At 44.3% G+C, this 130,189-nt stretch overlaps 2 protein-coding genes across 5 annotated transcripts in view; both read left to right on the top strand.

Annotated features, from left to right (window-relative positions):
* The first annotated feature begins 9,471 nt into the window (after window positions 1-9,471).
* CFAP251 (cilia and flagella associated protein 251) lies at window positions 9,472-111,111 on the top strand. 3 transcript variants are annotated; one of them, XM_068244853.1, is made up of 23 exons: window positions 9,472-9,555; window positions 14,957-15,196; window positions 17,644-17,778; window positions 21,836-22,141; window positions 23,648-23,788; window positions 25,581-25,690; window positions 27,334-27,442; window positions 36,420-36,500; window positions 48,095-48,172; window positions 50,762-50,806; window positions 57,901-58,118; window positions 64,867-65,061; window positions 69,497-69,747; window positions 72,408-72,559; window positions 75,731-75,904; window positions 77,402-77,586; window positions 80,650-80,758; window positions 82,159-82,322; window positions 84,753-84,843; window positions 87,345-87,488; window positions 90,592-90,820; window positions 103,853-103,954; window positions 110,913-111,111. In XM_068244853.1, the coding sequence occupies exons 2-23, from the start codon at window positions 14,963-14,965 to the stop codon at window positions 111,041-111,043; spliced, it is 3,384 nt and encodes a 1,127-aa protein (XP_068100954.1). In that variant the 5' UTR covers window positions 9,472-9,555; window positions 14,957-14,962; the 3' UTR covers window positions 111,044-111,111. The 3 variants fall into 3 exon arrangements, with proteins under 3 accessions (XP_068100954.1, XP_068100947.1, XP_068100964.1); XM_068244846.1 differs by having other exon boundaries at window positions 9,482-9,586; XM_068244863.1 differs by having other exon boundaries at window positions 9,500-9,586; window positions 14,938-15,196.
* Window positions 111,112-127,362: 16,251 nt separating this feature from the next.
* BCL7A (BAF chromatin remodeling complex subunit BCL7A) overlaps window positions 127,363-130,189 on the top strand; it is a 37,453-nt gene continuing 34,626 nt past the window's right edge. For both annotated transcript variants that reach the window (XM_068244838.1, XM_068244829.1), the window contains exon 1: window positions 127,363-127,563. In XM_068244838.1, the coding sequence (XP_068100939.1) occupies window positions 127,472-127,563 (92 nt within the window). In that variant the 5' untranslated portion in view covers window positions 127,363-127,471. The remainder of the gene's footprint in view (window positions 127,564-130,189) is intronic.

The raw sequence follows: 130,189 nt of genomic DNA, 5'->3' as shown, positions 1-130,189 counted from the left end.
AGGAGGTGTCGCGTAAGCTTTGGGACCTGGCGGTTCCATGGCGGGTGTTTTTGGCGCCGCAGGAGGTGTCGCGTAAGCTTTGGGACCTGGCGGTGGTTTTGGCGCCGCAGGAGGTGTCGCGTAAGCTTTGGGACCTGGCAGTGGTTCCATGGCGGTGGTTTTGGTGCCGCAGGAGGTGTCGCGTAAGCTTTGGGACCTGGCGGTGGTCCCATGGTGGTGTTTTTTGCACCGCAGGAGGTGTCGCGTAAGCTATGGGACCTTGTGGTGGTTCCATGGTGGACGTTTTTGTGCCGCAGGAGGTGTCGCGTAAGCTTTGGGACCTGGCGGTGGTCCCATGGCGGTAGTTTTGGCGCCGCAGAAGGGGTCGCATAAGGTTTGGAACATGGCGGTGGTTCTGGCGCCGCAGGAGGTGTCGTGTAGGCTTTGGGACCTGGCGGTGGTTCCATGGCGGTGGTTTTGGCGCCGCTGGAGGTGTCGCGTAAGCTTTGGGACCTGGCGGTGGTCCCATGGCGGTGGTTTTGGTGCCGCAGGAGGTTATGGGACCTATACAAAATGGTTGGGATAGGTGAGATAGCTAGGGAGCTGGTTGCTAACATAGGATTGATTGGTTTTTGTTAAGACTGTAATTGGTGCTGAAATCCGATTTTCATGCAGAAATCTGTTTGGGTGTTTTTTGTTTTTTTTTTAAGCCTCTGATTGGTGCACTGCTCTCCACTAAGGTAAAAAGGAAACCCTCCATCAATCCACTTTAGGGCCCTTTTCCATTACACTGCATTTTGCGATCAGATGCGGATTGGACAGATCGCAAAACGCAGGGTGCAGTACAACTAATGAAAAAGGCAGCGGCTATTTACATTAGCTCAATCCGACTGCGTTGCAATTTTGGCCCGAGCGCAATCGTCTTGACATGTTTTTGGATGTGATTAAGCTCTACTATATTGAGCATAGTAGCTTAATCACAATCGCATTAGTGGAAATTGGTTTCAAATGTGATTGTGATCGCATTTAATAGTGGAAAAGAGCTCTTATAGTATTAAAGAGTCCCCAGCTTCCTGCAATACCCTTATGTCACAGCAGGCATCTCGTGTTTTGTTTTTCCTACATGACCTTATAACTGTACGCCTGTACCAATCATTACAGAAGATTAACAATTCAGGCAGCATTTGAAGTAGCCTCGGAAGGGGTCTCCTGCTCCCAGAGACATTAGTCAAGTTTATGGAGGCAGTGATCTTCCTGTGTTGTTTAAAGGACACTTAAACTGAGAGTGATGTGGAGGCTGCCATATTTATTTCCTTGTCAACAATACCAATTGCCTGGTTTCCTGCTGATCTATTTAGCTGCAGTAGTATCTGGAACAAGCATACAACTAACCTAGTCAGACTTCAGTCAGAGCACCTGATCTGCATGCTTGTTCAGGGTCTATGGTTAAATATATTAGAAGCAGAGGATCAGCAAGGCAAGAGGTATTGTTTTGTCAGTTTAGAAGGAAAGCTGTTAAAACTGATTAGCTCTTTTGCCTAGTGTGTGGTCATTATAGCCCTTTTCTGCAAGATGTCCTTAAAGGACAACTGTTGTGAGGGATATGGAGGCTGCCATATTTATTCCCTTTTAACCACCCTGGCGTTCTATTACCTGCGGCAGGGTGGCGGCGCAGCAGTTTTTTTTTTGTTTGTTTTTTTTTAAAATCCTGTAGCTAGCCTAGCGCTAGCTACATGATAACCCCCTCCCTGCGGCGTCCGCCCGTAACGCTCGATCGCCGCCGGAGTGTACCCACGTAAGAATTTACTTAAGGGCTTCCCCGTCGCCATGACGACGATCGTGATGGCGTCATCGACGTTGTGATGTCAGACGGAGTCTCGATCCACCCCTCAGCGCTGCCTGGCACTGATTGGCCAGGCTGGGCAGGCGTCTCGGTGGGGGGGGGGGTCATGTAGCAGCGCATCGGCGGCGATCTGGATCAACAATGCTGCGTGTTTTAAAAAAAATTGTGAAAGCGGCGCCCTCCAGCGGTCATGGACGAGCTGAGCCAAGGAGGTTAAACAATACCAGTTGCCTGGCGGTCCAGCTGATCTTTCTGCTCCGTAGTGTCTGAATCACTCACCTGAAATAAGCATCCAGCTAATCAAGTCAATCTTGAGTCAGACACATTGGATGTGATTGCAGGTGAATAGAGATGCTCAACCACATACTAATAATTCCGACTTGCATGAAAAGTGCATGCAGCTTGAATTTAAACCAACCAAATGAACTTTGTCAGTTTTGATTAGTCCACTTCCAACATGCATACACTTTGCATTAGATCTGCATGCAAACCTAAGTTCTTAGCATCTCATCTCAACAGGTAACCAATAGGGGTGGTCACGTAGATGCATAGAATTCTGAACTGATGTAAGCTGTATGCTAACTTATACAGCCTCAAAAAAGATACATTTTATTGGTCAATTTCCAAGCTGCATAAGTTTGCATAAAATTAGATCAACACAGAGTTCTTAGCGACCTCTCTGTCAGGGTTGCCACCTCATCCCTTTAACCTCCTTAGCGGTAACCCCATGTGTGACACGGGGTAAGCCGCCGGAGGGTGCCGCTCAGGCCCTGCTGGGCCGATTTAAATAATTTTTTTTTTTTTGCTGGACGCAGCTAGCACTTTGCTAGCTGCGCCAGCACCCCGATCGCCGCCGCCGCGCGCCCGATCGCCGCTATCCGGTGCGGCGCGCCCCCCCAGACCCCGTGCGCTGCCTGGCCAATCAGTGCCAGGCAGCGCCGAGGGTTGGAGCTGGACTCCCAATGACGTCCCATGGCGACGGGGGAAGCCCTCCAGGAAATCCCGTTCTTTGTACGGGATTTCCTGATCGGAGATCGCCGAGGGCGATCGAAGCGGGGGGATGCCGCTGAGCAGCGGCTATCATGTAAGGGCTCGCTACATGATTTAAAAAAAAAAAAAAATTTAAAAAAACTGCTGCGCTGCCCCCTGGCGGTATTTTTCATACTGCCTAGGGGGTTAAAGGGACACTTAAGTCAAACAAAACAAATGAGTTTTACTCACCTGGGGCTTCCAATAGCCCCCTGCAGCTGTCCGGTGCCCTCGCCATCTCCCTCCGATCCTCCTGGCCCCACCGGCAGCCACTTCATGTTTCGGTGACGGGAGCTGACAGGCTGGGGACGTGAGTGATTCTTCGCGTTCCTGGCCACAATAGCGCCATCTATGCTGCTATAGCATATATCATATACCATATAGCAGCATAGAGGGTGCTAATGTGTCTGGGAACGCGATGAATCACTCGCGTCCCAAACCTGTCAGCTCGTGTCACCGAAACAGGCGGGGCCAGGAGAATCGGAGGGAGACAGCGAGGGCACCGGACAGCTGCAGGGGGCTATTGGAAGCCCCAAGTGAGTAAAACTCATTTTTTTTGTTTGACTTAAGTGTCCCTTTAAATACCAACACATCTAAGTTATACAGATTATGGGGCAACTCACACATAATCTGTGCCTAACTAGCCACAAGAAATGTATAATTCACATGTTCTGGTATTTAAAGGGATGAGGTGGCAACCCTGCCTCCCAGTCCATCGCTAGTGATTAATTCCCTGCCAAGCAAAGGCCAGCTTCCTGCACAAGATAACGGCATGCTGCATAGCCGCTCCACAGACAGTGCAGACACAATGGCGAGAATTCCATACAGTATGACGTTTTACTTAAAAATTCCACAATGGTTGGCAAAATGCTCAGTTCTTCAGTTTGGATCGTTCTATCTATCTCACGTTTAGCTGTCCTGGATTTGTGTGAATTTTACTTTTTTATTTCCACATATCAAATACACACTGGTAGGTAAACTAGCAGGCTACCAACCTGGGTATTGGATTGTGAGCTATTTAAATACAGGCACATATGTGCATAGTTGTATACATTCTTTATTGCACTGTGTGCTGTTATATGTTATAAATATTAACTGAACAAAAATGTGTGACCATGCAAAATGATGAAGTAGCAGTGCCCTCTGCTGGCGATAAGGTCACTGTGCACTGACAGTTCTAACACTACACGTGACCTGAGTACTTCTGCAGCACAGTGCACTCATGTACACAGCCGAGTCAGCTGATAAATGGTTAATGCTGTGTGAGTAGAACTCCTCAGCTGCCTGTTCTGTATTATTGGCGTTGAAGTGAGAAAAACTCAGTATACTGAACTTGCTGAAAATATTGGCAAACCTAATATACTGTATATAATGGAATGTTGCTGCTAATGGAGTAGCTATAGGATGTTTGATGCTGGTCCATTGAACCAAAACTGAAACAAATGCAATTTTTTAACATCTTTTTCAGTTTGGAAATAATCCATCATTTAATATATCTGAGATACAGTATGAATAGTAAATACATGATTATAGCCTCCTTACCCATTTATAGGCTAGATGGGACTTTTGCCATCCTCAATGGGCACATGCTTACTAATATAACAGTATGGAGAGGAGCTTTAAAGGAGAACTGTAGTGAGAGGTATATGGAGGCTGCCATATTGATTTCATTTTAAGCAATACCAGTTACCTGGCAGCCCTGCTGAGCTATCTGCCTGCAGAATCGCACCAGAAACAAGCATGCAGCTAATCTTGTCAGATCTGCTGCATGCTTGTTCTGGGTCTATGGCTAAAAGCAGAGGCAGAGGATCAGCAGGGTTGCCAGGCAACTGGTATTGCTTAAAGGAAAACTTAAGTCAGAAAAAAAATGACATTTACTCACCCGGGGCATCCCTCAGCCCCCCGAAGCTGGATGGTGCCCTCGCAGCCCCGCTCTGATCGTCCTGTCCCCGCCGGCGGCTACTTCCGGGTTCGGCGACAGCCGCCGACAGGCTGGGAACGCAGCTGATTTTCCGCGTTCCCAGCCAGTATATCACCCCTCTATGCTGCTATAGCGTATATATATATATATATATATATATATATATATATATATATATATATATATATATATACACGCTATAGCAGCATAGAGGGTGATATAGCAGCTGGGAACGCGGAAAATCAGCCGCGTTCCCAGCCTGTCGGCGGCTGTCGCCGAACCCGGAAATAGCTGCCGGCGGGGACAGGACGATCGGAGCGGGGCTGCGAGGGCACCATCCAGCTTTGGGGGGCTGAGGGATGCCCCGGGTGAGTAAATGTCATTTTTTCTTTCTGACTTAAGTTTTCCTTTAACCTCTTGAAGACTGCAGTGTTAAACCCCCCTAAAGACCAGGCCTTTTTTGCTGAAATGGCCACTGCAGCTTTGAAAGATGGCCAAAAATGGCCAAGCTGCAGGGCCGCACAACACAGCACACGAGTGATTTCCCCCCACCAACAGAGCTCTCCGTTGGTGGGGTCTGATCGGCTGTCATAGGCTTCTGTCTATGAGAGCCGATCGCTCTCTTGTCCCCAAGGGGGACAGCCGTGTCACACGTCTGTCCCCAGTACAGCGCTGCTGCTGATCGCAGCGCTGTACTATATGTAAAGACGGCGGTTTCACCGTCTAACAGTCTCCCAAGCGGAGACTGAAGGTGGGGCGGAGCTCCGCCCCCCGAGCAGGAGATGCGCACACAGCCTGCATGCGATCTCCTGCAAAACAGAGCCCGAGGACTTGACGCCAATTGGCGTTAGGCGGTCCTGGGGCTGCCGCCGTGGCCACACCCATTGGCGTGGGGTGATCGGCAGGTAGTTAAAAGGAAATCAATATAGCAGCCTCTGTATACCTCTTACTACAGTTTTCCTTTAATACTCACAGGGCAGTACACAAGTCATTGCCCATCATCACCAGTCTATCAAAATCCAGCTACAACTTCCTACGGTAGAATATCGTTATAGTGAACTCAGTCCTCAGGTCCAAGCAAATGCATCTGTATAAATATACAATGTATGACCAATTCTGATATATTAAGCTTTTGATATATAATCCACTCTTTCTGGAATTCTACTTTACGCCTTTTTTTGGGGGAGTAAAATGTTATAGAATTTTGTATAAAAAATATTTGTAAAGATTCCCACCACACTTGAAAGAGAGCAACACCTTTCATCAAGCGCTGTAAAAACAGTGCAGGAGACTTAGGTGCAGCCGGCACCACCATAGGCCGTAATAGGAGCTACAGCTAGCGGCGCACAGTGAGTAATTTGGGCGCTGTCAAAAGACGGCGTACAAATTACTGTAAAAACAGTAATCCGGCCGCCAGCATTAGCTGGAAGCTGTCTGAATTACATCTTTTCCCCACTATCCATGGTGACTTGGAGGGGGAATAATAGCCGGGACTTGTGCAGGAGCAGGGTAAGCCGTATATCAGCTTTACCCTGCACCCAAATCTCCTGGCAGCTGATTTATATGTACACCTTTCTCATACCCAACTCTGCTGGCCAGTAACATTCTGATCTTGCCCACTGTTGCTGGTCAGTGACATCCCACACCTTACCCTTGCTTGTCAGTGTCACCCTGATCTTCTCCACTCCTGCTAGTCACTGACCCCCTTCTCCTTTTCACCCCTGCTGGTTAGTGACACACATGCCTGCTTGTAAGTGACAGCCTTCTCCTCCCTACCACTGCTGGCCAGTGACACCCTTCTCACCCTCACCACCACAAACATTAGGGTTGATCTATGAAAATTTACCACGCTATGCAGCGCAGGTTAATCCAGCGAGCGCATGCTACTGTCAGCATAGTGTGCACTCTTCAGCTATGTGCACTCCTTTGAAGCACCGCTGCTATGTAGAGCGACCATCATGGGTGTCCACAGGAAAATTTCCAAGGGGGAGCAAAAAAAGGGGGGTATGCGGCGCGTGTTGAGCGCCGTGCCAAAAATGGGCGTGGCCAGGGACCAGGATGTGGGTGTGGTCATGGGTAGAGCCAAATTTACATGAACTTAGCAATTGTGGGACATTAGACTAGGACTATAATAAGAATTAGATTGCGAGTGCCTCGGACACAGGTGCCCCTAGTTTAGGTAGTGACAGGTGCCCCTCAGTTCAGGTAGTGACAGGGACCCCCAATTCAGTTCAGGTAGTGACAGGCACCCCCAGTTTACGTAGTGACAGGTGTCCCTCATTCACCATGTCACAGCAGGCAGCCCAGTGTGAGCTTCAGACCTCAGAATTAGCCGGCGACCAGTGAGCGCAGGCACATGGCACTCGGTAAACACTGCGGTGCATATGCAGAAGTGATGTCTCTTCCCCATATCAGTGCGGTGTCCGCGAAGTCCTAGCGCACACACTCACTGGTCGCTGGCTGATCTGAGGTCTGGCGCTGGGCTGGCTGTTCTGCCTTAAGCTCAACACACACCATACAATCTTGGTTGTACAGATTTACCAAATCTATGTAGTATAAGGGCCAACAGATTTAAAATACCTTGAATGATTGATTGGATAAGCTCTTATACTACATGAAAGTGGTAAGATTGTACAACCTAGATTGTATGGTGTGTGTTGAGCCTTAGGCAACTGGGACAGCCGGGGTGGGGTAAGTGCCCCATTTTGCCATATGTGCGGACGCCCATGGCGACCATGTCTACTATGTTAATTAATGTAGCAGCGGCCGAGCTATTAAAGTATCGCGGTCACTCTACGTAGCATCAGGCATTACTTCAAAGGAGCGCGCATGGCTGAAGAGCGTACGCTACGCTGACAGTAGCGTGCGCTTGCTGCATTAACCCGTGCTGCTTAGCGCAGTAAATGTTCATGAATCGGCCCTATTGCTTTTTTTCACTGTGGTGAAAAGAGCACACACACAGGGTGAAGTAAGTTTACATACACACACACACACAGCTCACTGCCGCTAACATCAGCGCATATTACCATCTTCTACCATATTCCATAAAGCAAAGGACTAAAGGACTTCTGCCATCTTGCCTGATCAGATTGCAAGGATGGACTTCAGGTAAGCAGGAATTTCAGTTATTTTTTCAATCGGAGGCTTTTTTCAATCGGTTACACATCACTCCAATCCTTCCTTCTGCCGGGTTTGAAGGAGGAAGTATTGGAGAGACGGAAAACGATGGAATGGGTGCAGAAGGCATCAGCTTGCTATAGGCGGCAACAAGAGCGAGTTAACCCTCCAGCCACGGCCACAAGTTTAAGGCTGGTTTCACACCAGGACGTTATGTTTTAGGGGACGTTAAGGTCGCATAACGTGCCCCTAACGCAACGCCTGGTGGTGTTGGAGCAGGACACTACCAAGAGCCGCGTTACAAGCAGCTCTTGGTGCGCCTGCTCTGTCTGAGGCACTGCGGAGACCACGTGAGCGGAGCTCTCCGCATAACGTGGTCCCGCCAGCCAATTAGCGGCCGCTCCAAGAAGAAAACACTGCAAGTGCAGTGAATATTAAGTAGCCATGTGCCTGGCTACGTAGCGACCTCTCCCCGCCTCCTCTCCGCCCCCAAATTAAAAAAACCCACCCGTACTGAGCATGTGCAAACAGTCTAACGTGTAAGGTACTGCATGCAGTACGTTATCAGGACGTGCTGCGTTACAATGTAACGCAACGTGGGCACTGTGAACAGCCCATTGATTTTTCATTGCTGTGCGTTGGGGTGCCTTACAGGCTGCTCTAACTTGCGCCTGTAACGTCCCACTGTGAAACCAGCCTAAAGGCTAAATCTCAGTCATTCTGAACATGGAATCTGAACTGCGAAGCTCATGCCTGGTGGCGACATCTTTAGATGGTGGTGTTACAGTTCAGCATAGATCCCAACTGTCCCTCCTTTGGGAGCCCTGTCCCCCTGTCCCTCTTTCCTCCTCATTTGTCCCTCTTTCAGGACTTTGGACCTCTTTCTATCTAAATATATATATTTATCTACCAAAAAAATGTGTTTGATTGACTCTAAACTTTATTCTCATCCTTTAAATTGATATATTACTAATTTTAAAATGTTAATATGAAGAAAAATGACCCAGGATAGAAAGGACCAGTGTGGTTTGAATTATAAAACAACATATTTTTCTGATGAAATCTTTATGGTATGCGTGACTAGGGTTGTGACGGGGCGTGATCAGGGGTGTGGCTTAAGTGTCCCTCTTTCTCATCTCAAAAAGTTGGGAGGTCTGGTTCAGTAATGTGCATAGGGGAGGATTGTATTCCTGTTTTAAGAGTTCCGTTTTTAATATCAGAGAATGCACATGGAGTGTGGAGTTCATGCCTAGCCACCACCTGTGATAAATGTCAGGCCATAAATAAGGAGAGGAAATATTTTACAATGGGCAAAGACTAATTATATAATCTATAGATTAACGTTGTTAAAAAATATCACGTCATTTTCCCTACAGTGTTGTTATAAGTCACGACTCTTGTGCGTTAGCAATTATGGTTGGCATTAGGAGCTAGAATGCTGGCGGTGAGAATACAGGATTTCAAGCACTCAGAACGGTGTGCTGACTGAAACGGATGCTACTCATGAGCAGCTTTCCACAAGGACGAACAAGAGCGTCAACGTTTCTATAACAACGGATCTTGTCTCCCAGCATTCTGCAAGACGTAAATCGCGTTTCCGATTTGCGACCCGGAGTCACCATAGGAACGCAGCATGGTTTACTAGGACGTTGCTAAGCAGCGAGAGGTGAGGCTGCTGTGCGGATACACGGACTACAGTAAGAATTTATCGTAGTAGCATATATAGTAAGAATAATAAATAGATACATGCATGCTAGAATATTGCAATGCCCGGGCTCTCACTGTGCGGCACGTGTGCATTCCCCAGCTATGCAATAGGCGTTCTGACCATACATCACACACAGATGGCTGGACTGCAGGAAGACGTGTTGGTGCTGAAGATATATTACCGCCCAGACGAGGGTGTAATGAAAGATTTTGCAACCCATTATATTTTGCAACTTGCCATAGAGCAGTGGTCCCCAAACTTTTCCGGCCCGGGGACCACTTTCTGACCAAATTTTTCTCCGGAGCCCGCGGGGGGTGTAGCGTCCTAGTGGACAGCGTCGTGCACAGCGGGTTACCGGGGGGGGGGCATAGCTAGCATAGTTGCCCCAGTATAGGGAGTTTAGTTGCCCCAGTATGGCTAGTACAGTTACCCCAGTATAGCTAGTATAGTGCCCAGTAAAGCTAATATAGTGCCCAGTATAGGTAGGTAGTGCCCCAGTATAGCTAGTATAGTGCCCAGTGTTGGTAGGTAGTGCCCCAGTATAGCTAGTAAAGTGCCCAGTATAGCTAGTATGCCCCAGTATAGGTAGTATAGTGCCCCAGTATAGTTATTATGCCCCAGTATAGCTAGTATAGTGCCCAGTTTAGCTAGTATAGTGCCCCAGTATAGCTAGTATAAGTATAGCTAGTAGTGCCCCAGTACAGCTAGTATAGTGCCCAGTATAGCTAGTATAGTGCCCCAGTATAGCTAGTAGTGCCCCAGTACAGCCAGTATAGTGCCCAGTATAGTGCCCCAGTATAGCCAGTATAGTGCCCCAGTATAGCTAGTAGTGCCCCAGTACAGCCAGTATAGTGCCCCAGTATAGCTAGTATAGTGCCCCAGTATAGCTAGTAGTGCCCCAGTACAGCTAGTAGTGCCCCAGTACAGCCAGTATAGTGCCCAGTATAGCCAGTATAGTGCCCCAATATAGCTAGTAGTGCCCCAGTACAGCCAGTATAGTGCCCAGTATAGCGTCCCAGTATAGTACCCAAGTATAGCTAGTATAGTGCCCCAGTATAAGAGCCCCAGTATAGTGCCCAAGTATAGCAGCCCCCACTCCCCCCCCCCCCCGCGCGGCCGTCGCTGCTGCAGTTACCTTGGCCGGCGGTGTCTTACATTCCCCTCTCTCTCTCGACGGAGCGCGCCCCGCTGCTGCTGTGATGGAAAGGGAGGAAGCAGGAAAGAGAGAGCGGTTCCCATAGTAACGGCGCGCCGCTACAGGAAGCCGCTCTTTCTCTCCTGCTTTCTCCCTCTCTGTCACAGCAGCTGCTGGGCGCGCTGCTGTGACTCACACGCTGACAAGAGGGAGAGAAGGGGAATGTAAGATACCAAGCGGCCGCCAGAGATAACAGCAGCGGCGGCTGCAGAGGGGGCGGGGCCCAGTGTTGGTAGGTAGTGCCCCAGTATAGCTAGTAAAGTGCCCAGTATAGCTAGTATGCCCCAGTATAGGTAGTATAGTGCCCCAGTATAGTTATTATGCCCCAGTATAGCTAGTATAGTGCCTCAGTATAGCTAGTATAGTGCCCAGTTTAGCTAGTATAGTGCCCCAGTATAGCTAGTATAAGTATAGCTAGTAGTGCCCCAGTACAGCTAGAATAGTGCCCAGTATAGCTAGTATAGTGCCCCAGTATAGCTAGTAGTGCCCCAGTACAGCCAGTATAGTGCCCAGTATAGCCAGTATAGTGCCCCAGTATAGCAAGTATAGTGCCCCAGTATAGCTAGTAGTGCCCCAGTACAGCCAGTATAGTGCCCCAGTATAGCGCCCCAGTATAGCTTGTAGTGCCCCAGTACAGCCAGTATAGTGCCCCAGTATAGCTAGTATAGTGCCCAAGTACAGCCAGTATAGTGCCCAGTATAGCCAGTATAGTGCCCCAGTACAGCTAGTAGTGCCCCAGTACAGCTAGTAGTGCCCCAGTACAGCCAGTATAGTGCCCAGTATAGCCAGTATAGTGCCCCAATATAGCTAGTAGTGCCCCAGTACAGCCAGTATAGTGCCCAGTAAACCGCCCCAGTATAGTACCCAAGTATAGCTAGTATAGTGCCCCAGTATAAGAGCCCCAGTATAGTGCCCAAGTATAGCAGCCCCCACTCCCTTAACCCCCCCCCGCCCCCCCCCCCCCCCCCCGCGGCCGCCGCTGCTGCAGTTACCTTGGCCGGTGTTCCGACGTGATAACCTACACGTCGAATTTGCCTACATCCACTGTCAAACGTATACCAGGAGGATTAGGGTTAGGGTTGGGGGAGGGGAAGGGATAGTAAAAGTCTATGGGATGTAGGTTAGTTCGACGTGTAGGATAAAGTGTTGGAGCACCGGCGGTGTCTTACATTGCCCTCTCTCTCTCGCCGGAGCGCGCCCCGCTGCTGCTGTGATGGAAAGGGAGGAAGCAGGAAAGAGAGAGCGGCTCCCATAGTAACGGCGCGCCGCTACAGGAAGCCGCTCTTTCTCTCCTGCTTTCTCCCTCTCTGTCACAGCAGCTGCAGGGCGCGCTGCTGTGACTCACACGCTGACAAGAGGGAGAGAAGGGGAATGTAAGATACCAAGCGGCCGCCAGAGATAACAGCAGCGGCGGCTGCAGAGGGGGCGGGGCGGGGGCAAGAGGACAGTCCCGCGGCCCAACTGAAAGCGTCCTGCGGACCACCAGTGGGCCGCGGACCACAGGTTGGGGATAGAGGACAGTGTATAACTACGTAGGCGTGGCTTCTCTCTGTTAAAGAGAACCAGAGATTAAAAAATAACATGTATACATACCTGGGGCTTCCTCCAGCCCCATCAGCCTGGATCACTCCCATGCCGCCTTTCTCCGCTGCCTCTGTCCGCCGGTACCGGGTCCCGTCATTTCGGCCAGTCGACGCAAGCGCAGTGCGCTCCCTCCGTACTGCGCAGGTGCATGCATACAGAGCTGGAGGGAGCCCCTGTGTATGCGGAAGACTGGCCGCGTCTGGCGGAAGTGATGGGACCCGGTACCGGCGATAGAGGCAGCGGAGGATGGCGGCGTAGGAGCGATCCAAGCTTATGGGGCTGGAGGAAGCCCCAGGTATGTATAACATCTTTTTTACATTTTCAACATAGGTTTGTCTCTGGTTCCCTTTAACACGCTTGTAGTGTTTTGCAACCACGGAACCCATTGAGCTACAAGGGGGATTGTTCCCGGGGGGGGGGAGGGGGGATTGTTCCCTGGGGGGGGTTATTAGTTGAGCAAGAAGGGGGATTGTTCCCTCCAGGGGGTGTTATTAGTTGAGCAAGAGGGGGGATTGTTCCCTCCAGGGGGTGTTATTAGTTGAGCAAGAGGGGGGATTGTTCCCTCCTTGGGGGGGGGGTTATTAGTTGAGCGAGAGGGGGGATTGTTCCCTCCCGGGGGGTTATTAGCTGAGCAAGAGGGAGGATTGTTCCCTCCAGGGGAGGGTTATTAGTTGAGCAAGAGGGGAGATTGTTCCCTCCAGGGGGTGTTATTAGTTGAGCAAGAGGGGGGATTGTTCCCTCCAGGGGGTGTTATTAGTTGAGCAAGAGGGGGGATTGTTCACTCCAGGGGGCGTTATTAGTTGAGCAAGAGGGGAGGGTTCTGTGTGAGAGTAGGGTTTGGTTGGGTTGCACCTTCTGATACAGATAGGTTGAAGTCAATGGTTAGGTTGCACTTTCTGATAGCTATACCTATAAATAAGTGCAACCGGTTGCAAAAAATTTCACTACACCGGCCAGCTGAGAGTAGAGAGAGCTCCTTCACTTGTTGCAGTAGATTAAGCTGGGCATTCTCTTGCTCACTGGCCAAAACTCGCTCCCTCCCCTCCTCAAACAGCAGCACTTCCTTAAGCTGGACTCTGCACATATACTGTAGTGGGTGAGCTTTTCATGCATTCTTACTCCTGGCTGCTCTCCTCCGAGGGATGGGGTACTAAACCTATTCAGCAAATTCAGCAAGGTTCTAGCATATCCATACATATTCTTCCCCAGAGAAGTTCTGTTCTGTCTCTGACCATTTGAAATCTTCAATCTGTGAAGCAAAGTCAGCAGGGCCCATTTAAAAAGAAACACACACTCTCTCTCTCTCTTCCCCCCCCCCCCCCCCCCATCAGATTTTGGGTTACCCACTCTCTATTGAAAGCTTGCAAGCAACTACCAGTGTGAACATTCCTGCTGCGACCTTTAATTTAGATGGAAAATAAGGGTTAAAAATATGGCTCCATCCCCTGTCCCTTAAAAATTTTGGGTGTACTCATTTTATTGGCCTTTTATCCGTGAAAAATTGGAAAACAGGTTGGCAACCCTGCCAGGTGTGCATGCAGGTCCCAGTTTTTAAGGAACATGAAGTGAACAAACAGCTGATATGACGTTCATTTTTCTTTAAAGAAAATGCTGACTTTCAGTGGCGAATAAGACTCTGTTGTAAGCATGCAGGTGGAGTGAGGTCGAGGTACAGCAGCAATGAAAGGACCAGTGAGAGGGCTCAAGGGACAATATGGTCACTTTCTTGGCACTGCAGCACACGTCATTTCTGGTTCACTGACTCAGTAAGTATTTAAAAGGCAGAGGCCCTGCACAACAGACGAGCAAGCCCGACCAAGGGGGTGTGCCACCGGCACAGCGAATGCGCAGTAGTGTGCCACTCACCTGAGTCAGGGACTTTACCGGGCCTGACAGTGGATCAACGAACAGCAAGGGACCTACAAGACTGTGGGAGGGGGGGGATGGAAGAAGCCCCATGTTAGTAAAAGCAAACTGTTTAATTCTGCCTCGGATATCCTTTGATACAATACAAAAGTGTATATTCCGATAATACAAAACAATAAACATAAAAAGTAACTGGAGCACCAAAAATATTAGCATAAAGGAGTCAGGCAAAATTGCCTTTTCTTTGTAATCGTTCTTAATACTAAAAATGTAACAAAACATAGCTTCCATATTTCTCACAGTGATGTTCTTTATATTAATGTTATGAGAAAGTCCTGGGCTTATAGTGGGATGTGGGTACTAACAAACTAAAATATATGAATCTGTAAATGCAGTGGTGTAAGTGGCTATGGGCCCCATGCAAGTTTTACATTGGGCTCCCAAGCATTCTATACATGACATTGAAACGGCGCACCAAAGCCTGCCAAGGACAACCACAGTGTCAGGGGTGCATGAAGGGCATGGGGAACAGTCTTAGATAACTACTTACTACTTTTACTACTATTCAATCTACTATAGATAACTACTATTCAAAGTATCTATAAAAGTGATTATTAACAGCACAGGTGTGGTTGTAGACTCTGTATCCCCTATTGCTACTGTGTAAATGGTATACTGTATTTATAATTATTTAGCTAATATTCTTCCCTGTAGTGTAAAATGTCTGGAGTCAATACTGAGCGTAAAGAAGACACATTGCATGATGAAGCTGCTGATCAGGAGGTCCCCATGGAAGATCCCGACGAAGCAGCCAATGGTGACACTTATGAGGAGTATGCAATGGTTCAGGAAGAAGTCATAGAAACCACAAGTGAAGATGCAAAAGAGAAAGCATCACATCAATTGACGTATGAGACAAGTCCTCGTAGTCCTACAGATGAAGATATATTTCATGTAAGGATGGGGGGGGGGGGGGGGGGCAGTATGCTTGGAGCACATCTGTACATTACAGATGGTACTTAAAGCCCATCATCAGCCACAGATCTAAGTATGTAATTGAACAGTTTAGTACTTATAGTGCTCAAATGTTGTTTTTTGCAGTTTTTTGCTGTGATATAAGGTTTCTGCATCTTTAAATCTTGGGTTCAAATCAGGGATGTCAAACCGGTCCTATGCGGGCCGAGGTCCTCACACATTTTTGACACATCTCAAATTAATTGATGGGTCTAAATCAAGTAAAGTGTGGTCCATCAGGTAGAACACATTTCTCTCTTTTTCAGTCCATCCTAAACAATGGCATGGATTCGGACCTCCAGGCCTGGAGTTGACACATGTGGTTTAAATATTGATTATGTGACCAGAAGCATTGTTCAGACTGATTCTCTCTAAGAAGGATGCAGCCTATAGCAGCAGCAGTCTGTGGTGCAGGAAATATTCTGGGCCCCTGACCAGGTAATATAGACTTGATTGTTTTAAGCCAGTTCATCGGGGGAGTTAGAGAATGGAAAAAAAAAACCAGCTCTGCAATTGACGCTCATACAGATCAAGGAAAATGTTTGGAGTGGAGTTTTAAAGAGGATCTTTAGGTGAAAAGCCATTCAACTGTCCTTGTAATTTACACATTGCTACACAGCATAGGAACAAAGGTGACACTAGAAGCTTCATATGGAACAAGCAGGCAGCCAGTGGAGTAAGAACACTTGACCTGCACTCGGGGCTGGTTCACACTACAAATACTCTTCTAAGCACCAGTGAGTTGACTAACGATTGCTAATGTAATGCTATGTGTGATTATTTATTTATTTTTTAAATCACATATCCCAAGTGAGAACACATAACATTACATTTTCCAGAGCTTTTCAAATTGTGGGCGGTTAAAGTATATCCGAGGTGACATGATGAGATAGACGTGTGTATGTACAGTACCTAGCACACAAATAACTATGCTGTGTTCCTTTTTTCTTTGTCTGCCTGAAAGAGTTAAACATCAGGTATGTAAGTGGCAGTTCCTGTATGACTGGGTCAGACTACAGCGTGACACTCACTGATAAGAAATTTCCTAGCAGAAAATGGCTTCTAAGAGCAAGAAAGAGATAAAAAGGATCAATAGTTCATAGATTTTAGCTCTGGCATACTTCAATGAATGTGTCATTGAGCAAAAACAATAAAACAGAAAAAACCTAAAAAGTAGATTTAAATATAAAATAAAGCTGCGAAATATCTTAAAAAGTATTTTTTTTAGGAGGAGGATAGATACAATTGTTTATTTAATTCTTTTATTTTCACCTCGGGTGCCCTTTAAAAAAGCAGTTACTTTGAACCAGCCCTCACTCATTCTGGATGGGTCAGAGATTTAAAGAGACTCTGAAGCGAGGATAAATTCTATTTTTTAACTTGTATTCCTGTCAATGACTTTAACAGCTGCTAAACCGCCGCTATCCCGCGACAAAACGAGGGGTTTATACCCCCCAAATCCCCCTGCAAAATCTGTGACTTTCTTGGTCGTGGATTTTGCTGCTCCTGGAGGCAGAGCTATGAGCTGCAGCTCTGCCCTCCATGTGTGTCAATCACCGTGCGGATCTCTGCCTCTCCCCCGCCCCTCTCTGAGAAGGCAGATTGAGAGGGGCGGGGAGAGGGGGCGATCAGCCGGGATTGACGCGCTGAGAGGCAGAGCTACAGCCATTAGCTTTGCCTCATTCAGGAAGCGCTCACGGAACCTAGCAGAGGGGATTTGGGGGGTATAGACCCCTCGTTTTGCCGCGGGATAGCGGCGGTTTAGCAGCTGTTATGGTCATTAACAGTAATACAAGTTAAAAAATAGACTCTATCCTCGCTTCAGATTCTCTTTAAAAAGATCAGAGACAGATAATCAGCATATCAGCTATGGTAGTATCACTATGGCCCATATGTAATTCACTTTTTCTCCTGACTTTTCACCTAGGTAACATTTTCACACCTTGTTATTAGGCCTCTTGCACACTGCAAGCAATTCAGATTCAGATTCCGCTTTTTAATCAGTTTTTACATCCGATTCAGATTCAGATTTTCAGTTTGCTCCCTGCACACTTTAAATCGGAATCTGAATCGGATGTAAAAACTGATTAAAAAGCGGAATCTGAATCGGAATCGCATGCAGTGTGCAAGAGGCCTAAAATGCATTTTAATCCACCAGTAAGCAAGAACATCCTCAAAATAATTTTGATAGTACGTTTTCACCAACATTTGGGTACTTTTTCAATTGTAAAATGCTGAAAAATTATTTTGAAGAGAAGATGAAACATTATCTCCAAGGAGAAAACTCAGGACCAACAGTTAGTTGCATGTGAACCTCTGTACTCATTTGACATTGCATCCTGTAATATGTTCAAATATTAATGACCTACTTATTTATTTGAAATTAGGAATCAAATAGTCCAAGGAACAGTATGGGAAATTCGACCCAAGATGTAAAAACAGAGGAACTGGAAAATGATGGCAGTTTTTCAGAACCGAGCCATGATACAAAGGTACAGCAACACGATCCTGCAGATGTACAGGTAAGGCTTCATTACACAACCATTGATGCCAAATAATAGCACAGAGCTATAGAAAATATAAACCCATTTCCCCAAAAATGTGAAGCGATATAAAATAAACCCTGTGGTGGATTGAAAACAGTACAAAAACAACACAGCAAGTGCTGAAACTGAGAATAGTTTTTTTTTTCTGAGATGCAGTAGAATCTCTGTATAGTAAACACCATGGGATTGGGCAAAGTAGTTTACTATATCGGACGTTTACTCTATCAAAAATTGTCATACTGAAGCACAGAGTATACCACAGTAATGTATCTTAATAATTAAATAATTGGAGTCATTTTTTTCTTTTCAATGCTTCAGTAAGCGAGCACAGACAGAATCTAAGCTAGTTTAAAATGCACTGTGCTCAAAATGTAGGGATTTGCATATAATAAATCTCACAGTTTGCACAGGAAGCATACTTCTCACTAGTTAATGCGGGTACAGTACTGATAGGGTTCTCTTCTGTCCACATTTCAATGCAGCTTAGATGATACTGTAGTGTTGCAGCCATGCACAAGTAAGTCACAGATGACAGGCAATTCCCTCAGTAATCCTGCATCAGTTTACACAGGAAGCATAGATCTCACTGGCTGGTGCTTTTGAGGTTATCCATGCAGGCCCAGAGTAGTGTGCAGGTACAGAGCAGACTACTAGTGGCTGCCAGCCCAACCACCGACCACAGCTCACGCTGCTCTGACTGACGTATAAAGCATGCGCCTGTCCACCTTCCACTATAGCCGGAAACAGAATATCAGAGGCCTCAGGGGACAAAAACAGGCTTCCTATAACAGAAGTTCTATTACAGCAGGTGTTACTCTCATAGACTTATAATGGAGCTTGGCCGGGACCTGGACATTTAGTTTACTATACCCAAAGTTTTACTAAATCAGAGTTTACTATAATGAGATTATACTGTATATGGTCATTTAGAATTTGAAATCCTCAATGTGGGCAGCCTTTGGAAGTACTTGCATCTCCAAGTGCTTCCAAAGACTGGAACTTCACAGGCACGAGCCCAGCCTTATGAGAGTGCAGTGCAGATGTGCTCATCTTTGGAAGTGATTCTGAAGCCTGCTCCAGGAGTGTCGAGGAGGTACTTGACCTAGCAGGTGAAATAGCTTTAACGGGGAGCAGCGGTGGAATGACATGCTGGATGGAGGACAGGGAAGGCTCTTTGGTATCCAGAGCCTTTCCTCTACATAAGTAAGTATTTAACCAGAAGTAAGGTTCACTTTAAGTGTAATGTGGTCTTATTCTCTCCTGATACTGACTTTTCTCTGTTTAACACTTTGGGTCTCCTTTGTTGTATTTTTCATTTTACAATACTGGTTGAACTCGATGGACGTATGTCTTTTTTCAACCAAAATAACTATGTAACTATGTAACAATGAGCAAAATGTTTCCATTGGGTAAAAGGTATGGATTGCAGGCAGGCCAGTTGAGCATGTTAACTCTTAATGTGCCCATTAATAGTATAATATTTTCCTCAAAAGCAATCATTTGATCAGGTTTTTGCAATCCAGTTGTACAGAAAACTATGCAGTATGTGGAGAAAATCTACATGAAAAGATTCTATGGTTGGTAGGAATACAGAATTTTGCCAATTAAAATGTTGGATTTTAGGATCATAGAGAGAAAGGGACTGTGTGATGATTTGCTCAGCTGCCTGTGCAGACAGGCAGCCCTTTGACCATTGTGTAAGTTTGCATGCTGCAGGACTCTGGAAAGAAGAGTTTCTGTCAGTTTTGCAGCTTGTGCTTGCAGAGAAATTTGCATACGTTGTCATGCAAATTGCCTGGCCACATTCATTGGAGGCGTGTACTATAAGTACTATGTCTTTCCCACAATGCTTTGCTGGTCATTTCCCTTCCATGCTCAGTTCCTGATGGACACTGCTGGAGTGTCAGCCATTGCTATCTAGTATACTTAATTCCTGGGGGTTGCTTTAGGCTCCCCTTCTAGCCCAGTCAGGTTGTATTATCTGTATTGCCTGTTCTGTCTTGTCTTGCCTGTTTGCCATTGTCCTGTCCCTATGGTGGTTGACAGGAAATGGTTCTGATCTATGTTCTTGGAGTATAACTGGTGCAGCGGTTGCTGTCAGCTATCTCTTCTGTTCTGTTTCCTGGGATCGCGCTAGCTACTTTGTGCTAGCGCTGGGGATCCTTCTGTTCTGTTTCCTGGGATCGCGCTAGCTACTTTGTGCTAGCGCTGGGGATCCTTCTGTTCTGTTTCCTGGGATCGCGCTAGCTACTTTGTGCGAGCGCTGGGGATCCTTCTGTTCTGTCTTGTCGGTCGCGATTGCGCTGTCACCAACGGCGGTTGATAGCGAATCGTTCTGTCTTGCTGAGATCGCACTAGCCGCTAGCGTTAGCGGCTGTGGATCTTTCTGATCTGTGTTCCTGCTTGGATCACACTTGCTCTGGCGGAAGAGCGGTGGATCCTTCCTGCCTAGTTCTTGTTTTTCGTGTGTCTGTCTTGTCCGCTGCGCTTGCTACAGGCTCGGTGAGGTAACCGTTAAGCAAGCGCTCGCGTCCCCTGTTTCATGTTTGTCTGTTTATGGTTAGTTAGGCGTGCTTGTCTCTATTGTGCTTATCACGTGGAGATCGCGCATAACCGCGTGCACTGTTGCGAATGAGTGCGGTGTTCGCGGTTAGCTAGCGGTTGTTATTTTCCGTATCTCCTTATTGTATTTGCTGTGCCTTTGCTACCCTCGTATTCTATTCTGTTCTGCCTTGTGTCACGTCTCGCGATCGCACCTCTCGCGATCGCGTTCCAATTTCGTATCTGCTGTTGTGTGTGCGCGGTCGCGGAGTGGCGACTGGATTGGCGCACACACATACAACCTATCCCTTTTGCTCAATCTCATTCGCAATCGCCTCTCTTGCGATTGCGTTTTGCGCTTCGTACAATTCCTGTCTGGCACTTGTGGAGGTACAGAGGATTGGTTCCTCTGCACTCCCCAGCGCCATCTGCCGACAGGAATTTTCCCTCTACGGGTGCGTAGCACCTTTTGCTGGGTTCCTGCAAATTATACGCTTGTGGAGGATCTCCGCCGTGTCAGCGCACGCGTTGTGCGCTGATCACGGGGAAAGTTCCACAATCGTGACAGACTGATGCACTATCTGGATAGCAACACGCACGTTAATCCGGTAATGTGTGTGGCATTAAGGAGTTAAAATACGGTGTTTTTGCAGCATTAGTTCCGGTAATATTGCCATGCGTTCTTGCGCACGGCGACTTTAGCAGCAGATAGTGCATCAAACCCCTAGTGCTCTAATCGACCCACAATTCATAATTACATTCCGATTTCTTAGGATCTCACAAATCTGATCTAATGATCTCATTTGGGGAAAATATTGTACCATTAATGGGCACCCTAATGGTACAAAATGACATGTGCCCCACGTGGTTGCTGGCATACACCTGGGCACGTATGTGATGTATGCGATTACTCCGGCAACCACTTGGGGCGCATATATGGAACATTAGGGAGGACAGGGGTCGGGGGTTTCCCCGTTACCGCCGGGGAAACCCCCTCTCTGTTACCGCCTCGCACTCAATCGAAGAAGTCTGCTCTACATCTTGCAGCATGTCCATCTGATTCATGCAACCAATTTTTGCCCAAAATCAGTCTCATCCTTTATCGGGCATGCACTTGGCGGCACCGATTTTCATCCGATTTGATTATAATAATCAAATCCGATGGTCGATCGTCCACCAAGTCGCCTGATTGCCACCTTAAGGGTGTGTTGTTTATGGTTGGTTGGTTGCTATGTAGGGTGTGGAAATATAAGGTAGGGTAGTGAATGTGAGTTGGGTGTAGACAGTGCTGATTGGTTTAAAACCAACCTAAAAAAGGAGAAAACATTTTTTTTATCTGGTGAACTACTTTTGCAGCCAAATAAGCATAACTTTCACCTTCACAGAGTTGGTGAAAAACTTGTGATCAATGCTTTGCCACTTCGAAATGCTGTGATAATAGAGGTTTTTGTTTTTTTTGTAGCTGAACCATTGTGTTTGTAACCATTTCTAGGAGGATGCTGCAAATGAAGATGCTTTAGAAAAAGACACAGATGATCTGGTGGATACAGGTCCTCCACTGGAGTTAGATGATAGCAGTGTTCAGGAGGAAGCAGTGAATGCCAGAGCCATTGACAGTGAAAGACCAGTGACTGTAAGCACGGATGATCCACTTCCAGAACTTCTAAAGGAGAATGAAGATTTAGAGGCTAAAGCACTCACCAGCAAAAGTCCAGTAGAGGGCGACTCACAGATATACACTGCAACCCCTAGGACTGTATTTGAAGATGAGAACATACCTCCAACAGATAAGCCTCTTGTGAGTGCTGCCAAGATAATAAGGACGTATGTTATGCAAAAGATACAAATATGACAATGTACACAAGGAACTCCTGAAATACATCAAGCATTTGGTTAATAGGGTTGATCAATGAGATGCAAATATTTCCAAGTTATACAATACAATATAACCTTTGTAAAGTGCTTTTATTGCATAGGACTCAAAGTTCATGCAGGATTATGTCAATTTTGTATGCAAATTTATACAGCTTGAAAATAGACCAATCAGTTCAAATCTTGGTGGGCAGGCCCAGATTTAAATCACAGGAGCCTATAGGCACAGATATTCTGGCACCCTACACTCTCGCTCTCCACAAACCTACAAACCCCTGCCAAGCCGCACCACAAATGAGCTGGCTGGCCCCACTGTCACTTCACCCTTACTTCCCTTCCCAGAGTAGGTAGCCACAGGTGTCCCTTAATACTGAGTGTACCTCTGGCTACCTAATACTAAGTAGCCAGAGGTGCCCCCAGGTATTAGGTAGCTAGGGATGCCCCCCACTGAAGGTAGATTTCGTCAGTGGAATCCCGAGAGCTGGGTGAGTAACATCTCATTTACACTCTGCTCAGGACTCTGCATAGGGAAGGAGGGAGGGAGGCACTATGGGCGGGGCATAAGTCTACAGTGCCTTATGGTAAACCTGGCCCTGTTGGTGGGACTTGATTGGTCCCCTTTCAAGCTGCATAAATTTGCATACAAAATTTACATAATCCTGCATGAACTCGAAATTATTTGCATCTCATTGATCATCCCTATTTCTTAGCATACTTAGCTTGGTGAGAGCCAGTCCTATCAGTTCAGCAATTTAGGTGTGTCTCTAAAGCTATGCTGCACTTCCAATTAGCTACATTACCAATTACAGATAACATTAAATGATGTATAGCGCAATGATTGTGTTTTTAACATTATTATGTCCAGTCTAAGAGCTCCTGTGGGCCTGTTCTCAGTATGCACTAATAGATTCTATGGCTCTTCATCTGTGAGCACCCCCTGACACACCTGTAATTGGGGGACTCATCGTATGCACAGACCCTCCATAACCAGGGTCTTACTCTGTGGATGGTTTGTTTTTGGGCCTCTACTGCTACAGATTCCACTACTCTGTGATGTCCGGCACTTTCCCCTTAAACAGAGAGCAACCCACAATAGTGTAAAATCCTGAAAAAAACCTTTATTCGTAAATCTTTAGATTGCTTAGAAGCCAAGTAAGAGTGGACATGTTGTCATGACTTCTCCCGATTCTCAAGTGAGCCACTGGAAGTCTGAGGCATCCCTCTCATCATGCTGCCGCCGATAGCTCCTCTGTACCTCAGAGGAGCTCACAATCTAATAGTCATAATCCAATATATCCCTATCATTGCCTCGCTTTAATGTCTCACAAACTATTGTGCTTTATTGTATTTTATGTATTCTGTATTTCTGCTTATATTTTCTTTCAGCTTTGCATAGATACTTCAAGATTAAAAATACTTGTTTCTTGTGCAGAACTTGGCATGGTCATTTGGCATGAACAGTAATATTCCAGTTTACAATCTTCATGATGAAGAGCATCAAGTTAGTGTGTATGTATGTGCTCACACAGCCGTGATTCATGACTTCACGCTCAACCGCCAGCGCCATCTACAGGTAAGACGTAGTATGGATGATTTACCCTCCAGTCCAGGAAAAAATGAACTAGAGCGGTTAATAACCCTCTGGGCGATACAATTAATTTTTTAATTTTTTAAATCATGTAGCGAGCCCTGGGCTCGCTACATGATAGCCGCTGCGCAGCGGCATCCCCCCACCCACTCCGATCGCCTTCGGCGATCAGAGTAAGCAGGAAATCCCGTTCAGAACGGGATTTCCTGCTGGGCTTCCCCGGTCGCCATGGCGACCGGGCGGGATGACGTCGCCGACGTCATGGACGTCGTGACGTCAGAGGGAGTCCCGATCCACCCCTCAGCGCTGCCTGGCACTGATTGACCAGGCTGCGCAAGGGGTCTGGGAGGGGGGGGGGCTGCGCAGCACGGTGGCGAGCGGCGGATCGGTGGCGAGCGGTGGAGATCGGAAGTTACACGCAGCTAGCAAAGTGCTAGCTGCGTGTAACAAAAAAAAAATTATGCAAATCGGCCCACCAGGGCCTGAGAACTCCTCCTGCGCGTCATACCCCGAGCTCAGCTCGGGATTATCGCCCAGGAGGTTACAGCCAGAGATTTACACATAATGGTGTCAATTTACAAAACCTCCTATAAATGACTTATTTTTATCCTTATTGATAAAAATCACCTTTCAGCACAAGCAAAGTAATCAAAGTCAGCACTGGGTAATATGTTGATGCTTTATAAATACAATAAATAAAGTAAGTTGTTCCTAATTAACTTCATTTCAATATTACTTTTCTAATCTTAGTTATACTGAATTGTTTTTTTGCACTTTGGGAGCTTAAAAAATGTAACAGATTAGGTGAAAACAGGTGAAAATGGGGCCTGATCCAATTCACTTTTTCTCTTAAGTTTTCTCCCAGGAGATATTTTGACATTTATCAGTAAAATGTTTTTTAAGCCACTAGCAAGAAAATCCTCAGAATCATTTTGACAGTACTTTTTCACTACTGTTTGGTACTTTTTCAATTGCAAAGTGCTGAAAAGTTATTATAAACAGAAGATGAAAAATGATCTCCTAGGAGGAAACTTAGTGAAAGTTAATTGGATCGGACCCAAATCAATTCGCTTTTTTTTCTCTGAGGAAATAATTGTTCATCTTCTGTTTAAAATAGCTTTTCCGCACTCTGCAGTTGCAAACGTACCAAAGGGCATGTGAAAGGAGCCCTAGAGCTTAGCATGCACGATATAGAATTTAATTTGAGGCCGAGGAACCAATAAATACCTGAGAACCAATGTAACTGTCATTTCCGGGATCAGACTAACTTACGGTCAGGAACAAGCCAGGGTCCATACACAGGATATCAATCAGCTAGTCAGATTAATCAGGGAATAGGCAGGCAGTGCAGTCAGTCAAACAGAGGCCACTTCAGGCAACAAACCAAAATGCAGTCAAGGATCAAGCAAGGGTCGTTAACAATTAGCAGTCCCAGCAGCTCTAGCATTAGCTACTAACCGCTATCACGGGTGAGGAACACTGGGCAAGGGCTGGCTTTTATTCGCTCAGGGGTCAATTGAGTGGGACTACTAGTCCCAGCAGCCATTTTACTGCGTTAACAACAAAATTACCTATTGGCCACTTTCACTGTTATACAATCTCTTTCCTTTGGCAGCTAGCGGTGCTTTGGAGTGAATAAAACAGGCGCATGGAATTGCAACAGCTTATTTTATTGCTTCCGTTTTTGAACTTTTTGTTGTATCTCCTAGGTTATAAATGTAATTTGCTTTCTTATTAGCGTTATTGATCATTTATTGATATCACTGTGCTGTTGCAGGGACATTGTAGCTGCATTTCCTGCATGTGTGTGAGTGAGGACAGGCGATGGATTGCTACAGCCGACTGTGGACCTGAGAGCCTTATCATTGTATGGGATTCATTCTCAGGGTAAGACTTAAGCCTAGTACACTATGGACTGTGCCCTGCAGGCATTGGAATTCCATCCCTTAGGCAACAAGTTCTGTACAGACATGTGGCTAGCCTGAAGACTAGGAACGTATTCTGTTGCTATGGCAAGGGAAGAGGGCCAACAGCGCATAACACGACAGAGTGGATAGGGCAAGTAGGGCAACAACGTCCTTGGCCTGCACTCAGGCAAAACGATCCGCCAGGCTGATCTCTCGCAGAGCCATGGAGGGGTCTGCTGTACACACACTAGATCAGGGGTCTGGAACCTTTTTGGGTGAGAGAGCCATAAACGCCACATATTTTAAAATGTACTTTCCTGAGAGCCGTACAATATGTTTCAGACTGGCACAGTGTGCATGCGCAGCAGAGGGCTCACTTCCCTGTTGCTATGGTGATTTGTATACAGTTGATCCGCCGGACAAGGGACAGGCAGCCTATTGGGCCAATCAAAGTGCGAGGATCTCATCCTACAAAGTCACTGGACCTGACAGGACCCAGAGTGGGACAATTAGTGCAGCCGTTAGTTTTAGGGGGAGTGTGAGTAAGTTAGTGGTGCATGCTACAGCAGTAGCTTGCTTACTCTGAAAATTTGACTTGTGTTGCCACATTAAGCTGCGCTGCTTGAGCAGTGTAGCTTAGTGGATCAACCCCTACTGATTTGTCTGTGAGCCAGATGCAGCCATCAAAAGAGTCACATCTGGCTCCCGAGCCATAGGTTCCCTACCCCTGCATTATAGTGTCCCTCGTCATCTCCATTTTGTGCCTCCACTATAGTCTTCCCCATTGTATAACCTCCAATAATAATGTGCTTCCCATCATAGTGCTCCCTTCATAGTCGTCCTCATAACAGTCCTGTTGTAGTGGTCCTGATTATACTGCCCTCTCCACATAGTGCCCCCAATTATAGTTCCCTCCATTAAGATATCCCCATGATATTATTCCCATATTATTCTCCATTATACTTCCTTCCTTTATAGTTCTGCCATTTATGTTTAGCTCCCACTTCACCGCAACAGATCAGCAGTGTGCTCTGGGCAAGTAAATCATTGCCAACTGAGTTGCTCCAAGTCCTCTATGAATTGAGCCACTGCCCTAGAGACCCCAACATGGTAGTTATGTGATATTATGAGAATATTTTCTTTGCTTCTAATGTTCTAGTAATTATCCATGTACAACACAACCAATTCATTATATCATCTTATTTTTTTTGCTTCAATGTCTCTTTAAAGGCTAAAGCTAAACTATCTAAATACATACAGGATGCATTTCTCTATGTTTTCCTTTTGTCCTGTGCAAGAGTTCAGGACCACTTTTGAAGCATTGCGCGGAAAATAGCACTATGTAAATAATAGTAATTATATTGGTTTAGCTTTGAAGAACATATACTGTTGTGCAGTTTGTTTGAGAACACTGCCTCAAGTAAGTAGAAGATAGGTTCATATTCAACCCACCAGCATTTATACAAAGCTGCTGTGTGAGTTTTGGGCTTTGTGTTGCTAAGCAGACCTACCCATCTAATGAGCTTTGTCTTCTATCTATGTGATAGATGTGATAGATTAAAGATATGCAGTGGACTGAGGATTACAGTATATTGGCAATCATTTCTCTCTTGTCTCCTGCAGCATCCCTGTCCATACAATATTCCAGAGTCATCCAGAAGGGGGAGTAGTTTCCATAGCTATGTCTCAGAATGCTAAGTATTTGGCTACTGTTGGAAGTGGAACAGTTCAGGTAAATGTCCCATTTTTTTTTTCCATTTTGATATTTCATAATAAAGACACAGAAAAATATATTTTTTTCTTTCTTTACTTTAATTATTGTTCTTATTCCATATTATAATCTGTTTAAAAGTATGGCATCCCAGCCAGTCAACAACTGCAAGGAGTTGGTATGTTCTCCCAGTGTCTGTGTGGGTTTCCTCTGGATACTCTGGTTTCCTCCCACATCCCAAAAACATACAGATAGGTTAATTGGCTTTCCCCTAATATGTCCCTAGACTATGATACATGCACTACACAATACATACATAGACATATGACTATGGTAGGGACTATATTGTGAGCTATTTTGGGGGACAGTTAGTGACAAGACAATATACTCTGTACATTGCTGCAGAAGATGTCGGCATTATATAAATACTAAGTCATAAAAAAAATCATCACATCAATCACAAAACTGCAAGTGTTATGAAGAGCAAAGATGTGCATGAACTGGGTTTTATGGCAACTGCTATTGCAATTATCCATTAACCACTTGAGGACCTAGCCTTTACCCCCCCTTAAGGACCAGCGCTGTATTTTCAGATCTGTGCTGGGTGGGCTCTACAGCCCCCAGCACAGATCAGCTGGCATGCAGAGCGATCAGATCGCCCCCTTTTTTTCCCCCTAGGGGGATGATGTGCTGGGGGGTCTGATCGCTTCTGCATGATGTGGGTGTTGCGGGGGGGGGGCACCTCAAAGCCCCCTCCACCGCAGGATTCCCCCCTCCCTCTCCTACCTGCTACCCCTCCGGTGATCGGGGCTGCACAGGACGCTATCCGTCCTGTGCAGCCAGTGACAGGCTGTCCCATGTCACATGGCGGTGATCCCCGCAATGCAGCGCCGTACAATGTAAACAAAGCGGATTATTTCCGCTTGTGTTTACATTTAGCCTGCGAGCCGCGATCGGCGGCCCGCAGGCTATTCACGGAGCCCCCCCCCCACCGTGAATTGACAGGAAGCAGCCGCTCGCGCGAGCGGCTGCTTCCTGATTAATTAGCCTGCAGCCGGCGACGCAATACTGCGTCGCTGGTCCTGCAGCTGCCACTTTGCCGACGCGCGTTATGAGTGCGCGGTCGGCAAGTGGTTAAGGGAAAAGCGACCTGCACTGCAAGTACATACAGTATAAATAGATTATGATAATATCAGTAGGCTTGGTCACACTGCAAGAGCTTTTTAAACGCTAGTGATTTTGAAAAGCTCTTGCTAATGCAATGCTATGGGGGATTTTTACAAAATCACATTACTCCAGTGAGTAAACACACATAGGATAACATTAGCAAGAGCTTTTAAAATCACAAAGAGCGAGGCGCATGCGCGGCGCGAACGGAGCATGAAGTAGTTCCTGTAGCTCCGCTTTCAGGCTGCCACTCTTCAGCTAATAGCAGCATCCAGCTGACGACTGGACACCCCAAAACTGGTGCAGAGCACCCTTGTTATGTCGCGGAGAGGAAAGGCGAAGAAGGACCAAGAAAAACTCTCTCACTCGGCAGCCACACCTAAAGCAAAGACAGCGGCGCCGGGCGCCACAAAAACCAAGATGGCCGATGGAGCTCCAGCATCCCCTAAGCAAGCCTCACCCAAGACAGGCACTCTCCCGCAATCCCCTGCTAACATGGCAGCAGGCGGCTCGGGTCCTGCTCAAACCCCATCCCAGGACACCCTACTTGCTGATATAACGCGGGTCTTCAGAGCGGAGCTGAAGGAGGCCGTTCGAGACTTCACCATACAAATCAGAGAGCTGGGTGGTCGTGTGGCAGATCTTGAGAAACAAACAGACGCCATTACTGATGCCCTCGAGGAGGATAAGAACGTCATGGACGACCAATCAGCTAAAATCGAAACTCTCGAACTAAAACTGGAGGACATGGAGAATAGAAGCAGGCGGGCGAACATAAGGATCCGTGGCCTCCCAGAATCCATAGAAGACCTGAAGCCCACCGCCTTGAACCTTTTTGGAGCCCTCCTTCCACAAATGGACCCCGCTTCCTTCCGCATGGTGAGGATTCACAGAGCGATGGCTAGACCCCGCAATAAAGACCTTCCCCGCGATGTCATCCTGAAATTTCAGTACGAGGAAGTAAGGGACATAGTCCTTGAAGCAGCCCGCAACCTCACAACCCTACCGGGAGTCCCCAACTCAGTCCAACTATATGCCGACCTAGCCCCCACTACCATACAGCGGCGGAGAGCACTTAGACCAATCACCACATCACTGCAGAAGGCCTCTATCAAATACAGGTGGGGATTTCCCTTCTCGCTTAGCTTCACCCATAGGGATAAACTTTACACCGCTCGCAACCTGGAGGAAGGCCGCAGACACCTGGAGACTGCTGGGATCCCGATTGAGCCTGTTGCCCAAGACCCTCTTCCACAAAGCGCTCCTCGGCCTACCCGGATCTGGTCCACCCAAAGCGCGAGAAAGCGAACAGCACAGGCCTCCTCTTCGGACGCTTGACTTCAAAGGAAGCTACATCCTGACTGATGCAGGCGCCATACTGGCGTGAGTATAATACGCAATACTTGGAACATACCGTACTATTAGTTAAGTTTTGCACCCCCTTTCATATCTTTATGATGCAGGTTGATATTTATATCTTTACTTCACAAATGCATAGTTTCCAGCAGAGCATATATGGACCCTGTAGCCTCTGCCTGAATAATAGTGCATCCCTTAGCATACGCTCTGGCAAGGAATGAAGGAGCCCGACCTTGAGAAGAAACCCCACTGAAACCAGACTTTTTATCTCTACAACAAAAGTGGAGGTCTGAATAAACTGCACCCAACTGCATATTATTACAACCGGACGTATGTCCCCTAACCTGAACTGGGGGTACCCCCTATCATCTAGCTAACTTTCTTATCTACGCAAGACTGTCAAAACAACTTTGCAGATACCTCACGCTACTTGCCTAGCAACTAATTTGTAGTTTCCTTCTGTTTTAAGAATTGGTTATCTTACCCACTAGGTGGTGCCGTTGCACTCCATATGTTATATTAACAGTTATCCTGAATGACTCTCTATTATGTTATACAGATTAGAGTGGTAGCCTGAAATACCCAAAGTGCTGACCCCCACTTGATGGAATGCATACTCAGAACCTTAATAACTCTGTCTATGCAATCCATACCTATAGGCGCTTTGCCTAAATTCGAGAGCCAAGTGTCCTCGAAATGTTTTGATCTAGTTAACTTTTTCATTTGTTCTTGTTATATGTTTGGTACTACATGCATCATTACCGAAATGCTTACACCTAATGGTAACCCTCCAAGCTATACAGTCCTAATTCCCTCTCTGCAACTCCGCCAGGGCAGGGGAGGCACAGTGGCGCTGACAAAAAGATTAAACTACCTTAAACTCAATGTCCTCCTTTAGAATACTATCCCACAATGTCAAAGGGCTCAATTCGCCAATAAAACGGAGAAAAGCGTTCATAGACTACCAAAAATGCTCTCCGGACATTATATGTCTCCAAGAGACCCATTTTACTAAAACTTCCCGACCTAAATATTTTCACAACCATTTCCAGCGCTACTTTGCCTCATCAGCCTCCACTAAACATAGAGGTGTAATCACTCTCCTCCATAACTCATTACCCTTCAGAGTAGACAAAACGATAACAGACGATGATGGGACCTATATGATCCTTTACGGATTTATCCAAAACAACGAAATCTGTATAGTCAATTCTTACTCCCCTCCTGAATCGCCCGCTGCTACCATTAAAACAATCCTCAACAAGCTTGAAGAATACCCCAGAGCCCAAATTATCTGGGCTGGGGACTTCAACATAGCCCCTAACCCAGCACTAGATAGATCAACCTCCTCGTCCACTCATAGACAAACCCAGCTCTCAAAAAACCTGCAAACTCTCATGGCTTCGCGACATTTAGTGGACACATGGAGAGAGTACAACCCTCACTCTAGATCCTACACTTTCTATTCACATGCCCATAAAACCTATTCGCGTATAGATGCAATATACATATCCTCATCCCTCATACCTAACTTAATTTACTCAAGAACACATATAAGTTCATGGTCAGACCACGACATGGTGGTGACCGCGTGTACCTCCCTCTCAATGCCCCTGACAAGACCCCCATGGAGACTGAATGAAAGTTTACTAACCTCCCCTGAAAATGAACTAGACATTGAAGAAAAAATATCAGACTATTTTAAAATCAACGACCTACCGTCAATCAGGCCTTCAACAGTATGGTTCGCACATAAGGCAACAATTAGAGGACAACTAATAAGACTAGCAGCACAGCACAAACGACACAAGCTTGAGCAACAGTCCAACCTGGAATTTAAACTCACTAAATTAAAAATAGCCCACGCCTGTACCCCAACTGCTTACCTCCAGAGACAGATTGAAGCGACCCTGGCCCAACTAAACATCAATCTATCCTCGCGAACTGAAAAGGCGCTTAGATGGACGAGATCTAAGCTATATGCCCAATATAATAAACCCAATTCCTGGCTAGCCAAAAAACTCAGAGAAACCCAATACCTCAATAAAGTCCTCCAAATTCGAACTAATCAAGGAGCTACCACTTCAGATCCCCAAAAAATCCACCAACAATTTGCTGAATACTACACTAGCCTTTACGCCCCAAAACCCTCCACCCTACCTCATACATCACCAGCAGCCTATTTACAACAGCTACCACTTCCTTGCCTTAGACCTGAAAAAGCACAAGAACTTAACCAACCTATTAATGAGGAGGAGATAAGAAATGCAATTAAGCGCCTTAAAAATGGCAAGGCCCCTGGGCCTGATGGCTTCTCGGCCATTTATTATAAGAAATTTAAAAATCACCTTGTCTCACACCTCCTTAAATTTTTCAATTCTATTCTCCAGGGCAACACTCCCCCGCTTGAATTTCTCCAGTCATTGATTACAGTAATCCCTAAACCCAATAGGGATCCCCTCGATGTAAAAAATTATCGCCCCATCTCACTTCTCAACTTAGATTACAAACTTTTTACCTCAATTCTCGTCACTAGATTAAATAAATTCTTGTCCCCACTAATTCATAAGGACCAAGTGGGGTTCATTCCCCTCAGGCAAGCGTCAGATAATGTGAGAAAAGTCGTGGACCTTCTCCATGTCACTAAACAACGAAAAGAACCTGTAGCACTAGCTGCGCTTGACATGGAGAAGGCCTTTGACACCATAGACTGGGAATACATGCTACAATCCCTACAGAGAGCAGGTATTGGGGGAAATTTCTTGCAAGCAATTAAGGGGCTATACTCAACCCCCATGGCCAAGCTGAAGTTACCATCCACCTCTGACACTAGCATACCAATTAGAAGAGGCACAAGACAGGGATGCCCGCTCTCACCGGCACTCTTTGCACTTGTGATTGAGCCACTAGCGGAAGAAATCAGACAATCCCCTGATATACAGGGCATAAAAATAGCAAATAAGACATATAAAACAAGCCTTTTTGCAGATGACTTGCTCCTCACACTCACCTCCCCACACACATCAATCCCCAATCTGTTGACTTTAGTAAAAAACTATGGTTACATCTCGGGTCTTCAACTCAACGTATCCAAAACGGAAATTCTGTTCACTAACTTCCCACGAGCCCAAGCTGAACACTTGACATCTACACTGGGCCTCACCCTCCAACACAAGTATATTACATATCTAGGCGTTAAAATCTCCACTAATCCAAATGACCTTTACGACCTGAACTATAAACCTATGATCTCACAGCTCCTTAGAGACCTGGCAAAATGGAACCTCCCAATTATCTCCTGGACAGGTAGAATTCAGGCAGTCCGCATGAACCTCCTCCCCCGCTTACTATATCTATTTCGCACCCTCCCACTCCTAGTCACCCAACAAAAACTCAAAGACCTTCAAAATGCAATCTTTAAGTTCATCAATAACAACAAAAGAAGCCGCATAAACCAAACACTAATGTACCTTAATAGGACAAGGGGTGGGCTTGGTGTCCCTAAGCTTGTGGTATATTACAGAGCAGCCCAGATTGCACAACTTGCGCAAATACACTCAAAATTTAACGCACCGCTATGGGCACAACTCGAAACAGATCTCTTACATCCATTCACCCTGCCAGCACTACAATGGTCCCTGACACCTCTACCCACCTCAGTAAAACAAAAATCTCCCCTATCAGCTCACTCCCTGTCCATATGGCGATCTATTAGATTCAAAAAAGAACTTCAAACAAGGGTTCCCCTATCCCTTCCGCTGTTTGGCAACCCTATGTTCCTTCCAGGACTGGACCCCAAAGCCTTCAGATGGTGGAAAGCGAAAGAAATCACCCTCCTAAAACACCTTATAGCGAACGACAAGATTCCCACATGGGAGCAATTTAAATCTAAACTTGAACCACCCCCATCTGAGTACTTTGCTGCAATGCAGCTTTACCACTTCCTAACATCTGTGGGCTTAAAGGGGACTCCTGTCCCCCAACGATCGCCATATGAGGCATGGTGCGACCTTAGACCTTTAGAAGGAGGCCTGATATCCCTACTATATTCCATCCTATCACAACCCTCACAACCCTCGAAACTCAAAACTATGATAGCCTGGGAATCGGATCTGGGAATTACCCTCACTCCAGAAAGATGGTCAAACTGTTGTACTACTTTATCTAAGGGAAGCAACTATTACTCCCACATTGAAACAAATTATAAACTCTTGCACCGAGCATATATCACCCCCTCCAGAATACATGACATTGATACCTCTAAACCAAACCTTTGTTTCAGAAAATGTGGGAGAGTTGGTGATATGGCGCATACATGGTGGTACTGCCCAGTGGTTCAGAACTTCTGGGCCAAGATCACCTCAATAATCAATACTGCGCTAGAAACATCTCTAAGCCCTGACCCAACCCTTCTCCTGTTTGGAGATAAACCCCCGAAATGGAAACATCCCTCACACCGACTAGCCCAGCACATTGCCAAAGCCGCCAGATCGCATATCGCCCGCCAATGGCAGCAGCCAACCCTTTCAATCCAAATGGTAGACAAAATCCTATTAGATATCATAAATTCCGAACGACTACTAGCTATCACTAACGATACCTTTGGCACCTTTATGAAAACATGGCAACCCTGGATGAGCGCCTCCACCCTATTAGGTCTCCGCTCTTGTGCATTCTCAATCTAAAGTATACACTGTTTGCAACCCTTATCCCGGCCTGGGTAACCTTATTCTTTATGTATAACCATAAAATATGTGTATTGTATATGTAGTACCAATACCTTTGTTTACAACATATCTTGTTATCTCCAGCATTTAGCCCCTCCAGGGGCAAAACCTAAAAGCTGTATGATGTTCTTTCACCTTCTTTTCAATAAAAAATCTTTGAAATTAAAATCACAAAGAGCTTAGAAAAGCTCTTGTAGTGAGAACAAGCCCTACTTACGTGTTTCTTTGAACCTTAAATTTCTCCAATTCACCATTACCTTTAAGGATTTTACCAACATTTTAACCACTTAATGACCAGCTAACGCCGATAGGCGGTGGCTGGTCGTTTGTGGTTTTACATGGAAACGGTTCCATGTCATTTCACGGAGGGTGTCTCCGTAAAATAGCCTGCTAGCCTCCGATCGCGGCTCGCAGGCTAACTGTAAACACGCGGGGAAGAAATCCCAGCTGTTTACATCAATACGGCGCTGCTGCGCAGCAGCGCCATAAAGGAGATCGGCGATCCCGGGCCTCTAATTGGCCGGGGATCGCCGCGTGTGATAGGCTGAAGCCTATCAGAGGCGGTGCAGGACGAATCTCCGTCCTGCGCCGCCCATGGAGGGTGAGGTAGGGAGGGGAGGGTGAGGTAGGGAGGAAAGGGGAGGGAGAGACGAATCGCGCAGCGTAGGGGGGCTTTAAGGACCCCCCCCGCTTGGCGGCGATCAGACCCCCCCCAGCAGGTCATCCCCCTAGTGGGTAAAAAGGGGGGGGGGGGGAGTCTGATCGCCCTGCCTTTAACACGATCTGTGCTGCGGGGCTGGAGAGCCCACGCAGCACAGATCTGAGCGAAACAGCACGGTCCTTAAGTGGTTTTAAAGAAACACTGAAGCAAAAAAAAAGTTATGATATAATGATTTGTATGTGTAGTACAGCTCAGAAATTAAACATTAGGAGCAGAGACATAAGTCTAATGTTGTTTCCAGTACAGGAAGAGTTAAGAAACTCCAGTTGTTATCTATGAAAGTGGTAGAGCTCAATGGCTTTTTTGCAAAGTCGCAGAGAGCTCTGAGTTCTGAAGGTTGTTATCTGAGTTGTCAGCCAAGGATTTTCTTTTTCTCTGCCAGAGGACAGGTCAATAGTTCACAGCCTGCTCTGTAAAAACATTTAGAATGCCGAGTAGTGTGTAAACTGCACATATTAGAAAATGATGCAATGTTAGAAAAAACACTATATAACTGAAAATAAGTGCTGGCAATATCCTCCCCCCCCCCCCCCACAAATCAAGAAAGGCCATATCCCTCCCCCCCATAACAGAGAGGATATATTTAGCTGTGACATTGTGCCCACACATACTCTCCTGGCCCTCCAACTAATCATTGGCTCTCGTGTTACTTCCCAAATTGAAATGACAAAGTTCATATTTAATAATTCTGTTCAGTAATTAGGCATAATGCAATACCCCAGAAATCCCCATTCCTGCAACTTATAGGCTTATTTCTTCAAAAGTAAAGAGCATGCAAGTAAAATGGCAAACAAGATTGTCTGAAGATTCCTGGGCCCATATGCAGTTAACCTTTTCTCCTGAGTGTGAACGTATCACTTAGAAGAAAAATCAGGATAAAAAGTTAATTGCATAGGGGCCCTGCTAGCTGGTAGCTGTCATGTGATATTTTTCATAAGGGTGTCTTATATGCGATAGATTCCCTTGCATGATGGACAGCCTGTCTGATGTCACTGCTAAGCAGAGTACGGTTTTCTGTTTACAGAAGGTCTCCATTTGGGACTGGACCACAGGAGGGGAAACACCAGTCTGCACTGCTGAACTCACTGATGATTTTGGTGTTCAGGTAAGAGTCACAAGGATCTATATACAAGCTGTCATTACAACTATAACTGCTTGAGAAACCAAAACACCTTAGTCATGTGTTCCTGCTGTCAGAGTTCTGTTATTACATAGTTTTTGTACAGAATGTTTTTTGCTTTAGTAACAAAATGTATAATGGATTATTTGTCAAATGAATCTTAAAGAAACACAGACAGTTATACATTTTTACTTATTGTTATTAAAAATCTCTTTTGACTTTTGCATCTCAGTCTGATCTGATCTGATAACATACTTATACTAAGCTTGCATGAAATGATGGTATTAGTGCATAGACTGCTATACATTTGTTCAGAGATCAGAAAGTAAATGTTCAAGCAAAGTGCTCTTCTGTGTTAATAATAGCTATCAAATTGGAAGTAGATTGAAGACGCAGCACCAACTCCATGCAGTTAGGTTTATTGGATTAAGACAAAGGGCATACAGGCATGGGGGGTACAGACATCGGCCTTGGTCTCTGAGGAAGCGGGAGTCCCGCGAAACGGCTGTAAGGCCGATGTCTGTACCCCCCATGCCTGTATGCCCTTTGTCTTAATCCAATAAACCTAACTGCATGGAGTTGGTGCTGCGTCTTCAATCTACTTCCAATTTGATGAAACTACTGCTGAAGCACATCCAGGTTGGGAGGATTAAGTGTAAAGCTGCCGGCTGTCACATCTGGTGCTGACCTTTTTTCTTCAACTCTATTAATAATAGCTATGTGTCAGTTGGAATGGCAGAAAGTTTGGCAAAGAACAGGCAAGGAGACCCTTTTCCTAGACATGATAGGCCCTTGCCTGCGGGCCACTCTTGTGAGAAAAGCAACTGACATATAATGAATGTTGCCTACCCTTCTTTCACCTCTGATACTATTTTACAGGGGTCAGGAACCCTTTTGGCGAGAGAGCCATAAATGCCACATATTTTAAAATGTAATTCTGTAAGAGCCATACAATCATTTTCAAACTGGGACAGTAGGGCTCACGTCCCTGTTGCCATGGTGAGGTGTATACAGTTGATCCGCCGGGAAGCGGATGTGTCAGACACTTCTTCAGCTTCTCTTTGGTTTCAGCAACATCAGCAATTGACAGGCAGCCTATTGGGCCAATCAAAGTGCAGGGATCTCCTCCTACAAAGTCACTGGACCTGACAGGGTCCAGAGTGGGACAATTGGGGCAGCCGTTCATTTTGGGTGGATTGTGAGTAAGTTAGTAGTGCATGCTACAGCAGTAGCATGCCTACTTTGAAAATTGTATTTGCGCTGCCACACTAAGCTGCTCTGCTTGAGCAGTGTAGCTTCGTGAATCAATCCCTACTGATTTGTCTGTGAGCCAGATGTAGCCATCAAAAGAGCCACATCTGGCTCCCTAGCCATAGGTTCCCTACCCCTGCTATATTACAAAAATGTTCCTGTATTGCCACTGTTGTTTATAGAGGGCTGTGCAGAAAGCACTTTTATGCCAGTATATTTACTTGCTCCTGCCTCTGAGTCCTGTCATCTTCAGTTCCAAATCCCACCAGTCCTCCAGGCATGTGTTTATAACTGACTCCTACAACGTCATGTGAGTAACAGACCAGCTATGGGCACTTAACTGGAAGAGAGTGAAACTGAAAAGTAGTGGGCCCAGTGGTTAGAGGAGGTAATTATTCTGGCTTCATAGTGCCCCATGTATTGTCCTGCAGTAACTAAGGAGGGTAGTGTGACATCACCAAACAATTCTTGTTCCCTTTGTCACAGATTACCACTCAGCCCTCAGACACGGAGGCCCCTTTCACACTTGGACATTGTCATTGCGGTGCGTTACCCTTTTTTACCGCAGGGTGATGCAAGAGCAGGGGTGTCAAACTCAAATACAAAGTGGGCCAAAATTGAACACTGGGACCAAGTTGTGGGCCAACCTCAATGTCTACTGCCACCTTCCTCCCTTATAAAGTTCCCTGGTGTCTAATGGCTCCCCTACAACCCCTATGCAGTTCCCCGTTGTCTAGTGGTCATCCCACCCTCCCCTATACAGTTCCCTGGTGTCTAGTGGTCCCACCCTCCCCTATACAGTTCCTTAGTGTTTAGTGCTTTCTCCCCACCTCCCCATTATGGCTTCCCTTGTGTTATAGGGCTTCATCTCCAATATAGATTCCTGGATGGTCTAGAGTGGGTCAAACATAATGTAAAGTAGGGAATCCACTTGTGGGCCAAATTTATTGGCTCTGAGGGCCAGATTTGGCCCACGTGCCGGAGTTTGACATTTATGTGCTAGAGCAATGAAAGTCTATGAGACCTTTCACACTGGATGCGATGTGCCGGAGGTGTCGCATCTTAACGCTAGAGCATCTGTGCGATGTCAGGCAACACGTGTGGCAGACCAGAAGTTATGTAAGTCTATGGCAATCACAAACACCGGTTTGCACTCTCACTGGCTGGGGGCCCCAAACCACCATGCGATACCTAGAGGGGAGTGCGGGTTGGCCCTGGACCTCTCACCACCAGGGAATTCACCCCCACTGCCTCTGAACTGAATGCTAACTGCAACACACACAATTGCTCATTCCCAGCTAAGCCTATGGCAAACACAGGTTTTTTTGAACCGTTTTCACATTGCGGCATGCATGTGTAAAAATGTATTTTGTTAAAACACTTCCACGCATTTCTTATTTAGGCCACAGGAAGGGAGCAGTAGAGTTCCTCACTTCCTGTTTGGTTTTTAGCCAGAAGGAAGATTACCCGAAAACTATTTTTAGCGGTGCGGTGTGTTGCAATCAACACTGTAGATAAAGTAACCTTTTGAATTGGTTGTGGAGTCCTCAAACATTACAATTTTGATTGTACAATCGATACAATTTGCAATCTTGTTCAGAGGTGGGGTAAGTTGCCACCACTACGCATTAGCGTGTGAAGATGCAATTCTAACTCTAGCTAGACGTGTAGGAAAAAGGGTTATTGCACAGCCTAGCTAGATATAACAATTATATATAAAAACTAACTTGCTGAAAAAGGGTCTTGTCCGGAGCACACAGGGAAGGAGAATGCTCAGTTTTCCCACTGTTAGGTCCTCATCCCCCTTCTCTCGGGTCCGATTCCATCCAGGATATTAGACCTGTTGCATCATTTTCTCTGTGATGCTGTGGCCCTCCCTGCTCATCCAACCTAAGCAGTTCCACACTGCTAGCAATATATCTAGGAATGACGGCAGGGGAGGACTAGCCAGGGGGGAAGGGGGAAAATTTCCCCCCAGGCTGCTCTCATTTAATGATTTAGGGCTGGTACAGTGCCTGGTACATGTTTTTGTATAAGGCAATGTGAACCACTAGGCTGGCCGAGGGAAATCAATGCCTAATTACAGAGTAATTAGAGGGTGGGCAAGTTGGTAAATATAAACAGCATGATGCAGAGCAAAGGCTTGCCTGCAGGGTCCGTGGGAAAATATCGGTCTGATTTCGGGTGGAAATTGGTTGAAAGTATTGATCTGAGATGCTGGGAAATCTCAGGCTGATGTGGTCGATCCCGTGCGATAATCACAAACAATGAACGCGACGGAAACCCTGGCCGCTATAACTCAAAATGTTTTATGTGCTCCCCCCCCCCCCCCCCCCCATTGTCAGTGCATTATACTTTACCTGTCACGCTGTCCCTCATGTGTCCTTGCTGTATTTCCCATGTGACTTTTGGCATATAGCAGGAGGGGCACGTGTGTGATGTAATTTGGGCCCGGGCTGCCGTGAAAATGGGCCTTTAGTTTGTGTTTTCCCTCCAGGCCAAAAGGTCCCAGTCCTCCCTTGAATGACAGCCACAAAAAGAATAATGTGGTCCTGCTGTTCCAAATGGAGGCGGGTGAGTTGTCAGTACAGGAGAACCAATTGGGCAAGAGTGTGAAAGGATCAGCAGCTGACAGCAGGGTAATAATTTGATCCAAATTAGGTCAGATGAGGAGCAGGGATTTGCCTAAACAACAGAGTAGCCTGCAGATAGGAACACTTGTGTAGCTCAGGCACTGAGGCAATAACCTGAACGTCCATTTATAATTAAAATTCCTAACTAAATCCATTAAATTGCTGGAAGGGAACTGCAGCTGTAGTTCCCATATCTGGACAGAAATTAATTTATTGCAGAATTTTAGTCAGTCAGATCCACAGTACAGAAGACATATCAGGGTAACACACTTATAATAATGTGTGCAACTAATCTGTTAAAGATTTTTTTTGTGTTAACAAAAGTAGAGTTACACATTGAAATGACTTTAAACTTGGCGGAATAAAGCTGCAACCTTACTACTACTCTTCTGCCAGCTGTTTATCCAAATGAGCAACCTGTGATTTAAAAAATTAGCTATGCTTATTAACCACTTAAAGCGGATCTGAGATGAAAAACTATAACAAGTAACTTTTCTATGTATCTTATCTAAAGTTTAGATTTACACATCAAATCTAGCTGCAAACAGCTTTAATAGAATATGATTATTTCTTCCTGTGATACAATGACAGCAGCCATGTTGTTTGTAAACATTACACAGAGGCAGGCTTATCTGCATCTTGAGCAAAAAAACCTAATCCCCCTCCTCCTCCCTCCTCCCCTCTGCCTCTGAAATCTCTGGCTAGTAATACCTCCCCCTCCTCCTGCCCAGACTGAGCTCCCATGGGCCCTTGCTACTGTCTGAAAGTGCCTTGGCTCTCTGAAAACCTGTGGGTGTGGCTTGTTTAGTTTATAGGGAATTAGAGTATTAAAACAAAAACAAAAAAGTGTTTTGCTTGAGGAATGCCCTATAAACAATAGGAAAGGAACACAATTATGCAATGAGTAAAAGTTCATCTCGGATCCACTTTAAGTACCAGCGGTTTCTTCCCCCTTAAGGATCAGAGACCGCTGGTACAATAAACAACGGAAAACCAATGAATCACCGCACATACCCGCTGCAAACGCCGTCCACCTGAAGGAAAACCTCATCACGTGCTGGAGCGTTGGTCATTACGTCATCGGTTGTTGACAAACTACTGCGCATGCCCGATTTGCACAGTATTTGTCAACGTCTATGCCTGGCTGTGCCCCTGCCAGTGTCATCAGGGTATCCACCCACTGCCGTCCCCAATATCCTCCGCCCCCCGCTAGTGAAATAATCCTACAATTCATTTTCAGCACTTTTCACAGAAAAATGCCAGTGAGTGAGAGCGGCAGCGGAGGCGAAGCCTAGTGGTGCCAAATGTGTTTTTTTATTCATATTTTTAAAATGTAAAAATAATAAAAAAAGAAGCATTTAGGGCCCGTTCACACTAGGTGCGTTTTCCGCCTTTTTTTCAAGCACAGGTTTTCTTTTAAAATCGCCCTCAAAACTCTTGTGCAATAATTCCCTATGAGAGAGTTCACAGCTGAGCGGTTCGTTTCCGATCCGCTCAGCAAAGCCGTGCCTGTACCATTTTTGAGACGTTTTTGCTATAATGGAAGGTATAGGAAAAATGCAAAACGCTCACAAAATCGCTTTGTGCTGCGATTGCATTCGCATTTTTAAAGAAAACCTGTAACTTTAAAAACCTCCCCTGGGGGGTACTAACCTCAGGTGGGGGAAGCCTCCGGATCCTATTGAGGCTTCCTCCTTGGTCCCACGGCGGCGGGAAAAAATCTTCCCGGAACGGCGGCGATATAAATATTTACCTCCCTGGCTCCAGCGCAGGCGCAGTATAGGCGGAAATAGCCGATTGCTGTTGGTCCGCTCTACTACGCAGGCAGGGCCGGATTTGGACTTCCCAGTGACCTAGGCCCGGTACCACCAACCCCCACACACACACACACACACACACTCACCCACACTCAGGGTGCATACACACATGAGACCATAGTCTTTGGAAAATGAAAGATCACAGACCAATTTTACCCCCTTCCATGTAGTATGAGAGCCATACCTACACAGTCTATTCTATGGAGCTGAACTCCCCATCAGACAGAAATCTTTGCAAGATGCTGCACACAAAGGTGCTGTACACATTCTACAGATCAGTATCTGCAAAAGATCCATTCCTGCAAAAGATCTGTTCCTGCAAAATGAATTCATAGTCTATGATATCTGCAGATCCTCATACACACACCTTGTTTAACAGACATTCATCTTCAGATCAGGTCCACCAGGATGGATCTTCAGATCTGCAGATGATTGTCTGATCTGCAGATGAATGTCTGTTAAACAAGGTGTGTATGATGATCTGCAGATCTCATAGACTATGAATGCATTTTGCAGGAACGGATCTTTTGCAGGAACAGATCTTTTGCAGTTATTGATCTTTTGAATGTGTACAGCATCTTGCAAATATCATTCTGTCCAACATCCTGACTAAAGGCTCATACACACATCAGACCATAGTCTTTGGAAAATGAAAGATCACAGACCAATTTTACCCCCTTCCATGTAGTATGAGAGCCATACCTACACAGTCTATTCTATGGAGCGGAACTCCCCATCAGACAGAAATCTTTGCAAGATGCTGCACACAAAGGTGCTGTACACATTCTACAGATCAGTATCTGCAAAAGATCTGTTCCTGTCAATGATCCGTTCCTGCAAATTGCATTCATAGTCTATGATATCTGCAGATCATCATACACACCTTGTTTAACAGACATTCATCTGCAGATCAGATTCACCAGGATGGATTTTCAGATCTGCAGATGATTGATCTGCAGATGAATGTCAGTTAAACAAGGTGTGTATGATGATCTGCAGACATAGACTATGAATGCAATTTGCAGGAACGGATCATTGACAGGAACAGATCTTTTGCAGATACTGATCTGTTGAATGTTTACAGCATCTTTGTGTGCAGCATCTTGCAAAGATTTTTTTCTGATGGGGAGTTCAGCTCCATAGAAAAGACTGTGAAGGTATGGCTCTCATACTACATGAAGGTCTGGTAAGATTGGTCTGTGATCTTTCATTTTCTAAAGACTAGTCTGATGTGTGTATGAGCCTTAACGTTCACTTGTTTGCAGGAGGAAATGCCTGTTTTAGTGACTCGTGTATACCTCTGAAAAATGATGAATTATTGTTTTTCCTGTCAGAGCAGTGAGTCCCTAATGCCTGGTACGCACCAGATAGATGGGGTGAATCGATTTTCCGATCACTTATACAAAGTCGATTAGAAAAATGATCAGAAATCAGATTAGACATGTCAGAAATAATCAATTCGAACCCATCTATCTGATGGCAAATTGCATGGTGTGTACCAGGCATGAAGTAGCAGAGCGGCGTTCATCTCCCTCTCTGCTCTTCTGTAATCACAGATCTGTTGCATTTATTTTATAGTATTTATTGTACTGATTCTTTCACAGGTGTTTTTTTTTTTACTGTTTGCCAATACGGTACAAATATATATTTTTTTAATTTTTAGTATATGTTATTACTTTTGGTATACAAAACAGAATGTAACAATACAAACGTATACAACAGTACATTTGCAATTATAATTATAGAGAAGTTGTCTATCTCCTACTACTGCAGACTACTGCTGCTTTTAAAATGAGCCAGCAAGGGGTTAAGATTTAGCTTATAAGGGGCTGCCATAAATCTCTCTAAGGGAAAAAAAAAACCTCATCTTTCTGTTTAAGATTTACAATCCAGGGGGAGAGAGAAGGAATGGCTCAAGTCATTAACAGAGTCTGACCAGCAATACATTGTTTAGCCCAGCTTGAGTTGTAAAGTGGAAATAATTCTGTTAAAATGTTTACCTTACTGGATCAGAAATTGTCTACAAGAGTCAACGACTGCGCAGCAAGCAGTGAGCACATTGTGATCCATGTTTCTCTCACCCCTGGCAATAAACTGAAGCTTGTATGTTCAGGAGATAGCATTGTCTCATCGCACACCACGGAGTAAGGAAAATACACGGAGCTCTGGAATTCTGACTGTGTGTGCAGCAAAGCAGGGCGGCTTCGGAGCAGGAGAAATGATTTATTTTGACATGCAGCGTCTTATCTCTCTCAGGTCCTGCCGCCCTTTTATCATTCTGATTTTTTACCGCCCTAGGCCGTGGCCTTTGTAGAAATCCGGGCCTGTACGCAGGTGACTTGTGGACCCGACAGAGATCGGCTATTTTCGCCTATCTCCGTGCGGAGAGCCGCAACAGCGCCCCAACTGGAGCCAGGAGAGGTAAATAAATCAGTGCTTGTCAGGCTTGTCGAGGGAGGATTCTGGGACACTTCGGGGGAGCAAGCACTGGACTGCCTGCAGCTACAGGAGTGGGGGAAGCCTCATTGGGACCCTGAGGCTTCCCCCTCCCGACTCGGTAAGTACCCCCCAGGGGAACTTTTTTTTGTTACAGGTTCTCTTTAAGAACAAATACATTGTATTTATTCTTTTCCGGGTCAAAGAGTTCACTTTTTACAAAAACCCAGTGCACAGTGGAGTGCCGGTAGGGGGAAAAAAACAGCGCACAAACACGCAAAACGCTTGCGTTTGAATTTTTGTTCTTAGGTGTGAATAGGGCCTTATTCTGCAGAGCAGGAGAGCAGCGACAAGGGGCGGAGTATAGTGACGTCGCTGGCAACAGCAGGCTGGTTTGTGGAGCAGCACAAAAATACACGCAACTATGTGTAAATACACGCTGCAGCGTAAATATAGTCGATGGGGGGTGACGTAGCACGCATGTTGTAAAGCCGCATGCGCAGTAGCAATGGAGCAGCACAACGTGCGAGGCAGCACTATCTGTCATTATACCGGGATCCTCAGGACACCCATTCTATGACGGCAGAGTCATGTGAGCTGATCAGGAGCCGCTTTCATTGGCTTCTGACCATGTCGTGTCTATCAATGTAAGCCGATGGGAGTTGCTTACATTGATGGGCAGGGTCAGGAGCCAATGAAATTGGCTCCTGACCTGCTCACAGGGCTCTGCAGTCATAGAGACTTCAGGGCAAGTAAGCTGTGGTGGGGAGAATGCGACACGATCGTCAGGAACGGCAGCTAAACCTGTCAGATCTGCAATAAAGTCAGAAACGCCTAATCTGCATATGCTTGTTCAGTTCTATGGCTAAAAGTATTATAAAAATCATATAAAAATGATCACGGGAAGGGATCATTTTTATATTCAAACAATCAGTAATCCCTCTGCACTCAAAACACATGCTTGCAACAGAGTGACAAACTGAGAGCTATTAAAATGGAGGATCTTAGTTTCCAAAAAGTCTGCAGTATCTTTTGTACTTGTCCAGTTCACCCCTTCATGGTTCCCACCTTAGAATTGGTCGCTACTTTATCTATATCAGTGAGCACGCAAGCATACATTTAATGCTCTACAACCTGAACTTCAAGCTGAAGCAATTCTGATTTGTAACCTTTACACAAAGGGAACATTATCATGCATAAAGCCCCATACACACACTCAACAGCAGTCTTTTAAGCCTCATCTACACGTGTAGATGAGGCGGCGATCCGGCGGCTTGATTAGCCGCCGGATCGCCTCTTCCACGTCCCCGCCCACCGCGCGTGCGCCGGAATCAATTCCCGCTCGTCCCCGCGCCGCGCCGCTTATCTTCCTCTTGATTCCCTGCCATTGTCCCCTCGCGGGGAGCGAGCAGGTAATCGGCGGTGGGGAGATCCGTCCTGTCATGATAAGGAACATCGCAGCCGCATCTACGCGTGTAGATGCGGCTTTAGACTCTCACAACTTTTCTTGTGAAACACCTAAAAAAATCTCTTTCTATTGTTTAAGCAGCTAATAAGACTGATAAGAAGTCAACCCAGTGCACAGGCACAGAATAATCCCAGTGACAGGAGGGTGACGAGGGAGCACGCCTAGCCAGACGGTGCCTGCGCTGACTGGCCCCGACTGGAAGATTTTCCAGGGCTAGTTGTGGATGAACCAGGCAGCGGAGGAGGACGGCGAGGGAGCGATAAGCCTGGAGGGGGCTGGAGAAAGCCCCAGGTATGTATATTTTTTTTCTTTAAGGGGCTTAGAAGCCCATTTTTTAGTTGAATAAAGAAGTCATTGTTCCTCCAGGTCCTTAGGCTGTAAGAATTTCAGCACTGCCACCATGTGTGATCACTAGTATGGAATTGTTACTGTGACTATTGTATTTATTTTCCATAAGACATTTTACTTTTTAATTGTCTTCCCATCGGACATTATGTTACGCAACTTAGAGAACATCAAGGTTTTATTCAAATAAATGAATAACATAAATAAATTTAAGTGAATAGCAAATACAGAACAGTCATTTAAAAGCAGTTTAATGCTGGGAACACACGGCTCGATTCTGAGCCATTAAGATGGCACGATAGATCATTTCCGACATGTCCGATCACCGTTCGATCGTTTTGCCTCTCGATTCACCATTGAAATTAACTGAAAAAAGATAAGAAAAACGAGCGGAAGATAAGAGAATTGAGTGGGCAAAACGATCGGGCGCAGAATCGAGCGCCAGAATCGACCCGTGTATTCCCAGCATGAGGCCTGGAACCCACTACAAAACGCTATAGCTAATCGCAATCGCTAGCGTTTTGTAAGCGATTTCATGAGCGTTTTTGGCAGCGATTTTAAAAAGTGCAAGGTTTTTGCCAGCGATTGTGTAGCGATTAGCGTTTTTCATTCTGATTGGTCCTTTCAATTAATTTTAATTATTTCACAGTGTGCAGTAACTTCAAAACGCTAGCAAAATCGCTCTGTGTAGGTTTTGATGAGTGATTATGCCGGCGTTTATATACTTTACATTGCAGAAACGCTAAACGCTAAAAATGCTGCATGTCCTGCGTTTTGCGTTTTAGTAATCGCAATCGCTCCAGTGGATTTCGGCCCATCCATTAACATTAGCTGAGTGTTTAGGGAAAATGCTAGCGGTTTGAATCGCTCACTAAACGCTCACAAAATCGCTCCAGTGGGTTCCAGGCCTAAGGCCCATACACATGCTCAACAGTGATCTTTTATGCAGCACAATTATCAAACAACTTTTGTTGTGAAACAAGTTTAAACAACCAAAAACAGTTGTTTGCTATAGTTCAAACAACTGATAAGACGTCAATTCAACTGTTGGATTGACGTTTTATCAGTTGTTTGATCAATAGCAAACAACTTTTTTTATTTGTTTCCACTTGTTTCACAACAAAAGCTGTTTGATAATTGTGCTGCATAAAAGACTGCTGTTGAGCTTGTGTATGAGGCTCAACAGTTGGATTGATCAAACCGCCTGTTATCAGTTGCTCAAGTTGTTTGCACACGTACACATGCCTGATTATCATCCAACAGGCTAAAATTAGATGATAATCAGGCTGCAGGTTGGTCAGTGTGTACTTAGCTTTAGCCGATGCTAAACACTTCACTGCAAATGAGCATGAAAGCCTTTGTCATCGGTTCCAGACTTTCGGTCATGGGGTCGGGTTTTGAGCCCCCTAGGGGAACATGGAAGCGCCAAAAGTTGCCATTGTGGTGTTTATTCCAACAACAGGAAAAGCCGGTACCATTGTTTTAAAAAGTGCTGTCCATTGATTCAAATGGACAGCGCTTGAGTGACAAAACTACTAAAATGTACTATTATTAAATTGTATATGTCAGTACATGAAGCAGGAGACTCTTAATCTTCTTATACCATGATAATATTGGTTTACTTTACAGAAATACATCATATTTAATCCTCAAGATCACACACAGCTTATTACAAACAGTGAAACACAAGTGATATTTTACTCCTGGGTAAGTAGCAGCAATTCTGGTATTGTTATTGTTCAGAATTTCCAATGCATGTACAACTCTGCATTAGTTCATTGCTATGATAAAAAAAATCACAGTCAGAAAACTGATTTTGTATGTATGTAGTTTGACGAGAATCTCATAGGCCAGTTTATAGGCAAAAGCCATGATGGGTAGACAATAGCTCCCATTGTGTAGCCCATGGAACCTGCTGTAGAATTTTGTAGAATGTGAGTTACAATAGAAAGCCGGCCAGAGACTCACAGGGAGGCTACTATTCCCCTACACACAGGAGACCATTACTGCAGTATTCAAGATACAAAAACCACTACCACGTTTGTTTGTCTTTTACAAATCACTTTATTGTTTATAAACAACACCAAAATCAGAGAAGTACAACTGCTCATCCAGGCCTACAGTATTAACATGATGTGTGTGTGTGTGTGTGTGTGTGTGTGTGTGTGTGTGTGTGTGTGTGTGTGTGTGTGTGTGTGTGTGTGTATATATATTCCGGGCGTATAAGACAACTGGACGTATAAAAGGACCCCCAAACTTTTCCAGTTGAAATATAAAGTTTGGAATAGACACTAAATAAAAATTTTAAAAAATCATATACTGGTGCTATGTATGAACAGATACTGGTGCTGTACTGTATATTTTACTCAGCATATAACACTATACAGGGGATTGACTGGTTGTATTGGTCAACTCTTCCTCTCCCTAATTGGATTGGTCAGCTCTCCCTGTCTACCTGTTTATCAGAGCGGTATAGAAGAATACATTGCACTGTGCCCATAAAACACGCCTCTTTCACCCTTCTGGCCCACCCTTGTATCCTGTTTACCTCCTTTTCTGCCTCTCAGATCTCGCACATGCTCGCCTGCGCCACTTCAGTACAGTCCTCAGCAGCGAAATCTGAGAGGCGGTAACAGGATAGGGCGTATCACTGGCATCATTTACACCCGACGTATAAGACGACCCCCAACTTTTCAGAAGATTTTCAAGGGTTAAAAAAGTATAGTCTTATACACCATAATATACAGTATATATACATACAGCATACACACACAGACTTTCTTGCAAGAGTTTAATACTCAGTTAACAGGGTATCAGCATTCTATGTTAATTATACTAACCAATTTAGCCAAGTTTGTCTTCTGTCACCATACACAGCACAAATATAAATATTACCATACTAATATTTACTGTACATCATCTTAGACCAATCCTGACTAACTGCCTACGAGACAAGAAAAGAAGTAAGAAGAAGTAAAAACAAGATTAGTGGTTACAGGAAGAGTGGTGTATTACAGTTAGTTCTCTCTATCTGCGCTCCCTGCTCTCCCAGTGCGGACCGAGAGGCAGAACTGTAATACTGAACTGTGTGGTTCAGGTTTATATGGCTTCTCAGTGGAAGCAGGGTTCTTTAAAGCAAACCCGAGCCGAAGCTCGGTTTCAAAATCTCCTACTTACTATTTAGAGAGGGAAGCCTCAAGATCCGAATGACGCTTCCCTCGGTTGTAACATGCCCCCCGTTACTGAGTGCGGCCCCTCTTCCTGGTTTAAGTGTGTGCAACGGTCACGCGAGCCCGCCTGCGCATGCACAGTATGTCGGGTACGCTTTAAATTATGATGATATTCTCTCTTCTGTATTGACAAAAATGATATATGAACAAATTAACGTTAAAATAACCAACACTCTACAAAATTGAGGTGTCGGTTTGCCGTTGTCCTGACCTCTTTACCCTCATAATATTAGTCATATGATGTATACAGGTTTCAAGGAATAAATATAAGCATCCTTTAATACTATTCCTCATTGTCGTTTATGTGAGCAAGTTGATTTTTGAATTGAATTAACAAAGATTTTGCTACCCAGCTGGAGAGATGTATTGTTATTGTAATATCATGTTTTAATACGTCTTGTATGCTTGTATACTTGATATCCGACACTGTTTTTGAACCATGCGGTATCCCTGGCTTAACTGTAGGGGAAGAGTGCATATGTTCAACTTACTCAATTATTAGGTACTAATAGAAAGGCCCACCTGTTAAAAAATGGGCGCAAGGCCACGGACGCGACCACACCCGCAACGACTTCCACTTAGGCTCTCGCAGACTGGCACCCCCCTTGTCCAAAGTGCACCTGTGTGGGCGCCAGGCACAACACACAGACACAGGAGGTCACAGGGACAGGGCCCTTATTATATAGGATTCAATATAGAGTAGGAGCTTAGCTAATACATTTCTCTCTTCATGCCACCACAGGTTTTGTACCAACCAAGAAATACTAGTTGACCAGATAACGATTTTGTGGATTTTTAAAAAATATGTTTTTGTATGTGTGACCTATTAGTTTTGTTTTAACTGGATAAGTATTTTCTCATTCATTGTTTATATTTTATACCTGTTGATCATAACCTGGCAGTTGTCCATTATGTTCATTTTATTATCTTGGCTAAAATGCTAATGTGGGCAGAATGTATATTTTTTGACTTTATTCTGATTGATGTATGTTATGTCTACCATGGATAAAGCTTCTTTTGAATACTAAAACCACAGAGAATGCTCTTTTGTCTTTTCCATATATAGGATAACTCCACCCTAGAATATGTAGCACCTGCACTGAATGACCGGGTAAGGAGGTGTTCTTGTTTTTTTATAAACATACACAAACTATGTAGACAATAAAATAGTGTAAACACTGACATAAACTGCACTGGATTGAACATTCAGTACTGTAGGAATAACATTTCCAATTTCTATTTTTATTGAAAGTGATATTGAGCAGGTTTAAAAAAACACCATTTGTACTTACCTAGTGCTTCCTCCAGCCCACAGTAGGCCGCGAGGTCCCCCACGTCCTCCTGGCTCCTCTCCCGGTCCTGCTGGAGGCTCCGTTAATTGGTGATGTCCGCCTGAAGTCGCCAGTATGAGTCCACACTGCGCACATTACACGTGATCACGCTGGCCACGTGAGAGTCCTGCGCATGCCCAATTCAGAGTTAGAGAACTGTGCAGCGGGACTGGGAGAGAAGCCAGGAGGACGCCAGGGGACCTCGCAGCCTACGGTGAGCTGGAGGAAGCCCCAGGTAAGTACAAATGGTGATGGTGTCATAGTTTAGTCTCAGCGTTTTGTGTGAGATATAGCATAATTTGCAACGCACACTGTTTTGTGCATCGTACATAAAACATTTTGCGTTATTAGCAAAATATTTTATGTACAATGCCTTGCTGGGCTAGCAAACTGTCTTTCTGTGCAAATGTCAGATGCAACTTGGTTAGACTGGATAGCACCCTGTGAAATGTTCAAACCCCTCCACGGTCCATCATCACTCATGTGAGGTAGACAGAGAGTAACTGGTATGGGCCACCAGCTAGTTTTTCACTTTGAAAACAAAGCGTACCCTGCCCACCTTGTCTGTGCCACCTACAGAGATGAATGCTCTCTGGCCAGCACTGCCACAGTACGACTCTGCAGTGTTTCATCTTCAGCTTCTCTTTAGTTCCTCCCTCCTCTGTGTGCAATGAAGCATTTAACTTTCCCACATCCTCTCTGTGTTAAAAGAAAGTTAAAGTGCACCTGAGGTGGTAAATAGTGCTGTATTTATACTTATCTGGGGCTTCCTCCAGCCCCACACGGTCCATGGGCTCCCCCCTCCCCCCCGGCCGTCCTACCCGGCACTCCGGTCTTTTTTAGAAAGTTGCAGTGCTGGCCAGGAACAGGTTATCTCTGTTAAGGTAGCCACACACAATACAATTTTTTTTAAATAATCTGTTCAATTTAAGAATTGCAATCCATCTTTCTGACTGATTGTAACATTTTAAAAATATGACCAATAACACATCTATGTTAAATTTTTCCCAATTATTATAAAAATGATTGGAAACTCGGAGAAAATTGCTAGGATGTGTATATTAATAAACTGACAATCTAACACACACCATACAATCTTTAGAAAGATTGAAGAAAAATTTCTAGCATTCCGGATCGATAAAAATAGAAAAAAACGGGAAATCCAATTGGATTTTTCAGTTAAATGAAAAAAAAAGCTTTTTATTTTTTCGGGAAATCCGATCATATTTATCGAAGTTCTGTAAAATCGGATCATTTTATTGTATCGTGTGTGGCTACCTTTAGTCGGAGAAGGTGGACTGGATGAGGAGATCTGCTTTGTGCTGGGAAATAAACTTTTCAGGAAATACTGTATGAAACTACTGAATGCTGCTGGAGAGGAGCCACAAATGTACTTTACATGCATTTAGGCTGCTTTCACAGTGGGACGTTACAGGTGCACGTTAGAGCAGCCTGTAACGCAGCCCACCGCACAGTAATGAAAAATCAATGGGGCTGTTCACAGTGCCCACATTGCGTTACACTGTAACGCTGCATGCTTTGGGAAAGTGCAGCATGCTGTGCCTTATACTGGGCTTTAGCTGTGTTAGACTGCTTGCACATGCTCAGTGACTAGCCACATGGCTAATTAATATTCACGACAGTGGCTGGATAGTGTACTGGTTAAGGGCTCTGCCTTTGACATGGGAGACCAGGGTTCGAATCCTGGCTAGGTCAAGTACCTATTCAGTAAGGAGTTCAAGGCAAGACTCCCTAACACTGCTGGGTGGCCTCTTGAGCGCGTCCCTGTGGCTGCAGCTCTTGAGCGCTTTGAGTCCGACAGGAGAAAAGCGCTATACAAATGTTTGGATTATTATTATTATTATAACCTGGACTCATAGTGTTGTCCGGATCATGAATGAATCATTCATTTGATCCGGATCTTTTTTGTGAGTCGAATCATCCGGATCATACCAATGAACGATTAGGTTCACAGTGGATGTCTGTCTGGAAGAAACAAGAACATACAGAATGTACAGTGCAGGGAAAGTCCTGTCCTGCTAGTCATTTCACCCCCAGTCTGCTTCTCTAGTAAAATGATTCAAATGATTTGGTTCAAAGATCCGGATCTTTTCAATGATCCGATTCGAATCATCCGAATCCTTGAAAAGATCCGGACTTCCCATCACTATCCTGGAGCGGCTGTTCTATCAGTATAGATAGAACAAAACAGCGCACCAAGAGCTGCATAACGCGGCTCAATCTGACGTCCAACTTGAACATCACCATTCGTTGCGTTAGGGGCACGTTATGCGATCTAACGTCCCCTAAAACGCAACGTCTTGGTGGGAAAGAGGCCGTAGGCCCTGTTCACAGTGGTCAGTTGCGATGCAGAATAATTCTGCATGTTAACTCACTGCCCATACAATTCTATGGGCCTGTTAACAGTAACGGATAGCGGACTAACTTGCTGCATGCAGGCTTTGTATTAAAGTCTATGTCCAATCTTCATTGCAGTTCACACACATTTTAATGCATGAGTTATGCAACTGACTACTGTGAACCTAGCCTAAATGTAAAAAATTACTTTTTGAATTGCTAATCAATACTGTACTATGGCTTTCAAGTAAACCTTCAAAATAACACAAACAAACCTGATACTTACCTCTAGGAGGGGGAAGCCTCTAGGAGCGTCGCTGGGGAGTTGGGTGCTGGGAGAGCTGAATGACGGCACCACCTGCTGCTGCAAAACTCCCCAGCAGCGCTAAATACTACTTCCCTCCGAGTTGTTGACTCGGAGGGGGATGTTATTCAGGATCTGGTATATATGTGTACAGGGGCGAGCCTGGGGTGCCTGGCACCTGGGTGCAAGATTTTCTCTGGCGCCTATGGGAGTGGTTAAATTTACCGCGCCCAACCACATAACCACACCAGTGTCCTGCCTAATCACACCCACACCTTCCACCTCTTTCCGCATGCATGTGATACCCCATTCCTACCCCTCTTCCATGGGCTTGCTCCTGGCTGGCTTTGGCTTCCTGCGAGTCTGCTAGTCTCTGGACTGACTCAGGCTGAGAGGCTCTGCGAGTGCGACGCAGTCACACACTGCGTATTTATGGCTGCCTGCGGCCACCCTACTCTCGCTGTCGTAGGCTCCTCCCCCCGCCAAGCCCAAGCGTGAGGTGGGCTGCCTGTATCTTTCCCGTTGCGCCACGCAGCCTGCCAGTGTTACCAACCTTTCACGTTATTTTTTTACTGACAAATACCTAAAAATTTACTGACAAAAGATTATTTTTACTGACAAAATTTCCCCACTAAATGCACATAAGAGATAGCTTTTCCCCATGTAAATGCACATAACAAGAGACAGCTTTTCCCCATGTAAATGCACATAAGAGACCGCTTTTCACCAGCAAATGCACATAACAAGAGACCGCTTTTCCCCAGCAAATGCACATAACAAGAGACCGCTTTTCCCCAGCAAATGCACATAACAAGAGACCGCTTTTCCCCAGCAAATGCACATAACAAGAGACCGCTTTTCCCCAGCAAATGCACATAACAAGAGACCGCTTTTCCCCAGCAAATGCACATAAGAGACCGCTTTTCACCAGCAAATGCACATAATAAGACAGCTTTTCACCAGCAAATGCACATAAGAAGACAGCTTTTCACCAGCAAATGCACATAAGAAGACAGCTTTTCACCAGCAAATGCACATAAGAAGACAGCTTTTCACCAGCAAATGCACATAAGAAGACAGCTTTTCACCAGCAAATGCACATAAGAGAGATTTTCACCAGTAAATGCACATAATGACAAACAGACAGTGTCCCCAGAATATGTAGCCAGGGATATATGTCCCCAGGATAGGTAGCCAGGGGGTATATGCGCCCAGGATAGGTAGCCAGGCGGTATATGCGCCCAGGATAGGTAGCCAGGGGGTATGTGCGCCCAGGATAGGTAGCCAGGGGGTATGTGCGCCCAGGATAGGTAGCCAGGGGGTATGTGCGCCCAGGATAGGTAGCCAGGGGGTATGTGCGCCCAGGATAGGTAGCCAGGTGGTATCTGTGCCCAGGATAGGTAGCCAGGGGGTATGTGCGCCCAGGATAGGTAGCCAGGTGGTATCTGTGCCCAGGATAGGTAGCCAGGTGGTATCTGTGCCCAGGATAGGTAGCCAGGTGGTATCTGTGCCCAGGATAGGTAGCCAGGGGGTATGTGCGCCCAGGATAGGTAGCCAGGTGGTATCTGTGCCCAGGATAGGTAGCCAGGTGGTATCTGTGCCCAGGATAGGTAGCCAGGTGGTATCTGTGCCCAGGATAGGTAGCCAGGGGGTATGTGCGCCCAGGATAGGTAGCCAGGTGGTATCTGTGCCCAGGATAGCTAGTGAGTGACAGGAGCGCGCCCCGCCGCCGCCGCTCCCTCCTCCGCTCCCCCCTCACCTTTCAGCAGCCCTTAGTCAGACCTCAATCAGCGGGCGACCCGACCAGGAAAAGGGCGCCGGACGCACCCGCTCTATATGCGGAAGTGATGTCACTTCCGCATATCAGTGCGGCGTGCTAGGTCCTAGCGCCCGCCCGCCTGATCGAGGTCTGACGCGGCGGCTAGAGGGAGGGAGCTTGAAGCGGCGGCGGCGGCCACAGGGGGAGAGCGAGGCCGGGCGAGCGGGGCCGGGCGGCGCCTCTCACCCGCAGCACCCGCCCAGGCTCGGCCCTGTATGTGTATATATATATATATATATATATATATATATATATATATATATATATATATATATATATATATATACATACACATTTACAGATATGTTTGTATGTAAGCCTGGTACACACCCTTCAGTTTTATTGCCCAATTTTACAACCTCCATGCAGTATGAGGTAGAGGCCTGCAGCGGGTCGGGTACCCGCGGGTAACCCGAAATGCGGGTCGGGTTCGGGTACCCGAATTGATTTAAGCTGCGGGTGCGGGTCGGGTGCGGGTAGCGAGTTGCGGATGCGGGTAGGGTTGCGGGTAGCGGTGTGCGGGTCGCGGGTAGCGGTCTGCGGGTGCGGGTCGCGGGTAGTGAAAACAAACAAGTTAATTCTGACTGTGTCTTTTGCTTACTTTACTTTAAATGTTACTTTAAAATGTGCACTTTAGAAGAAAATGTAAAAAAGCGGGTCGCGGGTAGTGGGTCGGGTAAAGGTCCTGCGGGTTGGGTGTGGGTAGCGGTTCTGCGGGTGCGGGTCGGGTTGTGGGTATCAAATTCACCAGAAAGCGAGTCGGGTGCGGGTATGAAAAAGTGGACCCGCGCAGGCCTCTAGTATGAGGGTCAACAGATTTTGAATACTATAAGCAGATTGTGTAGGTAACCCTCATACTACATGGAGGTGGTAAATTGAGGCAATCCAAATTGGATGTGTATATGTACCCTAAAGCCTGGTACACATTTTCAATTATGATTGGCCAATCACTAACTAATTGTATCACCTGCATTTAGTCTGAGGGTTTATCTACACAATCTGCTCATAGTATTCAATATCTGTTTACCCTCATACTACATGGAGGTGGTAAAATTGCCCAGTGATCGGCCAATCATAAGTGTGTACCAGGCTTTACTCTGGGAAAATAGGTATAAAGGTGTATATACACACATCAAATTTTGATTGGTCAATACCTGACCAATTTACCACCTCCATGTAGTACGAGCGCTAACCGACTTTGAATACTATGAACAGATTGTGTAGATTCTACATGGAAGTGGTAAAATTGTCCGGCCATTTGCCAATCAAAATTAGATATGTGTACCTGGTACCCACTTTCAATTATGATTGGTCTATCACTGACCAATTTAGACACCTCCATGTAGTACGAAGCTTTACAGATATTGAATATTATGAGCAGATTGGGTGGGTAAACCCTCATACTACTGTACATTGAGGTGGTAAAATTGGTCAGTGATTGGCCAACCATATTTGAAAGTGTGTACCAGGCTTTAAACAAAAATTGAGATCCATCACTTGTAAATATTGAGAGGACAGAAACTCGCTACCTAAATAAAGCAAACAAACTCCAAAAAAGGGGGTGGGGGGGAAGAGAATTACAATCATATTTACAATAGGTCATTAGGGATAGAGAATGAGACGCAAATCATTTCTCCTTGAAATCATGTAAATTATATGCAGTTTGAAATTGGACCAATCAGAATAACTTCCTGTCCTAGGCAAGCACAGTGGCTGATTGTCCAGCTCTCACTAGGAACATCATACTGTATGTATTGTAAATGACAGTTACTGTTGAGAATTTTTGAGGCAAGGAATACACTTGTCTTTAAGTTTTCTGCCGCGTGTTTTTCTGCATATGTTTTCTGCACACCAAGTGTGTTTCTATGCAGAAAAATGCACAAGTTTTTTCACAGCAGCTAATGTAATTGATACAGAAAACTGACAAAATGTGCAGAATCATCATGCAGAATGTCATTTTTTTTTCCTGCGTGCGGGAAACGCATTAAGTGTGAACTAGCACATTAATTAACATGAGTTCTCTGTGCAGAAAACACGTACGAAAACTGTCAAGTGTGTTCCCTGCCTCAATGTTTTGTGAAGTGTACATATGTGTATATATATATATATATATATATATATATATATATATATATATGTATATATATATATATATATATATATATATATATATATATATATATATATATATATATATATACATACACTGTATATTAACATTTGAAATTAAAGTTACGTTTTATTCCAAGTCCAGTGCTTGTCTCATCATCGATCCCCTGTAATTTAGTTTTTGCCATGTTTTTGTTCTGTGTATTTAGCCAGAGAATCATCTTGTTTTGTTTTGTCAATATTGAACTCAATTTCACTTTTGCTATGATTCTGTGTTTTCGCAGACCTTTAACAAAGTCGTGGGAGTGTTTAGCCAATCGGTTTTTCATCTCGGTAATGTGAGATCCTTGACAGCTACGTCTGCAGGAAAACTGGTTGTCTGGGAGACCACCTATCCCCCTTCCATCAGAGCAAAAGCTTCCATAAAGCCACATAACAAGAAGGCATTAAAGCTGATGCATCTGCAGAAAGATGCCATTACTGTGCTCACTGCCCATGACAGGTAATAACAGCAGCTAAACACGGCAACTGGGAAGGACAAAAAGGATTATTTCCACATTGATCTTTGCTTTGAGAAATATGTAAATGTTATACTAAAATACAGCATTTACAGAACACCACATGCAAATCCACACAAAGCACTAACTGCATAAGAACTATTGAAAAATAATTTATTCATTAGCCTTTTGCATTTTTATACCATACATGAAACAGATTGGTATGATGTACCGTAGATTTTATTAAAGGGACCTAAACTCAGAACTTCCTTACTGCTCTAAAAGATACGCACCAGCATACTAGCCTTTAAAGAAAAACATTTCTTTGTTAGAGCTGATACAAATGCTGCAATAAATCTGCACTGTTTCTACTTCCTGCTTTTATGGAAGCAGACCTATTGTTAACATCCTGTGCTTTCAAATGAACTTATCTGTTGTGGCAGTCAGCTGACACTGGGGAGAGATTAAATTACAACTTGTGATTAGACACAGATGAGGCGGAATTAGACAGGCTAAAATTTTTAAATACAAACAGGGTGCATTTCTCTATGTTTTCTTTATGTCCTGTGCAAGAGTTCAGGTCCACTTTCATGTCTGTTAGGGCTGGTTCACACCGCATGTGCTACTCTAAGCGCTTGTGATTTTAACAGCTCTTGCTAGTGTAAGGCTATGTGTGTGTTCTCATTTGCGCTATGTGATTTTAAAAAAACAAAACACTTCTAGCATTACATTAGCAAGAGCTTTTGAAATCACAACCGCTTAGAAAAGCGCTTGCAGTGTGAACTGGCCCTTAATGTGTTTAAAAAAAAGTTGTTACTGTATAAAAGTCTTATTGGCTAGCTATGTACTACATGCTTCATATTTTCTGTTCCTATCTCATTACAAGTCTGCCAGACAGGACTAACTGAAGACAACGACTTCCCATTCCCTGTGCAGACTATGAAAAGTGTGCCTATTTGGGCACAGGTGGCATATGAAAAGAATGACTGAAGGTTTATGAGGCGTACAAAGGGGGGAAGGAGGAGGGAGAAAGCCGAGGAGGAGAGAAAATAAATGAGAGAAAGTGATAGAGAAATGTCAGATAGACAAGCAAGGGCAGCAGGAAATTAGTGCAGAGTGTGAAAGAGCTGAATGCCTCATAGGGAGAGGGCAGTGGCTCTGGGAAAGGGGAGGTGGGAATGGCAATGTCTCAACTCTGCTTGAGACCTCCAGACTTCTGCACGTGTCTGCTAAATTTGCTACTGTGGTGTCAGGCTTGCTACTAGCCTGTCTCTCACCTCCCCTTCTCTTCTGCATTAGTGTCGGTCCACACTAGTGCGGTTGCAGAACGCAATCCGTGGTCTGAGCTCCAGTTTTCAAAAACCGGAACTTAAACAGATCAAAAACGGATTTGTGCTGCCCTTTTGCAGTACAAATCCGTGTCCCATTGGGTGGGAGGGGGCCTGCCATGCTGGAGGGGGTAGCAGCAAGGAAGGGGGGCAGCGGCCACAGCCGTGGGGAGGGGGGGTCGGACCCCCCCTCACCTGGATCCCCCCTTTCCGTGCTCCCTCTCCAGCTAGTTTCCTTAAAATCAAGGCACCACAGATGATGATCTCTGAAAACTGCATGTCAAACCAGTCAGTAGCTCTGGAGAATTAAGCTGTTGAAATTCAGTGAAAATTGAAATTCAGTGTGTAACGATCGGTGTAACACAGAGAGGATCTGATTATTGGTGATCTGCAGTATCACCAAAATACAGATATATACCTGATTATTGATGATCTGCAGTATCACCGATAATCAGATATATTACTAACCTCTGGACACCTGAGAGATATGAGTGTTTGGTGCAACAGTAATACTTTGAGAACAATACAAGGAGGACAGGTACAAGGCAGTAAGGAATACTGCTAGAGTATGAGTACCTTTCAGCAGCCTGAGACTCTCCCGCAGGGAGGAGTCATACTGGGAGAGGGAAGGACCAGAGCGTGAGTGACACCAAAGGGAGGATGTCACTGACAGATCTGTGAACTATCTCTTAACTGGGGAGATAGCTCTCAAGGTCGGACAAGCCAGGTCGGCAACACATGGACATACAAAGTACAAAGACAGGAGGCTGATTTGGTAATCCTAAGGCAAGCAGGGTTTGGCAACAGAGAATCAGATATAGCGAAGTACCAAATCAGTGAACAGAAGAGTGGTCAGGAAATCAGAAAGTCATAACAGATAATAAACAATGCCTAGTCTTGGGTGTGAGCTCCGTGATCATCAACACCCTGGAACTAATCTGAAGTATAACAGAATGGTAACACAAGTCCCTAATCTTGGGTGTGAGGTCCTTGATCATCAACACCCTGGAACTAGTCTGAGGGATAACAGAACGATAACGCAAGTCCCTAATCTTGGGTGTGAGGTCCTTGATCATCAACACCCTGGAACTAGTCTGAAGTATAACAGAATGATAACACAGATTCCTAATCTTGGGTGTGAGGTCCTTGATCATCAACACCCTGGAACTAGTCTGAAGTATAACAGAGTAATAACACAGATTCTGACAATAAGGTCTGAGTGCTACCACGTAGTGATCGCAACGGCAAACAACCAGCGAATGACCAGCACCCAGTATTTATAGCCCAGCGCTCTCCAGCGCCTCCCTTAAGTGCTGGACCAATAGGAACTGGTACAATCGTCAGCTGACCGGCTGGGTCAGCTGACTCCCTTCTGGCTGTCATAAAAGTTCTGCCTCTCAGCGCACGCGCGCGTCCTTCTAAACCTGTGTGGACTATCAGTCCCAGCCACACCAGACATGTCTTGCGTATCACCCGCCGCGCTGGACGCGGAACCAGCCTCACCGCTATCAAGGCATGCGACGGTTTCTCCGCGTTCAGCCACACTGGCAGATGTAGGCCTACGCGTGCAAACCACAGCGTTGGATGCGGAATCAGCCGCCTTGTTCTGAGCGCACGCGGCGGCTTTTCCGCGTTTTCTCACACAGTGAAAGTGACTTCAGCCTCAGAGCTTCCCTATTGGTAAGTAAAAGCTACACATTAGATGACCAGCAAGGAGACTGGTGAGGTAGAAGTGGGAAGAACAAGGTAGACTTTTGCAAGAAAACTTAAAAATAGACATAATATCAACTCATTGCAGTTAACTTCTGATTTTGATTTTTTCATTCTATGCTCATTTTAGACTGCCCAGGTTTATGAATGGTGAGTTAGCTTTTACTTATCAGAAATAAGTGAACGTTGGTTTTGTTTCAATTGTTTTTATTGAATAGGAATGCATAAGCAACTTGTAACAGTCAATACTAATTGTAACCCCATGCAGAGAGAGCAAAATGGCTGAGGTAAAATTGACTGAGGATAAAATAAACAATACAAAACAAATAGGAACAGCGCCATTTCACAGATGAACAAATTCAGTAACGCAAAACATAATGAAGAATAGGTAAGGCAGCAATATTACCTATTTTACCAGTCAGGCTCAAAAGTATAATAGGTATGAAAGGCCAGCTACTTTAACATATGCAATCCATGGAAACCAAGTCTTGGTAAACTGATCCATCCAATCTTCAGAAACCACTATCATATGTTCGAAAATCATAACTTGGTGAGTTCTAGCAATAACCTCTAATTGTGTGGCCTTCCATCTAGAGGCCATATAAGTCTTGACAGAGTTTGCTATATGCTGGGACAGCCTGTGTGAAGGATGAAGCAGGAGAAGGGAAGGATCTTTTTTAAAGGACCACTGTCACGAAAATCCTACATGTAAACACATACAAATAAGAAGCCTGTTCCTTCCAGAGTAAAATGAGCCATAAATTACTTTTCTCCTATGTTGCTGTCACTTACAGTAAGAAGTAGAAATCTGACATTACCGACTGGTTTTGGGCTAGTCCATCTCTCCATAGGGAATCCTCAGCATGGCCTTTATTTTTTATAAATACACTCCCTGAAAAAGATTACTAAAAACATGCTGGCCAGCCTCCGTACTCACTGCACACTTTTTTGACAGTTGGACGGAGCAACTGCCATTCACTTAATGCTTTTGTAACTAAAGAAAACCTTGAGAATCCCCCATGAGGAGATGGGCTAGTCCAAAACCTGTCCGTTCTGTCAAATTTTTACTATTTACTGTAAGTGACAGCAACATAGGAGAAAAGTAATTTTTGGCTCATTTTACTCTAGAAGAAACATACTTTTAATGTATATGTGATTACATGCATTTTAAATTTAACAATTTTTCTGGATAGTGGTCCTTTAAGGGTAAAGAAATAAGGCCATTGACCTTGGCCCATGAAGTTTGGTTTAAATAGTGAGATACCAGTGCTGAGTTGGTCAGGAGGAATGTATTGTAACGCTGTCTGCAGTCATTTAGAAGTTGACACCAGGCCTGCCCATTTATTAACAAAAGAACAACCAATTTCTCTAAAAGCTTGTCATCTTTATTTTCTTGTATCAAAAACACGCAGCCCCCCTTGGTAACCCACCCACTCCCCCCTAAAAACCTATCTAGTAAGTGGAGCGCTCCTCATGCATACAACCACTCGCACAAGGACACAATCTCTGGCTCTGGCCTAGAATTGATCCATGATCATATGGGACCTCTGACCGCTATACAGTCATATAGGATAACCTCCATTCATTTAAGCAGCATTCCAGCAACTCCCCTTCACTGTAACAATTGGTAGCCGCTGTAAGGGTAATGTTATATCTCCTTCAAATGTCCAATCCAATCTCAGGCTTGTCTGTACATCCGGGATTCAACACACCTTGTTTAACATGGCACCATCAGTTTTAACTTGGAGCTTTGTGCTGGGCTCTTGTATACATCAACAATGGCATTAAGAGAGCGTCTTAGTAAAAACACATCCACGCTGCACAGCAGCACTCACCGCTTCTTCTACCCCTTTAGGGCAACACTGAGCGTTCCAAACCTTGCGGCTGCGGCGTCCCGCAGCTCACTTTGTCCATGCTCCGTGACTTCCGGGGTACATGCGGACTGTTGTGGGAGTGTTCTGGTCCTTTCTGGCCGGCCAGACGGCGTGCCTTGTCAGAGCGGCGAGCGGTGTCCGGCTAGACGCTCACACTCTGTCGGCTCGGTGACCACGCCTGCATACGCGTTACGCCCACCTCATCACGTGGGCTTCGTCAGTGCAAGATGCTGTTAGTCTCGTCCAGGGGGCGTGCTTTCATTCCTTTTATATCCACCATAGTTACTCCTTCTTACGATATAGCTGTTCCTATTGGATATATGTCACAGTTCATAGCTAACAAATATTTTCTTTCTGTTTTTAACTCTATTCTTCATTAAATTCATTGGTTTTGTCTTATCTTGGGAAGAACCCAAAACCTCTGTATGTATATGTAAAAATATCCAGAGAATCCATTCGCAACTTTCGCCTATTAATATCCACACAATGTTTCATCAGCTCATGCATGCGATCCACTCGCCCTGATCTTATACATATATATATATACATGTGTGCCCCAGCATTTTTACACCCATATGCACATTTTATGCTCCTCTAACGTCAGATTGACAATACACATTCATTGCATTGGCCTCAAAGCACGTTGGCATCACTTCCAGAATATTATTATCCCATGCTTAATCTGGCAAAAAAACAGCCAGATTAAAATCTGTATTTAACCCTCCTGGGTATAATGTCCCCAATGTATAGATCCAACGACTTTCTACCTGATATAAAATTTTTTCATAATCACCTCCCCTTACTAGTCTTACTAGTCTTACTAGTCATATGGGCGACCTTAGCCTTTTGTACATTGGCGGGGGGCGTTGCTTCAGCACTGGCATTCAGGTCAGGGTATTTAAACCCTGACCAATCAAGCGCCTAGTGCTGTTGCAGTGTGTCCAGTGCTGTTGCAGTGTGTCATGCCAGTCCTTTCATGCCAGTCCTGTCAGTCAGTCCTGTAAAGCCAGTCCTATCAGTCAGTCCTGTCACACTAGTCCTGTCAGTCACATTGCTTCTCTTTCTCCTTCCCTTACAGCTAGGTAACCCCTCCTGTTCTTCTCTATTCTGGTGGGGCAGTCCTAGAGGTAATGACCTGGTGGGCAACAGGCAGCAAAGTAGTCCACTGCCCATTAGGAGTGGCAGTCGATCATCGCTTGCTGGATGCGCTGGTGAAAACCTGTGCTCATTTAGACTCCACGCCCTGGGAGTGCCCACATCGATTGAACAGGAGCCTGATAATGGTGGCCGGAGTATGTATTGCATATCCAATAACTATCTTACATAGGCACACATAACTATCTTACATAGCCTCCAGCCCTTGGGCACATAGCCCAAGGGCTGGAGTACCCAGAAGGCAGTGCAAATGCAAGACAAACATAATATGTGAACATACAATGTTTATGCCATGTTCACTACTGTAAGTGCAGAATCAAGATGTAGCACAACAGAACTTGCAACATTTGCAGAAACTGCATTATAATGCAAAACACTGTATAAAACAAATGTGGATTGATCTCAGTCTCCAACAACTATCAATGTTGCCACTGCTTGTGGTGTGGAGTGCTTCCTTGCTGAACTCCACTCTGCCAGCGCTGTTACTATTCTCTCATATATTCCAGCTCCGCCTTCACTGACATTACTGATTTCAGTAATGATGCAATTGAGCTTGTGAAGTGCTTCCAGAACTGTAAGAAGCCCTGACTGGGGTCTCATGTCTCTTAATTGCTGATGAAAGTCCATGCCCCTATAACTAATCAAAAGTATAGACCTATTATAACTGCATATTTTGTTTTCTTTAGATACTATGTCACTGGCGATGCTCGAGGACATGTGAAATTTTATGATCAGCAACTACAGCTGATTAACTGGTACAGCCATCTTGACCTCACCCCTATCCAATCCATTTCCTTCTCAAAATGCCCTCCTGTGCCAGCAAGTGAAAAGACAAGATATCCTCAAGATTGCTCTATAACGGGAGAACAATTTTCTGTGAGGTAATCCCATTATGTGGATTTTCAGTGTCTTGGAACAGTTTTTTTTTCCCATTGCAGAAGTGCTTGGGCTTAAAATGAATTACCATCCAAATCCAGTAAGGCAATCCTGTGAAAACATTATACTGTACAGGCTGCTATCTCATGATTGCTTCATGTATGACTGATATAATTTTTGTTTGATTTTAAATTGCCTGTTTTACATATGCATATATTGGGAGTTAAAAATTACCGGTAAGTTATACTTTGAGCCTTCCTCTTGTTGCCTCATTAAACTGCTCCTATTGGCCAGCTTTTACCATTTCTAGTCATGTGATATTGGTGACAGGATAAGGGTGCTTCAGTTTTCAGTTAACCTAGAACAGATTTTCTTGTGAGCAAAATAATACTGTAGTCCAGGGCCTCATGTGTGAGAATTGTTTGTGCTCGTTGCCCATATCAACCACTCTTATTTGTTTCTTTAGCTGGAAATCATCGATCATCCCTGTACAATCTCAACTGGAAGCAGGACAAACATTTCAAGGGAACCAACTGTCATTCTCACGTACATAGAGGACTGTCATTCTCACGTACATAGAGGAAGGCAAATGCAGGACACAGGTCCACAGACTTTCTCTTCCTCCATGAGAGACTGATAATATAAATTAGAAAACTTACAGATCAAAATGAAAAACAGCAGAAAGTCATTATTATTATTATTATTAATAAGAAACTGGTGGATGGCATCGCCCAAAAATCTAAAACCATTAAAAAGAGTTTATAAAGAAAAGGTAGTTGTTGGCTTACCCCCTCTACAAAAACATAGCAGCCATTACGACTCCATAATTCACATTTGTATAGCACACATACACACACACACACACACACACAAAGGATCTAACAAAGCGTTTCGCTGGCGTTCCCTGCTTCTTCAGGTATTGACCTGAAGACCAATAAAGTGCCAGTTGATAAACATATGTACAATACACTAGTAACTGTTTATAAAATGAGAAGTGCATACAATTTGAAGACAGATCACCCTATTTTGTTATAAAAATGTACATGCATCAGTCTTCATCCCTACCTAAGTTTTAATATATGAAGAAGCACATGAAAATACATAAGTTTTAATAAATGCAGATCCTATGTTTTTTATGTGTGCAGTAAAAACTTGAACTACAAAGTCTTAATGGCTGTTAAGCTTTTGCAGAGGAGGTAAGCCAACAACACCCTATTCTTGTTAAACTTTTTAAAAAAATTTTTTTATATTTTTGGGCATCTCCATCCACCAGTTTCTACTGTGACACCTCTGATGTGAGGTAGTATTTTAGCACATGCCTATTTTAGGGACAGTTCTACGTTTTTCAGGAATGTAACCACAAGGGACCCTTACCACTGGCGCACGGAAGGGGGTGTTCCAGGTGTCTGGAACACCCCCCCTGCACCAAGACCGGAAGTGGCTGCCGTATGTGTGTACGGCTGAGGGTCCGAGGGTCTGACTGGCAGCAGGGGCACCAGAGGCCTCACGCTGCGGGGGGCCTCGCTTGCTGCTGGCGGCGGGGAGCGGGCGTACGGGCACCAGAGCTGCGGGTAGAAGACTTTACACTTACCTTCCTCGATCCTGCCATCTACATCCTGTCCTGGCCGGCGTCTGTCGTTATGGTAACAGTGCCCCCTGTGATGACGTAACCGCATGTCATCACAGGGGGAGCTCTTACCGATGCGACGCTCGCCGGGAGAGGATGAAGATAGAAGCTGCGTGCAGGATGAAGACAGGTAAGTGGAAATTCCTCTCTCCCCGCTCCCCCCGCCTACCTATCTAATCTATACTGGGCATATACCTATCTAACTTATACTGGGGGACATATACCTATCTAATCTATACTGGGGGGCATATACCTATCTAATCTATACTGGGGGGCATATACCTATCTAATCTATACTGGGGGGCATATACCTATCTAAGCTATACTGGAGGGCATATACCTATCTAATCTATACTGGGGGATATACCTATCTAATCTATACTGGGGGGCATATACCTATCTAATCTATACTGGGGGGGAATATACCTATCTAATATATAGTAGAGGCATATACCTATCTAAGATATACTGGGGGGCATATACCTATCTAATCTATACTGGGGGCATATACCTATCTAATCTATACTGGGCATATACTTATCTAATCTATATTGGGGGACATATACCTATCTAATTTATACTGGGGGGCATATACCTATCTAATCTATATTGGGCATATAACCATCTAATCTATACTGGGGGGCATATACCTATCTAATCTATACTGGGGGCATATACCTATCTAATCTATACTGGGCATATACTTATCTAATCTATATTGGGGGACATATACTGTACCTATCTAATCTATACTTGGGGGCATATACCTATCTAATCTATACTGGGGGGCATATACCTATCTAATCTATACTGGGCATATACTTATCTAATCTATACTGGGGGACATATACCTATCTAATTTATACTGCGGACATATACCTATCTAAGCTATACTGGGGGCATATACCTATCTAACCTATACTGGGGCAACTATATGGGCTACCTATACTGGGGGGGGCCTATAGCTGGCTACCTATACTGCGGGCACCTATACCTGTCTCCACGTTGGGGGCGCATTTTATGCCCTCACCCTGGGTGCAATTTAGCCTAGAAACTGCTAGGAATTGGCTCCACCCACACCATGTTTTGGCCACGCCCACACGCCGCTTTCAGGAATCCCCCCCCTTGGAAATCCTGGATTTGCCCCTGCTTACCAACACGAGCAGAGGCGAGGATTCCTCCATAGGCCTTATTGGTGGTTGCAGACTCTTTGCAACCTGAAATTAATATACCTATCATACAGATTTATTGATACGGTGACATATTGCACTATTGGCTCCTGGTTTCTCTTTGTGTTTTTCCAGTCCTGGAATTTCCTGGTCCACCATCTATTACATTATTGTTAAAGAGAACCCGAGGTGTGTTTAAAGAATGTTATCTGCATACAGAGGCTGGATCTGCCTATACAGCCCAGCCTCTGTTGCTATCCCAAACCCCACTAAGGTCCCCCTGCACTCTGCAATCCCTCATAAATCACAGCCGTGCTGTGAGGCTGTGTTAACATCTGTAGTGTCAGTCTCAGCTGCTCCCCTGCCTCCTGCATAGCTCCAGGTCCCTGCCCCCGTCCCTTCCCTCCAATCAGCAGAGAGGGAAGGGATTCAGGCGGGGACTGGACTTCTGCAGGAGGCGGGGAGAGCAGCAGACTAACACTATAGAGATAAACACAGCCAGCTCTGACAAGCTGTTTGTCAGCAGCGTGGCTGTGATTTATGAGGGATTGCAGAGTGCAGGGGGGACCTTAGGGGGGTTTGGGATAGCAACAGAGGCTGGGCTGTATAGGCAGATCCAGCCTCTGTATGCAGATAACATTCTTTGAAGAGGATTGATTTAAAGTATAACTTCAGTCACAGGAGATGGCTAGTATAGTGTAGCTTTCAGTGCGGCCTGACTAAAATCCAGTAGCCAGTAATACAGGCAATTTGTTGTCATCAGATCCTTCTGTTCTTGTCTGGAAGCAGTTTACAATGTGTGTGTTATGCTGTAACACCCTACTTACTGCTTTCATATTTTTTAAAGCATCAGGTCAGAGAAATGCCATCTAGCTTTACCTCAGTGCTGCTTTACCTCCCCTCACCTGTCCAGTGATACTCAACAGCAATGATCAATGCGATGCTAATAATTCCAGCTTGCATAGAGATTCATTTCAGATTGTATGCAGATTGGAATTGGTCAAATGTACTCCCTGCCAATCAAGATTGCCCCAACTCCTAGCAGCATAGAATTTGTGCTATATTTGTATCTCTAATGCTTAAATAGGTGATTTGACACAACGGACTGAATAATGTTGAATGATCATAGCATATATGAATGTCAGTGGAGATGAGAGTGCTCTTATACAGTGTGTTCTTTGTGCTGAGACACTGCCCTAAGAGCTGTATACAATGGCAGAGGCCTAGCAACAAACCATGAAGCCCCATAGCAAATTGCAGTGAGCCACTGACTCTAGACAAAACCTGAGCAATACCTCCTTATACAGTGGATATGAGTGGTACAGCAACGTACACTAACATACAACTTACAACACATAAAGGGCTTGATTCACTAAACCGTGATAGTTTTGTAGCAAATGCCTTGCATTTTATTTATGTGTGTACATAGGTGATGACATTACACAGTACTACTGCCGATTTCACCAGCAGAGAAAACTCAATCTCAGAAGGATACTTATGTATCTTCAGTGCCTGTGTTTCTGCCAAACTAAAATGATACAGTGGTAGCCATATCTATTTGTAGAGTTCCTCTGTACTCAAATGGATGAGACACAATACCAGTTTTCATCTACAGGTTGCACTATGTCTTTTTCTTTCTCCTAGCAACTTCATTGCATCTACGTCAGATGGTTTGGTGCTGCATGTGTTTACAGATGGCACTAAATTAAAAAAAGTGTTGCAGGAACCCAGCGAAGCTGTCCATGCACTTGCCTGTCACCCCTGCAAGACAGAGATTGCTAACGGAAGTTATAACGGAATCCTGAAAGTCTGGAACTATAACGATCACAACTGTTTCATCAGTAGAATATTTGGAAAAGGAAAATCTTTACACTGCCTGACATATGACCCTAAAGGTTACTATTTCTCCATCATAGTGTAATGTGATTTTGCATTTATACAGTACTACCATCTTTCATGGAGCTTTACAGGGAACATAGTTATGTCTCTAGTTATCCCCCAGGGGAGCTTCAGCAGCCTGATGTCTCTACCATAGTCTATTAGATGCATAATGCTTGTTGCCTGAAGAGACTGAGAATGCAATCCCTCAGGCGACTGTTTGGGAGATGCCTGGCTCCAAACTTAGGTGGCTTGACTGGATCCAATTAACTTATCGCTATTTTTTTACAATTTGGGAGAAAACTGAACTGCTAGGAGCAAACATGGTGATAATGTACAAACTCCATGCAGATAGTGCCCTCGGTTAGCTGTGTACATAGTAAAATCAAGAAGCAGATTACACCTCAAAACACTGCACCAATCCAGTAATTTATATAATATGCAAAAACATCTTTATTGAAAAGCCATAAAACATCATTAAAAACAAAACAACATAGAGCTAGTAAGGCTATTAATATCACATAATCATAGTGTAGTATCCATCATGATAATGACAAATGCACCTGTAGGAGCCATAAAGTGCTAATGCTATAAATGCAAAAATAGTGCAATGATGAAAATGGGATCAGAAAATACACCAGTTGCAATAAAGTGCTGCTGAAATGAAATGCAAAGAGAGTGCAATGCAAATAAGATGACCAAGGTGAGACACTTAATACAGTACTAAGTGAATATGACATTTTATAGTACAGGCAAGGAACAATACAGGAGAAGTCACCAAGGTGTATGAGTTTAAAAGGAAGGAAAATGAGGACAACCAGAAGTGACCAGACGAGCGAATCGCGATGGATTGGCAGTGGTCTTCTGACATAGTTCATCTTCTCTCCTGGTAGGGACCTCTTAGGGCTCATTCACATCTAGGCACTTAGTGGGTGATTCCTGCTAATCGCTGAAGCGCTAGCGCTTTTTTAAAGTGCTAGCGCAATATTAAGTACAGTATATGACAGTGATCTTGATTGCCGCCGATCGCGGGTGTTTCGCGATTAGTGATTTATTATATAAATTACTGGATTGGTGCAGTGTTTTGATGTATAATCTGCTTCTTGATTTTACTTTGTTACATAGTTGCTGTTCTGCACAATCCAGTGGATTATTTTGCTGAGTGACTATTTCATAGTTCATGGATGGTACTTGTCCTACCTTTGTTGCTTATGGTAAAGCTGTGTACATACGCTAGATGAAACTTGGTTAAGGCAGCTGATAATGAGCGTTTCTTCCAAGAATCCAACGTGTATGCAGCAGTCCATGGCCGCTCGGGCAGCGATCAGCCTGTCGGATCTCTTCAGCAGAGCGCTGGACAAGAGCATTGTGATCCCTACTCACCTGACTACTGCTTGACAAAACACCTGCACCACTCCACCAGCCATCAGCCCCGTCCTTGCATAGCAACCCCTGCAGGCAAGTGAGGTGTCTGTACAACCTCAGCCTTGCAATGTCTCAGACTGTATTGGGTCCTGATCTCCACCAGGCCACGTATGTGAGTACAAGGTTGCAAGGCAGGAGTGCTGTCTACTATGTCAGCTTACTGCCTGCTATTACCCATGTACTGAACTCCTGAAAGCAAAGTCAATGACCAGCATTTTCCATTGTTTAATATTGGAAAATGATATAGTACAGCTGAAAATGCTTGGAAGAACAACGGGAAATCGAGAGCCCAATACGGTGTAGTATTGTTAAGTTGGTTGTTTTTTAAAAATGTTTTTAGATATACTCACAAACATGGGTTACCCATAGGCAACCACTTCAAGTGCAGGTGGGGAGTATTAGAACCAGACCCCACTCAGGTTTTTAAGATGTTGCTCTCAGTAGATAGGAAACTGGGTAGCACCCCTCCACCGAGGGTGGAATCAAGATTTCAGCAAGGCTTGGTGTACAGTGGCGCCAGAGTAGAATAAAAACGTTTAAAAACCATCTAAAAGAGGTGGATGTTCAGGTGGACTTACCTCCCTCAAAAATATAAAACTCAATTGAGTCACAATATATCAATACAAAAAGTTTATTAAACTCCATTTAGTGCAACATGTTTCGCAGGTGTGGTCCCGCTTCATCAGGCAAACAGGAGTATAACTCAATGGGTCTAAAAGCAGAAGTGATCGTCTCTGTGAACTGTGGACAGAGGCGCTCACTTCTGCATTTAGACCCATTGAATTATACTCCTGTTTGCCTGATGAAGCGGGACCACACCTGTGAAACGCATTGCACTAAGTGGAGTTAAATAAAATTTTTGTATTGATATATTGTGACTCAATTGAGTTTTATATTTTTGAGGGAGGTAAGTCCACCTGAACATCCCCCTCTTTTAGACGGTTTTTAAACGTTTTTATTCTACTCTGGCGCCTCTGTGCACCAAGCCTTGCTAAAGTACAGCTGAAAAGGTTTAGTGCATTAACCTGTAATGTACAGTGTCCCTGTATTTGGGGTTGCATGGGCTGGGTGGGCTGCTTTATTATTGTCCCACTATAAATAAATTGGCCCTAGACTATAGCAGGTACATGGGATAGTGAACCGCTCTGAGGCACAGTGTGCAATGTAAATGTATCAGCACTATATGATTGCATACAATAAATACACAGTTTATCAATGGTCTCGCTTAACAAGTTTAATACTGGAATTGTAGGTTTTTACCTGGCAGCCGGTTTCACAGATGGAAGTGTTCATATACTGGATGCTGTGACTCTGGAAGATGAAACTAAAGAACCTTACAAATATGCCAGAGCATCAGTCATTCATATGTGTTTCTCCCATGATTCACGCTACCTCGCTACAGCTGTAAGTATAACTCGGGTCTCTGTTTACTAAAAAAAAGACAAAGTTATTATTTTGCCAGTTTTTCCATTTTCTTCAAAAAGAGAGCTTCACTACTCTGAAGCTCTTAAAGAGAAACTGTGACCAAGTATTGAACTTCATCCCAATCAGTAGCTGATACCCCCTTTTACATGAGAAATCTATTCCTTTTCCCACAAGAAACTCTGAGGACCATGGTACTCCTGGCAGTTTCCTGCCTGTGAACCTTGCTGCATTGTGGGAAATAATGTTTACAGCTGTTTCCAACTGCAAAAAAGCAAGCAGCAGCTACATCACCTGCCAGCAGTAAAAATGTCACCATGTGATAAATGTCAGAATGTAAATCAGGGATTTAAAAGATTTTACAATGGGCAAACACTGACTAAATCATTTATACATAATTATTGTAAAAGTGAAGCACTTTTTTTTATTACATTATTTTCACTGTAGTTCCTCTTTAAAGTGAACCTTAAGTGTCCCAAAAAAAATGAGTTTTACTCACCTGGGGCTTACCTCAGCCCCCTGCAGCTGATCGGTGCCCACGACGAGTCGCTCTGATGCTCCGGGTCCCGCTGGCGGCCACTTCCGGTTTCGCCGTCAGGACCCGTCAGGCTGGGGAACGCGGCTGATACTACGCGTTCCCAGCCAAAATAGCACCCCTATGCGGCCATATGTCCGCATAGGCACCCGTATGCGGACATATGGCCGCATAGGGGTGCTATTTTGGCTGGGAACGCGTAGTATCAGCCGCGTTCCCCAGCCTGACGGGTCCTGACGGCGAAACCGGAAGTGGCCGCCAGCGGGACCCGGAGCATCAGAGCGACTCGTCGTGGGCACCGATCAGCTGCAGGGGGCTGAGGTAAGCCCCAGGTGAGTAAAACTCATTTTTTTTGGGACACTTAAGGTTCACTTTAACCTCCTGGGGGATACAATTATATCGCCCAGGAGGTGGCGCAGCACTATTTTAAATTTTTTTTTATTTTTTAAATCATGTAGCGAGCCCAGGGCTCGCTACATGATCGCCGCTGTGCAGCGGCATCCCCCCACCCCCTCCGATAGCCTCCGGCATACAAAGCAAACAGGAAATCCCGTTCAGAACGGGATTTCCTGTTTGGCTTCCCCCGTCGCCATGGCGACGATCGGGATGACGTCATCGACGTCAACGACGTCGTGACGTCAGAGGGAGTCTCGATCCACCCCTCAGCGCTGCCTGGCACTGATTGGCCAGGCTGCGCAGGGGGTCTTGGGGGGGGGGGAGCGGCACGGCACGGCGAGTAGCGGCGAATCAGCGCGGAGCGGCGGCGATCGGTATATACACGCAGCTAGCAAAGTGCTAGCTGCGTGCAACAAAAAAAAAATTATGCAAATCGGCCCACCAGGGCCTGAGAAAACCTCTGTGGCGGCTTACCCCGAGCTCAGCTCGGGATTATCCCCCAGAGGGTTAAATGTCCTCGTGGGGGATTCTTAAAGCAGTAGGATCAGCCATACTTGATCTACTTACATAACACATGTATTATACTGTCCACGTTTTGATTTCAGTGAATGTTATATAGTAAATTACGAGAATTCTGTTCCTGGTGGGGGCCATGTCTTTTGCCCATAGTTAAGGCTAACTCGTGATGTCATTTCTGCCCTTTACCTTTTTTTTTTTTGTCTCCTCCAATCGATGAGTCGCCTCAGCCTTGCTTGTAAACACAAGTGAGTAGGGGATTAGGTTTCAGATAAGCAGCTGGCAGGGAAATAAAGGGAAGAGGAGGAATAGATTATAGATAAAAAGAACCCCCAGCATGCAATTCTTTGGCACCGACTACTGAAGGGCCAGTGCTACTTAAGTATGTGATAACTCCAAACCATAACAGCAGAAAAAGTTTTGAAAGTTTTTTGAATGCAGGATTAGCATCTTTATCACTTAATACACTCAGACCAGTTGCTGTTGAAATTTGATTTTTATGGTGACGATACCGCTTGAAGGCTTCCTTTATTTTCAAAAAAGCACAGTACAAAAGCACTGCTAGCTGCTAGAAGAGTGAGCATGCAAGTAGCCATCATCTTTGTTTGTTCTTTGGTACTTGTCAAGAAAACCTTAAGAATCACCCATGAGGTGATGGACATTTCCAAAACCATGTATTTCCAGTCTTACAGTTTGCTTGTTTCCAGACTTGTTACATGATAACTTGGATCTGCTAGCTATGGAGCTATTATATCTTTACTATACCAGTTACAACACTTACCAATCAAACCAGAAGGTGGAGCTCTAAACAAATATCAACATTTCATGTGTACTATATCCTTTTTATTATAATAAATACACGTTTTTCATCTTTATTATAATAAATAAGTCTTTAACCAGTTAAATAACACACAAATGAAAACAAAATACACATTTACTTTTAAAGGGTACCTGAGGTGACACATAGCATGATGAAATAGACCTATTTTTACCACTAGAATGGTCAGTTCACACTATGGAGTGGTACTGAATCCATATTGCACAGATGTTCTGTACTGTTCCTAAATCTGTCATAGAGTCTGGAGGCAATGCAACTAAGAGTCTGGAAAAAACATACTGGTCAGACTATTCCACAGTCGACTACAACTGACAGAACCACAACAAACCTGTGTGAACAGGCCCATAGATAAGCTTGGGCCCTTCCTACATGTCCATTTGTCTGTTGAGGTTGTGCTGTGGCCCACTGCAGTAAAATGCAGAGGAGCAGAAATAGTGTGAATCAAGCCTAAAGGTGGCCACTAATGATGCAATTTGCCAAAGATTGTTCGTTTCCAATGATTCGTATGATCAATTGGAAATTAGTGTTTGGGACCACTAGTGGATGAAAATCTCCAATCCAGTCAGATTAATACAATCAGTTAAATTTTCGTTAATCTGAATTTATTGGGTAGGAGATTTTTATCCATTTCTACAGTTTAATCTCAGAATATGAGACTTCAGGAAGTCCTACTTAGGATTAATTATTTGGATACACTTGTTTATCGCATCAGTTTGTTTTCACTTCAGGTTTAGTTTAAGTCTGCCATTCAAATGGTGTGTAGATCCATCTTTATGAGTATAATAGTGATATTAGTAAGATGTATTGAACAACCTGTTTGATCATGTTTTATACATAGTTTAAAAGAAACGTGATGTCCATATTTCAGGATGAAGAGTGTACAGTCACAGTGTTCCAGCGGACGGAACAAAGTGGATGCAGGTCATGGGATTATTTGGCTAGACATCGTAGTCATTATAAAGCAATACAGAGTTTACTGTTTGGCATTCATCTGGATAGCAATGAGCCCAGACTTCTGTCCCTTGGAAAGGATCGGATGCTGGTTGGTTAATGTATTCTGTATTCTGAAATAGTATACACACAACAGGAAATGTCTAGTAAATATTTGCAGGTATAACATTAAGTCAGTTCTATGCTTTCTTTCTGAATTGTGTGCAGTTTTATGAAGAGTGTGCTTTTGCATTCTGTGAGGTCTTTCCAGTATTGTATATTACAGAAAGGAGACCAGAAATGATAATTTTCCATGCTCCTGGAGGAGGCAGACATTACATGAATATAAGTTGCCCTATAGTTCTTTCTGCCCACAGGGACTGGAACACAATAAATAGTTTGTTTCTGCCGTCACTAGAAAACACTCACAGTGGAAATAAGCAAGTTCAGCAGGCTTTCCACCAGTGAAAGGATACACACAGCGAAGGTGAAAAAAGATGTGACATAATTAGCTGCTCACAGCTCTTGTAAATTATGGATTGTGAGAAACTCAAAATCTGGCTGAATTATCTAGGCAGGAGAACAGAAAATTGGAGCAACAGTGAGAAGTGGCTGGGAACAGCCAATCAGAACTCTTGTTTCATTCAACAGCTGTGTCAAGGATATGCTGCTGTGATCATCTTCTTCAGTTTGGCTGTTTTCTCAGTGCCTATCTATAAATTCCCCAGAGTGGAGAAAAAAATAGTCAAGTATACTTCATGAACAGACATCATCATATCACTTGCGAGTTATAGTTTGTGATGCACACAGCCAACAATGTACTTAATCCATTTTCTAAAACACAAGTCATCCAGTTTTTCTCTTTGGTCACTAGAGAACAATCATGGTTGAGGTAGACAGATTTAGCAGACATTTTCATAATCCACAGTGATCCCCTGATGACTTTGCTCATTTTCCCTTTGACCAAGAAATGACCAGTCTATAATTGTAACGGCAGGTTTATTGTAGCTGTCAGCGCTATTTTCCACTAATTGCATTTGCAATCCGATTGCAATTGCTATTGATTGTAAAACAATAAGCACTCATTTAACTAATGTAAAGTGTGTGAGGATGTGTCCATTAGTGCACTGCTTTTGCAACACAATTTTTCTTAATCGTAATTGTCATTACTGCTACATTTTTAATGTGTTTGAGCTCCTATATGAAGTATATCGCGTTGCTATGCGATTTGTTTGCGATTTGGCAATTCAAAATATTTTCCCACCTGATTCTATTTGAAATCCTCCGAGTAACTGGGTCAAGCGCTGCCAGTTATTTATCTACTATGTTTTTTTTTTTAGCATTAACCTCCTTACCAGTAATCCCGAGTCAGACTCAGGACAAAAATCCTCAGCTCAGAGCAGTAATCCCATGCCTGAGTGAGTTATATGCAGGAGCTGCTGCAGATCTCTCTGTGGTATGTTTTTTTTTCTTGTTTTTGGGGTCTAAAAGCTTGTGAAAAAATGTCACGGCTTTTAGACCCTAAATCTGGAAATAACACCAGGGAGGTTAACAGAAGACGTACATTTCTACCACTTTGTACTGAACCTCTCATCTTTTTATCCAACAGGTGGAATATGATCTTGTGAAGAGCAGTAAAGACAGCCTTCTTATTGAGAGCAGTGACCGCATAAACCAGAGTGCCATTCCACAGTGTTTAGTCTGGTACCCACCGCTGAGTAAAGAAAGCTTTATTCTTGTAGCTAATGATCAGTATAAAATGAAGCTTTACAACGCAACAACCAAGATGTGCAGGTACACAGGAATACCATGTCCCGCCTTTTACCTCTGCTGTTACTCTACAACATTGTTCTCCACCTTACATAAAAGTATACTGTAGTATTTTGGTATTTACAAATCCATACTACAAACATATACCAGAATCTGTTGCAGATATTTTGAAAATGTAATCCATACAAAATGCAGTTTAGTAACAACAACTTATCATGTAAATGAACTTTAATTAAAGAGTACCCGAGCCGGAGCTCAGGTACACAAAATCAGATACTTACCTAAAGAGAGGGAAGCCTCAGGATACTATAGAGGCTTCCCTCTCTATTCTAATGTCCCCCATTACCCCCCTGGAAAATTAGCGGCAAGGCATTGTCATGAATCAGATGGGAGCTGCGCAGCTCCTCTTCCTTATTCATGGGTGCGCAATAGCTGACTGATCTCCCATGCGCAGTAAGCTGGAGCCACAGGCTACTGCACATGAGTGGGCTGGCTCACGGGGCTACAGCACGGCCATTTATAAGGAAGTGGAGCTGTGCGGCCCCTGATCTGATTAGTGACAATGCCTTGTCACTAATTTTCCAGGGGGGCAACGGGGGACATTAGAATATGGAGGGCTGCCAACAAGAGAGTGAAGCCTCAATAAGATGCTTAGGCTTCCCTCTCTGCAGGGTAACATCTTGTTTTGAACCTAAGCTTAGGCTCAAGTTCACTTTTAGGGATAAAATTGATTGATAAAAAAATGTAACCTTTTAATCACCCTGCCAGAGTTATAACAGTGGGCAGGACTGCTATAGCCCTCTTTTCTTGGGCTTCATCCCCAAGACTATTGCAGAGCTGGTGAAGGGAGAATTTTATATTTACCTTATTTGTGATCGGCCCTAAAAGAGAATGTCGGGGGTATAGTGCCACACGTTGGTGGAAGAAGAGAGTCAATCCTGCATCCAGATCAGATAAATATTAACCACCAAGCGGCACAGTACCACTGACATCGTTATTCAGGTCCCGATCTCATGTCATATCATGCAATCAGGACCCCGGGCAGGATATTGGCAGTATAGCGCCGCTCAGTGGCAACAGAGAAAAAGATAATCCAGGAGCAACTTCGCCATTCCAGTTTTCAATAAAACATCCAAAAACTTTAATGCAATTCTTCCAGTAAAAAAGTTACAATGGGTAAAAGACATCAAAAAGCAATACTTATCAACAGTAGGTAGTGAAGGTGGTGCGGAAGAATTGCATTAAAGTTTTTGGATGTTTTATTGAAAACTGGAATGGCGAAGTTGCTCCTGGATTATCTTTTTCTCTGTTGCCACTTATGATCCATAGCTATTTTTCATCCGGATGCTGCACCGCTGTAATATGATGTATTGGGATGTTTAAGGCATAGGTGTGCACTCGCTCTGTTATCTTGAACTGTTTAATAGCGCCGCTCAGTGGTGGAAGAGGAAAGCCGATCCTGTGTCCATATCAGGTAAATATATCCGTATTAGGCTTAGGGAGACTGGGGGGTGAGAAGGGAAAACCTGGTGCCGCATAGCATAAAAAAATGAATTTGTCAGTTAAGGGGTTGATAAAAGTTTGTTAATAGTGTTTTTTTTTATCTAGGATTGTATTGATATAATATTAATAAATTGACCTCAGTATTATATTTTGAACCTTGCAATATAATGTGTGCTTTTATTTAAAAAAAAGGCTATTTATTATAATTCAGTGGGATACATTTCAGAAGTTATGGTAAATAGTATGTTACTTTTTAAATTTTGATGATCATGGATTACATCTTATGAAAACCCCAAAATCAAAATCTCAGACCATTAGACTATTGTGAAAACGTTCAATATTCTAGGCTCAAAGTGTCAGACTCTAATCAGCTAATTAATCCAAAAGACCTGCAAAGCGTTCCTATTTCATACATTAATTTCACCTTTTAAAGGGATACTGAGCAGGTTTTAAAAACACAGTTGGTACTTAACAGGGGCTTCCTCCAGCCCACCATAGGCTGTGAGGTCCCCCGACGTCCTCCTGGCTCCTCTCTAGTTCCGCAGGCGGCTCCATTCTTCTGCGACTTCGGCCTGAAGTTGCCAGAACGAGCCCCTACCTGGCATGCTACTCGTCATTATGCCGCCCGCTACCCGTCATCACGCCGGCAGGCTTGAAAGTCCTGCGCATGCATGGTTCTCTAACTCTGAACCGTGCATGTGAATTACTGAAATAAATGAACTTTTGCAAGATATTTTTCGAGTTTCACCTGTAATTACAATACATGAATAGAGCCGAGTGGATACATGGCTTCTAAATTCTTTTAAATCCTTGTTTGATCATGAAATAATGATGAGATATTGAATAAAATTGTTTGTATAATTTTTTCCATCACTTCTTCAATTATGGAGTAGTGCTATTCATTATTGGCAGCTGTTTTGTTTTTTTTCTTCCCTCAATTGATTTTTTTTGCCCTAAGCACTCCCCTGTTTGACTGAGTGTGCAGAGTGTTCCTTGTGTATACAAGCAGTTACAGGTAAAAATAATAATGTAATGGAGTAGAGACTGGCTATGATAAAACCATCTCTGCTTTCTTGCTGAATAGGGAAAGCTAGAGGGAAATCCCTAATAGCAAAGTCATTTTGTTTACCCCCATCACTTGTGAGTCTGATAACTTCTCTGGGTTTATTTTTAACATAATTAACTTGCGTACAAGGCTATTAACTTGTGAATTGTACTATCACGCAAACATTTTTGAAACTCTGCTGAAATCCTGCCATTGTGGTTTCAGGGCAAATAAAACAGAGTTTACATGTTTTTTCACAGATATACTCTATTTGTTTTATGCAATGGGGAATAAGAGCAGACGTAGAAACATCTGGGAAACTGTCCATATACATTAAAATCAGTCATAAACATAGAAAGGTATGCCAGATATTTTTGTATTATAGTATGTGGTAGATTCTTTGCATTACATATAAGAGAGGTTGTTATATAAAACATTTAACTATTCCCCAGTTTCACAATAAAAGAAAATAAGACTAGGATATTGAAGTGAAGGGGTCCAGATTGCTTAACACAAATCTGTTCATGTTCTTGTTGCAGAAAGACGCTGTTAAGTCCAACATTTGGATCTCCTGTAAGAAAAATGGAAGTCTTGCCTTCCAATCAGTATCCAAGCAAAGGCTACCTGGCTTATATTACAGATGATAAGGTAATAACAAATCAACCAATGGTGGTAATGATCTTGTCTCGCTTCTTCTTCTAAAACAGGATGTAGATGTCAAACATTATCACATGACCACAATAAATCACCTGATCAAATCAATGATTTGCTCATCCATGAATTCTCCTCAAGGATAGTAAACTCATAATAAATGAATCATATCTACAAGTTTAAATTACACATTCTTCCAGTGAATGTTTTTTTACCCTGAATATATATATATGTATGTATGTATGTATGTATGTATGTATATATATATATATATATATATATATACATTTTTTTCAAACCAACACATTAAATATAAACAAAAAAAATGAGCACTAATTCCTGTTTTTAGAATTTTTTTTTTTGTGAGAGTGGAAACACTCTAAGATGGTGAGTTGATGTTAGATTATGTGAATTCTTTACTTGGCCTACAATGATCTTGGTTTTGCAGTAGTTGTAGTATTATTTTTCCACCAAAAATGATAAAGTTTTGGCCATATACACAAACTATTATGACTACATACTATGTAAATCACTGTATAAGATGTATGTGCTATATAAATACTAATAATAATATTGCTTCTGTTACTCCTTCTCTACAACTACTCAAAAATATATGTAAAAGTGGAGCTAAACCTATCAGATCAAGACACACTCCAAGCAGTTTTTATGTCATTAGAGCAGACTTTAAAAAAAATCTACTTGCATATTTTTCTACAAAAATTGTCCACACAGTACTCTATTATATCCTGTATAGCTTTATATTAAACTAAACTTCTGATAAAAAGGAAGAACAGGACTGCAGACATTATAAATAACAGCTACAAACAGGTACCAATGGGAATTAATAACTATATAAAGATATCAGTGAGAATTTTCATAGGCCAAGTTATTAATGGGTACAAGGGCTGATTTGCTAAGGTAGGTACAAACGTCCTGATTTATTTCAAATGCTAGGTTTTATTAGTCTCTATTTATTGAGCTCTCGTAGTAAAACATGGTGATATCAATAACACTGAAATTTCTTTAACTGCCGGTATTTCACGCGACCCCAATGGTGGCATAATGCATGCAAATGTGCCTACCCCCTCGCGACAACCGTGGGTGTACTCTGATCATTAATGCAAAATTATTGTTTTAAATGTCTGTTTTGCACTGAAAAGTGCAAAAACAGAAGGTTTTAAAATTTCCATGATGATGTAATGATGTACGTTTTATATATTTGTCAGTGAGTCACATTGAAATGTACTCCTATTACTTCGCATTGTAAATATGATACATTGTTTTGATGTTCCCCATTTTAGTCCATTATACAGGTAAGAGTGGCAATAGCCTGTTTTAAGCAATAACTATGATTAGTACCAACAAACTGCAAAGTGACCAGTGTCTCCATCATATAGGTTGGTCTGCAGATTCTGCCAGTTGATGGAAACCCACACAAGTCAATTGCTCTCATCTGTCATCCGAATGGAGTGGCTAATGTTGCCTGCTCAAGTGATGGTCAGTATGTGTTCACTGCTGGAGGAAACGACTGCACAGTCATAATGTGGAAAACAAACTTTCAGTAAGTATTTCTTATAGTACTGTGCACTCAAATGATAAATATTTGGTGTTAAATGGTCTGAAATTAGTATATAATGTTGTCAAAGAACTATATAAAAAAAATAGCACTGAAATAAGTGTGTTTGCAATTTTCCCATAAGATTTAAGGAACAAAATAGTAGTGCAAGATACATATAATTAACACCTATAGTAATATATTAACTGACACTCCCATCACTCTGGGTCAGTGTGGGCTATTGGATGCTACAAGTACGGGAGTGCCAAGTGTAGTGTCTGCTTTAACAGTAAAGGTGCCCATACACTCGTCAGATTGGCAGCAGATAGATAAGAAATGCATCTGATGATCTATCTGATGCGTTTTTAGAACATTTTTTACCAGGATAGAATTCCAATAGATTTCAGTTTGAAATCTATTGAAATTCGATCTGATGGCATTTTTTTGCCATCAGATTTCCATTAAGGCCAATGCAAACTGATAAGCAATCTCATCAGATCGACCTAAATTTTCAACCCTGCAAGTTCCATCCATCGAAATCGATCGAAATCGGCCGTCGATCGGTCGATTGGCCAACCGATTTGCAATCGATCGATCGATCGGTCGGCCAGAAAATCGGCTGAGTGTATGGGCTGCTTAAGAGCGGATTGTTCAGAAACAGCCTTATCAGTCTGCAGATAGACTGTACACACGCTCTACTATCACTGGAACGCCCGCCCAGCAGGAGGGTCTGACGGGCCCGTCGTTCTCTTTAGTAGTTGCGTGTGTATGCACCTTAAGGCTATGTTTAGTTTGGAGGCAGATCAGATTTACAACTATAAGGTATTATGGTGAAATGGAAACAGCACATGATGTTAAAAAACTTTATATATTTTTTATCTAGGTAAAGATGTCAGCGCTATATGGCTACATAATACTATTAATAATAATATACAAAATGTGCTTTGTTCTAACATATATTTGATCTACCCTGTTTTGTAACAGGTCATTCCTATTGATGTGTTGCATGTTGTGTATATGTGTACAGTGTAATACCGGTCAGATTAAATTGCAAGAACTGAAGCCTCTCTTTAGCTTAATAGTGATTGTTGGGGATGTTTGGAATTACCAAATTCTGACATCAACAAAATTGCATCAGTATAATGCAGTGAAATCCATCTACATCCGAATTCTAGGTTTTTACATTCAGGTACTGTATAGGATGCCACCCTGTCTGCTATGGAGGTTGGCGCACCTGTGGAAGCATGTCCCAAATTAAATTTGCAAGTCAAATCAAGGGGAACATGTGGTGGTGCGGCTGTGCATGGCTGGGGGCTTATTCCAGAGGATATAGTGTGGGAGACTTATTTTGAGGATATGGTGTGTGATCATTAACCCCTTACACTGTCAGCTATTTTTTTTAAAGCTACATGCCAGTGCTAGCTATGTTTGTATTGTGTTTAGTATATGTAGATTTGGGCAAGACATTTAATAAAGTCCACATTAATCAGTAGGATTGTCATTGAGGTGCAAATAAATTTGTGATGATTGAGAATTATGCTAATTATTATGAAGAATCTACTGTAAAATATGGTAATGAAAGCATTTCATTGGTCCATTTTCAAGCTGCAACAATTTGCTGTAACATTTGCATGATTCTGCATCAACTTAGAATTATTTGCATATTTCAAGTAAAGTAGAACATTGGCATTGAGCTGACTTTTAGACGTCCATATCACAGCAATATGAGGAATCAAAAATGCCTATAGACCCAGGGTAGAGGGAAGAGGAAAACATCAAGAGTACCGGACATAGCACTAATTTCCATGATGGCAGGAAGGAAAACATCTATAACAAGCGGATCTATGAAACAACACCTTCAATGTGGGATTCCTGCGAAGACCTGAAACACCTTATGTCCCTCCAGCACCTGGACGCATCTATTAATTAAGAGAAAGGCACAAAGAAATTCTTCTCCTGCTGGAAACCTTTTTGAGTGATGAGAAGGGGTTTAATTAAGCAAGTTAGTTAGGAATAGAGAGCTGGGGCGAGCGAAGGGGGAGAGGGTTCCATGCGACTTTTGGTTGTACAATTGACAATTCAAGCCAAAATATATGCATGCAAAAACACAGAACACGTATAGATGTACACGGCAGTCTAAGTGTTAATAAAAGTCATTAAATTATGTAAATAATATTTTGTTCAGAATGTAAACTTCAGACTGCCTTTTATTCACAAACATAAAATGAAAAGATGGAGAAACTGAAGGTCCAGCTTCAGTCCTTCTCAGATTTTCTTACTCATGTAGATTTTTTTTCCCTATAAGATATTTTTCCAGTTTGGGAACAAATGATAGTCTGAAGAGAGGTGGGAGATCTTAAAAACAAAAGTTCAATAGATAAAAGCATATACATTTATAGATGTTATTTACATAGGCCGATTCTGTTTGGTTTGCAGGGCTTTGGAGGCTGTGGCTTCCCTTGGGGGAGAAGGTTTGGTACCTTTCTATGGAATGCTGCCAGATGGAAAAGATGGAGCATTATTCAAGGTTAGTGTTAAGCCATGGAGGGATGTTATGAAGCATTGGTGCCTGCCAGGATCTGGGCTTGATCCCTCAGAAGACAGTTAGAGGGCCAAAGTGCCTTACAGATGCATTGCTGGGCAATAACCTTATGACTTATTCTGTTGCTGTTGAGGGAGGGGGGACACTGCGCAGTACACAAAAGAGGGGAACAGTGCGCTGAGCTGGCTCTGGTTCTTTCAGCATCACATCGGGGCAGTTGTATACAGGATTTGATTCTTAGCAGGGATGGGTCAAACTGGCCTCCTTGGCCGAGAACATCTGTACCGGCCTTAAAGACTAAAAATCAACTCAGCAGCACTGAAAAGGCCTGGTGTTTCTTTAACAGTTTCACAGCATCAGAACATGTTTCTCTTATACAAGCCTCATTTTTAGCTGCACAGAAGAAAACTGCCCGGGCTTTTTTCCCCTGATGCTGTGCAAAGCATGATGAGATTTCTGATGCTGTTGTTATCTTTCTGCTGTTTTGGTGCAATTTTTTTTTTCTTACATTTTGAATTTGACATTTGAAGCCTAGCTCGTGCAGCTGGGAGGGGTAATCAGGACACAGGACAGTTGGAACTGTGTCTCCTGCTCCTTGTCACCTCCTTTCAACCAAAAAGATGTCTGTCCCCATGACAAAGATGGAAGCCCCCATGAATCACAAACATTTGCCTGTTCTTTTAAAACAGGGTGGGTAAGAGAGTATATAACCTATCTATTCTAATTAACATAACTAATGTAACATGATGACAGTATGTTTGTTTAGACTGAAGTTCCCCTTTAAGTTGGACGTAACCACGTCAGTCAATCCAGACATGCTATTACTTACACTTGCTTTCAAATAGGAAAGTGGCTCTCACCAACCTTTACAAGAAAAAATAGTGACCAACAGCTGTGAAAGATCACTTTAATTTAATCATGTGGGGAACAAAACCGCCTATTTTGTACAAGGTGACCGTTCAATAAATCAGTGAGACAGCTATGCACCTGCTTTTAAAGTGGAATCATCTACTTTGTACTATTCTACCACTACAACATTTCTGGAAAAGTGCAGTGCATAGTTAGCGTTTTCTTAGTTTGTGAGTAGTGAATTTAGTCTCAGAACTACTCACTTCCTAATTGTGAATAAACAGGTCATAAAAACACTTGTAACTGCTTTGATACATCTGCCCCAGTGGCAAGTGTCTGTATGGTCCCTTAGTTCTACTGAGGTTCCTTATATACGGTAAGTAAAAATGATCTATTATATAGTAACATCCCATGCTGGGGCTATGGAAATGATACCCTTTTAAAGCTAGTTTGTATGAGGCTGAAGCCTGACCACATATTACAGTGACTTTATGCAAGGTCAATGCCTGGACTCATGGAATACCCAGAAAGCTCATGGTTACCCTGAACCACTAGGAACATATTAGCGGCTTAAAGAGATCAAAAGCCCTCCTACTGAAAGAGCAATGCTAAATATACATTTACCGTCTTAAAATAGGAGGTATTTGCAGTAAATCAGCTGCAAGTAAGCAAGCAAGATCTCCCATAATGCATCACTGCTGAATATGCACATTATCTCTTTACACCCCTAAAAGCTAGACACACGTCCAGAACCGCTGAGGTTTAGTGAGCCTACAGCTGATACATTTCGAGCCACGCCTATTCTGGACTCATGGCACCATTTTTAGAAAACCCTGTGCAAGTTTTCTGGATCACTTATGATATTCCCACTTCTCCCCGGGAAAGGGAATGACTATGGAATTGGCATAAGCAACAAGTCATTGCTGTATGACTGATATGGTATGGCTGTATGACAATTATCCATATGAACAGCAAATTATTAGTTGTGTCTTGGTTGTGTCTGCAATGTTCTTTATTAAAATAAATGAGGTGTTATTTGCAATAGCTGTTATATACGGTATGTAATACTAAAATTTGAAATACTAATATTAGCAATACTATAAATAAAACCTGCAGGAGATGAGCCCTGAAGTCTTATATGTCACCCTGATTAAAAGATATTTTATAGCAACATCTCAGAATGTTGAATTAATGGCTGCCTCTGCATGCTCAAAGAGGCACTGTCATGACAATTCAAGTAGTAGAATGCGGTAAATTATTCAGGACAGCCACTACAGTAATCATCAGAGACACTTCCTATATCTATATATTGCTGTATGATGGTATTTACCACCGCCTTCCCAGTGATGATTAGCCTGGGCTGATTAGGTTTTCAGAATTCTTGTATCCCCCCCCCCCCCCCAAAAAAAAAAACATAGACTGGGTTCGGAACTCTCAGTAACCCAAAATTCCCCAGAGATCACCTGACAGGACTAAGGATATCACCACCTGTGGTAAATTTCTAAATCAGGGTGAGGAAGAATTTTACAAAGGCAAACACTGACTAACCAAGTTATAAATGAGTGTAAAAAATAAGCTAAGTTATTACATTATTTTCATTACAGTTCCTCTTTAAAATGTGTTTTGTTTCTGTCTAGGAGCTGGAAGATTACTTTTACTATGCGCAACTGCGTAACCAGGGTATTGATACAATGGAGACCAGGCAGGTTTCAACGCATATTCCCTTGAAAGAAGTTCCTTTCATCATGCGAGCGCTGGGATATTATCCAACAGAGCAAGAGGTATTTAAATAAGCTTTGTATCTGTGTATCTTTCCAGTGTACTTATTGTGAACAGATACTTGTAGTCAAAAGCATTCTAAATAGAAAAGGATATCACATTTTAACTAGATAATTCCTGGCAAATGACTCAAGCTATATGTCGCTCTCAGATACATTCCATACAGCTCGCAATGGCCTTTTAGCAGTTGTTCAGTGTTTGATTTTTTATTAACCCCTACCTCCATTATTTGCTTACTATCAGCACAAACCATTCATAACTTAACTACACAGGTTTGGGACATAGGAGGAAATCGTATTAATAACGGTTTTAATTGAGCTGAAGAAAAAATAATGGCTACCTGTAGATCATACATGTCAAACTCCGGCTCGTGGGCCAAATTTGGCCCTAGGAGCCAGCAGATTTGGCCCTCAAGTGATTTCCCCACTTTGCATTATGTTTGGCCCACTCTAGACACCAAAATAAACTGTATTGGAGGGTACGCCGTAGATCACCAGGGAAGCCATATAAGGAGGATGAATGGATGAAAGCACTAGACACCAGGGAACTGTGTATGAGTGGGAAGGGAGCCACTAAACACCAGGAAACTGTATAAGGGAGAGAGGACCACTACACATCAGGGAATTGTAAAGGGGATAGAGTGGGGGCTATTAGACACCAGGGAACTTTATAAGGGAGAGGGGTGGCCCCTAGAAATTGAGGTCGTCCCGCTACCTGGTCCCAAAGCTGAATTTCCTACCACTTTGAATTTGAGTTTGACACCCATGCTGTAGATGGAGATCTCTGTATACTGTAATGTCATAGGAAGTATTATACATGTTTTCAATGTATATACATACATATACATATGTATGTATGTATGTATGTATGTATATACATATGTATTTACATACATATACATTTAGTTACAGCTACATATTTTACAGCTAGACTCTTTACAGAGATCGTGTCCTTCCATTTGTGGAGGTGCTTGTTATAGCGGGGGGGGGGGATGATGGCATAGTGGGTAGCACTCCTGCCTTACAGGTCTGTCTATATATGTTATAAGTTAGCTATTGCTGCAGCAAATATTACAGGAGTTTAGAGTCATTATTCTTATGTTCATATGGTTCTGCATTGTGTACTAATTTGCTATTGGCACATTTCACTATATTTCTTGTGATTGGATGTCTCAGTGATCATGAAGTAGATGCATTGATTGTCTTCTAATTCTGCTTAACGGATTTTGCTGTCATTCAGTGAACAAGAAAAGTGTTATTATTCTGAGCCCAAAGGACATATCTGAGCTGTATGAAAATAAAAAAATACACTTACCTGGGGCTTCCTCCAGTCACTGCCGTCCTGTGCCCTCGCCGCAGCTCCACGCACCGGAGCAGTATTCGGCTGCCTAATGCCTAGTACACACCATACAATTTTCTGTAATGCTAGGAATACACGGCTCGATTTTGAGCCATTCAGATGGCTCGATTGATAATTTCCGACATGTCCGATCTCCCGCCCGATCGATTCCGGCTCGATTTTGCATAGGGAACAATAGGAAAAGATAAGAAAAACGAATGGAAGATAAGAAAATCACCCGCATAATCAAGCGCGGAAAACGATCAGGTGCGAAATCGAGCGGCAAAATCGACCCGTGTATTCCCAGCATAAGATTTACCTGCCAGATAGATCATTTCCAACATGTTGGAAATTTTCTATCTAACCATCTATCTGCCTAGCAATTAGGCATTATTCTACTCAGCAGGAGATAACCAGAAGGCAATGCACCAGAGATAATGACCAGTCTCTACCAGTACTTTACAGAAAATAATCTACCGTAATTACAGAAAATCTAACAGAAAAATCTAACAGAAAATTGTATGGTGTGTACTAGGCATTAGTGTTTGAATCACACCAGAAATAGGCATGCAGCTAAACCTGTCAGATTTGTAATAAGGTCAGAAACACCTGATCTGCAAATGCTTGTTCAGGGTCTATGGCTAAAATTATTAGAGATAGTGGATCAGCATGATAGCCAGGCAACTGGTATTGTTTAAAAGGAAACAAAAAACATGGCAGCCTCCATATATCCCTCATTTCAGCTGTCCTTTAAGTGGTTATAACACAGCTCTACATGGAACATATTTTTCAGAATTAGATTAGGGAAGGTTTAGAACAGAGGTGCCCATTAGGTAGATCACAATCTACCGGTAGATCACAAGGACTTCATGGTAGATCCCGACCACACTACATTTTCCATTCTGCATATGCAGTTGTGCTCCTAAAATTGTACATAGGTAGATCATTTTGACTTGCTAACTTTTAAAGTAGCTCACAAGCCGAAACAAAAGTGTGGGCACCTCTGAGTTAGAACAACTGTAAGAGCTAATTTACGTGAATGGTTTTAACTAGATGGTTCTGCCTCCAATCTGCCAGAGAATGAGCGGTATCCACTGGTTGTGTAGTGCTTGTGAATAGCACTGTTTATAACCACAAGTGCTAGTGCAGTTACTGCCCTGTAGAAAACTGCTGCCTGTTATGTCTACCAGGAAGCCACTACCCACTCAGTTGTATAAGCAGAGTGTAGATGTCATGCCAACACCCATGCCAAATACTTGAAGCCACCTGCAAATGCTCAGCAGATCCAGGAGATGGCAAACTTTGAATGCATTGCTGTCAGCTGCCCATGTGAAAGAACTTTAAATCCCTTAATGCTTTCTTTGTCCCTTTTGGAAACAATTCCTCTTATTTCCCATTTCATACAACAACAGTAAGACCAAAAGTGAGAGAAATTTCTCCAACAGAAACAGTGACATAAATCAACACCTCACAGACATTCCAACCCTTCCCTGCAACAGCAGCAAAATGAAATATCTTTTTTTACTCTGCATCTCCCCAGTGTGGGGTTTGTTCCTCACTGCATGTTCTTTGTGACACCTGTGAGAGAAACAGGATGTGAGTAAAATTCTTACCCCCAACCCCAGACAGGAATAAAACCTGCCATTATCTACATGAAACAGTTTGGCAATGCCTTCCTGACCATATCAGGCTGCTTTCAAAGCAGTTGTTTGTAAGATGCAGAAAGAAAGAGATTCTTAACAAAACATTGTCGTCTTCTATGTTTAGGTGGAGAATATGTTAAACGAGATTAAATTTAGCGAGTATGTGAACACAGGTGAGCAAGTCACTCATATAAACCTGGGCGAATTCATAAGACTCTACATAAATCACAGACCTGCATTCGGATTATGCTTGGATGAGCTGCAACAGGCTTTTCAAGTTCTTGGCTTAACTAATGAGAAAGGTGAACTGGTTGTCAACAGAGGAGATTTACTGCAACTTCTGCAGACAAGAGGTGAGTAAATGTATTCACAACAAACTATTCATGTAGAAAAATAATAGCAATCATATTGAATGTGGTTTAGGGCTGGGACCCAATAGACCCGCTTTGGCAGCGCTTACCGATCGCCAGTGGTTGGCAAAGCGCTTTGCCAGTGGAACCTGATAGGGGTGGCACCACTAGTGCTGCTTGCAACAGTTCGGTAGCAATCCTGTAGCAATCGCATCTGTGGCTACAGTAGCCAAATTGCGATTGCTACAGGAAATCACGACACTTCCACAATTATGCAAAGCGCCCATAGTGAGTGCCAGCCCTAACAGTGGTGTTTGTACACTGGCACACATATTTAAAGGGAAACTGTAGTGTACTCAATGCAAACTATATAGGTACTCACTGCAAACCATACAGTAGGTATTTGAAAGGCAAACTGTACTTGTTTTCAGACAGTTTTATTTACAAGAAATATGCTTTAACATTTTACATTGTTTATAGATGGATACCTAATCTCACTAATATTATAAATGCGAAAGTTTGGATGTTTGTTACTCAGTCACACAACAAAGGCTGAATGGATTTGAATGACTTTTGGCACACACATAGTACATTACCTGGAATAACATATAAGATACTTTTTATCCCCATAACCAAAAAGTTGACGGAGACAAATATAATTTCACTGGGAAAATGTAAACTGCAGCCATTCTTACACTGTTAATGGCAGGGTTCTCAAACATTGCACAGTTGGTCACTGGGTGACTGCGATTCATATTCAGAAAAGTGGGTGGAGATTTTGAAGGGTAATATTTAATTGCTGCCATTCTTGCACTGTTAATGGCACAAGCCTTAAACCTGGTACAGTTGGTCACTGGGTGACTGGGGTTCAAATTCAGAGAAGTGGTGGAGCCACAAACAGCCAATCAGATTTGTTTCATTTCAATGCAAATTATTGATGCCAAAGACTGCAGAGCTCACAAACTTGTTCATTGAGTAAGTATGTTGAGGTTAGAAAAAGTGGGCGCAGCCAACACCAGCCAAATACATACCCAGGCAACGCCGGGTCATCAGTGGGCAGAGACAATTACAAATTTCACTGGGAAATTGTAAACTGCAGCCATTCTTACACTTTTTATGGTAGGGTTCTCAAACTTTACACAGTTGGTCACTGGGTGACTGAGGTTTAAATTCAGAAAAGGAGGTGGAGACACAGCCAATTTGATTTGTTTCATTTCAATGCAAATTACGATGCCAAAGATTGCAAAGCTTACAAACTAGGTGATTGAGTAATTGTGTGTTAGGGTTAGAAAAAGAGGGCAGAGCCAACACCAGCCAAATACATACCAATGCCAGGCCATCAGCTAGTATTCTATAATTGTATGACTTTGTTTTGAATAAATACCCCTTAAAGCACAGTTCAGGGAGAAAAATGTGGATGGTTACTCTCCTGGGATTGTTCCAGCCACCACATTCTACTCCCCCCCCCCCCCCCCCCCCACACACACACACATTCTTTGAGGTCCTACGGTGTCCTCCAGCTCCCCTCCATTTTGCTGCTGTCAACCCAATTAAAGTGCACCCGAAGTGAAAATGAGGGAAAAATAATTCAGAGGCTGTACCCCTCCCCCCCCCCCTTCCCCCGGCTTCCAGTACTGGAGCTCAAAAAAAATTGGAGAAGCCAACTTTTTGGTTTTAGAAATTCACAGGTTTACTTTAAAATCTCCTACCTGGCTGGGCCATGATCGGTAGAGTTCTGCACATGTGCGGTTCGTAAAGATTTGTTAGTGTAAAGTCTTCACATCTGAACCAGCTAAATAGATAGAGAAGTAATCACTCTAGAGGCATCTTAGGGGTGAGTTACCCCAGCAATGCGCATGGTACTAGTACAGTTACAGGTGGTACTCCCCTGGCGTTAGGAACCATAAAATTGCCGTGTGCTGTATGTGGATGACAAATTTATTGGCCTTTTGTGCATCAGGCCCTATGTTTGCTGCTGTCTGCTGTTTTGCAGCACTTTTTATGAAAGTGGGATGTCCCTTTAACTTTTTTGATCCAGAACCTAAAACTAAGAACCAAAGTCTTTTTTTGTTTTGTTTGTTTTTACAGTATCCATCTTTGAGACAGTTTAAGAATGTAAAATAGAGTTTTTACAGTAATAACATTAAAGAGATAGATGTTTGGTCTCACATTCATATTAGGCAAAAATAGAACTTACTACATATTATCTGAGAGATGTAACGATCGGTGTCAGCACGCAGAGAGAATCTGATTATTGGTGATCTGCAGTATCACCAAGAATGCAGATATATACCTGATTATTGATGATCTGCAGAATCACCGATAATACAGATATATTGCTAACCTCTGGACACCTGGATAATGTGAGTGTTTGGTGTAACGGTAGTACTTTGAGTATAGCACAGGAAATTAGAGATAGTATGGGCAATACTGCTCTAGAGATAAGGAACCCTTCCAGTAGCCTGAGACTCCCCAAGGGGCGGGGTCAGGCTGGAAGAAGGAAGGTCCAGAGAGTGAGTGACAATCAAGATAAATGTCACTGAGTGATCTGGAGACTATCTCTTAATAGTAGAGATAGCTCTCGAGGTCGGGCAAACCAGGTCGGCAACACACGGTCTGATAAGGTACATAGACAGAAGGCTGATTCGGTATCCAAGGCAAGCAGGGTTTGGCAACAGAGTATCAGATGTGCGAGGTACCGAATCGGAGATCAGAGGAGTAGTCAGGAAAACAATAAGTCATAACAGATATCAAACAATGCCTAGTCTGGGTGTGAGGTCCTTGGTCTCTACACCCTGGAACTAGTCTAATGTATAACAGAATGGTAACACAAGTTCCCTATTCTGGGTGTGAGGTCCGTGGTCTCTACACCCTGGAACTAGTCTGATGTATAACAGATTGATAACACAAGTTCCCTAGTCTGGGTGTGAGGTCCGTGGTCTCTACACCCTGGAACTGGTCTAAGCATAAACAGATTGATAACACAGGTTCCCTAGTCTGGGTGTGAGGTCCGTGGTCTCTACACCCTGGAACTGGTCTAAGCATAAACAGAATACAATACAAGTAATCTGGCTCAGTGTGAATTCCCAGGTCCACCTGGTTCAAACACACTGCAGGATCTGACTAAGGTCTGAGTGCTTCCACGTAGTGTTCGCAACGACAGACAACTTGTGACTGGCCAGCAGCAACTATATATAGTGTAGCGCTCTCTGGCACCACCTCTAAGTGATGGACCAATAGAAACTTGCTCTGGCATCAGCTGACCAGCCTGGTCAGCTGGTCCCCTTTTGGCCGTCATAAAAGTTCTGCCTCTCAGCGCGCGCGTGCGTATTCCTAAACCTGTGTGAACTAACAGACTCAGCCACACCAGACGCACGCTGCTGCGTGCAAACCGCCGCGCTGGACGCGGAACCAGCCACCTCGCTGTCAGTACATGCGGCGGCTTTTCCGCGTTCTGCCATGTTACCAGACGCACGCCTCCACGTGCAAACCGCTGCATTGGACACGGAATCAGCCACCTTGCTGTCAGAACGTGCGGCGGCTTTTCCGCGTTTTCTCACACAACACCTACCCGGCGTTCCAGGATGTAAGTTATGGAACTCACTTTTCAAGTCCTCTGCGTGCATGCGACAGTCTGGCACCCAAGTTCTTTCCTCTATGCCATACCCCTTCCAGTGGACTAAATACTGCACGGAGTTCTGCACAAGCCGTGAGTCTAAGATCTTCTCAACTTCATACTCGGGTTGGTCACCTACCAACACGGGGGGGGGGGGGGGGAGTGGAATCCACGTGCACTGCCGGCTTGAGTAAGGACACATGGAATGATCTCACACCTCGCATGCTGGCAGGGAGATCAATGACATAAGTGACATTATTGATTTTCCTGGTCACTGGAAAAGGACCTACAAATCTGGGACCTAACTTGGGCGACAGCTGCTTCAGAGCCAAATGTCGTGTGGACACCCAGACCAAGTCTCCTGGACGGAATTCCCACTCTACGGAACGTCTCTTGTCAGCCTGTTTTTTCTGACTCTGAAAAGCCTTCCCCAGGTTCTTCCTGACTATTCCCCAAATTTGTTTCAATGACTTTTGCCAATCCTCCAGGGCTGGAAACGGAGTAGAAGCCACTGGTAATGGAGTGAACTTAGGTAACCTTCCTGTCACCACCTGAAATGGGGAAAATCCTGAGGAAGAGCTTTTCAGATTGTTGTATGCAAATTCTGCAAACGGCAAGAATTTGACCCAGTTGGTTTGTGCATCCGCAACATAACACCTCAGAAACTGTTCTAGAGACTGATTGGTTCTCTCGGTCTGGCCATCGGTCTGTGGGTGGTAGCCTGATCAAAAAAGGAAGCTCCATGTCTAACTGATGGCAGAATGCCCTCCAAAACTTGGAAACAAATTGGACTCCCCGATCTGACACTATATTTTCCGGAATGCCATGCAGCCGGAAAATGTGCAGGATGAAGAGATCGGCCAATTCCTTGGCCAAGGGGAGTCCTTTCCGGGGAACAAAATGGGCCATCTTACTGAATCTATCGACTACCAACCCAATGACTGTCATGCCCTCAGACCTGGGGAGCTCACTCACAAAATCCATGGACAGATGGGTCCATGGTTCCCTCGGGACTGGCAAGGGCTGTAATGTCCCCATAGGTGCCTGACGGGAGGGTTTGCTCCTTGCACACACTGCACATTCTCTCACATACTCCTTGCAGTCAGTTGCCAACGATGGCCACCAAGCACACCTAGCAACAAGGTCCTGCGTTCTGGTGGCCCCAGGATGCCCAGCATTCTTGTGGGAATGGAACAGCTGCAATATCTGTAGACGAAAAGGCAGTGGTACAAACATGACCCCTTCAGGCTTCCCCTCTGGTACATCCTGTTGGAATGGACCCAACGTCTCTGCCCAGTCCCTCCAGGTCTCAGTAGCTGCCAGGACCACTTTCTGCGGGAGAATGGTTTCTGGGTCTGAGGGCTGTGCTGTCTCGGGCTCAAAACATCTGGATAAGGCATCTGGCTTGATGTTTTTACTACCAGGGGTATACGTGATTACAAATCTGAATCTCGAGAAAAACGATGACCACCGGGCCTGTCGGGGGCTAAGTCTCTTAGCTCCCTCAATGTATTCCAGATTCTTTTGGTCAGTGTAAACGGTAATAGTATGTTCTGCCCCTTCTAGCCAATGGCGCCATTCCTCAAAGGCCAACTTGATGGCTAGAAGTTCCCTATTGCCTATATCATAGTTTTTCTCTGCAGGTGAAAATCTACGGGAAAAATAGGCACAAGGGTGCAATTTTCCCTGCAACCCAGAATGCTGAGACAGCACAGCCCCTACTCCTACCTCTGAGGCATCTACATCCACAATAAAGGGAAAGGTGATGTCAACGTGTCTCAATATGGGTGCAGAACAGAACAATTTCTTCAGAGTGGAGAAAGCAGCATGGGCCTCAGGGGACCAGTGGTGAGTATCTGCCCCTTTTTTGGTGAGACTGGTGAGAGGTGAGATCACCGTAGAGTACCCCTTTATGAACCTCCTATAGTAGTTGGCGAACCCCAAGAACCTCTGGAGAGCCTTCAGTCCTACAGGTTGGGGCCACTCCAAGACAGCTGAGACTTTAGCAGGGTCCTTAGAGAGACCAGAGGTTGAAATTATGTACCCCAGAAAGGCGACGGAGGTCACCTCGAAAATGCACTTCTCCAACTTAGCATACAGCATGTTTGTCTTAACTTCCGTAATACAAACTTAACATGATCCCTGTGTTCTGAGAGGTTAGACGAGAAAATTAGTATGTCATCTAAATATACCAAGACAAATTTGCCTAAAACCTCTCTGAAAACCTCATTGATCAGTTCCTGAAAGACGGCCGGGGCGTTACACAACCCGAAGGGCATCACCAGGTACTCATAATGCCCGTTGGGCGTGTTAAAGGCCGTCTTCCATTCATCGCCGTCCCTGATCCGCACAAGGTTGTATGCACCCCTTAAATCCAACTTCGAGAAAATTTTAGCATCGGTGACCTAAGTGAATAACTCGTCTATCAAGGGCAAAGGATAACGATTATTTACTGTAATTTTATTTAGGCCCCGATAATCAATGCATGGACGGAGGCCTCCATCCTTCTTTTTCACAAAAAAGAACCCGGCCCCTGCTGGAGACTGAGAAGGACGAATAAAACCCTTAGCTAAATTTTCTCGGATGTATTCTTGCATGGCTAATTTCTCTGGCCCAGATAAATTATAGAGATGACCTCTAGGGGGCATACAACCAGACCTGAGATCAATGGGGCAATCAAAAGGACGGTGTGGAGTAAGTTTATCAGCTGACTTAGGACAAAACACGTCCGCAAATTCTGAATACTGATCTGGCAATCCCTCCATGTGAATCTTGGTTTTACCCAAGGTTACCTTCGCTAGACAATAATGATAAAAATAGGCAGACCAGCTCGTTAGCTGACCTGTAGCCCAATTGATCTGAGGCGAGTGAAGTTGTAACCATGGCATACCAAGAATGATCGTGGAGGTTGTCATTCGCAACACCAGAAACTGTAAATTCTCTTTATGTAACACTCCTACCGTAACCCTTAACTCAGGGGTCTGAGACAGAGGGTGGTTACTCTGCAGGGTGGAGTCATCCACTGTAGTGACCAGAATCTGTTGCTTCAATGGTGAAATTGGAATCCCCAATTTATTAGCAAATTTGTAATCCATAAAGTTGGCTGCTGAGCCAGAGTCAATGAAGGCCTCAGTGGTCTCGGTCTTATCCTTCCAAGATATAGTACAAGGGAGGAGCAAACGATTATCATCTAGAGGTAAAGACTGCTTGGGACAACTCTGAACTCGAGACCCTCCTCTGCACAGTATAGACAGAGCTGTTTTGCTTTTCTGCGCCTCTGCTCCACCCGGGACAATTTCGACCGCCCATTCTGCATTGGTTCTGGTGGAGGTGAGTCGGGTGGCGATGAATCAGGTTGAGGCGTTCCTACCCCGAGTCTGTCTCTGATAACGTAGGCGACGATCAATTCTGATGGCTAATGAAATGGCCTCATCAATAGACTTCGGTTCGGGGTGACCCAACATTAGATCAGAGACCGCGTCTGACAACCCTGACAAAAAACAGTCCAGAAGTGCGAATGAGTCCCATCTAGCTGAAACTGCCCATTTCCTGAACTCAGCTGCATAATTTTCCACCGGACCCTTGCCCTGCCGTAAAGTCTTGAGCTTCCGCTCCGCGGTAGAGGCATTGTCCGGATCATCATAAATTATAGCCATAGCTTTAAAAAATTCCTCAACCGAGGCTAGAGCTTCATTCCCTTGCTGAAGATTATATGCCCAGGTCTGGGAATCCCCTGACAACAGAGTCTTAATGAACGTAATTCTCTGTGCCACGGTTCCCGAAGAATTAGGTCTCAACTCAAAATACGATAACACTCAATTTCTAAAGTTCTGAAAGTCAGATCTGTGACCAGAAAACCTTTCGGGTACAGGCATACGTATGTCTGTGCTAGGAGGAGATCGCACTGTATTCACAGCCGTCTGAAAGACTTGTACAGACCCAGGTAATGCGTTAATCTGAGTCTGATGACTGTCCAGCACGCGGATGAAAGTTTCCACCAAGGTGGTGAGTGCATCAAGACGGCTGTAAAGTGCGTCCATTTGGGTTTGGTCTGCCGTTCTGTAACGATCGGTGTCAGCACGCAGAGAGAATCTGATTATTGGTGATCTGCAGTATCACCAAGAATACAGATATAAACCTGATTATTGATGATCTGCAGAATCACCGATAATACAGATATATTGCTAACCTCTGGACACCTGGATAATGTGAGTGTTTGGTGTAACGGTAGTACTTTGAGTATAGCACAGGAAATTAGAGACAGTATGGGCAATACTACTCTAGAGATAAGGAAACCTTCCAGTAGCCTGAGACTCCCCAAGGGGCGGAGTCAGGCTGGAAGAAGGAAGGTCCAGAGAGTGAGTGACAATCAAGATAAATGTCCCTGAGTGATCTGGAGACTATCTCTTAATAGTAGAGATAGCTCTCGAGGTCGGGCAAACCAGGTCGGCAACACAAGTCAGATAAGGTACATAGACAGAAGGCTGATTCGGTATCCAAGGCAAGCAGGGTTTGGCAACAGAGTATCAGATGTGCGAGGTACCGAATCAGAGATCAGAGGAGTAGTCAGGAAAGCAATAAGTCATAACAGATATCAAACAATGCCTAGTCTGGGTGTGAGGTCCTTGGTCTCTACACCCTGGAACTAGTCTATTGTATAACAGAATGGTAACACAAGTTCCCTAGTCTGGGTGTGAGGTCCATGGTCTCTACACCCTGGAACTAGTCTGATGTATAACAGATTGATAACACAAGTTCCCTAGTCTGGGTGTGAGGTCCGTGGTCTCTACACCCTGGAACTGGTCTAAGCATAAACAGATTGATAACACAGGTTCCCTAGTCTGGGTGTGAGGTCCGTGGTCTCTACACCCTGGAACTGGTCTAAGCATAAACAGAATACAATACAAGTAATCTGGCTCAGTGTGAATTCCCAGGTCCACCTGGTTCAAACACACTGCAGGATCTGACTAAGGTCTGAGTGCTTCCACGTAGTGTTCGCAACGACAGACAACTTGTGACTGGCCAGCAGCAACTATATATAGTGTAGCGCTCTCTGGCGCCACCTCTAAGTGATGGACCAATAGAAACTTGCTCTGGCATCAGCTGACCAGCCTGGTCAGCTAGTCCCCTCTTGGCCGTCATAAAAGTTCTGCTTCTTAGCGCGCGCGTGCGTATTCCTAAACCTGTGTGAACTAACAGACTCAGCCACACCAGACGCACGCTGCTGCGTGCAAACCGCCGCGCTGGACGCGGAACCAGCCGCCTCGCTGTCAGTACATGCGGCGGCTTTTCCGCGTTCTGCCATGTTACCAGACGCACGCCTCCGCGTACAAACCGCCGCATTGGACGCGGAATCAGCCGCCTTGCTGTCAGAACGCGCGGCGGCTTTTCCGCGTTTTCTCACAAGAGAAAAATGGACAAATCTAAAATGCCCAAACAAAATTATACAAGGTATTGTCAACCGTTTGATTTTTTTTTTAAGTATAGGAAATACAGTATATGTAAGCCCACTTGACTTTATATACCTCGAAAAGCACCTGATAATAAAGTAAGTTGATTCCGACCGTAACACTGCTAAATTTGAAGTGTGTACAAAAGTGCATAAATGCAGTCAATATTCAGAGTGTATCCTCCAATACTGTCACACTGCTGGCCAAAACAGAAGACCTGTTAGACATAGAGCTGTTTTAGAAAAGCTGTTAGCAGCCATAGTTGTATGCTGGGCAGCCTTTATAAGCAAGGTAGCTAAACACTACAGTCATTACATATATAGTGGCTGAAATAAAGATTCTGCATTTCCTGTACCATAAAATATATGGCTTTGCAGAAGTAATTTTGTTTTGAAGTCAAAAAGGCTTAATTTATATTCCCTGAGCTGCAGTCACATGATTATACCTACATGAATACTGGATTTGTCTCCCAGCATGGATCTGAGCTAGCAGCTACCTGTAGGTCTAATCACAGTTCTGGGAGAATGAAAGCAAGGCTTTAGCTCCGAAACAAATTGACTTTCAGAATGCCCTATATTTTATGGAACAGGGAGTGCAGGGTAGGTGTAATTCTGCTTAAAGAGAAAACAGTAGTGGATCAGTAACTAGCTAAAGTGTCCTGTGACAGCTAGCCTACAGTGGTGAACTGATAGATTGCATTTGAGGGTTTCAAGGACTGACAACTGTTGGATTTTAGGAGGGCATTCCAGGGATCAAAAGAGCAGGAGGAATCATGTATTGTGTGACTGGGAAGAAGTAACATAATGGACATCACTACCTCAATATGATGCAGATGTTTCCCATTGGTTCTGTGGTATGGATTCATTGGAATCCTTAGGAGGATTTTCAGTTATTTTGGCTTCCAAGTTCACTAAAGGTCCCCACTAATCATACAATCTTACCACATCTATGTAGGGACTACCTAAAGTATACATACAAGGTATGTTCACTCCATTTAACCACCTTCTATATAGATTTGGTAAGATGAACAATGAAGATTGTATCATTGATGGGTAACTTAAAGGTGCCCATTAATGGTACAATTTTTTCACCAAAGGCGATCTTTCAATGCGATTTTTAGTTGCGATCAAAAATAATCTGAAGGTAATTATCGATTGTTCATATTTACTAAATGATTCTTTCTTCAAATTCGATCATAAAATCCAACTTTCGGTTTGATTTTATCCTATTTAGTAATCAACCAAATAATCGTTCATTATTGATTGCCTTTATAAATGGCAAATTTTTCTATACAATTTGATCATTAAAATTGCATCTAAAGATCCCATTTGGTAAAAAAAAATTTACTGTTAAAGTGAACCCAAATTAAAAATACAAGATTTCAGAAATAAAATCTATTTTCTAAATTATAATAATAAATAGCAGCCATTTTTTTCAGCTGCATGATGACAAATATAAAATATGTTACATTTATTGGAGGAACCCCTCCCTTCCTTTCATATTTCCGGGACAGAAGTAAAAACAGTGCACATTAGTTGCACAAACAATTTATTAGTGGTTTAACCCATAAGTGTTATCAACCATGACTTTTCAATTTTCAACCATTGGAAGTGCCCATTGTTCTCTGCCTACCTGTGATTACTGAGGATCACTGCCACTAACAAGCGGTAATTCAGTGAGTGACCCTTGAACGTTTCGAAGGCATTTATTTCACACACACAGTGTAGCATGCTTTTTCAATGTTTTATTTTTAGTAGATTTAGAACTTTTTTTTTAATTGTGAAACATATAAAATATCAGAAATGTTCATTTGAGCTCTGGCTGCTGATGTGACAAGTACACTTGCCAAGTTGAAGATGTCATTTTAGATTTAAAATCTAATTTTCCTGCTGTGTAGCAAAGAGCTGTACATCTGAACACATTAGGTTGGCACAACAATTATACTGGGGAAAAGTTACATTTTAAGCATTTGCTAGTACTGTTACTGAGTTGCTGTTTTTTTTTCTTTGTTTTTGTTATCCTTTATTTAAAAAATTAGGATACAATGTTGTATATTTACTAAACTCCGTGTGTGTGTGTGTGCATGCAGTGCAAGTTAAGTTTACTGAGCTTTACCCAAATTATGTAACACCAATTTACATAAGTTACTAAATACAATATATCTCAATCACGTGAGTTACGCAAATTGCATAACGTGCTACAGATATGCATAAGTCCCGATAAACTTAAAGAGAATCTGTATTGTTAAAATCGCACAAAAGTAAACATACCAGTGCGTTACGGGACATCTCCTATTACCCTCTGTCACAATTTCACCGCTCCCCGCCGCATTAAAAGTAGTCAAAAACTGTTTTTAAAAGTTTGTTTATAAACAAACAAAATGGCCACCAAAACAGGAAGTAGGTTGATGTACAGCATGTCCACACATAGAAAATACATCCATACACAAGCAGGCTGTATACAGCCTTACTTCTGAATCTCAAGAGATCACTTGTGTGTGTTTACCTTCTGTCCCCAGCTTCTCTCATGCACTGAACATTACAGGCTTCCTGCAGACAGCTCTGCCTATGTCGTTAATTCCTTAGTATGTGACAGACCAGCTCCTTTCACAGTCTCCAGAGGAGGATTTTTATCCAGCTCTCTTCTATCACTGATAAGATAGCAGAGAAGCTGCTAGCTTATGTAAATAAAACACACACTGGAGTGTGCATGGAGGAACAGTTCAACACTGAAGAACTTGGCAGCCTTCCAGACACAGGCCGACAAGTCTGACAGGGGAAAGATACATTGATTTATTACAGAGATGGTTATAGTAGAAAGAGCTGCAGCAAGCCAGATCACATTAGAATAGGTTTAGGAACTTGTAGGATGGTAGAAAAAAGTTGTAATTTTTGTTACAGAGTCACTTTAAAGAGAACCTGTACTGAGTAAAAATATTTAAAATAAACACATGAGGTAACCTCAAATGAACATTGCATAGTTACCTTGCCATCAGTTCCTCTCAGAATCTCACCATTTTCTTCTGACAATAATCCCTTCCAGTTCTAACAATATTTTGTCAGACCTGAAATATATCAGTTGCTGTCAGTAAAATATCAGTTGCTGTCAGTTATAGCTGAGAGGAAAACTGATGTACCAGGTAATGTCCATGTTTCCCTATGGCTCAAGTGGGCGATGTTACAGTTTAACTGTGTGCTGACCAGAAAGCTGTTATGGGGTAATGGCTATTTTCAAAATGGACGACGGAAAATTCCCTTGATCACAGTGAACAAACAGGGTGCTGGACAGGAGAAAGACACTGAGGAGTAGACTACATGGAAGGTAAGTATGACTTGTGTATGCTTATTTTGACTTTTAATTTTCAGTTCAGGTTTTCTTTAATGAGCACTGCCTGCACACATTAAGTAGGGTTTATTCTGTAAATATACCCCAATCTGTGTGTCGTACATGATGCCTGCTATTTAAGTAATTTATTTAAGAAGAAGTTTCTTTCCCCGGTGTCTCTATGATTTTTTGTTACGTTTTCATTATTTTGCACTTTATTCATTATTTACAATAGAGGGATGATGATGAAGTAATTGCCCTCCAGTCATTACCATGGATTTGTGTATACCATTGTCTGTATGAATATGTACCCTATGTTGGTTTTCTACGGTGTACAGCACCATGGCAGATATTGGCGCTTTATAAATCAATACTAATAATAGGAGGAACATGGTGTAGCACTTCTGTATTTTTTTCAGTGTTGGCATTTTATATACCGTACTTATTACCCTTTTGCTGTGTTTTTCATGGAGTTTCTACCTTGTATAAATAGGTCTCGTAGTGAGTGGCCTCATATCAGAATAACTGCAATGCATATGAATGTGTGCCCAATAAGTCATGTTATTTCTAAGTCAATTTTAAGCGATAGCAAATTTTAATCTTTGGTGTTTTATAATCACAGAACTGCTTCCACATTCCTTACAGGTGAGCACATGACAGAAGAGGACCTCGCGGAATACCTTACCACTTTATTGGGGTTAAATCCAGAAGGTGGAAGTTCAGAATTAAACAGCTACACTTCCACAGGTGGGTAATAGTACAGTGGAATGGAAATTTGCTAGTGCTAATCATGGAAACATACATATGGGTTGTGTGCTGCCCCTATAAAGCGCTGTACAGGAGCTAGATTAAAGTCGGCTGCCTCAACTGATAATCCAGGGTGTGTACAGGATCCCCTGATTGCCGCTCGGCCAGCGATTTGCCAGGATTAACCAATCTGAGCGACGACCGATACCTGTGTTCACACTGCTTGCCCCACCTGCTGTGTGAGGTCATGTCTGCGCCACTCCGTCAGCCCGCTGTCCCCCGCATATCAACTCCACCCCCCACCCTAGATCAAAAGAACCTTTAGTCCGCTGTAGCTGTGGCTGTACAGCGTTGGCCCAGTGATGTTGCCAAAGGGATTAGATCCTGATCCCCGACAGGCGACAACAGTTCACCATGTGTACGGACATTTACACTCTCACTGTAAACCAAGAGGGAACATAAACAGGCAGTATTCTTACCTACAATGTAACTTTTTTCTGCACTGATGCCACCAGTTTCAGATATTTAGTTTCCATAAGTGTGTTGCCATAGACCAGACCGGTGAAACTGGTAAATTGACAAGTACATGACAGTAGTTTTTCTTTCCTGGGAGGGAGTGCTTGGTAATAGTTACTACAGAAGTGTCTGTTTATGCTTTCTCACTGGTTATAATTAAACCATCCTATGGGCGGTTTTTGGGAGGGACACAAACCACTTGTATGTGGTCATGGACCAATTAAAGGAAAATCACTTTCAGCTAAGTACCAGTTTTCTTTAATATTATCATGAACCTGTGAGGTTAGAAAATGGGAGCTGCCATTGCACTGTTGTTTTTTTTAAAGGGTTTGTGTCCTGATCCTGGCTTCATTACTAGTTAATGAATCTATATGGCTTGGAGCACGCACGCATGCAGCCACTACAGCTTCGTACACATGTACGAGGCAAGTCACCTGGCAGGGAGATTGGAACAAGATCCATCGGGCAAAAGTGCAGGGCCAACACTGTCCAGATGCATTGCTAGCCTCCAGGCTAGTGACACATTCTGATGCAATGCAGGTGGAGGGGGGGTCAACAGAGTGAGTGGGTAGTACAATGCTGTTGCTCAGCACTTGGCCAAGTCGATCCACCAAGTCGATCACTGGCCAATATATCAGGGGCAGCTGGTTTCACCTAGCCGTTTGATTCATCTAGCATGTGTAAGAGAAGGGTTGAATGCCGTGACTGCTGTAGGTGTTGATTCTGCAGTGTTAATCTTGCATCCCCCTGTCTGCTCAGTAGCACAGCCTTGTACCTCCAGAAGTGACTGTGGTGACATGCAAAATGGCTATTCTAAAGTCCAGCATTACCGTTGTCCCACCTTTCCTGACAGTTCAGACATACCGCTTCCCAGGAATAGTAATGTCAGGCCTGTAGGAATATCCACTCACAAATCAGCTCCAATGCCCCAATCTACCTCCACACGTTTTACCCTATGTGGTGCCTCCCCGCTTGAATGAGAAGTGAGAAGACAACACCTACCCGACGGTTACACCCAGGCCTTTAGCGTGCAAGGTATTGGAGCTGAATGCAGGGTGAGCAAATAAACTTCCAGGCCTAAACAAGAACACAGAGTAGCAAAGTCCAGCAACAGTCCAGGGTCATACACAGGTAAACAGGGATATCGCAGTACAGGAGGGCTAGGCAGACGAGAGGTCAAGAATGGATCCGAGGTCAAACCAGGCAGCAAACAGTCGTAACCATAATACAGGCAATAGGTCGGTTCAGGCAGCAGACAAGGGAGGTCCAGTAAACAAGCAGAAGTCGAAATCCAGATAATCCAATATAACAAGAGCAGGTATACAGAGCAACCAGCAAGCTAGAGCTATCACGGGCAACATGCAACTGTCACAGCAAGGTTTAAATACTGACAGCATCCAATCAGTGGCCGGCCACATGCACACAACAGCCAATCACACGCAGGCATTAATCCCGTTTAAGTGTCAGCTGACAGAGAGATCAGCTGACACAGGTGGCAATTAGGGGCGCCTGAAGGCACAGACACTAAAGGCGGTGGCCTAGAGCGGCACGCCCGTCGGGGGGCGGAGCCAAAGCTAACTCCAACTACCATCTCCCTATTTTGCAATAATGACCCTATTTTGCAGGTTCGTACGCGCTGCAGGACTCACTGATGAGGCTCTTGGCTTCCTGCACAGATGCACACCTTCATGAGCCCCCCAGCCAATAGAGACAGAGCAAACATGCTCTGCATCGCCTCTAAGGCCATGGCCCATCCCTTTTGGGCTCCTTGTAAGCCACTGGCGCAAAGCAGTGTCTGTGTACTGCCTCCGTGTAGCTCTCTGCCCTAGGCCCGCCTCAAACTCCGCCCCCCGCCAGACAGACTATCGGGGCTCCAGGCTGGAACTGAGCAGCATGCTTCCTGCATCCCCCTGCCCCAAGTATGACACTTGCAGCAGAGAAGTGGTGACTGAGGGGTTGAGCTGCAGCCTGGAGCAGAGGAGATGGAGACTCACAAACAAGCAATCAGTGTGAGGAGTGAAGAGAACTGTGCGAGGGAGCAATCAGAGGCACTGTAAGTTTTGGATCTAGGTTGTGCACTCTGGCAATCAGTTCTGTCTGTGTAACTTGTGAGATACACAAGTGGAGTAGAGAATCGGCACACAGATAATCAGCCAGGGTGAAAGCAAACAGAGATGTTATCACACACTGTAATGTCCAGACTCTATGCAGGCAGGCTGAGCTCTCATGGATCCCAGATTCACAATAGAAGAGACAATCCAGGCACAAACCTTCAGGAGTGTCTCTCTAGCCACACCCACCTGCCTGCATCATGTGACATCTTCCTGTAGACTACAGTTTATGAATGAAGACTCTTATGATTAATAAAAAGCAGAACTGAAGGTTGGTGCCCAGATTTTTCTTCTGTTGTAAGTACTGTGACTTCATACAGCACTGCTGTGCAACGTTAGCTCCATCCTCGACACTTGTGGGCTGTCTCTGCTGCTGTCAGTCAGAGGTGTGGCTCCTCCCCAACAATGGAATGCACTACATCTCAGTTGCTGTCAATCAGTGGTAGAGCACCTAACCCCCAGTATGGGTGTGCATTGTAGCCCCTCCCTCTGCCTCTGTCAGTCAGTGGACTGTGTCTGTGTAGTTCAGCCCCTAAAACAGTGAGGATGCTAGCTCCACCCTCAGTCACGGAATTCATATGGTATAGCTCCACCCTCTCCGGTATGGACTTCTCCTTGCAGTAGGTCTGGCGGGTGTTGATCTAGTATGTGTTGGTCAGTGCTGGTGTTGGAAGATGGGGGAGAAAGCTAGGTTTGTTTCATTTTCATACTTTTGTGCGTATATGTGGGGCAAAACCGGAAGACCACTGCAGGTCATGTCCTGGAATGGGGGTGGCTAAGGGTGAGTGTGACAGGCTGAGAGTGAATGCGATAGGATGACAGGCTGAGCGTGATTGTCATGCGGTGAAGGTGATTGGGTGAGAGTGACAGACTGCATGTGAGGGTGACAGGCTGAGTGTTAGGGTGACAGGCTGAGCATGAGCTGAGTGTGAGGGTAACAGGCTGAGCATGATTGTCATGTAGTGAGGGTGATCGGGTGAGAGTGACAGACTGCATGTGAGGGTGAGAGGCTGAGCATGATATGAGTGTGAGAGTGACTGGCTAAACATGAGCTGAGTGTGAGAGTGACAGGCTGAGTATGAGGGTGAGTGTGACAAGCTGAGCAAGAGCTGAGTGTGAGGGTGACAGGCTGAGTGTGAGGGTGACGGGCTAAGCATGATCTGTGTGTGAAAGTGACGGGCTGATTGTGAGAGTGACAGACTGAGCATGATCTGTGTGTGAGAATGACAGGCTGAGCATGATCTGAGTGTGAGAGTGACCGGGTAAACATGAGCTGAGTGTGACGGGCTGAGTGTGAGGGTGACGGGCTGAGTGTGAGGGTGACGGGCTGAGCATGATCTGTGTATGAGAGTGACAGGCTGAGCATGATCTGAGTGTGAGAGTGACGGGCTGATTGTGAGAGTGACAGGCTGAGCATTTTCTGTGTGTGAGAGTGACAGGCTGAACGTGATCTGAGTGTGAGAGTGACCGGTTAAACATGAGCTGAGTGTGACGGGCTGAGTGTGAGAGTGACCGGCTAAACATGAGCTGAGTGTGAGAGTGACTAGCTGAGCATGAGCTGAGTGTGAGGGTCTGATTACCGGTGATCTGCAATATCACCGAGAATACAGATATATACCCGATTATTGATGATCTGCAGTATCACCGATAATCAGATATATCTCTAACCTCTGGACACCTGGGTAATAAGAGTGTTTGGTGCAACAGTAATACTTTGAGGACTGCACCTGAGGAGCAGGTGCACAGCAGTAAGGAGTACTGCACAATAACGCGTTCCTTCCGCAAGCCTGAGACTCTCCCGAGGGAGGGGTCAGGCTAGGAGTAGGAAGGACAGAGTGTGAGTGACACCAAGGAAGGATGTCACCCACAGGTCTGTGAGCTATCTCTTGACTGAGGAGATAGCTCTCGAGGTCGGGCAAGCCGGGTCGGCAACAAACAGACAGATCAGGGACAGAGACAGGAGACAGATGCGGAATCCTAAGACAAGCAGAGTTTGGCAACAGAGTATCAGATATAGCGAAGTACCTAATCAGAGGTCAGAAGAGTAGTCAGGAAAGCAGAAGGTCATAACAAATAATCAACAATGCCTAGTCTTGGGTGTGAGCTCCTTGATCATCAACACCCTGGAACTGGTCTGAGTATAACTAGATGGTAAAGCTAATTCCTAGTCTGAGGTGTGAGGTCCCTGGTCATCAACACCCAGGAACTGGTCTAAATAATAACACAGATAATATACAGTTTTCCCTAGACTGAGGTGTGAGGTCCTTGATCATCAACACCCAGGAACTGGTCTAGATAATAACACAGCTAATATCACAGATACTGACAAGGTTTGAGTGCTACCACGTAGTGATCGCAACGCCAGACCCCAGAGAAATGACCAGCATCCAGTATATATACACAAGCGCTCTCCAGCGCCTCCCCTAAGTGCTGGACCAATGAAACCTGATAGAATTGTCAGCTGATCGGCTAGATCAGCTGACACCCTTCTGACTGTCATAAAGGCTCTGCCTCTCAGCGCGCGCGCGCGTCCTTCTGAACCTGTGTGGACTATCAGTCCCAGCCACACCAGACATGTGTTGTAATGCATCTGTTGGTTTGAACGCGGGGCCAGCCGCACCGCTGTCAGAGCATGCGGCGGTTTCCCCGCGTTCAGCCATACTGCTAGTGGTAGGCCCATGCGTGCAAACCGCCGCGTCGGACGCGGAATCCGCCGCCTTGTTCACTGGGCATGCGCCGGTTTCTCCGCGCTCCGTCAGGCTAGTGGATGCAGGCCCATGCGCGCAAGCTGCCATGTTGAACGCGGAATCAGCCGCCTTACTCTAAGTACTCGCGGCGGCTTTTCCGCATTGTCTCATATTGAGGATGGCAGGCTGAGGATGAGGCGCGTCTGAGGGCGGTGGGCCAAGTTTAATGGGGGGGGTGGGGGTGGGGGGGGGCGCCACAGGTTTTCTTGCCTGGAGTGACAAAAAGGCTAGAAGCACCCCTGGTGGCAATACATGTCAGCTGATTAACCAGTACTGACCAGCAAAACATCCTGACTGCGTGTCAGCTATAGCATACAGGTTAAAGAGAACCAGAGACGAAGCACCCTCATGTATTTTATTACATTTATCAGTGGGAACATGACCGTAAACACCTACCCTGCTTTTAGTTTCATTGTTATCTGCTTAATTAGTCTATTAGCAGCTGTGATAAGAATCCCCGACTGGCTCAGTCTAGGTTTGACCTGGAATCATTATAGCTGAGTCACTCTTCTGTGGAGTCTTTTCAAGCCCAAGCCTACCACCTCCTGGCTCAAATTTCCTGCTTTGCATACTGAGAGCTGTGATGACATGGGAGGGGCTGCTGCTGCTGAGAGAGAATCTCTGAAACAGACAAGTGTGGCTGCAAGCCTGCAATATGATCTGTGTGCTCTCAGCATAGATACTAATGATGACTGCAGTTTCATTCCTATGAGAGACACTTCCTACAGGCAGCTGCACATCATACCAAAATGAAAGCACATAGCCTAAATAGCAGCCTAGTCTCATATAGCCTAGACAGCACATCCAGAACAACTCATAACCCGGAAGCAGAAGGAATATGAGCCGGCGGCCATATTTGATTTTTACTGGAGCAATAATGGATAAAAAACACTAAAAAAGGCACACCAGAGCGGTGAAATTATCAGGTAGAGCATTTATTCTTTACAAGCTATCGACTGATATGTTTATTTTGTGTGAAACGTTAATCTCTGGTTCCCTTTAAGAGCATCGCCTCCGATGTGAGAGACCAGGGTTCAATCCCAGCCAGGGTCAGCATCCATTATATTTATATTTATTAAATAAACCCCTGCCTAAGTGTCAGCTGACTATTCTGTCAGCTGACACTACCTCTGTCGCCTCCTCAGACCATACTGCGGCCGAGAGGAGTGATCCCTTACAAGTATAGAAGGAATTTTTGAAGATTGCTTGCATACAAGGAAGCTATGATAAGGTTATTACAACTACATTTATGTCTGCAGTTCCTATTTAATTGGGTTGTGAGGGTTTAAGATCCAGAGGATGGAGTAATTAACAATAAGATGGAAATATTTCCAGTTTGCATGTAATTTGGAATTGGCCCAGAGCTGAAAGGAAGTTAATTTGATTAATCTTATTCGCACCTCACTGTCCATCTATTTTAGCTCAGACTTATGCAAAGACACTAAATAAGTTGCTATATATTGGCGTTGTATTGAAGCACATATTTGGAGCCTTCAGTTTGGGGCATTTACATTTGGCCATAAAGCACAGAAAATTGTAAAAAGTGTTTCAGTAAATTGGGCTTTTACTTGTCATGTGTTGCAGGTGCTGGAGAATTGCTTGAACAGGAGATTCCAGAAGAAATTACAGCAGATCTATTGGCTGTGGAGATTCTTGGATTACCAGTATATTCAACTGACAAAAATGATCAATATCAAATTCCAAACACTTCTTGAAGATAACATTTAAAGAGAAATTGGATTGAAAAGAACATAAATAAAACTGCTTATTTTTTTTTACAATATTTTCTTATTAAATTATTTAATCAGTGTTTGCCCATTGTAAAACCGCCAGAGATTTTGTAGTGCCATTTTGGCAGTAGGTAGGAGTGTATTGGTGATTATCATGCAACAGTTCAAGGACAGTAAAGGTGGTTGTATTCATAATAACCTGGCTATCCTGTTCCAGTGACAAGGGAGGTAAAAGCTTCTACTTGAATTCATTCATTTAAAGGGGAACTGAAGTAAGAGGTATACGGAGGCTGCCATATTTATTTCCTTTTAATCAGTACCAGTTGCCTGGCAGCCCTGCTGGTCCATTTCTCTGCAGTAGTATCTAAATAACACCAGAAACAAGCATGCAGCTAGTCTTGTCAGATCTGACTTTAAAGTCTGAAATGCCTGATCTTCTGCATGCTTGTTCAGGGGCTATGGCTAATAGTAATAGTATTAGAGGCAGAGGATCAGCAGGGCTGCCAGGCAACTGGTATTGATTAAAAGGAAATAAATATGGCAGCCTCCGTATACCTCTTACTTCAGTTTCCCTTTAATACAAAGCTTGCATGCAGCGAGTTAGAATAACATGATCAGTTACAACGCAGCACTGTGAATAGGCCCATAGAATTGTATGGGCAGTGAGTTGACATGCAGAATTATACAACACAACTGAGCACTGTGAACTAGCCCTCCAACTGTCTACATTTGCTTCAGTCTCCAGAGAAGTGAATTTGGAGCAAGATCTCATGTTCTGATGCAGGAAGTAGCCCGTGAGGTGGGCTCTAGTGATTGGAGGCAATCCTCCAGCTGAAAATAACCTTGCTGAGCCCCTTGAACAGAAATTCTGAATTCAGTTTACACTGTTAATCAATCCAAGATTATTCTCTCCTGGGCGCTTACTCAATTAACTTTCCACCTAGGAGATAATTTTCCATCTCTTTAAAATAACTTTTCAGCACTTTGCAACTGAAAAAGTACTAAAACGTAGGTGAAAAGGTACTGTCAAAATCATTTTTCTTGGTTGCTGGTGGCTTGAAAGTGGCTGGATAGTGTACTGGTTAATGGCTCTGTCTCTACACAGTGTACCAGGGTTTGAATATCGGCTCTTCCTGTACAGTAACCTGGCACCTGTTCAGGAAGGAGACCTTAGGCAAGACTACCTAACTCTGCTACTGCCTATAGAGTGCATCCTCATGGCTGCAGCTCTGGCAAATGAGTCCACCAGGAGAAAAGCGCATAAATGTTCTATGTCTTGTCTGTGTTTTGAAAGGCATTTTATAGACAAGGGGCTCAATTCACAAAGCATCATTGCATGCGGTAAAGCTGAAAACAACCGATTTTACCAAACATTTCCTCAAATGTCAATTCACAAAGGCTGTTATTGAAAACTAAAATGACCGACTATTGAGGTAGATTACCACATTTGTGACATAAATACCTAACAAATATCAAGGTACAAAGAATAATAAATGTGGTAAAAGAATGAGATGTTCTGTGTTTTTTCTTCGGCCTGAAGCTGTTGAATAGCCAACAGCCGTTTGTGAGGTTACAGAGGAAACAGAGCAGAAAAAAGGCAAAAGCTTATAACTGTAAACAATTTAGGAACATAAGAGTTAAAGGGACCCTGAATAGTGATAACAAAAAACAAATCTGGACTTACCTGGGGCTTCCTCCAGCCCCACTTAGCCCAGAGGTCCCTCGGTGTCCTCTGGTTCCCCTCCGGGGTCCTGCTGGCAGCCCGTTATCCTGGCGACTTTGGCTGAAGTCGTGAGTAAATGCTCATGTGCGGCCCGTCCACACACCCGGCTCGATCATGCGCATGTCGCTATAAGCCTCCTGCACAGTTCTCGAAAGTCTGAACTTATTCATGATTTCAGCCGAAGTCGCCAGGATAACGGGGCTGCCAGCGGGACCGCAGAGGGGACTCAGAAATTTCAAAGGGATCTTGGGGGCTACGAGGGGCTGTAGGAAGTCCGTATTTGTTTTTTTATTACTGTTCAGGGTCCCTTTAAAAAATAGAAAAATATTTCCCTAATGTCAAATATTATGTAGAAATTAAAAATGGTTAATAAGATGCTAATGGTTTTGAGCTGATACAAATTGTGTGTTAATTGTAAGCAGCTTGGACCTGCCATTTACTTTTCAGTATAATAAATGCCATCTGTATCACATCTTTATACCATTTTCAAAGCACTAGAATAATCCAACAAATATCGTATTTTTGAGACTATAAGACCAAGAGTGGGGAGAAAGTCACTGCATCTTATAGTCCAAATACAGGATGCTCCCAACTTATGATCGCCCGCTGATACGAACCATTGACCCATTGCAATGTTGGAGATTACCTGTCCTCCTTTGTCCCCCCCATATGCTCCTTCCTTTCCTGCCGTGCATAGATAAAAGTAGCATGAAGAGTAGAGATCAGCAGCACCACCGAGATGTATTTAAGCTGTTTATTGCATAAAAGATAAAGCCCAGGGACAGCACTGGGCTTTATCGTTTATGCAATAAAGAGCTTAAATACATCTCCCTGGGGCTGCTGATCTCTACTCTTCATGCTTTGGGAGCTGCTGGACTACAGCGCCAGATCAGCTTACCACACATTTACCCTCACTAGGGTGCCTATCGACTACGGTTAACATAGATAAAAGTAGCGGCAGCACCAGGGCTGTGGAGCCGAAGTAGAGGAGTCTGAGTCAGAGCAAATTTGGGTACCTGGAGATGGAATTGGAGGTTTCATAGACTGAGAAGTCAGATGATTTTTGTACCAACTCCGTAGCCCTGGTATTAGATTACGGAGTGGGAGTACTTTTTGGTACCTTGAGTCGGAGTGGATGGTTTCATAAACTGAGGCGTACGAGTGGGATGATTTTTGTACCAACTCCACAGTCCTGGGCAGTGCCTCACCTGATCCATCAGTGAACACGGCAGCCAAAGATTTCTTCCTCACTGTTCCTCTAGTGCAGGTCGTGTGCAATTACGTGATCAGCAGAAGCCAGTGCTAGGGGAACTATGAGGGAAATGAGAGGTCTCTGATCACTGTGGGTGCCGATGAATCAATTGAGAGACGCACTGCCACTGCTTTAATCAATGCACAGAGGAGGAGCAGAAGAGGACACAGGAGAAATGGTGCAGAAAGGGGAAGAGAAGGGTAAACGGGACACAAAGGTAGACAGAGGATGACACCGAACAAATTAGAAAACGGCAACACAACACAAAAGGAAGGCAAAGGAGAACACAAGGGGGACAATAGACAACACAAAGGGTCAGGAAGGACACGGGGGATAAAGGTGGACATGTGGGGACAGAGAAGAACACAAGCGGGACATATTAATTGGGGGAAAAACATCCAAAGATGTCTCTACACCATGGGCGCACCAGTTTTAGTATTTTTTTCCCCCCTGGTTTTTATCCACTAAACTTAGATTCTTCGTTATGGTCAGGAGCGTCTTATAGTCCCAAAAAATATGGGTACCCCATGATTCCTTAAAATACTGAAAGAATTATTTCACGAGGTAAAAATCTTTGTAAAATTATCATAAAGTTGTTTGAGAATTTCCAGAACTATTACCACGGGTGAAAATCTTGGTGAATACTCAACAAAAATATTTTTTTTCTGCATGGGGTTATTTACCTCACATTGTAGTTTTACCAAACAGGTCTTAGTGAGTTGAGCCAAATGTGTGAAAATTTCATTTAGGAGAAAAAAATAATTCATGGTCTTCATATTGCTGTGGCTCCCAAACTTTTTGAGCTCATGACACATCACGCCAGATCTCCATGACAAACTGATGCTGGCACAATGGCGGATGCTAATGAGTAGCTGTTACTGCTGCTGTCACAGTGGCGGCTGCTGCTGAGTAGCCGTTACTGCTACTAATTGGTGGCTGCCCCCTAAACATATGCAGAGAGTTGCTTCTCTCTACAGGTCAAGAAAATGCAGCCAAAGGAAGCCACACCATTTCTATATAAATGGTGTGGACTTCACTCACCTTGCTAACCATCCTGTGTTTGGCCTTCCCCTTCTTTTCCTGGATCGGAACTTCTGTGGCCGTTTTCCGTAGTCCCAGTGAGGCACTTGGGACCGCCCTACAGAAGACAGCATGATCAGGAGAGCCCAGAGATGAGAAACTGTAGTTCAGTTTATTTGGTACACAGATAGAGATCATTGGCACACAAAGCAAGAAAGTAATCATGCAGCGGTCATTGGTAGGTGGAAGGCAAGGCAAGGTCAGTAATTAGGCAAAGGTCATTGGCAGGTGGCAGATATGGTAAAACTGGCAATCGGACGTCATTGGCAGGTAGCAGATAAGGTAAGACTGGTAATTAGGCAGAGGTCATTGGCGGGTGGCAGATAAGGCAAGTAAGCAGGCACACTCATTCAAAAAACACAAGACCTACAGTCACTGCACTACTAATTAATAGATAGGTTGCACACTATTGTGTAATAAAAGCTATTTTATTGCAAATTCATTAAAAAAAAAAAATCAGAAGATACATAAATCATATACAATAGATGCAGCCATATAGAGACATCTCACTGCCTGTAAACTGGCCTAGAGTTTACACAAACAGGAAGTGGGAATATCTGGACAGGTCCTAAACTAAAGTAATTATACTTGAGACACATAGTAGTGCATGTAATGTCACCCTCCAATTACTCTTCCCTTTTCCGCAGATTTGGGCAGCACGGTGGCGTAGTGGTTAGCGCTCTTGCCTTGAAGCGCTGGTTCGAATCCCAGCCAGGTCAAAATCTGCAGGGAGTTTGTATTTTCTCCCCGTGTCTGTGTGGGTTTTCCCCGGGCACTCCGGTTTCCTCCCACGTCCCAAAAACATACAGATAAGTTCATTTGCTTTCTCCTAAATTGGCCTTAGACTATGATGCATGCATTACACGTAACATACATAGTCATAGGACCAGGGGCGTAGCAATAGGCCCTGCAGCGCCTGCGCCCACGGGGGGGGCCCGGCCCCCCCCTGGGGCCCGCTCGGGGCCCTTTTTTGGGGGCTGGAGGGGTGGCAGCATGAGGGGAAAGCCTTGCCCACAGTCGGCGGGGAGAGGGGAAGTTCCCCCCTCTCCCTCACCTCGGGGCTCTCCCCTCTGCGCTCCCCTCCAGCTAGTGAATGTGTGTGGGCAGCGGCGGTGGGATACATACCTTCTTCCTTGCGTTCCATCTCCGCCTTCTCGCTCTAGCGCCTGACGTCATTTCCGGAAGCGGAAGTGACGTCAGCCGCTAGAGCGAGAAGGCGGCGATGGAACGCAAGGAAGAAGGTATGTATCCCGCTGCTGCCCACACACAGGGGGATTTTCAGGTGTCTGCTGCCCACATTACGATTTTCAGGTGTCTGCTGCCCACATTACGATTTTCAGGTGTCTGCTGCCCACATTACGATTTTCTGATGTCTGCTGCCCACATTGCGATTTTCTGGTGTCTGCTGCCCACATTACGATTTTCAAGTGTCTGCTGCCCACATTACGATTTTCAAGTGTCTGCTGCCCACATTACGATTTTCTGGTCACTGCTGCCCACATTGCGATTTTCTGGTCACTGCTGCCCACATTGCGATTTTCAGGTGTCTGCTGCCCACATTACGATTTTCTGGTGTCTGCTGCCCACATTGCGATTTTCTGGTCACTGCTGCCCACATTACGATTTTCAGGTGTCTGCTGCCCACATTACGATTTTCTGGTGTCTGCTGCCCACATTGCGATTTTCTGGTCACTGCTGCCCACATTGCGATTTTCTGGTCACTGCTGCCCACATTGTGATTTTCAGGTGTCTGCTGCCCACATTACGATTTTCAGGTGTCTGCTGCCCACATTACGATTTTCTGGTCACTGCTGCCCACATTGCGATTTTCTGGTCACTGCTGCCCACATTACGATTTTCAGGTGTCTGCTGCCCGCATTACGATTTTCTGGTGTCTGCTGCCCACATTGCGATTTTCTGGTCACTGCTGCCCACATTGCGATTTTCTGGTCACTGCTGCCCACATTACGATTTTCAGGTGTCTGCTGCCCACATTACGATTTTCTGGTGTCTGCTGCCCACATTGCGATTTTCTGGTCACTGCTGCCCACATTGCGATTTTCTGGTCACTGCTGCCCACATTGCGATTTTCAGGTGTCTGCTGCCCACATTACGATTTTCAGGTGTCTGCTGCCCACATTACGATTTTCAGGTGTCTGCTGCCCACATTACGATTTTCTGGTCACTGCTGCCCACATTACGATTTTCAGGTGTCTGCTGCCCACATTGCGATTTTCAGGTGCCTGCTGCCCACATTACGATTTTCAGGTGTCTGCTGCCCACATTACGATTTTCTGGTGACTGCTGCCCACATTACGATTTTCAGGTGCCTGCTGCCCACATTACGATTTTCAGGTGTCTGCTGCCCACATTACGATTTTCTGGTCACTGCTGCCCACATTGCGATTTTCTGGTCACTGCTGCCCACATTGCGATTTTCAGGTGTCTGCTGCCCACATTGCGATTTTCTGGTGTCTGCTGCCCACATTACGATTTTCTGGTGTATGCTGCCCACATTACGATTTTCTGGTGACTGCTGCCCATATTGCGATTTTCTGGTGACTGTTGCCCACATTGCGATTTTCTGGTGACTGCTGCCCACATTGCGATTTTCTGGTGACTGCTGCCCACATAAGGATTTTCTGGTGACTGCTGCCCACATTAGGATTTTCTGGTGTGTGCTGCCCACATTATGATATTCTGGTGACTGACTGCTGCCCACATTAGGATTTTCTGGTGACTGCTGCCCACATTACGATATTCTGGTGACTGCTGCCCACATTGCGATTTTCTGGTGACTGCTGCCCACATGGCGATTTTCTGGTGACTGCTGCCCACATTGCGATTTTCTGGTGAACTCTGCCCACATTACGATTTTCTGTCCCACATTACGATATTCTGGTGAACGCTGCCCACATTACGATTGTCTGGTGAATGCTGTCCACGTTACAATTCTCTGGTGACTGCTGCTCACGTTACGATTTTCTGGTGAACTCTGCCCACATTATGATTTTCTGGTGAACTCTGCCCACATTATGATTTTCTGGTGAACACTGCCCACATTACGATTGTCTGGTGAATGCTGTCCACGTTACAATTTTCTGGTGACTGGTGCCCACATTACGATTTTCTGGTGAACTCTGCCCACATTATGATTTTCTAAAGGCCCACATTACGATTTTCTGGTGAACTCTGCCCACATTACGATTTTCTGGCCCACATTACGATTGTCTGGTAAAATGCTGCCCACTTTACAATTAATTTACAGTGAAACGCTGCCCCATTACGATTATTTGGCACCTATGGGGGGGGAGGCCCATCCAAATATTCGCAGGGGGGCCCAGTGATTTCTAGTTACGCCCCTGCATAGGACTATGGTAGGTACTAGATTGTGAGTCCCTCTGAGGGACAATTAGTGACAAGACATACTCTATACAGTGCTGCGTAATATGTTGGCGCTATATACTGTAGATACTTAAATAAATTAAAAAATAAGTTACCATTCAACCCTCAGACCCTGAGGGTTTTCTGAAAGCATTCAGCACTGTAAGCAAAGTAACCTTTTAGGATTGGTTGGCGAGTCCACACACAAAACAATTTTTATTATATGTACAATCGCTACAATCTGCAATCTCATATAGAGATTGGGTATGCTGCCACCAATTCGGATTAGGTTATGAATACGCAATCCTAACTCTAGCATCCAGAGCCAGGACAAGGTCCTGCAGCACCCAAGGCTGAGACACAAAAGTGCGCCCCTCCAACCCCAGCCGTCACACACTGATTGCTATTAGACTAAGAGGTGCCCCAGAGCCTCCAACACCTTAATCTCTAGTTATCAGGCTTGCAGGCACTGCCATGTAGTCCCTTTTCTTATTTCTCGCAGCTTTAAACACAATAGGGGAATGATAGCTGTGTGAGTTGTGCAGATATGCGCCCTGAGGCTGGAGCCTCTCTTGACTCTGCCTGGCTCTGCTAGCTAGTTATGTAGGGAAAAAGAGTTATTTCATCAACCTCTCTAGCTATACCAATATATAACAAACAGTTATGGTAGCATTCTCTTCCAAAAGGCAGGATTCTTTGCAGAGGATATTTAGAACAGGCACTTAGACAAACGATTTTTAATTTTTTATTTTATAATAAAATAAATGCATAAAAATGATTACAGGAAAATGTCAAAAATAAGCTAACAATTAACACATTGATATAATAAAATAATAGGAATAAAAAGTGAAAATGATAACTGGATACAGTCTGAGCAGTCTATGGAATTACCGTGTCCAAGAATGTGGGTAGAAAGTCCTTTGTTAAAAGCCCAGGTCCAATTGGGCTGGCAAATCCTTTATGGTATGGATTGACATGGAAGGACCCCTGACAGCCTTTCTGTCCACATATTTGACACTCTATTAGCTAGGGGTGGATCTTGTAAATTTTAGAAAGTTTAGATACTTACCTAAAGGAAATTTTCTTTTCCTGGTGCAATTCCATGGCAGCATGCGATGGGTTATTGTCCCGCCCATTAACCCCCATTGGACACTTTAACTATAAGTTTTTTGCAAGCCCATAGACCACCATTCTTGTAACTATAGTCCTCCCGCCTGGGTGGGTTCGCATGCTGCCATGGAATTGCACCAGGAAAAGAAAATTTCCTTTAGGAAAGTATCTAAATTTTCTAAATTCCCTGGTGCTTCCATGGCAGCATACGATGGGATTTAACTATCCACAAAAACTTCAGAGGGAGGGAAAAAACATATCGTTTATTTAAACAGCTGTAGCAGAGACAATTATTGAACGTCCAACATCTACAGAAGTAAGCAAAGAAGGATCAACTTTATAGTGGTCTAGGAAAGTATTGCTGGATTTCCAACCTGCGGCTTTGCAAATGGAGGTCAGTGACACTCCAGCTAAGGAAGCCCATGAGGAAGCTATTCCTCTAGTTGAATGAGCCGCAGAATGGATAGGAGGAGCAAGTCCCTTGGACTTATATGCATTGGAGATTACTTTCTGTATCCAGGAAGCAATTGTCCTTGTAGCTGCCCCTTTACCTTTTCTGTGCCCCACTGGCACGAGCAGGAGACGTTGAGACTGTCTAAAGGGCTGTGAGAGACTTAAGTATGTCTTTAACAAGGTAAGGACGTCCAGCGGATGTGGTGTAGATGGATCATTCTCTTTAAAGAATGCTGGCAGAGTCCATTCATTGTCTAAATGAAAAGGAGTGACTACTTTCGGCAGAAACTCAAGTATGGGCCTCAGGACCACTCTATCGTGATAGAATATAATATAAGGATCTTAGGCTCCCAAGACATGCAGCTCTGAAACCCTCCTTGCGGAGGTAATTGCCAATAGAAAAGTCAACTTATACGTCAGGTTAGTGAAGGAACAATTCTCTATTGGGAAAAACTGAGATGTAGATAGATAGTCCAGGACTGTTGGTAAATCCCACTTCGGGAAATAATTTTTCCTAGGGGGTCTCAGCTTTAGAGTAGCTCTTAGGAACTGCTTTACTATGGGGTTAGTAGACCACTTTTCTCCTGATAGGGAAGACAAGGCAGTTACTTGCAGTTTTAAGGTGTTATAACTTAACCCTAATTCAAGTCCAGCTTGGAGAAACCCCAAAATATTGGAAACCGATGCAGAAGGAGGTTGAAAGTCACCCCTGGAAGCGTATTCTTCAAATTTACTCCATACCTTCCTGTAAATAGTGTTTGTGGAAGATTTTCTTGATTTTAATAATGTATCGATTACCGCTGGAGAACAGCCTAGATTTGTTAACCTCTTCCCTTCAACATCCAAGCTGAAAGATGAAGCTTGTCCGGAGCTGGGTGCAGGACATTTGCCTGAGTCAGCAACGTTGGTGAGACTTTCAGAAGTAGAGGTTGTGTCTGTGACATCTGTAGCAAGAGTGGAAACCACACTCTGTTCGGCCAGTATGGTAGAATTGCCAGCACAGACGCTCTCTCCATCATGGTTTTGCGTAAAAAGCGGAAGATCAGAGGCACTGGTGGAAAGGCATATAACAGGATCGGAGGCCACTGCTGGACTAGAGCATCCACTGCCAGAGCTGCTGGAGTAGGGAACCGGGAGAAGAATTGAGGAAGTTTTCGGTTGTATTCCGAGGCAAAAAGGTCTATCTCTGGCCTTCCGAACACCTGAGTGAGTTGGTGAAATGTTTCCTGATTCAGTGACCATTCGTTGTTGTCCACAACGTTTCTTGATAAATAGTCTGCCTTCTTGTTGAGATGACCTGGAAGATGGACTGCTTTGAGATAAAGCAGATTTTCTTCTGCCCAAGCAAAGAGCAGAGCTGCTTCTTGATTCAGGACTCGACTGCGAGTCCCCCCCTGATTCTGTACATAGGCGACTGTTGTAGAATTGTCTGTCCTTATGCATACTGGTCTCCCTTGGAGAAGATGATGAAAGGCTTTGAGGGCTAGACGTGCCGCTCTTAATTCTAACAAGTTCGAGCTGCTTACAGCAGGACGAGATGGCCAGCGAGCTTGAACTGTCTGATTCTGACACCATGCCCCCCATCCTGAGATGCTTGCGTCGGTGGTTACACATATCCATTGTAGTGGAAGGAGAGAAAAACCCCTCAGGAGATGCTCCTCTTCCATCCACCACAGAAGGCAATCTTTCATCACAGGGGAGATTTGTATTTTCTGATCCAGATTTTTCCTGTTCCACTGTAAGAGAAAGGGTAGCTGAAAATCCCGCATGTGCCAATGTGCCCACCTTATCATTGGTATTGTCGCGGACAGTGTTCCCAGTATTTGCAAACATTCTCTTGCCGACAGGTAAGAAACTGAACGAGCTTTCATGACCCATTGGAGTATGGTCGGAACTTTTGTCAATGGTAGAGAGACTGTGTTCTTGATCGTATCGAAAGACGCTCCCAGGTAAGTCATGGACCTTGTAGGATGAAGTTGACTCTTCTGCGTATTTATTATCCAACCCAGATCTTGAAGTAGCGTCAGAGATGTTTGTGTGTCCTTCACCAGTTGTTTCGCAGACCGGGATAATATCAGGATATCGTCTAGATAGTGAAATATTCGGATACCACTTCGTCTGAGTAGAGCTATAGGTTCCTGAAGTATTTTGGAGAATGTTCTCTGTGACGTTGACAGGCCAAAGGGAAGGACTGCAAACTGGAAGTGAAGGTTCTGTACTACAAATCTGAGGTATTGTTGAAATTGGCCGTGAATTGGTATGTGGAAGTAGGCATCCTTTAGGTCTATGGAGACCATAAAGTCGTCTGGTTGGAATGATAGTATTATAGACTGAAGGGATTCCATTTTGAATCTCGGTAGGTAGATATACTTGTTCAACCTCTTCAGATCGATGACTGGTCTCCAATCGCCCGTCTTCTTTGCCACCAAGAAGAGAGACGAGTAGACGCCTTTGCCTCTCTGTGAGGTTGGAACTTCTTGTACTGCGTTTTGTTGTATTAACTGTCTTACGTACTGAAGCAAACATATTCTTTTTACTTTTGAAGTTGGAAGATGGGTTCGATGAAAGATGTTTTTCAGAGGTTTTATGAAGCCCCATCTGTGGCCATCTTTTATGGTCGACAGAACCCAGGGATTTGAAATCTTGTCCGTCCACACTGGAGCGAAGGCCCTGAGCCGTGCTCCAACTGGCAAAGTGTGAACGGACAAGGCCTCAAAAAGACTTCCCCTGAGTCTGACGAACAGAAGTAGTTGACTTTACTGGCTTGTTCAGGTTTGACTGACCTCCCTGCCATCTTCTCTGATATTCTTTCCCCGGTCTGTAGGATCTGACGTTTGAGTACTTTTGAGTCTGAGGTCTCTGTGAAAAGCGTTGCTTTCTTGACTTCCTGTCCTGAGGAATATCCCCCGATTTACCTCCAGATTTTCTCAATATAGCTGTATCCAGTCTTTCTCCAAACACCAACTTTCCATTAAAGGGTATCTTTACCCAAGTTTGCTTGGAGCCTGCGTCCGCACTCCATGGTCTCAACCAGAGTGATCTTCTTGCGGTCACTGTAGTAAGCATTGCTCTTGACGATGCACGGACTCCGTCTATAGCTGCTTCTCCTACGAAGTCGGAAGCAATTTTTAAATCTTCTAGTGCTGACACAATTTGTTCTACATCAGCTCCTGATCTTACAGCTTCCTCTATGTTGTTAGTCCATATCTTCATGGCTCTAGAAAGAGAGGTTAATGCAACCGATGTTCTGCATGCCGCTCCCGCCGACAAGTAAGTCTTCCTCAAATCGCTTTCCATCCTCCGGTCTAAAGGATCTTTAAAGGCTACTGAATCCTCTAATGGTAAAGTGACGTATTTGGCTAAGTTTGCAACGGAAGCATCCACCCCGGGGGCTGAGTGTAGGGAATGCGAGTCGGAGCCTTTCAAGGGATATAATTTCGCCCATCTATTTGTAAAGGAGGTTTTCCCTTCAACTTTAGACCATTCCTCATCTATAATTCCTTTAATCTCCTTCATTAGAGGGAACGAAGGGCCAATCTTAGTCAATTGAGTGTAATATTTTCCAACTTCTGATGATGCCTCTTCTGGGTCAGCCCACTGCAGAGCCTCTTTGATAGCTTTAATCAACGGCTCGACCAGAGAAAACTGAAAGGCAACCGGTTCTTCTCCATCTGAGTTAGAATCTTCCTGTGTATCTACATCCATATCAAGCGGTGGAGGTATAGTCGTTCTTGAAGCGGATGGAATCGAGGGTGCCGAGGTGGAGCCTTTATCAATCGTAGCCACTTGTGCAGCAATTTCTTCTCTGACAGCTTGTTTTATGAGTTGCAATACTCTAGAAGAATCTTCTGAATTAGAGGATGCGTTTTCTTGTAAGCACCTTTCACAAACGATTTTGTCCGGAATTGCTTTCCTACCACACATCCAACAATCTGCCGGATTTGGTCTTGGAGGAGTCTTTCTGCGTTGAGGAGTAGGAGATCTTCTCTTTGATCTTGATCTTGATCTAGGCTTATAGTAATATTGTGGAGATGGATGCCGAGACTTTGAACGACTTTGTCTAGTCGATCGATAAGAGGAACTTGATTGGTAGTTTCCTGAGGTCTTGCGGTCATCTTGGTTTTTAGGTCTAGAAGGGCTGAAAGGAATACTAATTAGTATTCACACTGCCACTGACCCTCCTTTTTTTTTTTTTTTTTTTTTAAAAATAGGGATTACAAACCTTTGGTCTTTTTTCCGATCTTTGGTGCCCCCCATTGTAGGGATTTTTGTAACGCTGCAAGCATAAGAAAGATAGATATCAGAATTAGTCAGAAAATAAGATAGAAAAAGTTTTTTTTTTTTTTTTAAATAGCAACTGTTTGCTGACAATTATACCTATAGTAATAAACGCTGTATCTGTCTGCAAAACAGGAGTGCGCAGGCTTCTTCTAGAGATCCCGACAGGAGCTTTCAGAAGAAGCACCTGTCAGGACGAAAAACGGCTGCTTAAATAGCCCACCAGGCTCTGGGCATGCTCAGACGAGCTTTGCCCACAACAAAGATGGCCGCCGTGACCGGAAGTAAGGGCAAGAAGACCAAACCCCCAGCCAGAATACAAAAGAGCTGAAATCTCGCACGCGCGTGCGCGAGAAGACGCTATGGCGTTCAGCCGAACGGACGGATCTCCCGGAGACTCCCAGAAACTCCAGCCCTCTGCCTCCCGACAGAACAGAAGAGCGGCTGGCGAAACATGCAGCGCCCGCCGCTCCCAGCCAGAATACAACGCTAGGTAAGACACCCATAAGAAAGGGAGGAAACAAGAAAAAAGTTATGCGCAGCATGCACCTTCCGTCTGTATTTAACAGACATTCAATCCTCCGGGATCGGACCGGCACTCTCTGTAGTGCATTTAGTACTCACTGGAGGCTTCCCCAGGGAAAGGGATAAACCCTGGGGGATTTGCTGAGAGCAACAAGAGATATGTCCAACGGAGAGGGAGGACAAACAAAAAAGAATGGTGGTCTATGGGCTTGCAAAAAACTTATAGTTAAAGTGTCCAATGGGGGTTAATGGGCGGGACAATAACCCATCGCATGCTGCCATGGAAGCACCAGGGAAAGAGAGGATTCCACCTCTAGCAACCTGACCGCAGGCTGGGTTCAGCCCATTGCCTCAGGAAGAGAGTTTTGGCATTTTCTCAGATTTTGCCATAACTCTATGGGCGTTTAGCAGATTATATTATAACCAACAGTTTATGCTCTGTCATCATTTACTGAAATTGTGGATCCCGGTCTAGGGAATCAATATCTCAGGCTGTGGACCAGCTAGAAGAATCATTAACCTCTTTAAAGGTGTATTGACCTTGGCGTATTATTCACTGTGAGCAGAAACCTGCTGCAGCCATGGTACTTCAAAAGATTCCTCAAATTACTGTATGCCACAATGCTGAATTAATTAGAGCAGAGTTGAATTACAGGACAATTTAGCCTTGGTTTTCCTGTGGACATGACATGGGGAATTTCTCTTTGACATTTAGTGGTTGATGACAGGCCTGTTTTCTTACTAGCTATCAGTTTCTCTGTGAAGTCTGCATCAGAGAATGTGCTGGGGCTGCTGTAGAGAAGGTTTATGGCTTTATTGCACCAAGGGTAAACACATCTTATTGATCAGAGCTGACCCCTTTAACAAACAGTCACTTCCTATGGAAAGGGCCTGGACTCTGACAGAACACCTTTTAGGCAAAACTAAAAAAACCTAAAAGGGTATTCCGCAGCATGTACTTTCATGTGCGGGCGCATAAGGCGTGGGTGAATCCGTCACAGTGCATACCCTGTAAAAGGGAACGCAACATAGGGGAAAAGTTGCTTGGCATGTTTTGTGTGCCATATGAAGCATACAGTGCATACAATACATGCATCTTGTTACTCCAATGGATTTCTTCACACCACACTGCTAACATGTCAATGACTTTTATTAACGAGTTGCCGCATTCAGTAGCCAAATGTTGGAAAATTACTGATTGAAGTATGACCATGTTCGCATTTGCAATGAATTCCACATGAAATTACAGTTTGCAGAAAAAGTGCAGTAAAAAGGTGATAAAAGTGCGGTAACATGTACCGGTATGTAAAAAAATGTTATTTATGACAAATTCTGCAAAAAAAAAAAAAAGTGCATGGTTTCATTGTTAATTACCGATTTATTTATCAACTGTGAGTACCTGGCACTATTTTTCAGTTCACATCCAACTACATGTAGTCTAAAAGCCTTTTGAGATGCGTTCCTGGACTTTGGAATTTTTCCACAGAAAATACATTTCCTGCACCCACTGGAACCAATGAATATTTTTTTCTGTAGCTGCCTCTGCCTTTTCTTTTTTGAAGCAGGTGCTCTGGAGATTACAGCAAATGCTGGTACATGTCTGTTTTAAGTGGTGTAGGAATAGGGGATACAGAGGTTACAACTGCACTGGGCACCTGGACCAAAGGGGCCCTGCTTCAGCCCCTGTATGAGTTCTTCACTGATACTCTGTTGGTTTTAATAACCTCTGTATGTGCTCTGAATCAGAGATAGATTAATGGGGCCCTTGGCAAGGTAGTAAATATGGGAACCCCTTGTGGTTCTTTTGGTAAGCTGAAGTGCAGAGGTCAAAGAAGGTGGTAGCTGGGCTCCTTGACATCCATAAGGCCCCAAGCACCTGCTTAGGTTGCCTGGTGGATGATCCTACTTTGAATAGTAGTAAAACTGGTTTTCTGCCCTGCTGAACCTCTCTGACGCAGTAGTTGTCTTTGACAGGTTTCAGTGCTCCATATCAATTGTTATGTATAGAGTATGAGGGGGCTCAGGGTAAAACTCACACTGTGGCGCATAGCTAGGACACAAGGTTTGCTTGGAGTTCCACTTTAATCAGTAAGCATTCATGCTGTCGCTTATGCGAATGGAAAAGCATTATAAACATCAGGACATTGTTGATATACAGAAACTATTCCTTTTCTGACCCCCCACATTTTCACTGAGCACCCCCTTATATGACAAAAAGCTATTAGAACCATAAAAAGGTGGAAACCCATGTAGTGCCAGCCATGAGAGCATGTGGCTTAAAAAGTTACTTTTTCACAAACTTGACCTACTATATAACACCAGAAGGACAGATTCACTTGTTGGTGACTGATAGATGTAGGATTCCTCGGCAGATAATGAAATCATTTATGAATGAATAAAGCAGCAAGAAGATGTGAAGAATTGCATTGCAGCTGTGGGTGTGCAGGGCTCACCTTCCCATCCCCCCGCAGCGGCTGAGCACTGCGCATGCGTGGCTTGCCTGTGCCTGTGTTCGGCCGTATGTGTGGAAGAGCAAATAAAGAGAGACAAGTAACCGGCGGCGAATCTCCCTCCTCTACCCCCTCCTCCCTGCTAAACCACTGCAGCCATGTCGGGACGCTCGGTGCGAGCGGAGACACGAAGCCGGGCTAAAGATGACATCAAACGGGTGATGGCCGCCATCGAAAAAGTACGGAAATGGTAAGAAAAAAGGACAACAAAGGAGGAATGGAGGGCGGCGCTGCTGGCGAGGAGAGCGGCGTGACTGGAGATCGGGGCCGGATGAGGGGGGTGCACGGGGGATACTCGCTGGGGGGAGATCCCGGAGTGGTGGGGAGCCGCACTCCCGCCACAGCCGGCAGCCATTTGTCGGCGAGAGGAAGAGAAGCGGCAGCCCCATTCTAGTGGCTGATCCGGTGACTTCCCCGCAGCCTCCTCCTCCCTCATGACTGATCCCCCTCGCCTTATCCGGCACCCAGACATTTCTTTTAAATTTAGCGCTTTGGCCCCGAGGCTCGCAGCTCCCTCCCCCCGTCCTCCTCATGCCGCCGCCGTGTTGTGCTTCTCCTGGCGGCCGCGCTGTACAGACAGCTCTGGGGCTGCGGGAGGAAGTGCAGCTCATCATCACACGCCGGCTGCCTCCGCACTGAGCGCAGCACATGGCCAGACACAGTGACGGGCGGCTCTGCTCATGTCTCTCACACACACAGTCTGCCTCTATCCCTTCCTTCATCCCAGAGAGCCGCACATGCGGGAGGCGCCGCCGGTGCAGCGATGATTCATCCTCTGTGCCTGTCTGTCTGATAGCGATCACTCGGCGGCGGGGACAGCGTGTTCACAAACTTTATTTATTTTGAAATGTACACCTCTCAGGAATTGACAAACCAATAGTACGCTGCTTGCTTATTGTGGGATGACCTAGAAGCTGCCTATTGGACGGCCATTTAAATGTCCTAACATGATCCTTGTAGTTGCAAAAGGAATCCGTTTTACAATTGACCGTGATCCTGAAACATTCAGGCTCTACAAATGTATCTTTTTTTTTTTGTTTTTTTGCTTGTAAGGAACCGTTTAAGCTTTCTGTTTTTATTATTTTGTTTTACACCTTGCTGTTTGTGTATTGTCATTGGATAATGGTTTTGTAAATACAAAGAGACAGATGGCTGCATTTAGAAAACATTTATAACCCATTAGGCTGTTTTTACTTTGTGATGTGAAGCTACATAGTAAATTAATTTAGCTGTGCCCTTAAATAAAAAGGTGAAAATAAGATTTTGTTTTTGCATTTTTTTTCTTCCATTGAGAAAATTGATGTATGACATTGACAAATATATCGAGACTGTTCACTATACAACTTGAATTTTAGCTCTGGTGCATTTATTTTGTGCAGTGGTTTCTCTATATTGTCTGGATTCAAATGTGGTAAATTTAGTGGATTAGAAGAGGCACACATCTGTATGGAGGCAGACCTGCACAGGTCAATTTTGTGTGCGATGGATGCAGTACTTCTGATGGTGATGAAATCTGTCAGTGATATTTTGCAATGCCACCAATTTGAGCAGTTAATGTCTGATGTTATTGATCAGAATCATGATTTAGTAGTTGCAGAAAAATGATCTCAATCGGGTGACAGGTAAATTGACAGCCGCATGGTATGTAGAGCATTGAGGAGCATCAAGAAAGTGGATCAGATTTCAATCTATATTTTAGCAGAAATCTGCTTGAGATTCAATGCTGCATTGTAAACTGCAAGGAGACTTTGGGCAAGACTCCTTAAAGAGATCCAGAGATGAAGAAAGGGTTTTTTTTTTTTTTTTTTTTACCGGGACTTCCTCCAACCCCATCAGCATGGATGCGTCCCTTGCTGTCCTCCCGCAGTCCTCAGGAATCCTCCGTTCAGCCGCAATCCATTCCCGGTACTAGGCTCAGTCTGACGCAGTCTGAGCTTGTGCAGAAGGCCCCCTGCTGATGTCACTGAGCCGAATACCGGAGAAGATTGCGGCTTAATGGAGGCACGCGGGAGGATGGCGAAGGACGCGTCCATGCTTATGGGGCTGGAGGAAGTCCCGGGTAAGTTAAAAAAAAAAAAAAAAAAAAAAAAAAAAGTCCCTCCTTTATCTCTGGGTCTCTTTAAAGGATACCCGAATTGACGGGCGACAAGATGATAGACATGGGTATGTACAGTGGTATGTACAGTGCCAAGCTCACTAATAACTATGCTGTGTTCCTTTTTTCTTCTTTCTCTGCCTGAAAGAGTTAAATATCAGATATGTAAGTGGCTGACTTAGTCCTAACTCAGACAGGAAGTTACTAAAGTGTGACCCTCACTGATTAGGAATTCCAACTATAAAACACTTTCCTAGCAGAAAATGGCTTCTGAGAGCAGGAAAGAGATAAAAAGGTTCAATAGTTCATAGATTTTAGCTCTGGCATACTTTAATGAATGGATCATTGAGCAAAAACAATAAAACAGTTAAAACTTAAAGTAGATTTTAAACATAAAATAAAACTGTGAAATATCTTGGTCATTTTTAGGAGAAGCTAGATAGACACAATTGTTTATTTCATCCCTTTATTTTTGCTTCGGGTGTCCTTTAATGAGCTTGGTCGCCCATGGAACATGCCCTACGTGGCTGGGTGCTAGCATAGTTTAGGGGACCCAGTTCAAAAGGGTGCTGTCAACACAATCAAGTTAGTAGAATTTCACTATAAGATTTCCTGCTGGGTCCCCTAAACTAGACTAGTGCCAATTGTTTTTCAGTCAATTTTTGATTGGGAAGATTTGATCATTTACAAAACTGGGATACAAGTAACTACTGTATGGCAC

Source organism: Hyperolius riggenbachi, chromosome 1, assembly GCF_040937935.1.
Source record: "Hyperolius riggenbachi isolate aHypRig1 chromosome 1, aHypRig1.pri, whole genome shotgun sequence".
NCBI classification, from domain to species: Eukaryota; Metazoa; Chordata; class Amphibia; order Anura; family Hyperoliidae; genus Hyperolius; species Hyperolius riggenbachi.
The sequence above is the reverse complement of the archived record's forward strand: the minus strand, read 5'-3'. Positions and strand labels throughout refer to the sequence as shown.

Coding starts and splice junctions, on each gene's coding strand:
- CFAP251 (XM_068244853.1), top strand. CDS start 14,963: ATGTCTGGAGTCAATACTGAGCGTAAAGAAGACACATTGCATGATGAA. Junction 25,691..27,333: donor GTATGGGATTCATTCTCAGG/GTAAGACTTAAG, acceptor TGTCTCCTGCAG/CATCCCTGTCCATACAATAT. Junction 82,323..84,752: donor ATGTGGAAAACAAACTTTCA/GTAAGTATTTCT, acceptor TTTGGTTTGCAG/GGCTTTGGAGGCTGTGGCTT.